The following is a 144,179-nucleotide window of genomic DNA, read 5'->3' as shown; positions in this document are numbered from 1 at the left end:
GTGCTGAGAGACCAACGGGCGCATTTTACAAGCAAATACTTTTTTTAGTTCATAATGATTTAGCATTATCTAATTCATTTATATTTAATATGTTTAAGTAGACTTTCTCTAGATAATTGGATGGGGCGGCGCCCCAGCGCCCCGCATTGACCAGCCGCCACTGGGCCTTACTATCACTAAAAATCAAAAGTTAAGATCCTCCCTAAACTTTACTCCAATTATTCAGAAAACTCAATATAAATTGAATCAGTGGTTACAGAGGGATTTGTCCTTGAAGGGTAGAGTTTTAATAACTAAAGCAGAGGGAATTTCTCAACTAATTTATGCTGCCATTTCATTACACCTAGATAGTAAGATTAATAAAGCTATTGATCAGATGCTTTTTAACTTTATATGGAGAAATTGTACACATTATATAAGAAAAAGTGTGGTTATGAATAATTATGAGTCTGGAGGGCTCCACTTTTCTGAAAAAAACTTTTTAAATGAATTGAGCTAGAAAAATTTCTTTAAAATCCCTTTTCAATTTGGAACTTTATTCCCCATTACATTTTCTCTCGCTTTGGAGGCCTGCACTTTATTTTAAGTTGTAATTATAATTGAGACAAACTCCCTGCCAAACTGTCTGTATTCCATAAACATGTCCTTCTAGCCTGGACACTTGTATATAAGCATAACTTCTCACCACACCGAGATATTATTTGGAATAACAGAGATATTTTATCTAAAAAGAGTCTCTTTTAAAAAAAAATTGGTTCCAGAATCAGATTTGGCTGGTGAGTCAATTGTTTAATGAGGAGGGATCATTGCTCTCTTATAGAGATTTTTTATTCAGATTTAACCTTTAAGTGACTTCTAAGGAATTCTCTGTCATTATTAAAGCCATTCCAACAGGGAATAGGAACAGACAGATGCCTTCAGCTAATCATGTATCTTTCCCCAACTCAGTTGACTCCCCAGAAGGAAGGAATCGGACCGCTTAGTTAGTAATATTGATTGGAAGAAAGTTTGGATGCTCCCCCACAAATGTTTAATTGTAAACAAGGTTAGGGAGGTGTCTTTTAAAATTATCCACAAATACTATCCTGCCAACCATTATATGCAGAAATTAAAAAAAGACATTAACACACACTGTTCTTTCTGCAATTTACACCCGAAACCGTTCTACATCTGTTTTGGCACTGTCCCTTTACAAAGAAAATTATGGGCAGACCTCAGCAGATTTATTATTGATCATCTCTTCAAAGATTTCCTTCTACTCTGGGAAAATGTTGTGTTTGGCTTCCATGATTATCCTAAGCAGGAAGAAACATTTTATTTCTTAATAAATTTGATTTTATTTCTGGCAAAGTTTTATATCCATAAGAGTAAATTTAATCAAAAAGAACCTTGTTTTGTTGTTTTTCAGAAAGAAATTGAGCATTATTTTAAGTTACTTGATAATTTGACTAATCAAAAGGCTATTAAAACGCTAAATATCTGTACCCATTACAACATTTTTATTTAATGTAACCCCTGGCTCATCTGTTATCTGATGTCTTTCTTGTATTCTGTTCATTGTATACTGTATGCTCTTTTTGCTATAAAAAAAGAGAAACACCCCCCCCCCCCAAAAAACAAACAAACAATGGAAGACATTGCAGAGAGAGGAAGAGGAAGAGGGAGGGTGAGAATGAGAGGGGGAGGAAAAGCGATGGACGAGGCGTTGTGGCCAGACCTAGCTGTGTGGCAAGATGCTGCATAATTATTTTTCTTGCCTCTTTTTTTTCTATGTATTTTCTCTACAATTTTCTTTTTCAGTTTACTGTTTTGTTGAGCATATTTTTGTTCACTCCAATGTAAATATATCTGCTGTGCATATGTTGCACTCACTTGTTTGCTGAAAAATTTAAAAAAAATAAATGCATAGCTATATGCACAGCATGTGTGTGTATCTGCAAATATTTCTGTGCAACAATCTGAAGAATTTTCTACAATTTGAACTATTTTAGTATTATGGCAAAGCATACTAAAGATGAGAGTGCTTTTCATTATGCCCAACAGTGTGTAGTTGGTCAGAGAAAAATCTGGTAATATGAAAGAAGTGTGTGCCAGTTGGTGCAAAAGTTTGATTTTGATAATGCTATATGTAGTTTTGGTTGCAGTGCTTCATTTTGTAGGATATATGAGGTGTTTTGCAGTTTGGGTGTGTGGTTCTGTGAATTGTGTTAAATATTTTGATAAAACCAGATTAGTTGCAAAATGGTGTTTTAGCAATTGGAAAAAACTGTAACATGAAAACTCACAATTACACAATTTCCTACTATATTAACAACACTCAAAGGAATACAGAAAAACACGACAGCAAAAACGCTACCCTTCAAAATAAAAGTTTGCGCTTTACTGCCTTGTTCATAATATGGCGCAACAACATCACACCACTACATCAGCAATTGTAAAAAACTGTAAATATAAACTCATTATCTGCATGCATTCCTTAATATTTATAACTCCACTGGGGAGAAGTAGGAGGACTGAGCCCTTTGTTTCTCCTGTTGCCATGGTGAATCATGTTATCTGTGTAACATAACCAAGATACCATAACCAAGTCTTCATCAATGGAACACAGACTGTTCCATTGATGAAGACTTGGTTATGGTATCTCCTCATGCAGCAAGCTTCTCTCGATTTTGATTTGTTTTGTATTTTGCTGTTGTGTTTTATGATTTGCTGTTGTGTTTTGTACTTAAGAGCCACCGTGTATTTCCTCACAAAAACAAAACAACTCTCTTATAACACTATGAGATTGTATCATGATAACCGCATTGTTATATTTTCATGAGAAGAAAAAGAGAGTCGTGTGTGTGTGTGTGTGTGTGTGTGTGTGTGTGTGTGTGTGTGTGTGTGTGTGTGTGTGTGTGTGTGTGTGTGTGTGTGTGTGTGTTCAAAACAATATATATAATAAACACCTCGACGCGTTGTTATTATCTCATGGTGGCAGTAATGATCTGTAAGTCAGCAGTCAGACACATTTTGAATAAAAATGTACCTGCTTTTATCCTGAAGGCCTGTTCTCTCACTTCCTCTATGCCCCTCCCTTAGCTACTGTTAACGTATGACGTATCAAACGTCGTTCTTATTCCCAGGTTAGAGTTGCATCTGAGTGACCATCTCTTCAATTGTGGGAGCGGAATTATTGCCTGTGGTGGCTCTTAGTTGCTCTGGATCTAATTTTAGAGCAGATATCTATTTAAACACTGTATTCAAGGATTTATTGTATTTATTTATTGAACAAGATGGGCTGCGCTGGATTCACCTGCTCCAAACATTCTCTGTGCGCGCTCAACATCCTCTATGTGGTAAGTAGATGCACAGCAGAATGTACCATATGGATTATTACACTGCCGTATTTACAAATAGTCGCAGTGTGTTTTTTTCTGTCCGGTCATAGTGGAAATACAGTGAAGGAAACCTCCTGCTGTAACACAATGATGAGCTCAGACACTGCTTTAATCAATTATTCACTGTGGTACCTTGTCTGGAATCAGATGCTCAATGTGGCCATCAGCACCAGATAAAACAAATGAGAAGTAACACTTTCAAAGGGCCGCATGGTTCCTTAGATGGGTCCAGCTGTTACGGCTTATAAATATCGTTTCCTTCCACCAACCTTTTTCTGACATTGCAGAGGACGTCCGACTGTTAAGCTTTGCCTGCATTCTCTTATCATCATGGTTTCTAATCTTCTACTAAAGGCATGTTTATGACCCCTACAGGTTCCAACACTTCATAGTTCCTGTACAGCCGCTCCTACATATCTGTCATACACATGTCATGTAGAGAAAAGGACATTTCTCAGTGAAATATAGGCTAGAGTAGTATAAAAAATAAGTATCCTACTCAGAGAACATCTTGAGTAGGCTAAATGTGCTTATTTCACCACTGCACTGTGAATATTAGAAATGAGGATCAAATGAGATTACTTTTCAAAACATCCTTCTATTTTAATTCGAGTGAATAAAAACACAAGGAATTTTGGGCGGCTGTGGCTCAGGAGGTTTGATTCGGGGCCCTTCCAGTCCGCATGTCGATGTTTTCCTTGGGCAAGGTACTAAAAACCCAAATTGCTCCCGATGGCTGTGCCAAAGATGAGTGAATGTTATCTCCCCCTGCAGGTTGGCATCCTGCGAGGCAACACCTGCCATCAGTTTATGATGACGATTGTGTGAATGGGTGAATATGCGTGGTTGGAAGACTTAAAAGACGCTATACAGTCCATTTAATAAATACATACAGTAACATGAATGTGTCTTTCCCTAAAAACAAAAGTACACACTTATTGCAGAGGAAAAGGTTTACACCATCGTGGTATACACTGTATGAATTTGAAGCTTAACCTTACAGGTCACTGACTGAGGCTTTACATTTGTTCTAAAATAGATCACGTTATGTGTGTTTAGTTAAAGAGTGGGAGCTGTGATGTGGTTAGCTTAGCTTAGCATAAAGACTGGAAACGGGATACAGCTTGTTAATTATTGAGCTTTAGAGGTGTGTTTTTGAACTCTTGGCTCTAGCTTCATACACAACACACAGATGAGAATAATAAATATCAATCTTCTCATCCAGTGCTCACCAAGGAAGCAAGCAATTTCCCAAAATGAGTACCATTTTACTTAAACAGTTAAGTAGGCTACTGTACTTCCATGAAGTTGTGAGAGATGGAATTAAAAAAGTGGTGGTAAAATGTTCAAAATTAAAGCAGCAAAAGACAAGACCTCCTGACTAATCCCTTATATTGGCCAAGCAGAATCCGAATATGCTGAATCCTACCATTCCCATAATACAGCTCAGTTGCACCTTTTCATTAGACCCTCTCTGCCTGGTTAATGTCCAAACTGAAAGCTCCAGTTTGTAATGCAGGTATTCTGTTAAAGATTTCAAGTCTACAGGCCAAATCTGAGTAAACTGATAACATCATTATCACATCATTATCACATCGTCATGTTAGTATATCTACATTTTAGACATTGTGAACATTTTCAAAGGCTGTGTTGTACATATATTACAAATCATATTTTTGTGATAGCTTTCAGATTGTATGTCTGTTCTGCAGATGGTGAGTCTGCTGATGATTGGCATTGCAGCATGGGGGAAGTGGTTCGGATTGGTGTCCAGTTTCCAGGTTGTGGGAGGCATCATCGGTGTGGGAGTCTTCCTGTTCTTCGTGGCCCTGGCTGGCCTCATCGGGGCCATGAAGCACCACCAGGTCCTGCTGTTCTTCGTATCCTTCAATCGGCTCATGCATCATGGCTGCTTGTTAAAGCTTATATAAGATGGCATTCACTCTTATGTGATTTCTGATACTAACACACAGGAAATGTCAGGTGCAATTCATCATTTAATCTCTTCTGCTCTCTTTGGGTTCAGACTTTACAAGCATGTTGCACTTTTGGTCACAAACTAAGAACATGTTTACACCTAGCATTAGCATGTGTCTCAGGTATGTCAATCACAAGTGGATAGCAGCACTAAATACAGGTGTAAACAACCTCTAAGACGCATTGTTATCTGATTACTCAAACCGCTTGCCAAGGTGGTCTGGAATGCATTTGACCACATATCATTTGTGGTCAAATGCATGTCGTAAACACTAATGCGTCCTGATTCATCCCCGACAATGAAGTAGCAGGAAAATATGTCATCAATGCAGGACGTGGCAGTTGTTTTGTTAAACAGTTGAAAGAATGGAGACTGGCACAGATGTATGTGGTTGGAGTAATCTGAACATATGGAGTAGCTCATACATGTATATTAGTCCTTGAAACCTTTTTATTAGCTTTTATCTCGTTAGCCCACCTTAACAAAAAATCTGGCACTTGTCTGACCGATGTAATAACTGTGAGTGTGGACACAAGAGGTCAGCTCGAGACCACGCGAGACACATAATAGAGACAGCAATATGTCTCGGCTGTCCACTTGTGATAGGATCACCTGAGATGCATATTAATGACGGGTATAAACAGGGCCTTAATATCACACAGCAGGTATTTTCCCTCAGGTGTTAATGATATCACTGATTAATCTGTTCTTTGGATAACTTGAGTCTTGATTTGATTCTTTATGATATGACACAATCTTTCAAAGAGTAACAAGCCCTTAAATGGATAGTTCACCATTTTTGGAAATTTTTGAAATTTCTGTCCTTCTGAGACTGAGATCAGAAGATGGATATTTATCTCATGTGTGACACAGCTGAAGTTAGGATGTGGTTATTCTAGCTGAGCAAAAAGACTGAAAGTAGGGGAAAACTGCTATCCTGTTCAGAGTTCAACAAAACACATGCCAACACTTCTAAAGCTTACAAATTAACATTGGAAATGTGAAAACATCAGTTTGTGGTTTTAGGGAGCATTATATTATATAGCTATTTTGTGTATCTGTACCAACTCTGGTTCCATGCTGAACACACAGACATGAGAATGTGTTAATAACACTTCTTGTGATAAATGTGTTGCAAAACTCAAACTTGTAGCTCATGGATGTATAAAGAGAGCAGAGTCGGGGATGAGGTGTAGGGGAGCAGCCAATCAGACAATAGTCTTGTGTTTGATTGGCTGACGGGGACCACCTGTGTCAACCCATTGCTTCATAATCATAATCTGTGCAGTGACTGCATTTGCAAGAATTAATAAAGGTGTCCCAGTCAATCAGACATAAGTTGATTGGCTGCCCCCATCCTGTACTCTGCTTTCTCACATCCACAATTACAGGGGCCAGTTTTGCAACACATGTACAGACCCTTTCCAAAAAATTAGAATATCATGGAAAAGTTGTTTAAGTTCCACAATTCCATTCAAAAAGTTAAACTTTCATAGATTATAGATTCAGGGCTCACAATTTAAACGATTTCAAGTCTTTATTTGTTTATTTTTACATAATTTGGGCTTCCAGCTCATAAAACCCACGAAAAAAGGAATTCACTTGCAAATTCATTTCATCTTAGTGTTTTGGAAAGTACATTTTCCATTAATGTGTGCATGTGCAATAGGATCCAGAGCAGCATTGTATTCACACTGTAATAAGCGGACCACTGACAGTACCCATTGCTCTATGTCTAGCCTAACACACTTCAGTTAATTCTGCACATGCATAGTGTTTTAATGACCTTTTGCTTTGCTGTCAACATAATTATTTGTTCTATGTGTGATATGCATATTTGTAGTTGTTCCTTGACAGTGAAGCTTAGTACATGATCATACTGTTCATGCTGTTTATTGTACAGTTCTCTGTCTCCAGTGCGTGTTTGGCCATTAACAGAGAGCAACAGGTAAGATGAAAATCTGCCGTTTCCCCTTTTAAACCAGTTTATAGCAAATTACAGATGTATTCATTTAAGCAAAACATTGATGGACATACAGAGGAGTTTCAAAAGGAAATAGGTCTGGAGTAAAATGAGAAAGAACCTGGTTCTGTACAAGTTGTGAGAGGCTGAGATGTTTGGATACCATCATTTATGGGTAAATGCTGCTTAAGTCACAGACAAATTCATGGAAATAATGCAAGTTTGATTCCTTTGAATAGCCTGACAACGTGTTTAATAGTGGCATTTGTCTATTGTCTGTTGTTTAAGCTGACCAGTTATCCATGCACATATAACAACATAATATCATACAAATAGACTCACTGCCAGTCATTTAGGTTTCTTGGTCTGTATTTACTCAAGTTTTTACCTTGACTTTATATCCATCCATTGCCACCAAACGGCCTCTAAAATTCACTTCCTTTAGTCTAAATACATAGTAATTCCAGAAACTGTTTATGGTGGTGAAGACCCACTAAAGGCAAACAAATTGTGCGACAACAGCTCCATCAAGTAGCTTGCTAGATAGCAAACATTGTGTAAATTAGAAATACACTGTTTCTCCAACAGTTTAAAATGTGACTAGATCACTTCATTTTGTATGTGTCTGATGGCAAAGATCCCACAAACTAAATTAATGACTTTTCCTTTTTGAGAAAATTACTATAGAGTTTACGAGAAAAAATTTGAAGAAGTACAACTTTCAGATCCCTCCCCCTCCCTCTCTGCTGCACTTCTGCCCTGCCTCCAAAGTCCCTCCCCCAGAGGAGGCTGACGTGCGCGCGACGGCACGCGACCGTGTATGCTGTTGTTGGTAACGGAGGTATCGGTAGTTTTGTCCTCGCTGATGGTTGTTGCTGCGCCATTACTTTCTCTACGCTCCTGAAGCCGCTCTCCCGAGCTGAGGAGGAAGGGGGAGGGGGCTGTGTGTGTGAGCATTGATTGACAGCTGTCCGACACTCCATCAGACACCATCCTGACTCTGATTGGTTCTTTTTGTCCAGTTGCGGTAGATTCTGGCAATTTGCCAATTTGCAGTAGAAGCAGTAGGAGGGGCTAAATGAGCCTGTTTTTTTTTTTCTTTTTTTTTTTTTTTTTACAGATTACTAGTTTCATGTAATGCTGTCTTTACATAGTGACAATCTTAGCAAATATGACAAAAAGTTACTTTTATAAGACTTACCAACTGCAGCTTTAAAGCTACAAGCAGCTCTGGGCGGGACCTCGCACCCTTGCGCACGTCAGGCCATGGCGAAGCGGAAAGGTTTCTGTTAGGGGCATTTAGATGCCTTCGTTTTTGCCCCTCAAAAACAATTGTAAGTCATGGCGTAGATTGTGTCGCCATGGCAACAGTATTTGATTATGGGTCATGAGCTGCGGAATGTAGCATCAACAAGGTCTTATGGTGTAGAAAATGTCAATTTCAGGAGTAATGACTTAAGATTCTGGGAGTAATTTGTCAAAGAATGACACATGTCACTTCCTGTCACCATTAGGTGGCGCTACAACTGTCACTAAATATGACCCTGTACATGTCTTCAGACTGGGATGCTTATCAAGCATATGAAATTTGGAAAAGATTAGAGCATGTGCAGTCAAGTTATAAGGCTTTGAAATTTAATGGCGAGACATCGAAATGCACTGCGTGGTCATGGCACTTTTTGACACACAGTCACCACCTTCGGAATATACCATCCCCAAGGTCTCGAGGCTTTTCAAATTTTGAGGGGGCTCTGATCAACGTGCTACCCACAGTGCGTCAAAGCGTAAAACATACAACTTCCTGTTGCCAGTAAGTGGCGCTATGACTCAGATCCAGTATTGACACATGGATCTGTTCAGGGTGGGACTCTTATCAAGCACAGGAAGTTTGGGCCTCATAGAATCATGTACGTTGGATTTATGGCTATTTCATTTTTCATGGTGAAGGATCAAAATTCACCGCCCTGCCACGCCCGCTTGGAATTTTAATAACTTTTCATCTCCAAGGTCTGTAGATGATACTGACAACACTGATACACAGAAACAATAGTGCCTCGTGCCAGTCAGTGCTCGGACCCTAATAATAATAATCCTTATGGAAACAATAGAGCTTTGCACTGTTCAGTGCTCGGGCCTTAATAATAAGAAACGATACAAATACAATAGGGTCCTTGCCTCCAGGTGGAATTAAAGGTCTAGACTATAGAGAAATCCAAAGAATGAGGAAAAATGACCCGTGCTGTGAACGCTGTCTCAGCTGTTACATGCACCGTCTTGCCTGGAGGCACGGACCCTATTGTATTTGTATCGTTTCTTATTATTAAGGCCCGAGCACTGAACAGTGCAAAGCTCTATTGTTTCCATAAGGATTATTATTATTAGGGCCCTATTGTTTTTGTGTATCAGTGTTGTCAGTATCATCTACAGACCTAGGAGATGAAAAGTTATTAGAATTCCAACTAAAAAACTAAAAAAGAAATGATTTGACATGAATTAGATGGCAAAAAACAACTCACCAGGAGAGTCATCAGCCAGGGAGCCGAATCATATCGTTCACCAATATTTCAAATAAATTAATAAAAGTAATGAATAAATAGTCAGTTTGTAGTTTCAGCCGCTAATATTTATATTGTAAGCTTGCATTATATCATAGTTTCAATTGTCAATTTAAATTACCCTGAATGGCCCTGAATTATTAAATAGCCTACTACTTTATACTAAAGTAGCATAATACTTCTACAGACAGAGTAATGTCATCATGATTATGGATTCAAGAAGTGCAATTTAGATATTACAACTCAAAATGTCTTGGGACATAATCCATTATTCAGGGTGTGAACTACAGGGGAGCCAGGGACTGTGATGTCCTAGCCAGGGACCTTTATTGCATGTCATACCCATCTCTCTCTCCCATAGTTCCCACTCACTTCACTGTCAATTGTCCAATAAAAAGCCAAATAAAAGCTTTATCAAGAACCACTTTGTTTTATTTCCTTGATCCTGCCATTATCATATCACAACTAATGATTGCAGTCTTCCTTTCTCAGGCAACATACAGTCCCATCAACCTTCACCAATAAGGCAAAGCAGATTGTATGTAGACAGAAAGGTAAAAGGGAAAGGGAAAAAAGGGAAATAGGGGCAAAAATATAATCCTGAAAAGTGATACTGTATAAATTATGGCCTTGCACTATTAATAATTTATTTAAAAAGCAGAAGAAGTGAGAATGCTGTCAAGTAAACACTGATGTGTAAAGCATGTGGCATTCCTCATGTCCATGTACTGCAGGATCACCTGCTGGAGGTTGGCTGGAATAACTCCCAGAGCACCCAGAGAGACGTGGAGAAGAGCCTCAACTGCTGCGGCTTCAAACAGGTCAACCCCAACACTACCTGTGATGCTGTGAGTTTGTTTACTTGTCCATTACATGACAGCATGTCAAAACAGGTCGATGCTTTCTAAATGAGTAGGATATTACCAGCAGTAACCTGTAACCCTGTTATCAGAAGACTTTACCTGCTTTTCCCGGATAATCTGTGTCTGTTCTCCCACAGGCCTGTTTCCCCAACCACTCCTGTTTTCCATGTGCAGGTATGATCCAGGAACATGCCGGAGGGGTTCTCAGCTTTGTAGGAGGAATAGGACTCTTTTTCAGCTTCACAGAGGTGAGCTCTTAAAACTAAACTGCAGTTATAATCAGACTTAGTGGTTTCACCAGCAGCAAAAAAATCTCTCTAAAGACTTTGTCATTTATTTGTATTTGAGGTCTTATAACCATAACTGTGAGGGTAAACCTGCCCTTTCAGGAGTTCAGTATTAGTCGTAGAAGTAGAAGTATTATTTGTAGTAGTATTAGTAGTAATATATAATATAGTAGTATCAATAGCAGTATCAGAGAAAGTAGTATAGCAGAAGTAGCAGTACCGTCAGTTGTAGTAGTACTAGTAGCATTAGTAGTAGTAGTGATAGCAGTAGTTGTAGTAGAATTAGTAGTGGTTGTAGCAGTAGCATTAGTGGTGGTGGGAATAGTAGTAGAATTAGTAGTGGTGGCGGCAACAGTAGTATTCAGTTGCAGTAGTAGCAGGAGTTGCAACAGTTTTAGTAGTAACAGTCTACTAAATAGTGAATAGTCAAAATAAACTACAGTGTGTGTGTTCATGGTAATGAAGGAACATGTCACCCAGTGCAGCGGTGTGTCTCACTGATATGTTTTTAATAGTTTTTGGACAGGAGGTCTATGACATAAAGAAACAAGATAGACTTTACTATACACACAATACTTGTTAGTTCATTGTCACTCTGTCTTTGTGTCAGATTCTGGGAGTGTGGCTCACATATCGCTACAGGAACCAGAAGGATCCCAGAGCCAACCCCAGTGCTTTCCTGTAAGCCAACACCAGCTTCCGCCCCTCTCACCTCATCACCTTTATGGACCTTCTCTGGGCTTTAAAGGGGACCTCTTATGCTTGTTTCCAACTCTTTATTTTGATTCTGGGACTCCAGATTCACAGTTTAAATAAATCTTTATTTATCTTATACTGGCCCTTGACGTTGTCCCGCAGTTCAGCATCTGTTTCTCACAAGCATTCTTAGTTTCTGTCTCTTTAAGGATCCCCTCCTGATGAGCCCTCTGTTCTGATTGGCCAGCTTCAGGAAACCTGCCAAGGAGCAGCTATATTAGAGTCATGTTAAGTTACTTGTGATGAAGCCCAACATTTCCTGCTCTACTGCTTCATATTAAAGCTTTTAATTGACTAAATAACGGGAGACTTTACAGGAATGAAACACCTTCCTTACTAAATTTGCAGAGCTTCATTAGCGGTGCTAAAAACCAGCTGGCACAACAACACACAGAGATATTTGGAGCTTTATGTTGAGCAGGTCAGTTAGAAATAATGTAGGGAGAAATAGTACAAGCAGAAACAGCCACAGTGATGATGATGTTTCATGAAGAGCTGTGGACAACCGGCACACATCCAACAGGCAAACTACTAATCTTACTTTGTCCTGCTGTTATAATGGAAAAACACTCACAGTGTGCCAGCTCGACTCAAGTCATGGCTTGGCATGATTATCCCAACAACAATGGAAAAAGGCCATAATGTAATATGTATAAGCAGAGTGCAGCAATGAACTCGGCAGTGTGTGTTGAGCATATAAAGAAATCTGTCACGAACTGAAATTACAAAAAACTGTTGGAATCCGAGTTGCAAAGTAGTCTGAAGCTGGTGCTTTTTGCTCACAGGGATTACTTATTCATATGTTTACCTCATTATTTGACACTTTGGTCATGTTTAATATGACCATCTGACATTGTAACCTATATGACTGAAAGTGTGGAAAAGAATCCCCTTTAAGTGTAAATACAAGACTGACTTGTGTGTTTCCACTGATTGTTGCAGCCATGCAGAGAGTGAAGTGTGCTCTGAAAACAGTTGTTTGTAAAGAAATGCATGTTTCCACTGCGACAGCTCTCCCACTGGAGCTGGAAGCATCTTATCAGGATAAACTACTGAAGAAAAGTTTCTTACACTGAAGCTACACTGTGCACTTGTGGGTGTAAAAAGAGGGATTAATATCTGCAGCTGTCTGCTGTATATTACTAATATATTTATGCAGCCTGCCTAATGTTGACACTGAACTTTCTTCTTTGTTCTATAAAGTAAGTCCAATAAGCGCAATAATGTCAACCACTACTCTACATTATGATCTGACAGACTAAATTATTCTGACCATGTTATGATTGTGTGTTTTGTGTATTTGGCCTTTTGCATGAGCCCTTGTACTATAAACCACAATAAAACACTTGAAGAAGAGAAACCCTTTGTTTTATAGTTTTTGTTTGTTTCATTTCATTTATTAGGTATGTACAGAAATATACATTATTTTTGTCTTAAAGGTTTTATTTTCTTAAATGAGCAAAAAAAAAAGGTTGGCAGTGCAGTTAAATTATTTCACCCTGTTTCCATTACACATCAGCCGGTTTCAAGATGTTTCTAGAAATGAGCATCAACGTTCTGACAGAAGTCACAGAAAAACTTCACTCAATTCTAGAAAATGTAAACAAAGTGGTTATTTAAATAAACAAATTGAAAGTCATCTTATGTCTGCTTTACAGTATCATATACTCTATATGGCCAAAAATATGTAGACAATTCAAATGTGTCTGCATCTGTTTATGGGAGCTGTTTAGGTCAAACCTATCAATCATCAATCAATCAATCAATCTTTATTTATATAGCGCCAAATCACAACAAAGTTATCTCAAGGCACTTTACACATAGAGCAGGTTCTAAACCGTACTCTTCAAGTTTTAATTTATAAAGAGACCCAACATTCCCACATGAGCAGCACTTAGCGACAATGGCAAGAAAAAACTCCCTTTTAACAGGAAGAAACCTCAGACAGAACCAGGCTCAAAGTGGGAGAACATCTGCCTCGACCGGTTGGGGTAGAGAGGAGAGAGAGGAAGAATAGGAGAGAGAGAGAAGCACATAGAAAATAAACATTGAAGCTAGAAGGTCCGGGACTGGAATCTGTCATCCGGACGTCTACAGGCCCAGATTACCTGTGAGACCAGAAAGCACAGACAACTCTGGGGAAGAAGTTTAGGTTATTGAATGCATTAATAGTACATGAATGTTAATGGATATAGATGGATGGATAGAGAGAGAGAGAGAGGAGGAGAGAGGAGCTCAGTGCATCATGGAGGTAGGAGTCCCCCGGCAGTCTAAACCTATAGCAGCATAAACTAGGAGCTTGCTAACTATAAGCTCTATCAAAAAGGAAAGTTTTAAGCCTTCTCTTACCTACAGAATATGTCTTGTAGTCATGTCAGATGGAAGAACCAAAACAACCACATAGACAGCTTCTACTGAATGTGTGGTCATTTTGAGTCGCACCCAAGTAGAATTGATATGTTCAGATCTGCCTTAATGTATCAAACACTACACTGGCTTGAAAACACACTGATTAATGCATCAATCAGATTACTAGTTCTGACATTGTCAGTGAATACTAAAAATTCCAATCCCATTTATGTAACCACAGCACCATATCAGCAATGATAGTGTCCCCTCTATCATTGCTGATATGGTGCTGTGGTTAGCACTGTCCCCCCCATAGCAAGAGGATGTTGTGTTCAAACCCACAGGCTAGCTGGCACTCTTCTGTGTGGAGTGTGCATGCTCTCTCTTCCCACAAACCAAAAACATGCATCTTAGGGTAATTGGTGACTTTAACTTGCCCACAGATGTGAGTTTTGTTGAGGTTGTTTGTCTACTATATGTTAGCCCTGTGATGGGCTGGTGACCTGTCCAAGGTGTACCCTGCCTCTTGCCCAATGTCATCTGGGATTGGCTTCAGTCCCCCCACAACCCTATATATTATCATTATTCTATTAAAATTCAATGAGTTCCAATTTGTGAACATTTCCTCAAGTGAAGGTCCGGAACATCATAATGTTTGTGTTATCTTGAAGTAGCATTGTAGTTCCATCGTAATCTGTGTCTAGTAGGTAGATTGTAGACTGTCAAATAAATACAGTAGAATTCTAGAATATGGAAACAACATTTATTAGTATTTATACTGAACCTGTGGGATTCAAATAAATAATAAAATAAGAATAAAAAAGAATAAGATAAAAAAAATCTTTCTTATATCAAATAAAGATGGCATTTTAAAATAAAGCTTTTGATTGTGTTTCTTAAATAAAGTGCTTAGTTTTAGAAAAATAAAAAGAATCCCTTTATACTTTAAACTTAAACCATAAACTTCATTTCACAACTAATAACTTTATAACAAAACATCTCAACACATATGAACTCCTTCCTCCGTGTTTAAAAAAAAAAGTTACATATTTTATTGAAGTATAGGAAATATTACAAAGAAACAATAGATCAATACAAACACACAGCCGTTAAGAACATAGCAGCTAGTGGAGGTTTCACTTAAAAAATACAAAGCAAAGTACATCACTCATGAGTTTTAGCAGCTTTCTTATTATTTGAATCACTAATAGTTTTTATATATTGTTTGGTTTCCTTTTCAAATGCAATAAATGAAGGCTTTGTGTTACTATATTTAGCCTTATGAATGTGGTATTTTCTTAAAATAATTAATAAATTAATAATATATAATTTTTTATGTTTTTCCTTATCATTGCTATGGATACCAAACAATACATCTTTCCAATATAAACAGAAGTCAGAGTCTATTTTAACAACAATAAAACGGGTTAAGTCCTTCCAGAACTTACTAGAGTGGAGACATTGCCAAAAAATATGGACAACAGTTTCAGGAAACATATCACACAACGAGCAGTAAACACACAGGTCCTTTTTAAATTTGAGCAGATACTGTTTAGCAGGATAGTATCTGTGTATCAGCTTAAAAGTCACATCTCTCACTTTAATTGTGAGGAGATATTTATAAGGTAGACTCCAGATGTTACGCCATTGCAAGTCAGGGACAAACCCTGCCCAGTAATGAACAGCAGCAGGAACAGTAGTTATGTCTTTCTGAAAGAGAGATATATATTACAGAAGCACATTTCTCCCACTGCTGTGGTTTTTGGGTCCAGAGGTAAACAAGTGGGCAGTGTAGTCCCTTTTAATAGCGTTAAAAGGGCAGAGGGAATGGCATCCATTACTATACTGAATTCTCTAGGAGTCACAGGAATATGGAAGGTCTGAAGGAATTCTCAATAATTAAGTAAATGGGTCACTAGGGTTATGTCATTTTCAAACCATGTTTTAAAGAATAATGATTTGTTTTTAAATGTAATGTGACCATTATTCCAGATATAACATCTGTGTGGTGAAAAGTTATGTTTATATATTAGTGACCATGCTAAAAGCATCTGCTTATGGAATTTAGATATATTTTGTGGAAGCCTTTTTATTTTGTAATCACACTGAAGAACATATTGAAGCCCTCCAAGCATTAAGAAAATATAGTTCGGTATGAAGTTCCATATTCACGTAGGATTATTTAGAAACTGTTTAATCCAATTCATTTTGAATGTATTATTAAGAGTAGTAAAATCAAGAAAATGTAATCCACCAGAATCGTATGTATTCATAATTACAGATTTTTTGACATAATGCGTCTTATTTTTCCACAGAAAATTAAAAGTATTTTATCAACGGATGTGCAGAGCTTCTTACTAACATATAACGGGTATATAATGGCTGCATATGCAATATGAGATAAGCCCTCAGCTTTTGTTAACAGAGTTCCACCTTTTAGGGATAAATCCCTCTTATCAATAATAATATTAATCCTTCCTCCGTGTGCATCTCACTGACAGTCGAGTCTCTCCGCATGTCCGGATTCACCGATTTGATTGGCTGATTAGCGTCGCATGAGAAGTTTGGCTATGCACAATGGTCTGTGAGTTTCTGAGGGCCGCTCCACATTTACCGTAATAGCTGGAGAAGCAGCGCCCGTTAAAACAGAAATGCTCGGACACAATTTAACGATTACTTAAAATTTCATCAGTTACAGGTCTGTATAGTACGGAGTCTGGGTTTGGATCCGGACCGCGGTTCGCCTATTAATGACCTCTGCTCTACACTGTACGTGCTTTTAGAAACTCATTACACAGTCTTTAGTTGAGCCTCAGTAACCCGGCAACAGGAAAAAGCTTTCAGCACTGGCAGTGTGGACCTGCCCATACAGGATATGACACACACACACACACACACACACACACACACACACACACACACACACACACACACACACACACACACACACACACACACACACACACACACACACACACACACACACACACACTGCTGACCACAAAACCTGCTTCCTCCTCACCAACTCATTTGAATGAAACTCATTTTCAATACTTAACACAGATGACGATATGTTGGTCCATATAAACCGGATTATTATCAGCTTTTAATTATAACCACCACAGCTTTGAATTGTCCTGAGTTGATGAAACTCATGATAAATCCAGCCAAGCATTTATTAAACTGATCATATAACAAGAAACTGATTGTGAGCCTTTTGGCTATTTCCAGAGTGCATCACATTTCTGCAAACTGTGCTTGTATCAGGGAACCCTTTGTGCCGTCAGTAAGGTCTGTCAGGTGGCTGCTTTTCCCTTGCACACTTGTGTCTGCATTAAGAAGTGGAAATAGTATTCTGTTCCTTTACCTAAGTACAAGTTCAAATCCGGCAATATAAAAATACTCCATGATTAGTCAGGCATGAAAAATCCTATTAGAGTTAAAATACATAAGTATTATCAGCTTGATGCAGTTAAAGTAATGCAGGAAAAGTAGTGGTTAGTGGTCCCTGTAGTGTGTAAGCAACATATTACTGTTGTAGCTGCTGGAGGTGTAAGGTTAACTAGTTTAGTCCAGTGGTTCCAGGGTAGGGGAAAAAGCACTATTTGGTGTAACTATTAATAACTCAGACATCTGAAATGTGACCCCAAATACACACTGCTTTTTGTAGGACATCAAACACCAAAAAGGTTGGGCAAACAGAATGAAGGACGAAAGGCCACCGAGGGGCAGGACAGATGGGCAAAGTCACTGAGGGGCTCTGGAGGTTGGCAACAAAGCCTGAGCCGCTCAGGAAACCAGCGACAAATCCAGAGGCCAGGAAGGGCCCAGAGGAAAAGAAAGTCAGAGAAGAGATCACCATAGTGTGTCATTCATTTCTCTAGACAACTTTGAGATCTATGTGAGACCAAAAGGAGACTGTGCTCATTTCTCCTGTTTCTCATTTGTTTCTCCTAAACAATCAGGTGCACAAAATCTCAACTTGGTTTCAAAGGAGATCTCATCAAGCTCTCACTTAAGTCTCAGATTGTCTCAAATTTTGGGTCTCTTTTTGATCTCAGGCAGAGACATCAGAGAGGTCTCTTTATGAACTCAATCTACTCTCATCCCAGTCTCCTCAATTCATGCATCTCAGGTTGATCTCAGACAGAGCAAAAAAAAAGAGACCTCTGCAAGTGCTCACTGAATTCTCATCCAGACTTAAAATAATGTTACTAGGAAACTGTCTAACATGCATACACGTGAATCCACACTCTATGAGGGCATTATTCAGGTCTGCAGTGTTCTCTACTGCATGTGCACTTGTTAGCATTAGCTACATTAGCCATAGTAGTCTGGTTAAACACCAGCTAACGCGGTTTTAAAGCTGAAAATGCTCTAAAATTAAGTTACATTTTGCTGTGGGGAAAAACTGAACTGAAATGGTCATTTTCAAAGGAGTCCCTCAGTATAACTGTATGGAAATAGATGCTATGTGTTGTATACTAACTCTTATTACAACTTTGAAACGAGACCACAGGAGAAATGCTCTTAATGTCTGTTTACTTCCTTAACGTTGCTCAGGACAAATCATGACAACGCATGGGGGGCGTGACGGTATCTCAGTAAGGACAAACTTAGGATATCAATACACAACACTATGGGTATCCGCAGGTCAGGACATGCCCACTTTATGTTAAAGTCATGCAATCTGGGGCAGAAATCATGTGGTCTTTTGCATGAAGTACAATTGTTATTTTCACTGTTCCTTAAATAAGGCATTTGACTATTTTTGCATACTGTGCCCTAAACAGTTTGTGTGTTGCATAAATTGGGTATGAACAGAAAGCTGTGACTATTGTGGATCCAAATAACATCATATTATTGATCTACAATGATCTTAGCTCTCAGTAGTAGTCATTTAAAGTAAGAAGTCATTTTAGTAAGACTATAACAACCCTGAAATAGATGTAGGATAATGTAGGATTTGCTGCAAGAACTTAAGAAATATAATGTAAAGTTCAAGTTTACTAAGAACCACATTTTTTACATAGTTTTTGTTCTTTCATGTATTTCACAGAAGGAAATGTCCAGCAGGAACATTTAAAAAAGAGATGGCCAAAAGACTGCGCTACCCAGTGAATGGTAAATGAATTGTACTTATACAGCACTTTTCTAGTCATTATGACCACTCAAAGCGCTATGAGCCAGTCCCTGCCTACGCAAGGATGACCAAAATGGTAATGCACAGTCTTTATTTTTAAATCCAGTTTTTCCACTAGTTTGACTGATTTGGGGTGGTGGTGGATGGGTAGTACTAGAAGTGTCAACTTATCTTTTCCCTGTGTTTCATTTTGTGGTTTAGAAAATTACTTCTTTACCTTTGAATGACAATTCCTCTCTAGCAACAGGGTTGCAGTCTTTGACCTAGGATTTTAAATTTAATTCTAGATTTTACAGGAAGCCAATGCAGTGAAGCCAAAATGGGAGTAATGTGATCTCTTTCTAGTTTTTGTCAGAACGCGTGCAGCTGCATTCTGGACCAGTTGGAGAGTCTTTAGAGACTTGTTAGGACAGCCTGATAATAATGAATTACAATAATCCAGTCTAGAAGTAACAAATGCATGGACTAGTTTTTCAGCATTATTTTGAGACAGAATATGTCAGATTTTTTGCAATATTACACAGATGAAAAAAGACAGTCCTTGACATTTGTTTTATATGGGAATTAAAGGACAAATCCTGGTCAAATATAACTCCTAGGTTCCTTACAGTAGTACTGGAGGCCAAAGTAATGCCATCCAGAGTAGTTATATCATTAGATAATGTGTTTCTAAGGTGTTTAGGGCCAAGCACAATAACTTTTGTTTTTTCTGAGTTTAATAACAGGAAGTTACAGGTCATCCAGGCCTTTATGTCCTTAATGCATGTTTGTAGTTTAGTTAATTGGTTGCTTTCATTAGGCTTTATTGATAGATATAATTGAGTGTCATCTGCATAACAATGAAAATGTATTAAGTGTTTCCGAATAATGTTTCCTAAAGGAAGCATATATAAGGAGAATACTATTGGTCCAAGCACTGAACCCTGAGGAACACTGTGTCTAACTTTTGTTTGCACGGAGGATTTATCATTAACATTTAATTCAATTTTAAGCATATTAACTTATTGGTAACTCTGCTTTAACTGCTGGTAACTTGAGGTGATGTGAGTGAAATGGCCATTTTATCATATCTAATTATATTTTTTTATTCCTCTCTCTGTGGGTCTGAGATACCTTACTGGGACAAACCAGTGAACATTATAGTGTGTTGTGTAGTTTTTAGATTGGTTTTCATTTCTTATTTTTTTGCTACGGTATGAATTGGTGCTAGGACCACCAACCATCAAACTGCGCCCCCCAAACATTTTTGTCACCAGCTGCCACTGGAGGCTGGATGACTTAAAGGCAAACAGTCCCAGGTGTAGGCCAAAATGCAGGTTAGGTTGGAGTAAAGAAACAGGGTAGTTTGGCTGCTGGTGGCTAACAGGCTGAGCGCCAGCAGACCAGAGTGCAGGCTTGGAGACTACATGAGAGTCAACTGAGCAAGAGGCAATGAGCTTTGCCACAGTCTGATCAAACTCAGAAAGCTTTTCTTTATTTTGCTTGGTCAATATATGGTGTTCCACTGCCCCAAAGTGAATCAAAAGATGAGCTAATTCCAATTTTAAAAGAAAGTGAGATGTTGTTAACCTCTTATGACATGATTAAGACATTAAGAGTTCATGTTTGTAACTGTCTTTACATTGTTTCATATCATGTGAGAGATAACGAGAAGGGTTTGACAAGCAGCATACCATAATTGAACAGAGGATATTGTAACTTAACCACAAAGCCAGCAGGACGTCTTTTAGACCCAAGTCCAACTAGCGTCCGACTAGCGTCCCTCCCACTTACACACCAGCAGGATGCTTTTATTGTGAAGCCCTACCACATACTACATCCTGTCACCGAGTTAGCGTAGCTTCAATATCGGTACAGGTGACTTAACATTAACCACTTGGTATTTTAGCTCAATCATAAAACACTCAACAGTACCAAGAACAGGTTATAAATGTATGAACATGGTTTGAACTTGACATGATATATTTTCAATCAGATGTGCGGAGTCAGGTGAGCCGAGGGCGTCAACTAGCATGCATGAAACCGGCTACAATTAGCATAGTGATCACAGCATTTCCACATTGACTAACAAACATATCTAACTGCATCAACATAAGGAAATACAATACCACGAGTGATGCAACAGATAACTACAGATAAAGACTCACCCTTTCATTCACGCACAGATAACTTGTAATAAACGTATTGCACTGCACAACTGTAGACTATCACTTAATAGCGCTTTTCCACTACACAGTTCCAGCACGACTCGCCTCGGTTCTTTTTGCGTTTCCACTAGGGAAAGTACCTGGTACCTGGTCCTTTTTTAGTACCTGCTCTGGTGAGGTTCCAAGCGAGCCAAGCCGGTACTAAAATGTGACGTCGACACACTGCTGGCCGCTGATTGGTCAGAAGAGTTGTCGCTGAAAGTCATGAGCAGTCATACCGGCAGCAGCGTTACAACCATAGTTACAGCCATACGGTGTTACCATAGTTACAGCTATATGGCTCAATTTTCTTGCTTTGTGTGTGACAAAAAGCCTCATACAGCAGCAAGTACACCACTGCCTCAATGTCCTCCATTGTTTATGTGTTTTGTGTCGCGTATAAAATGAAGTCACGGCAGTTTCGCAGAGCTGTGCTATGACGACCTCGCCCACGTTGAGTAGGTACTTTTTTGTAATGGAAAAGGTCGTTACTTGTGCCAAACCAAGTCGAGTTGAGCCAAGTCGTGCTAGAACTGTGTAGTGGAAAAGCGCCATTACTGAAGCGCACAACTTTTGACTGCGTGACGTCAGTCACAATATAACACCATCACGTGGGTTGGCTCACCCTCTAGCAGCGGATGAGACATAAAAGCCATGTATGGGCAACAGTATTAATATTCTATATCTTGACTTTGGGGCCTTTTCTACAGACACAGATAACTGGTAAAGTCATTGAGAGAAAACTCACACTTGAAAACAAATTAACCTAAACCCAAACAGAGCTCCAAGCTTTATGCAAGGAAATGGCAGAACTCCACATGGTAGTCAAACCCATCACTTCATACCCTGTTTATATGTATTTTTTCTATTAATTCAATTAAATTACAGACATGTTATAAAACCAGTCTTTTCCATACATATTACTTACCAGTTATATTTCAGCTTTCAGAACAATACAGAATTCCCAGAAATTGTGGAAGTTGATATGAATGGTTAGAAATTAGTTATTGTGATGATTAATTATCTACTCTGGTGTTCAGTAGTTAGCTTGCATTTAGCTATCCATGACAAACCAGTTGTGGAATGCAGTCTGGTGGCTCTGTATTGAGCCAATGTTCACATTTATTAGTACCACAACTGCTTAAAAAGTGTGTCAGTCATGTTCAACCTTATAAGCCTTGCAGGCCTCACTGAGGGAAAAGGACCCTTTAACTCAGGAATGTCCAAACTATTCAAACCAAGCAAGAGCAGACCAGGCTTGACTCATTTAATCAACCGATCTCAGTCTTTAGACAGTTGATTGGGCGAATCGTGTGCTCTTGATTGGTTAGAACAATAACCTGCAGGCACATGACCCTTTATGGAATAGTTTGTACATGCCTGCTCTAACCTTTGTATTTGAAAAAAGACTTACTTTAACCAAACAATAAACCTTCACATTTATTTTATTCAGTTCTTTAGTATATAACTAGCTATGAGTAGCTAATGGTAATGGTAACTAATCATAAGCACCAGTCCACATGTCGATATGTCCTTGGACAAGACTTAACCTCAAATTGCTCCTGATGGCTGCACCAATGGTTTATGAATGTGTGTGTAAATGTGACTTGTAGTGTAAAAGCATATTGAGTGGTTGAAAGATTAGAAAAGTACAGTCCAATTACCGTTGAATGCTAACCCTATCAGCAGACAGTTGTAGGAGTGTTTTTATTGATATGCCAAATATATTATGAATGTATCTTTTGACACACTCTCCTTTGCAACATGTAGGCACATTTAGACAAAGACAAAGTATCCATCTAGTCACAATGAACAGTTTTTTATTTATTCAAAAGACACTCTGGATGTACAGCAATAATAACAAAGTAAAGAATGGGGGAGAATTCAAGGAAGGAATATATCAAGTGAAGGTGAAGAGAGGAAACTTTCCAGTGCTTAGTTTTCTATGTGTAAACTGTGGTGACAGCATGTTATTGGCATCTATGGCAACCATCAGGATCACAAGTGGAGCGTGACTCTTGTCCTCCTTCTCACAGCTCAGACTTCAGGAGCTTCTTAGCCTTCTGCATGTTGCTCATCACTGATAGAGAGGCAGGAAACATTTACATTTAGTCAGTCTGTCATGAAGACTAATTAGCTGAGGACAGATTTGTGGGAGAACTTACAGAGTTTGAAGTCATTTGGCTCGTAGGCATACATGCGGTTGGAGTAGCGGCCGGTAATGTCAGCCCTGACTGTCATTGTAGGGTCTGTGGAGAGATTATCGGTAGAGGATGAGTAAAATACTCTATTTTAATTCAGGTGCCATCTTGGAGCAGGCAGGAACTTAATACTGTTACTAACTTGTCTGACTGGACTTGATATTTTAGCACCAAGTCAATTTCCTCATTTGACACGAGTCAAAAAGGACCTGACTGAGTTTTTATTTTCTATATGATTATTATACTAATACAACTACTACTAATAAAAATAATAATCACATTATTTGTATAGCACCTTTCATATAATAAATGCAGCTCAAAGTGCTTTACAACAAAAGAAATCTATCTGAAAAACAAAAAAATCTTTGCAATGAATCAACTATATTGTTCAGTATTGTAGGTATTCCTCAATTCAATCCTTATTTTCTTATTTTTTCAATAAAATAATTTTAGTATATCATCCTTCTAATGCAATATTTCAGGTATTTATTAAATATCTTGTTTTTGATTACTACAAATCATTATTTTTTATTTTTTATTTCTCACCTTGTAAACAAATGTAGATTTTGTATTTCCACATACATTTTTCACACATGGGTCGAAAATGATTTACATATATTCACTATGGAGTTCGATAGGAACTTTAGATATTTGGGAATGTTTGCTCTCAAGAACATATTTACTGCATACAACTATGCACCTGCCAAACAGACACTTTATAATTGTTTTACCTAACAAAATACTTGATATCTTGTGGAAGATAACTGTACTTAATGTTTGAAAATTAGATTAGTCCTCATCCTCCCAACATATTAAATGTACAAGGACTACCAGACAACACTACCAGAAAAAAAAGTCAAAGCAAAACGTTTACTTATTTCTTCTCAAAAAATTACACACATAACATATGTTATTATGAGTTCATATTATTAGTTATTTGAGCAAGTCTCCTCAAATTCTTCACCTTGCATAACACCTCCTCCACCCTTCTCCCTAAAAAGCTTCTAAAATGGTTACATTTGTGCTTTTTCCCATTCTCGCACCATGTCACTCAGCAAAATGTTTGAGTTTCCTCACTGGCCATTGCTCTTTCAAAATGAATTGCTGTCATCAGTTTTCAAGTCATTAGGGTGTGGGTGTGTTTACAGCGCTTCCACTCACAACCCTAGGCTGAATCCAAATGTCCACCCTCTGGACTTGTTAGCTTTCTTGGCACCGGAATGGTTTCATGTCATAAACCATTCCAGTGACCCTAAATTCCAGTGTGCAGAATTTAGGGGCATCTAGCTGAATGACCTTGGCATAAATTAAATGTAATATTCATAAGAATGTTTTAATCCATGTAATCACCTGAAATGAGAATGTTTGTGTTTTTGTTACCTTAGAATTTATATGTAATTGGGGGCGGGTCTTCGTCCATGGAGCACACCATGTTTCTACAATAGCCCAGAACCACGCCCTGGCTCTAAAGAGAGCCTTTCATGTTTTGCAAGGCTCACAGCAATCGTAGGTTCGACATGCATGGAGTGGGAAGGGTGAGGGAAGGGGTATTCAGTTGGTTGCAATCTGCAACCTCACCACTAGATGCCACTAAATCCTACATTCATACCATAATATAATTTGCAGTTATGATAAGACTTTATTGATCCCCTGAGGGTAGTAGCACTGCTAAGTTAAGTGGTTGTGTCATAACAAAGGTCTAAATGTTATCCACTCACACTGCTAAAATGCTCTGTGTGAAAACTGAAACTTTCAGCATTCAAGTTAATGTAAAGACAGGTTAGGTAATTGGAGATAGATGAAGTTATAGCTCTTACCGACAAAAATGATTCTGGGAACATACTGCCCATCAGGAGAAAGATGTTTGTCTGTGGTTTCATACTGTTGATGAGAGGGAAAAATATAGAGATAAACATTTGATCAGGTACTGTGTTAACAAGGTTATGTCACTAGAGTACAGCTGGGAACTGCTTTATTCATAAAACATAAATAATATGAAGTTTTTGGTTTTAAAGGCCCAGCAACCCCAAAAAAATCTAAATCAGCTACTTAATATGAGCACTGGGATCCTGCATGAACACTTTTTTAGTTTTTTGTGCCAAAATTAGCCCAGTTTTGGGTTTTTCATCTGAGAGATTTGTTACGTTTTTGTTTTACTTCTCTCACTTGTTTGAAGTGGGTGGGACAAAAAGAGGAAGTCACATGTTTCTGTGCACCACTCACAGCAAAATTTGAATCACAATTTAATGGTTGTTGAGGGGTTGTTTGCTTATGTTACCATCACTGTCAATAACATGTAGTCAAAGCACCCAGAACATTAGCTGCATTTTGACTGTAAAATTCTTTAAAATGATTCCAAAAAACAGTTTTCAAATTCAACTTTGTTGTTGATTGTTGCTAATTTAGTCATAAATGTTTAATGTTATAGAGAAACACTTTTTTAAAAGCAAGACTGCATGTTCTTTACCCCGAATAACTGAATCCCTGAACTATCATGCATTTGTATGACATTAGGATTTTTGAGGGTTTCCAGAGTTAAAAAAAATTCTCAAATTAGAATATACAATAAATGATTGGATCTGAAAAGGCCTGTGACTTACCACTAGATTGAGGACAATGAAGTCCTCATCTAGAATTTTCTGGATCTCGTTGTCTTCAGAGAAAATCTTCTTAACAGCTGTGGGAGAAACAGATTCTTAATTCTACAGCTCTGTCCTTCTGCACATGCACATGAGCCTACCTCACACCACTACCACTCACCAGGATGTATGTGGTGACGTCACACATGAGCAAACAAATGACTGCTTGCTCTTCAAACAGGTTTGGCTCTTAATTCAACAGAACCTTTTTCTTCTCATGAGTAATTTAATAACTCAGACAATAGCAGCTAGGGTTTTTTTCATCCAAGAGTTAGACTTACCCTTGCTGTGTGGACAGTCCTCAAGGTGGAAGATAACCACCAGAGGCTTGTTCCTAAAACAACAAATCCACTTCAGTTAACATTGAAGTTCAAATTTCAATGCCAGCATCAGAGTTAGAGTAATATTTTGACATCACAATTATTCAGGAACTATTTCTTACCTTGACCTGGACCAGTAGAGACCCTCCTCGTAAGTCTGAGCCCAGATCAACTGATCACCCCAACCTGGAGGCAAATGGACAGCAGTAAATATAAATGAAAGGCTGTACACTTTGTCTACTGTAAGTTAATTGCAGATCATTCTCACTGACCTCTGGACAGAGTCTGAGGGATCCTCTTGCCTGTCTTCGGGATGTATTTCCCAAACGTGGAGGACACCGCCACCAGGACCAAAAATACCGACAAAACTGCTTTGATCATCTTTACAGGTTTACTGGAAGGTAGAGGATTTTTTTTTAAATCTTCCAAATGAAGGAAAATATTTTCAAAATTACATCTCATTTATCAGGAATGGAAGAAACTCAGAAATGTTCTATCCATGTCAGAGAGGAAAGTGTTGACCCCAAAATGATCAGTGTCAAGTGTATGGCTGTATGCAGCAAGTCATAAACACATTATTCATTTTTGTTTCTATTTCTTTTTGTTTTTGTTTGTTTTGTCTTTAACAGAACAAAGATTATCAGACTGTTCCTCACATATCCATTGTAGTACAGCTACAGATGTTTTGCATGGTCATTAACTAAATAAAATTACCATTTTATATCTGTAACCACCCCCCAAAATATTTTAATATTTATATTCAAGATGCGTATTTTTAAGATGAACACTTCTATTATCTTTAATTTTATTTGTCAAAATTTTAGTTCAGAAAGTTTAATTCTTCTATACTGAGCTTTAGGATAATTAACTGAGTAGGATATTTGGTATTTTCCCAGGCCTGACATTGAATTAATTCACTGTAGCTATGCACCATGGACTGAAGTGAAAGTGACCAATTTCTCTAAAGTGAAGATAGAATATATAAAGACCTATGAGAGCAGGCATGTTCTCTTACCTTCTCCTGAGTGGTCAGGTGAGGATGTAGGTGGACTGCAGCTCCAAGATCTCCTGTAGGCTATCTGTACAGGAGGTACCTCTACCTGTCCTGTATTTAAGCACCTGTTCGCCTGCTGTCCCGCCCTCTTCCAATACTGACCCCACACGCCTTTCTGTACTGGAATGCCACGGTGACTCAGTCTCTGTAAATGTCTTTGTTTGCAAACCAAACTCCTCTGGAAAATCAGGTAATTTGTAGTTTCTATGCTTGATGAATCTAAACATTTTATGTTTTGATAGAATATATTATAATCACAAGCAGCACCTCTTCTAATTGATTTAGCTTTTGACTTCTGTTTAGCTTCTTATTGTATTAATATTCTTCCAAAAAAATGTGCCACTGTGGGAGGGAAGGGAACAACAGGAAGCAAATGTAGAAAAAGATTTTCATTATTATGAAATGCTGCTTTAATATGTTTTCTATATGCCGAATGTAGATCGTTGTGTGTTTATTAATGTACATATAAGCAGCACACTCATAAATGATTTTGATTGGGATTTGGCCCACCAGTTTCTTTCATTCATTTGGAAACCATGACTGGGTTTGAATTATATTATATGAATCAATTTGATGCTGTTTGGGCACCTTTCATATACATGTGTCACATTATCAAGATGGGATGCTTGGCTGGGATCCAAGGACAAGTCAGCATTAACCTGAGGAAGGCCGAGGCTGAGGGATGATGATTGGTCTTTATGTGATTGGCTCAAGACACGTACTGTAATTTTCCTACAAAGTCAACACGTTGATTCAGCACTGAATATGAACAAATGAACAAACTACAGGTTACACCTGTGAAGTCATGTCATACCTGTTAAAATCATTTTTTACACTGTAAGATATTTTTCACAAACTTTTGCAGTCTTTAATTAAGAAAGCAACTGAAGTTTATTCCCATCATCTTGGAATGAACGTACATGAGTGAATGTGTACTCTGCCTCAGCTTTATCTTGATGCATCTCAACAGTCTCCTGTGTCCTACAGAAAAGACTTCAGTGTGACCTATCAATGGCAGCTTTGTTCAGTCTAAGCCAGGACCAGGCCTCATGACAACCAATCTGCCTCTCAGTGACTGAATCAGGCCTTTGACAGCAGCAGTCCCTTTATTCTGGAACAACAACTTGTCTAACCGTCCACCCACATACAGACTCACCCACACACACACACACACAGTCACCCTGAACTCTACATACACACGGACCCAGAACTCCAAACATGCTCATCCTTAGCTCCACACATGTTCACCCTGCACTGCTGCTTGGGAAAAGTGAAGCCAGCACACTACATTTCCTCTTCTTACAGTCATTGAGTGCTTCTCTTTGAATTCATACTCTTCGTTGTAATAGACTTTATTAAGCTTCTTTTTTTAAATACAATTTTTAACAAAGTTAGAAAGTGTTTCACAACAAAAATAAATGTATTTAATTGCAACTAATGGCTTTATTGATGGTGAATAAATCATTTAATTGGGGTTTATCCTCCTCCAACAGGATATTTTCCTGTGTGTATTTTGGTCTGAACCACTCTATGGATGTCTAACCACAGAACAAAAGAGCTGCTGAGCATCTGGGTGAAAACTTACATTTCAACAATTAACATTTATTTATAACTGAAAATTATTGTAAAATATCTTTATTGGTGGGTTATACAACATGTATCATAATTATGTAGATACATTTATAATTACAGCCAACTACTAACTTCAAGTACTAACTTATAAAGTGAGAAACCTGCATTAGTTAATTGCTTTATTAACATGGGTATTTTGTTTATTTGAGGTCATTTAAAACATTACTAAACATTGGAATTACATGAGATGTGACTTCCCAAAAACATACAACACATATAACATGATACAAGATGTGTAAAAAAAAGAAAAGAAAAGCAAATATGTAGCCTACTAAACTTGAAAGCTGCAGAATGAAATAGAAACTCATGGCCCCTTATTAACGACTGGTAACTCACTAATTATCACTTTATAAAGCATTATTCAATTATGTATTACTCATTAATAAAGCCATTAGGTATGCATTGGCAAAGGCTGCATTGATAGAAAGTGGTAGCACACATTGTGTTGGGTAGAACAAATCATTTTTGTACAAATAAACTTGTTGAGATTGTGCTGAGGACTACATAACCTCACCATCCAACAGCAAATTCACTTATTTCAAAGTGAGAGAGTATTTTTCATGTGTTCTTGTCAATTGTTCTATTTGGATTAAGATTTCAGGTAAGCAGAATTTGTTCCCCCATTCTTCCACTTACAGTTACACTGTTAAAAAATGTCTGAAAACAAAATAGAAACCTCATCGTGTGAAAACATTCAGTGAGTTTTTTTGCCAAATATTGCCACCATCTGTGTTAGAGTGGACTGTCTGACAGACCCTGCTCATAAACAGGGACTTAGATTAAAGGAAATGAAAGTGAAGTAAGTGATTGGTTCTCAAAATGTGGTCTGGAGTCTCCCAGGGGTCTTTGAGTGGATTCCATAGGGTATGTATTTACAATTTCTGTAATAAAACATCTAAAACATGAAATGTCTAACAGGAGCTCGGGCTTAGTCTGAGAATGTTACTCATGTTTTGTGTCTGATATATTTATATTTACTGTATAGTTGTGGATAAGACACACTATAATTTATAATCCATGTTCTAGTAACCATTTACATCTGCTTACTAACTGAAGTAAATGATTACTGGGATATCTATTAGAAGCATTGTAACTTCCCTCTCCTTTAACCTTGAAACAGGCTTTAAATGTAATTTTTAATTTCTGTACCAACACTACTGTGTCCATTCAGTAGTTATCTTAATTGTTATATTATGTTCACATTTTCCATTACTATTTTTGTATATAAAAATGGTATTAAAATGATCAAAGTTGCACTAAGGACTAACTTCATATTTTATGTTGTTGCTCAAAACCTTCGGTACCATGTATATTCTGCGTTTAGATAATCAAATGCTTAGAAATTTCGATGGATGGATGGATGGATAAATGGATTGATGATTGATCTGTTTCTTTCATCTGTGTGTTGTAACCAGTGGCTGGTAACCAGGATGTGGGAGCACTTTAGTGCTGAGGTGTCCTTAACCCCATGCTCCCTCAGTACTGGCTTTCATTCCATGTCATTCTCTCCGTCACTGTGTGTTGTCACACCACCATGGTCAATATTTGAACTAAAGGGCAGGGTTAAAGGCTGCTCCTATTAACAGTCCACATTTACCAGCTGCACACAGCCCAGCCCTGATAACACGGATCTGACGCTCACTCCCTCCTGCTAGCCTGCTTGAATAGGATGCAACTACCTGGTTATAAGTGAAGCACAATGCATCAGCTCATGAACACCTGAACTCAGCTCAGATAAAGCTGGGAAAACTTATACACATGGTTTTTACAGACTTAAAAGTCTGCTGTCACTGCTTTACCTTGGGTGACTCGTCATTTAAAGAAACTTTCTTTGTTACTTTCTTGGCCATTTTGTCTCTGCCTGTCTCACCAACACAATACATTCCATAACAGAGAAAAGAAAAATTAGAATTCTCTGGATCAAGGTCAATCAATAGGAACATCCACAGAGGGCTTTTCTGTCATGAGAGTGGTGAAGGATAAAAAGTAGAGTGGTAGAAAAAAAGTATAAAAAACAAATTAATTCTATGTTACTTTCATGAGTACTCATTATAAATGTACTAAAAGTTGGACGTAGTATTCATGTATTAACATAGTATTTGAATACATAAGTGCACATAACTGCTATTTTGAGACACCATGAAGTCGTATTTAAGAGTATTTATACACATTATTGTATGAATAGTGGATTTTTAGCGTATACTTTGTGTTTACTTTAATATCTTTTGAAATTACAAGTGTGCTGTAAGAATTGACTTGCTTAAAGAGGCTATATAAAGCATTAATGATGACTTAATAATGATATCTCAAAATAGCAAACTTGAGTGCACTTGTGTGTGGGCAAGTATGTATTAAGTTGTATTATTAACATTTCATGTATAAAATCAGTTTGTTAAAAATAGCACAGTTTAAGTAATCTGAACAATGCACATGTTTTCAATGACCCCCCTCATTTATAAATTGCTTTTACATGTAATATATGTAAATCTGTTTTGTTGTGTTGGCCTGTCTTGTCATCATGTCTCTCTTCCATGTTATTCTGTACTTATCAGTCTGTCTTGTCATCAATGCATCTGTGTAATTTGTATATATACTAGATTTGTTTTTCTTTTGGCCTGTCTTGTCATCATGTCTTTCTTCCATGTTATTTTTGTTCTTATCAGTCTTGTCATCAATGTGTCTGTGTAACTTGTCTATTTGTTGCCCCGGGGCTGCTTTGTAAAAGAGATTTTAATAATTCAATGTGACTTCGTCTGGTTAAATAAAGGATAAATAAAAAAATTAAAAGTATGGAAATCAGTATATTAATTATAGTTTTGTGGTATGTGCAAAGCTTTCAATAAATGTCTCTTTCATTTAATTACTGGAAATCTTTAATGCTTTTCCTTCCTTTTTGTATTTTCTTATGTGTATTTATTAACTTTATAAACAATTATATCTACATCTTTTTTTAATCAGTATAATCACCATGTTTTGTTGTTTTCGTTTAATAAAACTAAATAATATATTATTCATTAAAAAAAGCAAAAGAAAGAAATCCGCACTTTACTCAACTACATATACCGGTTTCCCTGAGGAAGTCTGCTAGCATTTTTATGTAATTTTACTCTTCTTTCAAGATGGATTTACAAGTTCAAAAGCATCATGAACACATGCAAAACCATCACTTAAATCAGTCTTTCAGTTTTTGTCAGCTTGTGCCATTTTTTAAAATTATTCTCCCCTCATCCCTTGTATAAAAAACATTTCACATGCCCTAGAGTATGCATGGAATTGCAGGTGTCTGTGTTGTGTCCAATTCCCTGTAATTATATTTTGCTGAATTTTTCCATTTCACCCAAGCTGCTTGTCCCACTTTCAAAAAAACACACATGAAACATTTATATTCTGACATTTATTCAATACATTGTGTACAAAATAACTGAAAATATGAGCATGTATGAATGTGTCTTCTGTATTTAAAGGAACATTTCATACTGACAAAAACAACTTAACCTGTCTTAAAAAGAAACACCGTTCAACACTGTATCAAAATAAAATAAAAAAAACATGGAGGGAGCAACAAAAAACATTACATTCTTACAGTCCCACAAGAGACACAAAGGTCATTGTTTTCACAGAAAACACTGCATATATATATATATATATATATATATATATATATATACCCCACAGAGTGCTTCAGCATTCACCTGACTATTTAACACTGATAAGGAACCCTTCTGAGTTCCCATGGGAGTACAGAGGACAAGACCAGCACCTCTGAGATCAGCTAAAAGCTGCTCTTCTGACAGGACGGCACATTGACGCTCATGATTGTCACTCACACACACACACACACACACACACACACACACACACACACACACACACACACACACACACACACACACACACACACACACACACACACACACAGCAAAGAAACAAAGCAAGGCTTTCCTCAGGTCATTTCGTTTTCTCAGGACTGGGGGGAAATTTAAATACTATCTAGTTCTTGTTCAGGCTCAGTTTTAGTAAGTCACAGCTGTGGCCTAAGTGCTTTCTAAATTTCTATCTCTGATTAAAAAAATTATGTCAGACGGGAAAACATGGTAGTCGTGTAAAAACCTGACTGATGGACAAAATTGAAGGGAACATGAAAACAATATTACAGATGTGAGTGCAACAGCCACAATGAGAAGGGAATTCTGTGGAAAGCTTTCTGCCAAGTAGGTTGCTTCCATTTGGTTGACTGTGATAAGAGTTTGGAAAGTGACGGCACAGACAGGTTAGCAGGCTAGCTGCAGCAGCTCTGACATTGTGGGAAAGTGTGGTGGCTTGTTTCAGTCTCACTGTTAAAAATGATCACATTAAAAAAACTCAGTCCCATCAGTGATCATCTCACAGCACTTCTCTCCCTCTTGTTCTGTGTCTTAGGTGAGGCAGAGCTCACTCCCGTGGGTTAGTCTCAGGCAGAATGACTGCAGGCAGTTACAGTGGAGGACAGAACTTCCTGCTCTTCCTATATGTCTTTACTAGCAGTCCTAACACTCTGCAGTGGTTTCATCACAGGAAATGGCTCTTCCAGAAGCCAGCGGTTCATGGGGGGGCAGTGGTGTCACTTAGTGTCCATGTTGTGGGTGCTGGTTGTGTTGGTTGTTAGCGGGGTGGTTGGGGGGCAATGGTGGCCCGTTTACGCCAGGGTGATAAAACGCACAGTTACTCTCGTATCTGCAGCTTCCCTTCATCATGAAGTGGCGACACACGGGCCTCTTGGACATGTCTGCCAACAGGAAACAAAGCAGCATTACAATCACACCACACACACATACACCCAATCCCTAATGACAACATCTGTACATCATATACTTTTTGTACCATGCATTCTTAAACTTAATTAGTTATTAATGCTTTACATCTCTGTCTTAACTACTCACTATGAGTATAATGATCATTTCCATAGCATCATAGTCACAACTCTGCTGACAACACTTTCTCTTGTAAGAAGACTATTGTTGTAATTCCACTGATCTTTTCCAGTTGGTTCTGGTTAGCATCTGTTAGACTACTGTCAGTGAAACTCAACACTCACTCTTGTTGAACTGTTTTATCTATCCATCTCTTTCTATCTGTCAACATATGGCAGGATGTGTGAGTTACACTGATGGGAACTTAAAAACATCACAGAAGAGTTGAAGAGATTGGAAGTCATTCTCTTAATAACATCTCAACTCAAGGTCCACTTTCTTGCTTGTTCTGGAGCTTTTGATTAAATCATACATTTCTCATTATCATCTGTCCAAAGTTCCAGAAGCAGTGAGCAAAGGAACCTTGAGTTGTAAGATAAGATATTCCTTTATTAGTCCCACAGTGGGAACATTAACAATACTTCAGCATCAACAGAAAGAATAAAAAACAATAAATAATAAGCAAGCAAAGTAAGAGATTATTGGGTAAGTGATGTCAGCAAGAGGTGAGTATCATCACTGCTGTGGAAATGATCATCATACTGAATGTATCTTAAGTTGTTATTGTTGACAAAAGCCATTATAGAGAATCAACCATTAAATACCGTTCATGTTGTGTCCTCCCCTGGGACCTCCTCGACCTCGGCCCCTGAAGCCTGGGTCTCCACCTCCACCTCCTCGGCCTCGGCCCCCACGGTGGAAGTGCCCTCCTCTGTGGGGACCTCCTCTCATGGAGTCGTCTCCCCAGTAGTTGCCGTTGTCTCCACGGCCCTGGCCTGGTGGTGGCCCCATCATGCGTGGGCCACCGCCTGCATTGAAGGGTGGTCCATGGTTGTGAGGGGGAAGGGGGTGGTTGAAGCGTGGACCGCTGGGTGGGTAGCCACCATTCATGGGCATCTGCATGTGCATGTTCATGTTGTTCATCCCTGGACCATGGCCCAGCAAACCCTGGTTGACTAAACACAAATAAACTAATTAGTGACAGGACTGCAGCTGGTGCTCATTATACTTGTTGAACAAATTGAGTTTACCTGGTGGTGGTCCACCCTGGTTCTGGTTCTGGGTTTGCTGCAGTGAGCCGAGCAGCTGTTTGATCTTGTCTGAGAAGTCAGGCTGTTTGATCAGGTCTTCGGTAGACTGGTTACCAGATGCACCCTAAAGACAGACAGCTATCATCAGCCAAACAGTACAACCACAAATACAGTTTTTCATCCAACAGAGACTTACTTTAATGTCTTATGCCATTGTCACTAAGTGCTGCTCATGTGTGAATGTTGGGTCTCTTTAAAATTAAAACCTGAAGAGTTCGGTTTAGAACCTGCTCTATGTGTAAAGTGCCTTGAGATGACTTTGTTGTGATTTGGCGCTATACAAATAAAGATTGATTGATTGATTGATCTTATCTTAAAAATCACAAACATGAATTAAGTGTACTTTGATAAGCAAGTCGAAGGATGTTTATCAGGGTCTAGAATGTTAAAAAAAAACTAAATTGTTCTTGCTGAAAAAGAAACCGAACTGAACTCTGAGTATATGATGATCAGTTTACCATAATGGAGGAGAGCAACTCCTGTACGTTGACAGTGGGGGCCACGGGGTTGCTGACGATGTTTGTGGCTTGGGGACTGCGGGAGGTGTTGTTCAGGTTGCCCATGAGGTTGGCCAGGACAGGTGGCAGCTTGGAACCCTCGTTCTGGCCCATGGCAGAGCCCTGTTGGGATGTGGTGTCCATGGGCTCAACATAGTCATCATCCGTCATGGATGAGTCCTGCATGGGAGACCAGAAACAGAGTTAATGAAGCAATTTGTTACACATACATGCACAGGGAGAGAGATGTGAGTCACAGTGTGTGTTGAGTGCATGTGTGTGTGACAGGCATGTACTCACCTCATCCAGAGGGATGAGACGGGGAGGCATGGGTTCATAAGGTTCTGGGTCTGGTTCATGAGGACTATCAGGCACACTAGTGAGAAGAAAAGATGAGAAACCATGAGCACACATCATATCCCATATCCTCCCTACTGCAACAAGCGTACATACTGTAGCACAATGAATAGATTTTAAAATAAAGTTATCCTGTTTTCAATATAAATTCTAAATCCTGCCAGATAAGGCCAGGATGGGCAATGGATTATCTTTTATGTAAGGGTTTTTTTTTTTTTTAAGATTTTGTTGGCAACTTTATCTGTCATCAGAGAGAACGTCAAGCTCAACAGAACAGATCACACCTGACAGGAAGTCAGACACAGAATCAGCATAAAACTTCAGGTCAACTTTAAAAATGAAACAACCTGTGTAGACTCCTGATCGTATTTCAGCAACAAACACAAAAAAACAGACAAATAAATACACAATTTTTCTACGTAGCCTCCTGACCCACAATAGAAGCTAAAAAAACAACTAAATTTGAACAAGTTAACAGAGTTGGACTGTTTAGTTGTGCCGCTACTGCAGTAATTACGGTAGCCTAAAGGCACTTGTTCGGATTTGATTGGGCTGCTGTAATTACTGTATAACAATGTAATTTAATTTAAAAGGTGGATTCCTTGCCCTGATTACACTCTGCTGCTGTAACGCTCCCTGTAGGGTAGGAGGACACCAGGCAGAGGATGGAGCAAAACTGTGGCGCAGCCATTCCGCGGCGTTCCCGAGTAACATTATCTCTCAGTCGCCCTGGCATGAGCACAGGAAGTGAAACTAATGCACATCTGATGAATGCACTTTTTGGATTGTAATTTAGAAGTCAACAAAAATGTGTTTAAGGACATTGGTACTGTCTCGTCATAATCTTTTCTTAGTTATGGAAAAAAACTATATATTTTCTCAACTGACAAATTAACACTACTGCAGCATGGGTGAAGAGCCCAAGACACATTTCTCACTGTGTGGGACAATCAAGTTAATGTTGAATCTTAAAGAAGGTCAACGATTCTGATTTCACTTGTCCCACCTCTCTTTACTGAGGAAGATCTCCTGCAGGATGCCCATCTCACGGTCCCTCTGGGTGAGTTTTTCTGTGCTGTTAGACCCGCAGGCGACCAGGCTACCAGTTAGCGTCAGGGGCCTTGGGGGTGTCCAGGGGACCCTTTCTTCCATGGTGTCATGGGAGAGCCGACGTGCCATCTCAAATGTCTGCCTGTCCATCATCAGCTCCCGTTTGGCAGCCTCACCAAAGTCTTTGATCTTATTGACGTTGACTGTGAGTGAAGATAAATGTCGTTTATAACTGATACTTTTTCTAGGCACATTCATGTTAGAAGAATAAACATCCTACTTGGACATGTGGAGTATCACTCACCTCTCTCTGTCTCATCCAAATCAAAGTAGAAGTAATGTTTGAGCTGATCCTCCTCAGCCCAGTGAACTGCCTTCTTCTTCTTGCCCTTTTTGGTCAAGCTTTCTTCTTCTCCACGTGGTTCTGCCAGAGCATTAGGCTTCTCACCTACAAACAGCGATGAGACAATGAGGAAAACGTTCAGCTTTAAGTTCCCGTCATTCAAATCTACTATCATCAGTCTTTTATGTGATTTAGTGAGGACCTCACCATTGTCAGGGGCCTCTGGGTCCTCAGAGGGAACGGGAGTCCCAGGCTGCTCTGGCTCATGGTTTTCATCAGGACCAGTGGAGGCAGCGGTTTCAGGAGATGATGGTTTAGCAGAAGATGTATACGCAGAGGGTTTGCTGTCAAATGGACTCGCCTGAGGACAAAAATGAAGGAAGAGTGAGACAGCTGATAATATTTTATTCTAAAAGAGTAAAGCTGTTGGCTTTGGAAATGAAACTGTTCCTACATTTTTCAAAGCCATGTATGAGGAGTATGATTCAGCTGTTCTTTCACTTATTTGCAACTGATACTTACACCAGACAGGGGAAATGATTACAAAGACCACAAAGTCCATTGTGCTCAGTTTAAGTTTCTAAAACCAGAATAAGATTAATTCCAAGGATTTTAACAAGCTATAACAAATCTTAACTCAGGGTCGTCTAACTTGATTTCAACCTGGTTTCTACTGCATTTTGCAGTCATTGGTGGTATATGTAGTTTACTCTCAATTTGCTTAAAATACTAAGATTCCAGAAAAGGCAAGCAGGTGAACCTTATCTAAGATTGTTTTTTTGACAAGCTACAGACAATGCAGAATGAATCTTCACACTAAAATATTCTGAGGATGTTTTGGTGTGACAATGAGCATATATAAACGGGTACTATGTTGGACACAGCATCATGACTGCTACCTTGTTTGAGGTGGGGGAGACAGCCTTGGTGCTAGCAGGACTACCAGGCTTCTTCTTCTTGATCTTGATTCCAGGCACTGGAGCAGAGTTCAGAGCATCTAAAAAGCCTGTGCACTCCATCGCTGCAGTGACAACACAAACAATCAGCAAAAAACTGATACATCACCATCATCTTATTTACAGATGCAATTTGATCTGATCTTCACGTTTGTTCACACTTACGTTGTGCTGGAATGATCTTGACTTTGATCTCTTTGGTAGAGTTAGAGGGGGTATTTAGAGGTTTGTACTTCTTCTCTTGAGGAGGAGCATCAAATGGACCAGAGCTGTAGAGGTAAAATAAGCATAAAAAGGGATGCAAGTACTATCATCAAATAGCTGAGGGTGGCAGTGAGACAGTTGCACTCCTACACCACATGATGGCACTGTGTTCACAGAGACTGTAAGAACTGGCTTATGGGAGGGTGTAGTACCTTGGCCTCTTGAGGACTGGAGGCTTGATGTTGTACTTGTCGCCCAGCTGCGGGGCGGTGGGGGTCTTCTTAGCAGGGGCAGGGTTGGGTGGGTCCATCTCTAACCCTACACAACACAAAACATATTGGTTTATAATAAAGAACTTTCACAAATTAACTTTCAGAGCCAACTCCATGTCATCAGGTTAAGTTTACCGATGGAGCGAATCTTTGCGTGGCTGGGTGCGTGAGCTTTCGGTTTCTCCTTCTTCTTCTCTTCCTCTACACTCTTCTCTTTCACATCTCGCAGTGGAACCTTGCTCTCTTCTTTCTTTTTTTTCTTATCTAGGAGATAAATACAGTATTGTATTAACTACTTCGAGAAGAAGTCACTGTGAAACAAGAACAGGCATGTTTGAAGTAAAATGATCTGTCTGTACCTGCAGGAGAGTTGCCAATGCTAGACACACTCTGGGAGCGTATTGTTGCCATCCAGCCATCTACAAGCACTGATGCCAACTTCCTCAGATCTGAAAATAAAAGACAAGAATAATTACACACTGATTTTATCTACAGTATAGTTCATAACCCGCATGGCCATAATAATGCCACAATATAAGACAGATATGCTATAAACCAACCTTCAGTTTCTGCACTCTTGCTCAGTTGCTTTACCAGCTTGGCTGTATTGTTCTGAAAAAGAGAAACAGCCGGTAAATACTACAATTACTGTTAAGTGCAGTGTAGTAGCAATGTGTGCTTGCGAATAAACTGAGTCAGTACCTGTTTAAGGTGGTCCACTTTGAGAGGCAGCTTCTGCAGTGTGAGGAGGATGAGCTGTAGCAGAGGGCTGTTGTTGGTGGTTTTGGAGTAAGTGAGCCAGGAGTTTAGTAGCCTGTAGCCACCAACTCTGATAAACCTGGATGAAGGAAGAGGGACAGCTGATTTAGAATAAAGCAAGTCTGCAAAGAATGATTGAGATGATCACTGTTTATATTAACAGATAACCAAAACATTAAAATGTGGTAAATGGACTGTACTTATAGAGCGCTTTTCTAGCCGCTACGACCACTCAAAGCGCTTTTACACTATGTCTCATTCACCTCATTCACACACATTCATACACTGACGGCAGGAGCTACCACGCAGGGTGCCAACCTGCTCATCAGATACCCCTCTTCCACCAAAGCAGTTCCAGTGCTGGTGCTGGTTCAGTCGGTTCAACAGCGAACCAGCTGAGAACCAATTTGCTTTTCCACGGCTCGAGGTGGTTAGGGAGCCACGTCATTACGCCACTGTATACGTCAGTTACGTCGCTGCTTTCCCATAAAGACTTGCGCCAACTTCGAAGCAACAATAATACAAAGAAGAAGAAGAAGCAACAACGATGGCAGACATTGTTGTACAGCTGTTGCTCCTGGCTCTACGAGGCTTCATTGGCATCCAAACACATCAGATACAACGTATTTGTGCTGTTCGACAGGATTAGATGGTTTTGTTAGCCTTTGTGGTAAGCTAACGTTAGCTGGCAGAGCACAGTTAACTCACAACGCAAATGAGTTTCACCATCAGTCAAATGTTCAAGGGATAATTCACTCCTTATCTATTCACATGCGGTCTTGTTTGTTGTGGTTGGTCTCAATAACCCCACCCCTGCCCCCTAACGTAAGTGGTTCTTTCTTCTAGTCCAGCTCAGAACTGGTGCCACTCTGGAACCAGTTTTTCTGGCCGGGAGCCAGTTCTTTCTCGGTCGAAACAGGAAAACCGGTTCCAAATTAAGCACTGGCCCAGAACCCGCACTGGAACTGCTTCGGTGGAAAAGGGGTAAGAGGGAAGCTAACCATACATATACCGTTGGCACAGCAACGGGAGCCATTTGGGGTTAAGTGTCTTGCCCAAGGACACATCGACATGTGGACTGGAGGAGCCGGGAATCGACCACTGCTCTACCTCCTGAGCCACAGACGATAACGGATAAGGTTGGTGGTATTAGTCAATAAGACTAAGACAAGAATTCCCTGCCCTGTTGAATATCTACAACTTTACTCAAGTAATGAGAAGCTGAGTAATGTTTTATTTATTAATTTATCAGGATGAAATGGACTAATAAAACACCACAAGTTGTATTATGATATTAATGGAAAGTAAAGGACTCACATACAGTAAGTGGGGCCTACCTGTTAAGAATGTCGTGGGATTTCGTCTGCAGTAGGATGTTCAGGTACATACATCTACTGACCATCTTGGTAGAAGCTTTCATCAGGCTGCGTTGAAAAAGAGAAAAGGTGTAAAGATATCACCTAGTTTAGATAAAGGCAACAGTTCAGGTTCAGGAATGTGTCATGACTAGTTCCAGCTCCTCACCTGAACACCTTTGGAACTCCCTCCAGGCTGCGGAGCTCTCCATCCTTACCCAGCAGAGCCTCCACTCCCTTCAAAATCTCTCTGGGATCCACAGGTCCCCCTGCCATATCTGAAATGAACACCTCAAACAATTAATACACATGCCATTAGGACACAGGTATATTACATTTTCTGGTAACACAAGCTAGCTTCTGCTATTAGTAAAATATAGTAATGTACTGTTTAGTGAGGACTATTTGCCTTCCAAATAAAAAAGGGGGCTCCACCATCCAGAATTCCACCCTACGTACTTTTTGGTTTGAGGACTCACCAACCACATCCTAACCTTGATGGCAAACAAACTAAGTCAACTCACCACGAAAAACTACACTGAATCATCTCGCTTCAGAGATTCACAAGTTGACAACACCAACCTGTTTTGTACAAGATTATTCCATTGATAGACAGTTGATGCATACACCTAAATTAGGACAACAACATGATCCAGCCAGCAAAGTCTAATCAACACTTCAGAGGATTTGAGTAGTAGCATATTCATCAAGATGCCAAACAATAACATACCAAAGCAACTTTTGATGTAGAGATTCGTGAGCAGGCCATTCAGTAAATGGTTTGAATATCATGCTGAGAAATAATTATCTAAATGAAAGATCTGACTGACATGAACATACACAAATTGTTATGGGTACAGTAGTAACATTTTCTTCCATCCACACTATTCTCTGTTGCTGCTCTGGTAGTCAAACATCCACAGTGCATGACTGTCAGTGTGTTGCCTCATTCTTGGGATCTTTGGAGTGTTTCATGTGGCCAACTTGACACCAGTTGAGCAGGGACAAAGGCAGGACACAGAAACATATTCCTCAGTGCCGGAGTGCGTCCTCTCTGGGACTTTCAGGGCAGGACATTCAGCCTAACAGGCTGTTTACTTCTGTGTTTGAGGCAATGCTTTCTATTCCAGCTCAAGCTATGATCAATGGAGATGCAGCAGTGCAGAAAACACATCTGGTGCTTATAAAATTAACTCATAAAAATATTGTAAGTACATTTTTTAATTTAATACAATTTTTTCTTACTTAACTATTTGTTTAAGAATACCAGAAATAAAAAACCTCTGTTTAACTGGGGGATTACCTTTTATGATTAATATGGATGTCATATCTATAACTACTTACTTTTCCATGTATGTCATATCAATGTTTCAATCACAAAAGGGAAAGATCAAAGTTTTGTTAAAATAAAAATTGCAAAAGATGGATATTTGCAAGAAAAGTTACTTATGATTTATCAACTTTTTAATAGCACATCTCTATCACAATCACACACATTTCTGCAACAATTCAATTCAAACAAAGAAAACGTGTGTGTGTGTGTGGGGGGGGGGGGGACACAACACTTTGTAAAAGCCTGTTTCACTAATCAACATAGAATCTGGTAAATTATGAATGTACAAATAAAATGTGATTGAAGGAAATTATATGAAGGATGAAATGCTTAAAAACGGTATAATTTTTGTTAAATAATCGTCCATGTCCTAAGCATTCTAAAATGTGGTTATGAGACTGAAGGTTCTTTAACTGGACTACTGTGGTTTTACTGACATCACTGTCATCTTTTCCAGCCAGAGAAACAAGTCAGGCCACTTACTGCCATCTGCAGGTTAGTTTATGTTTACACACGCTGTATGTATGCGGAGTTACACAATGAAGACATTAATTACAAATGAATACATTTGTTAGTGCAACATCTTGTGACAATGGTCTCAGCTGTCACACAACAAACGGACTATAACACAAACTTATACTAATAGGGGGTGGATCTTTGCCATCATTTCAGAAAGTCTTGAATATGTCCAATGTGATCCAAACAAAGAAAGTCAAGACCAAGTCCACTGGCCTTTATGACTTTGTTCACTTTTCTAGAATTAGCTCGATTATCATGTAAAAAGGTCTTATGAATAACCTCCACATGGTTCATGATAATGACTGATTGGACTGAGCCTGACAAACATGCACTTGTTTTCTCCGTGTTTATGCATTGTATGATTACTGTTTCACTAATGATTTGTCAATACATGTACAAAACTTGCAACTCTGGTCGATATCAGTTCATTGAAAATGTCATGATGTGATGAATCAGTTAGGTCTTACCCGTGTAACTGTTGTAGTAGAAGTTTTATATAGTCTCAGACCTCCACAACACTGCAAATAACCCAATGCCTGTAAATGTCACAATTGTTACACATGTACACAAAATCAGTTTTAAACATGGCCCTGGTTCCTGGCTCGGTGGGGGGGAAGAACATCATTTGTGAGTAGTCATACTGTGGTGTTATTATATAGGCTAAATCCCTGGTACATTATACCAAAATGATCCCTGCTGCACTCAATTACCAATCCTTCTACAAAAAGTTATTTACTATAGTTTTTATAACAGTTGCAACTACAGTCATGGCTATGACTAAGTCAACACTGCATATTCATCAATGAGAACCACAGTGAATCAAATAATGTAAAACGCCCTCAGTTATATAAGGGGAGTTCATGCAGCCTATAAAAAGGCTTGTGCTTAACCTGACATCTGTCACAGCGGAGAACAGGCCTGCTTCCCTGCAGCTAAACTGCCTTACAAAGGGGAGGGAGCTAGAGGCTGACTGCTAATCAGAGCCCTCCCTCTGTTAACCACTTCGACGACGCCAATCCGGTCCCTACACAAACAACAATGGCTCATATCAAACACCGGACTGTTTTGGTAGAAAAACAAAACGCCGAGCACCAGACATCTAGTGACCCATTCGCAACTGGCGATCAGACAATGCGATAGAGCTCAGTCTGCACTTTGTTGTGCATTTCAGGTTTGTAATAACTCCAAAATGTCGCTCCGAGGAGAGAACGGCTAGTCCCCGGAGCTGTCCGAGGACGAAAAGCAAATCACCAGTCCACCATTTTTGTCAATCCCGACTCTTTGTACTTCGAAAGACCACTTGGCTTGAGTCATCCTGCAATCTTTATCCACAGATTGCCGAGTACATGCAAGGTAATCGGGAAGTCCCTGCGCTATCATTATCAACATTTCAACACACACACATAGTGCTTCATAAAATATGTCCACAATCCTCAAACTAACGCAATCTTTATGTATAGATTGCGGTGGGTAACCTTAGTTCCGTGGAGGAGCCCCTACAAAACAAATTGGAAGGCAAAACGTCCGATTTCATGAGCTATTTGCTTCTATGCCTACGGCAATCTTTATGAATAGATTGCTTATGGTTATTTTACGAATTTACTGGCTATGTTTAGTTTTATTTGTACAATTCGTCCATTCAGTCTCACACACAAAGAAACGGAGCCCTGTGTCTCCGTCCACTTTCCTGTGTGAGCTCATACTAAATATTGTCTATATTCAAATTGTTTGCCAAGAACAAACCTAACTTACGGTGCCTGCTAACCAGCTACCGCTAGCTAGCGTATTATCTACGACCACTTTCATTTGGTGAATCACTGTTCAATTTAACTTCAAAATCAACTTACTATTGATAATACAGATCCTCAGCGTCTCGGGTATTTTATAGTGTGCTTTTCAGGCACTTATATCTCTTATTTAATTAATTTTTTATCGTCAAACTTCATGGTTTTAATATCAACTGAAAAACTTCTTATGGGTGGGGCTGTGGTAGCTAAAGGCTAGCCTTTCCTTCAGGAAGAAACTGGAGGCAAAAATAGTAATCAAATGTCCATTACTTGAAGAAAAAAATATGAATTTGAGTAGAGATGTTCAAAGTCCCCGACGGTTCTGTCTTCGGCAAAGCAAATTCATACCTGAAAAACACATAAGAAAACACACATTTAATTTCAGTTCTGCACAAATTCCGTCGTCCTCCGTCTACACCAAAATCCTTTGTTGGTATTTAAATCATTTAGTAGTGACTTCGCTTTAAATACAAAATGTTGAAAATTAGCCCCGTTTTCTTTCTGACTTCACTTACCTTTGACCAAATCCAGGAATGAGCTCGAAAAGGAGGGACTTCGTTTTTATACTACGTGACGATTTTTACGTCACAGACAACGTTTTTTCTTGTTATTCGCTTAAACAAAATGGTGGATGAACGACCTTCACTGTCGATGAAGGGCGTAATGGCGTATGTGAACCATTGGGCATCGAATTGTTCATTAAAGTCACCTTAAAACGACCATGTTTTGCATTATAAGAGCGATGCTAAAGAACACTGTCACATTTTGTTGAGTTTGCGAGATTATAAGTATTTTTTAATATATAAATCTAATAAATAAGATGTCTTCAAAATGGCGACTGGGTAGCCTATCAGCATGACGGTCACCTCCACCCGGTAGAAAGAGCGTAACACACAACCAATCGTTCACAGCCAAAATAAACGAAAATAAAAATGACAGGGTGTGGTTTCATAGTGTGTATAAAAGATGTATCGATGATTGAATGTCGATTTTAAAATTGAATAGTTGACGAATCTCGCGTGATCTCTCACCTTTCACCTTCAACCCCTGTCGCCATAAGAAAATGGCTGCCTCATTGCAATGCATCGCGAGGGCTTTGTGTCGTCTATCGCCCTCAATTTTACATCCAGTACGACAATACCAGGTATTATTTTGAATTGTCTTCTTGTCATGAATGCCTGTGGTCGTTTGATGCGTGTTTTTACATGTAGTCAGAAGAAACGCTGGGCGCTGCTACATTGTTGTAAAGCTACCAGTTAATTCAACAGCAATAACAGTGATTGTATTATATAATATAAATTATGGAACAATTAAGTTAAATGGCTGTTTGCTTCGGCTTACGTCCCGTAGCTTATGAACGTTCATGTTAATGACAACCTTTTAAAATAGTGTCGCATACTGTATCTAGCAGCGCGTACAGCGCTAATGTAATGTCTTGAGCGATGTAACGCTATATTTCATAATTACAGGTCATGTAGCCTCAGTGTGTGAAAGGCACATTTAAACTGCCCATATAGTTATGGAGGATGGTTAGCATTTGCGTTGGGCTTCACGTATCCAACACATTTAACCCCAGCGGCCCTTTTAACTGTAGCAGTGCAGTGTGAGGGGTAATACTGTAAGTACTAGTACTACAACAGCGGTGGAAAATGCTCTATTACAAGTCAACGTCCTACATGAAAAATCCTACTACAGTAAAAGTACATACGTATAATGAGTTTGATGTAGTTAAAGTATTACAGTAAAAATACATAGGTATAATGAGTGATGTAGTTAAAGTATTACAGTAAAAGTAGTTGTTTGATACTGAAGGAGCAGTGGAAAGTACAATATTTCCCTTTGGAATGTAGTAGATTGTAAAAAGATCATTTTAAAATTTTAATATTTCAAAACTGTAGAGTACTAAAAGTGTACTTAAGTGTGGTACATGAGTAAATGTATGAAGTTACTTTACATGATTGAATGATTGTAAAGTGGACAACATAGACCTCTTTAACAACAGCCATTTTAACATGCGGAACAGGAAAAACAGTAGGAAATAATAGCAGTAATGGTGGCTGATTGTGTAGGGCACCACTGTGGCTTCCTTGAACACTTGAATGGAACATTCCCCCTACACTCAAAGATCTGTTTTTCTTCTTGTTCCTACAGTACAATGTTTGAGCTTCACTGTGCAGAATGATGTATGTGCAGAGAAGGCTGCTCTCACATTCATCTGCTGAAAGTGGAAAGTTTATCTGTGCAAACTGAAAATCCAGTTGGGGGTGTTTGGTTTGTTGTGATGACAGCAGTGAAATGATTTTGCTTTTGTATGTTCAGTTCTGTCTTCATAGGTTACCTGCAAGAACATGTGTTGGTCTCTCTGCATTCACACTTCAGCGTAAAACTCTCTGCCAGGTAGTATCACTCCAAGATGAGGATGCTGCTCAGATTGCTGACACTCTCACTCGCTACAAAGACAAACCCTGGGATTACTTGGAGAGTGAAGGTATTTACAGAGAAAACCAGTCTGATATTTAGCAGCTACACTTGGTTTAGCTAATAAATCTTTTTCTCCTGACAGAGTACACTGAGAGGTATGGAACCAATCCAGTGTGGACGGGCTACAGGAGGAACCACAAAGGAGGCATCCCCCCACAGAAGACACGCAAGACCTGCATTGTAATATATCTATTTTTATAATTCAGATGTGCTAGTTCCGCATTGCAGCTGTTATTTAGAATTACATCATCGTTTGTTTCTTTAGAGAGGAGACAAGATATGTGGAAACCCATGTCCAGTTTGTCGGGATCCAAACATTATTGTCCATCATCAGGTGGGTTAACCTTTTTAGTGGCATTGTTTTATTCTAATATGAGAAACTGTGAAACGTGGCAAGCAATATATCAGCTCATTTAACAGATATGTCCCTCTACAATTTGTATGGATTAATGCAGAAAACTGCTTTATACTCACTGTGTAGGTTAATGAACAAACTTGGTTCTTTAAAATCTATATGCAAGTTTACAATGTTACAATTATGGCCTAATACTGGTAGTAATTGTATAATTCACCCAATTATTTATCATTTATCATATTTAACATTAGCACAGTTATACTTTTAAGTCCCCCTCCGCTCAAAAAAGGTGTTTTATTTTTTACTTGAATACATTCATCTTCAGAAGGACAGTTGTCATCACAACTGGTCTGGAAGTCAATCATGGTGTTATGAGGAAAGAGGAGAAAGTAGTTCATTCTTTTGGTGGAAAGAGCACAGAGTCAAATTATTCCCAGCAGAGCATTTGTATGTATTGATGTCTGGAGGTGATCTTTAACATAGTCATATGATGTGATATTTAAAGTTAAGCTGCTTGCTCTATTTCCTCTCCTAATCTTAAAAGGTCTTCTCTTGTAGAACGTGAAATTGTTGCAGCAGTTCATAAGCCCCCACACAGGAATGGTGTATGATCCCACTCGAACAGGTAAGTGATGTCACACAGCTATTGATCAAGTCATCAAAGTGAGCACATGTATTGATGCATACAATGTGTTCTGGTGGTTTTTCCAGGTGTGTGTATGAAACAGCAGAAGAAGCTTAATGAGGCAATCAACACTGCACGAGACCACGGTACGTTGCACAACATGTTTTTATAAAGTGCATTGAGGTCTACAGTTCTGGTCTCTGTTGAACCTTGTTTATTTTAAATCTACATTACCTCAAAGCTCTAAAAGGTACTGTAAATTCATGTCTACAATCCCCTACAGTTTTTTTTTAAAGCATGACCATAATGGGTTTAGCCCTTTGGCCTAACCATGTCAGGGCTAAAGCTACATACAACGACAATTTGCTGAAAGTTATTAACGATCCACATCTTGAAAGAACCAATAAAACATTACTGATTACTGACAGGATTATTAGATTGAGTGTTTTTTGCTACTATGCTGGAATCAGAATTTGGAAGGCTAATTTATTTCAGTTGGCAACTTATCTATTAATCATTGCAGCTGTAGACAATACAGCATACTTTTTAAAGTCCATCTTCAAATTCTTGTTAGCAAGGCAGATTTTTACAGTTACATCTTCGCACAAAGTCTAATGATTTCTGTTCTGAAGATTGATTGATGTATTAGAAAACAATCACTAATACTTTCAGTTGTTATTTCAGGCTTGCTTCCTTTTCAAATTCCATACGTGGAATTATCAGTAGAAGACTACTCCAATTCCCATGATGCTGTGGGGTCCACACCACCTCCCCCATCCTTAACCTCCGGTGACACCTGGTATAAATGGTACAGTGAGATAACACCTGATCAGAATGAAGTGGCTAAAGTCAAGAAGATGTACAAGGCGTACTTGAAGTAGAGACTACAGACAAGTCCTTTTGATCAAGCTGTGATGTCATTAATGGAATAACTGTACACATTAAATATGTATGTCATGCACATAAAAATTGCACAATAAAACAAAATGAAAAATTGATTTATTTTATTGTTTGGCTTTAAGATATTAACCACAGACCACTATTCAAGACACGATCTGTATTTATAGAAATGATTTTTATAATTAACACTCCAGTACATTATCTGTTAAACTCCAACCCATTATAGATGTTAGAGTCCAGAAGAAAAACAACAACATTGCAGTTGTTGAGACATGCCGACCAGTCCAGATGGAGTGCAGGTAGCATATGATGGAGGGACAGTGTGGTGTGTCCTGACAGTGGCTCTGTGGGATCATGGGTTGACCTTGTTGATCATGGTCTCTCCTAGGGCCTCCAATACTTCCCGTTTGTAGTCATCAAAGTCTCCATCAATCTGGTTAATAGTACAATCCTCCACCACCGACATCTGGCACTGAGTCTCTGTGATGAGCCGAGCATCGTGACTCACAATGATCACAGCTAGAAGACAGGACAAGGAAGGACAGCCCGTTACCCAAACAGTACTGATGTTGTAAAGCTATGTTGGACAGGTTTGTTATTCATTTGAACGTAGTCTTGCACAGTCCACACACTGTATCTGCAATGTCAATCTTTGGAGTTTTTATTCACTTCCAACATACAGCCTGATCAATACATCCATGGCCTGATTGCACCTGATCTTAGCTTATTACATAGAAATCTGTATATATGTTTGTGGAAGCTCATTTCCATCAGTAAAAGAAAAGATTTTTGAAAATGACAAAAAACAAACAAACTTGTGAAACTCATGGTGTACCAAATCTAAATCGCTTCAGCTTTGGCTTACTATTACAAAACAGTATAATATTGTCTTGTAGTATTTTCATATAGTATGTCATCATTTTGACTTAATGTAAGTGAGTGAGTATGGTTATGTTTTGTTCTTGTGGAAGTGGGCTTCTAGAATATGTTATCTGATCTTTAACAGTGACCACTGGACTCGTCATGTTTTAACCTTTGTTTTTGTCTTCTTTTGTTTGTTTGTTTTTTAACCTTTTAGAACTTATAAACATTTGTTTCATAGTTTTAAATAGGGAAATTGTAAAGCGTCTTTGAGCACCGCATAAAGCGCTATATAAGTTTGATTTATTATTATTATTATTATTTATATATAAGGGAATTTAGAATTAATGTTTCCATTACATAAAATTTCCCACTCACTGTATGTTGATCACTAGTCTTTAAGAACCTAATTAAAGGGATCCTTATATGTTTATATTAAAAAACAACAACAACAAATATCTGCCTATATATAGTGCCAGTCAAAACTTTGTCCAATATGTACTGATATATACATTCTTCTGTCTTTTGGCAAGTAAACATGCTGCATTGTTCTACTTATAATAATGATTAAATTCCCAGTGAAGGTTACTGTTTCAGTGCGCTAATGACATTTTATACAATTAAGTTTAATGTTAAACTGTAAAATACCATGCCTCCATTACATCTGATAACCACATTTGAGAGATCATTGCAAAAAACATGCATTTATGTATATATTCTGTATCTATAAGATTATCAGATAAATTAATATCTGAATTGTTTTACTCCCTAATATCGCTGTCGGACTGGAGAGCTGCGCACACACACTTCAGTTTATGTATTTGTTCATAATATCCAAACTTCCAACATAAATAGTGATAATTACTATTTTTTTCCTTTCAAAAATAATTTCTGAAAGATTGAAATAAAAATGGAACAAGAACACTGTTCCTGTTAATCCATGAGCTGGGAAATGGATACCTCACATGAAACAATGAGCACTCTTGCTGAAGAGCTCCACATACCTCCTTTATATTCATTGATGGCCTCTGATAAAGCATCAATGGACTCAATGTCCAGATTATTAGTGGGTTCATCCTAGAAGATGAAAAGAAGTTATTCACAGAATTCATTCAGGTAGTACATCATCATTTCTGATCAAATGTTTACTGTTTCTCACCAGGATCAGAACATCAGGCTGACGACAGGCAAGTTCAGCAAACACTACTCTGGCCTTCTGACCACCTGTTGGGAGTGCAAATCCAGATGCCACATTATACCATGCCTCTTTCACGCCAGTTTAATGTAAATGTCTGATCATTCATGTTCATACCTGACAGTTTGGAGATCTGAATGGTGTGTGCGTGGCTCTCCAGTCCAAAACGTCCCAGGCACTTCCTGCCGTCCTGGTAGGGAAGGTTGAAGTTCCTCATCAGATACTCTGTGGCCGTCTCCTCCATGTTCAACTGATCAGCATACTGCTGGTTGAAAAAGCCCACTTTCTGCATGTAGAGAGAGAGACATTTATTTTCAGTCCTTAATAACATTTTAATGAAATGAAATAGTATACAATGGTGAATAAAGTAGAAAGGTAGCAGCCAGTTCACTGATTAGCCCTGAGAACAGTGCAGGGATTAAAGCAAAAAAGAAATCTTCTGACTGATTTTTTTTTTCTGGCCGGGTCATAAACTGTTCACCATCTATCTTTTCATAGAAATCCTTTAGCGGCCTCTTCCTAGGATTTAAGGTAAAACAAGGTGGAAACAGCTGAGAAAACGGCAAATTGTTCTCCTGCTGAACTAGATTATATTTCACCCACTAACCATTGCTGCTCTTTTCTAAATGAAATGGAAAAGCTTACAGGCAATAATAAGGCATACTGCAGTCTGTTTAACCACAATGGGGGTCGGAGGTATAAATGTTCAGTAATGGTGTGTGTTTTATTTCATCTCCATATGGGCTTCAGAAAATAGTTATTAACATTATAAAAACTCAAACGGTCCGTCAGACCTTTGTGGTGACACAGAGAGGATTTTTATTTTTTATTTAACTTTATTGCTCTCATGCCTTGATGACAACATCCAGTCTCAGAATATGAAAAAACGTGTAGTTTTTTTCCTATTTGCCAGTGATTTTATATCTTTTATTATTCTAAAGAAAAGAAAATCAAACCATTTTTCAAATTTCTGCTCATCCCTATTTGACCAGGAAAAAGAAAAACAGCTTGTATTTCAATAATGACTCTTCTTGGTGTTTTACTCTGGTAGATTTGATTGCACTTACAGTAACATAACTAGGGTAGTTGTCACCTCCAGTTTTCACCTGGTTCACTGTCTGTGTGAGCAGCACACACTGAGGGCTCAGCTCCTCCACCCATACAGCTCTTTAATACAGAGATCATCAGCATAGCCATAAAAGACTTTGCTTCCTTATACTGAACCAACCAAAACCAAAATAAAGCTACTGCTGTTTTTTAAACAGCACGACAGTGTTTCAGATTCAGAGGTTTGAGGCTGAGCTGCAGGGTTGAGTGGAGGTGTGTGGGGAAGTTTATTTGTGCTGTTGAACGTAACCGCTGTGAAACTATCAGAAAATAACGTTTTATTGATCTGATTCACCGGCTTTCTTACTGTCAGCGCTCCCTCACTTCATTCACTCTCTACCTCGCTCGACCACAGCTAACACAACCCTCCATGCAGCAGTGACACAGCAGTGAAGAGTTGTCACAACTTAACTCAGTAATTTAAATGCAGTAATGGTCTGCTTGCTCCCAAACCCATTTTAACAATTTATTAATATTTGGAAATTGAATCGCAGGCTGTCCATGTCTGTTCTGTGTGTTTGTTGTGATAATAATGTATAGTATCACATTATATATTATTATTATACCTTTGTAATTCTCATCGGATCTGCACTGATCTCATATATGACCTTTTGGCAGTCCAATAGATGGAAATCCGTTGTAGCGATGGAGAACTTTAATCCCTGGAACAGTCACGACTATGGCAGCAACTAATGACTATTTTTCTTTTTGATTAATATATAGATTATTTTGTCAATTATGTGTTTCATAAATTGTCAGGTAATGGTGAAAAATCTCTTTGTTCACAACTCAAAGACATTGTGTCACAGAGGACCCAAAAATAAAAGAAAATATTCACTTCTGAGAACCTGAGAATTTGGAAAGGCACTCCTTAAAAATGACTCAAACAATTAATAGTCAAAATAGTTGATTCATTTAATAGTTCACAACAAATTATCTAATTGTGTCAGCCCTCATCATCATGCCAGCTAGCATATGGCTCAACCTATTTAATGTGGACAATTGAATGTGACTTCATGGTGTGACCACATTGTAACAGTGCACAGAGTGTATTTAAGACTTAAATCAACAGTAAGTTACTCACCAAACGATGATTCTTTCTCATCTCTCCTTTAGTCTGAAAAAAAAAAAAGAATCAATGAGTGAATCATACATTTTTGCATAATTTAATCACTGCAAAATGATCAACATACTTACAGGATTTAATTTCCCAGTGAGCAGTAGCAGCAGGGTACTCTTCCCAACACCATTGGGTCCTACTATGCAAACTGGAGGTAGGGAGGGAAAAAAATCATGTCAGAATTGAAACACACACAATTGCGGAATGGTATAAGAATGAAGTGACCTGCTTGTATCTTTCATGTTTATCTCTATTTAAATCGCTACATCTGAAGTTCTATAGAAGATATTCTAGTGTTGGCAGGGATGATTGAGCCTGATCTGCCCTCTAGTGGATCAACTGCTTAATCTTCCAGGTACACATATGTTTTTGTAGCTGCTTCTTCACACACGTCAATATTATTAAAGTTCCCCTCAAATTAAATTCATATCTCTTGTATACTTACTCCTAGACTCCATGTCAATTCCAAAGTCCACATTCTTGAAGAGAGGTTTCTGACTCTCGTAGCAAAAATCAACACCTACATTAGGGTTAGACAAAGCAAGGCTGAATAAAGGTCTGTATACATAGGATAGTCAAACATATTCATGCAAGGATACTGCAACTTGATATTCATATAGACTGTCTCATATGTGTTTTTTATACTTTTAGCCGAGGAAGGACCAACGTTTTTTTTTAAAATCATTGAAACCATCTGTTCTATCAGAAGGATTAGTGAAATGACTCACACTATCGCATAATTGGGATGGGATAGATGTAGAGCTCTTTTTCTTGTTTAAAATTAATTGATGGGGTTGCATGTGGATTTATATCGTTATGGGATTGTTCAAATTTTTCTGAATTTGGCGCGCAGGTGGTCGAGTGGTTAGAGCGCATGCCATATACGTGTGTGAATGGGTGAATGTGACATGTAGTGTAAAAGTGCTTTGAGTGGTCGAAAGAATAGAAAAGCTCTATATGGGCCTGATTTACTAAAGGTTTGCGTGTGCAAACTTGACATCACCCGCAGAAAAATGTGCAAGCTTATCTTCTAACGCAGCATCCATTTAGTACGTTTGTCATAATGAATATGTGATATGAGACGTTTTAACCCCAGTGTGCAAAATACAGGGAGGAGAAAATGTAAATATGTTATTTAACACACGCATTGTGATTTACCAAATTCGCAGGTAATCTATAAATAAAACCTTTGAAGGACAGGTATTAACCTGCTGCACACTGTGCAGATGACTTCTGTTACTGTAGAGAGGAGGAGACGGAGGCACAATGACAGAATACACACAGGACGAGTTTTTCCACCTGTGTTAATAATTTTGGAGTGGAATATTTTTGGTTTTACTAACATTGACTTTGTCACTAATACTCTCCCATATGTTGGTTTTTCTGGTAATATTAGTTATTGTTATAACTCAATATATTAGTTAACCTCTTCCACTAGAACCTGATCACATTTCATTTTGTTCTTGCAGTTTTCTGCTCGTCCAAACTCTCCATTCAGACACGCAAAACCCTCATTTAAATACTGCTGTCTGTTGCATCTGTTTTCATTTACACAGTTATTCTAGTAGATCACCTGCAAAACTCACGCAAACTAAACGTGCAATCTATTGCACTGTGCACGCAATGTAGTACCCTTTATTTGGGATCTTAATAAATCAGGTCCTATAAGTACAGTCTATTTACCAGTTACTCAACAGTAGAAGACAGAAAATCAATGATAACAACATCAGTATCATGCAAAAGTCAGTGAGCCATGTCTGATAGAGCAACACTGAAAATGTTTGATTTAAAGTTGACAGATATCGGGTTAGATTGTCTTAGTTTTTGAATAACTATGCATGTTTAGGTGGAGAGTTGAAAAACTTTTTTTTTGGCCTTGCTCTAAAAAATTACTGGAGAATTTATTAAACTCCTCTTAGGACGTACTCACACTAGGCGATCGTACCGTGCCCAAGCACGTTTGCCCCCTAAAATCCGGATTATTTGAGTAGTGTGAGTGCAAGTGTACCGTGCTTCAGTACGTTACACTTCCCTGGCACGGTACGGTTGGAAGAGGTGTGCTTAGGCACGGTACATTTGGTCACGCAGGCGCACTAGGGATTAATATTTTTCCCGAAAATAAGACATTTTAAATCCCGGGAAAAGAAGCCAATTTTCTAGGGAATCCTGGGAAATCGATGATTTTTAAAAGGCAACACTAGCTGAGCCCTGTTCATTTAGTGCAACACTAAATGCAACGTGGAGACATTATGCATATATGGGTTCCCAATCAAACCATTTTGTGTATTATTTTATCATTATTAAGGCAAAAGAACTCAATTTATGTCCATCAACATTATAATGAAAAGACTGAAGGCTTAATATTAGTTTGCATCCAGCGTGCTGCGTGGACTTCATTACATCTGCTGCACCGCTGCTACCACAATTATGAAATGCTAAGTTTATTATCTGTGACTGTGACCTTCATAAAAGTCATATTTTACAAATATGCATTATATAAACTAACGAAGTTCATTAAAGTCATTTGGTGACTTCTAAGTCATTAAACTAAGTCTTACTTTTACTGGAGTAAAGAGTTGAATCAGGACGTCTGCTTTTACACAAGTATGTAGTACTGAATACTACACAGGCATGACTCAGAAGAACAAGCTTGCACTTTTTAATCATATTGCGTTGTGTTAATTGATCGGTTGTGTTGTGTTTTACCGGCACACAGCACGCCAACACACACCTGTTCATGTTTTATGAGAGTAAACTGTCTATATGTTTCTGCGCAATGTGTCGGAGGCAACCGTGCTTGAGTACGGTACGGTTGGGATAATGTGAGTGCAGGACAGCGGGGGACAGGGGAGGGGGGACATCCGTGCTTCAGCACGGTACGGAACAACTGGCCCTAGTGTGAGAGATCCCTTAGTAACTGCAAAGACCTTGGGCCTTTTTAAGTTGAGAAAATGTATGTCCAACTCCAAGCAGTTGCTGTACATCATATCTTTGATCATATGGATTAATGACCAAATCTTCTAATGAGCTAGAATTTGTCTCATTTAACATCACACATGATAGGTTCACAACAATACCTGTGATAAAATATTCTCTAGAGATTTGTGACATTTTGTAACTGTAGACTGATAGCTAGGGGATACTTAACCAGAGCCAGGAGGGTGCATGACTAGTTGATTATATTTCAGATTGCCAATGTTAAACGGACTGCACTTATATAGTGCCTTTCTGGTCTTTCGACCACTCAAAGTACTTTTTACAATTTGGGGTTCAGTATGAAGTAAGGACACTTCAACATGTGGACTGGAGGAGCCGGGAACTGAACATCTGATCCTCCAATTAGTGTTTATTGGACAACTAGCTCCTGCTCAGCTACTTGCTTGGTACATGCTTTGGCGGCTTACAGATCATTCAACTCTGCCTGTGAAAATTGGAGACTAGTTTTAAATGTTCTATATTAAATTATGGAGCAATCGGGCGTGCAGGTGGTCGAGTGGTTAGCGCGCATGCCATATACGCAGTCCGCAGTCGCAGTATGACTGGCCTGCACAGAGTCCTGACCTCAACCCGATAGAACACCTTTGGGATGAATTAGAGTGGAGACTGAGAGCCAGGCCTTCTTGTCCAACATCAGTGTGTGACCTCACAAATGCGCTTCTGGAAGAATGGTCAAAAATTCCCATAAACACTCCTAAACCTTGTGGAAAGCCTTCCCCAGAAGAGTTGAAGCTGTTATAGCTGCAAAGGGACCGACGTCATATTAAACCCTTAAGTTCATATGCGAGTCAAGGCAGGTGACCCAATACTTTTGGCAATATAGTGTATCTCAAAGATGTTAAGAGATACTACCTTGAGCAAAGCACGTGCCTCTGGCTTGAGATCTAATTGGCAGGATTTTCACCGACTGCGCAATCAGTGTCTTGCTATGATTCGTAAGGCCAAAACATCTTATTATCTTTCTTCCCTATCCGATTGTAGTGGAAATCAAGCAAACTTTTGGAAGACTGTTAAGACCTTATCTAATTGTCACACTTCAATATTACCAAACCGAGTAACTACTGAGTCTTCCAAAATTTCTGACAAACAAGAAGAGTTTGCAAGAAATGCAAACTGACTATAGAAGTTACATTGACACTCAGCGTAGGAATGGTTGACACTGGCCAAATTGCTAAAGCTTCCTGCATATTTGGTTTGACTGGTGCCGCCTCAATACCGCTTGCTCTTGACATGCGTGTTTCAAAGTTTCAAAATAACTTAAAAATACAAGGATGACTATTTTTCTTGTTTCCACAATACCAGACCTATTACTATTATAAGGTTTTGTCTTTTCTTTCTACAGGCATCACATGGAAATGTCAGCCATTAAAGAGGGCGAGAAAAAGGAGGGGTTTGACATACAAAAATGATCTTCTTACTGTGTAGTCCTAGTATAGGTGGAGAGAGAGGTGGAGGGTTGGGAAAGGTGAACTTGACTGTGTACTCTTTAGGCCTCTTTAGCAGCTCTGTGGCATCCTGGCTCTCCTCCTCCTGAGCTCCCTTCTTCTTGCCTTTCTGTTGCTTTCTGGTCAGGGCCTCCTTAGTCTGCTTCTCCTGAGGGACACATTATAAAAACCCGCAAAAATGTGTTGTTTCATACTTCCGTTTTTTGGTGGGGGCTTATTCAGGGAGCTGAACAGTTATACTCACAGCCTGTTTGGTGGACTTGCCACCAGCCTTCAAATCCTTAAGTTTCTTCTCCTGTTTGTCGTATTGTTTCTGGAGTTCTTTTTGTTTCTGCACATACATCTTCTTGAAGGTCACTTGGGAAAGCCAAAGAAAGCACAAGATAATGCAAAGAAAGATCTCTCCTGTTAGAACTTAGCTTTGAGTCTCTCACCCTGACTGTTCCTGTTCTGTTATTTCTTCTGTAATTGTGTGAGAGCTATTATGTTATCTTATCTAATATCTTGCTCTTTTTTTGGCGTCTAACTACTTCTGTTTAATTTGTTATACAAACTTTGAACGTCAAAATGGCAACGTCAGGAAATCTCCTTAAGGAGATGTATGCTTGAGATGTACTACTACTTTTCTTTACTGTAGCATGTTTGAATGATTTTATGTTATTTCTCAAAAACTAAAAGTTATGGTTAATAACTCATGTACTGTGAAGCCTATCAATACAATATTTGCAGTGTGTTCCTTGGATGATGCCGAGTGGATTGATATAGGCCATGCCCAATTCCTATTCATAAAACCTTTTTTTGCTTCTGTTGGCACATATTTCTTCTAATCTTCACCAAACTTGGTATATACAATGTGTAAATGATGCCGAACAAAACCTATTAGTTCATTTTTGGACACCACTTAAGATTTGTCTGTAATTGGTTATCAAAGTTCTTGGGGTGTGGCCTGATGCACCCAAGTGGCCATAACTCTTCAACACTGAATTGGATTTCAATCAAATGTGGGTATGTTGCACATAAAGTCACATTACACAAGTGTGTAACATTTCATTTGTTTTACCCACAGAGGTTGCTAAAGTAAAATTATAACATGATATTTCTGCAATTCTGTTGAAATCAAACTTGAGAATCTGCACAACATACTGAACTATGGCACCAATAACCCCACCTTGTGGCCATTATTGAAACACCACCATACTGCTTAATAACTGCCATATCTCTTAAATGTAATATCTGATGGTAACCAAATTCAGCAATGTTGTGCAGATGGGGATGCTGAACAAGTCTGTAGCCTTTGATACAATTTCACTTGTAGGTGGTGCTACAAGATTTCAAAACATTACAGCTGGAGTAGCAGCCAACAGCTCTCACACACACAATTTCTTGAGAAATTACAGAACACAGTTATTATTCATTTCATCATATTCCTATTATATTAACTGTAAGAGCACTACAAAAATAAGTAATAAAATGGCTAGAAAAAAACCTTCTAATGTATAACAATACACTCCACTCCATACTTACAGTAGTTCCCTCTGTAATAGTAGAGTTTCTGGTTGTCTAAGTGGATTATATCTGTACACACTTCATCAAGGAAACTCTGGTCGTGGGAAACTATGAGAAGAGTTTTCTTCCAGCCTTGAAGGTAGCTGTAGGAATAAAACAGATCATCAGTCTATTTAAAGGATAAGTCAGGAAATCTCTTGTAACTATCAGACAGCTACATCAAATAATTAGCCTTTTTCACCCTGCAGTTATATGACTGAGATGTGTGTAGCATATTGAAACAGATCCATAAACAAGACTAAAATAGTTTGCCGTTTTCACGTCAAAGTTCAATCAGATATAACGCTGCTCTGTTAGTGGGGCTGCAAACTGTTAAGGACTGCATAGTGATTTTTATTGAATTATTTTCATTCATCTTTAGATTATTTCCTAATCGTTTTGTCCATATATGTAAATTGTGGGGAAAAAACAAACACTCCCTAAGCCCAAGATGCTACCTTATTTTGTCCCCACCAACAATCCACAACCCAAAGATTTTAGGTTTACTATCATAGAAGACTAGAGAAACTGGAAAATATCCTCATTTGAAAAGCTGGAACCAGATAATTTGGAGTAATATTTGTATGATTGACTAATCATTTAATCATAAGTTTAAAGCTAGTGGTGTTTTGCAAATATGTTTTTTAGCACATGCAGTGTGATTTACCAAACTCGCAGGTAATTTTGCTGACGGTAGCTGATATATAAATAATACTTTTCCTGGGCAGGTTTTAACCGACTGTGCACAGATGACTGCTGTTACTGTAGAGAGGAGACGGAGGAACAATGACAGAATACGCAAAGGACGGATTTTTACCACCCGTGTTAATATTTCTGGAGTAGAATATTTTTGGTTTTACTAACATTGACTTTGTCACAAATACTCTCCCTTATGTGAGTTTTTCTGGTACTTTTTGTTTTTGTTATAGCTCAATACATTTAAATACTGCTGTCTCCACCCTGTTGCATCTGTTTTCATTTAAGCAGTTATTCTTAGTAGATCACCCACAAAACGCACACAAAATAAACGTGCAATCTATTGCACTGTGCGCAATGTAGTACCCTTTATTTGGGATCTTAGTAAATCCGGCCCTTGGAGTAAAAAATAGAAGTAATCGGTGGTTCACCTCAGATACACTATATTGCCAAAAGTATTCACTCACCCATCCAAATAATTGAAATCAAGTGTTCCAATCACTTCCATGGCCACATGTGTATAAAATCAAGCACCAAGGCATGCAGACTGTTTCTACAAACATTTGTGAAAGAATGGGTCGCTCTCAGGAGCTCAGTGAATTCCATCGTGGTACTGTGATAGGATGCCACCTGTGCAACAAGTCCAGTCGTGAAATTTCCTTGCTCCTAAATATTCCACAGTCAACTGTTAGTGGTATTATAACAAAGTGGAAGTGATTAGGAACGACAGCAACTCAGCCACGAAGTGGTAGGCCACGTAAAATGACGGAGCGGGGTCAGTTGCCTTCAGATTAGCTCAAGAACAGTGCATAGAGAGCTTCATGGGATGGGTTTCCATGGCCGAGCAGCTGCATCCAAGCCATACATCACCAAGTGCAATGCAAAGCGTCAGATGCAAGTGTGTAAAGCACGCTGCCACTGGACTCTAGAGCAGTGGAGACACGTTCTCTGGAGTGATGAATCCCGCTTCACCATCTGGCGATCTGATGGATGAGTCTGGGTTTGGCGGTTGCCAGGAGACCGGTACTTGTCTGACTGCATTGTGCCAAGTGTAAAGTTTGGTGGAGGGGGGATTATGGTGTGGGGTTGTTTTTCAGGAGCTGGGCTTGGCCCTTTAGTTTCAGTGAAAGGAACTCTGACTGCTTCAGCATACCAAGACATTTTGGACAATTCCATGCTCCCAACTTTGTTAGAACAGTTTGGGGATGGCCCCTTCCTGTTCCAACATGACTGTGCACCAGTGCACAAAGCAAGGTCCATAAAGACATGGATGAGAGAGTTTGGTGTGGATGAACTTGACTGGCCTGCACAGAGTCCTGACCTCAACCCGATAGAATACCTTTGGGATGAATTAGAGTGGAGACTGAGAGCCAGGCCTTCTCGTCCAACATCAGTGTGTGACCTCACAAATGCGCTTCTGGAAGAATGGTCAAAAATTCCCATAAACACTCCTAAACCTTGTGGAAAGCCTTCCCCAGAAGAGTTGAAGCTGTTATAGCTGCAAAGGGTGGACCGACGTCATATTAAACCCTTAAGTTCATATGCGAGTCAAGGCAGGTGACCCAATACTTTTGGCAATATAGTGTATCTCAAAGATGTTAAGAGATACTACCTTGAGCAAAGCACGTGCCTCTGGCTTGAGATCTAATTGGCAGGATTTTCACCGACTGCGCAATCAGTGTCTTGCTATGATTCGTAAGGCCAAAACATCTTATTATCTTTCTTCCCTATCCGATTGTAGTGGAAATCCAGCAAACTTTTGGAAGACTGTTAAGACCTTATCTAATTGTCACACTTCAATATTACCAAACCGAGTAACTACTGAGTCTTCCAAAATGTCTGACAAACAAGAACAGTGTGATGCCTTTAATAAGCACTTTGTTGCTGCAAGTTATTTCTTTGAGAAATCTGGTTTATCAGCTATTGACTCGGTTTGTGATGCTCCTACTATCTCAGTTAGCTCTAGGCCCTGTAGTTTGTCGTTTAGGGCCTTCTCTGGTCAGAAAGTATTTGAAGCCCTTGGTCCTTAAAAGTCTACCGGGGCTGATCAGTTGGACCCACTACTTTTACTACTAGCTGCTCTTGTTATAACTGATGCTTTTTTTAAAATTTAACTTTAATGACTGGAAGTAATCCAACTGTGTGGAGCTTTCATTTCTCCATTGCACAAAGGTGGTCCTGTGAACCACTTAAATAATTATCACCCAATCTTTAAACTGCATTGTTTGGCTAAAATATTAATAGTCTTTTGCAAATGTTTTTATCTACTTTTAATATTTTAAATCTTCATCAGTCTGGCTATAAGTCTGCACACAACACTTTGACAGCAACAACTAAAGTTGTCAACGATATTGTCCATGCTTTAGATAAAGACTGGTCTGTGCTGCTCTTATTGTTGACCTATCTAAGGCATTTGACACAGTGGACCACTCGTTACTTTTAAAGCACGTTGAAACCATTGGTTTTGACAGGAAATCCCTTAATTGGTTCAAAAACTATTTATCAGACAGATTTCAAGCCGTGCTGGCTGATGGTTGTCAATCACATTTTTTAAGTGTATTAAAAGGGGTTCCTCAAGGATCCACCTTAGGCCCTATTTTATTTACTCTTTATATTAATGATTTTAGTATTGGCATAGCAAATAGTACAATTCATCAGTATGCTGATGACACAATCACCTCTTCAGTCGCCCCCTCTGCTGATCTAGCTCTTAAAAACCTACTGTGTGATTTTCATATTATAGAGCAAGCTCTGATTTACCTTAAATTATAAATTAATCCCAAAAAGACAATATACATGTTATTCACAAGATTGTCAACTTCGTTGCTTATAGACAGTTGTATATCTATATTGAATGGGACTCCTATTGAAAGTGTTTCCAATTACAAATATCTGGGCATCTGGATAGATGATAAGCTGTCTTTTAAAATTCATATCTCCGAACTAACTTACAAACTAAAGAGTAAATTATCATTCTTTTTTACCTGCTCTAGATTATGGGGATGTGATCTACATTCATGCTGCTCTCTCAACATTGAAGCCCCTTGATGCAGTGTATCATTCTGCACTCTGTTTTATTACAGGTGATAGGGTTAGAATCACTGTGTTCTTTATGACAAAGTTGGATGAACATCTTTATCTGTAAGGAAGGAACAGCACTGCATGATTTTTATCTACAAGGCCTTGCTGCATGTTTTACCTGTCTATCTTACCAGTTTAATCTCATTTAGAACTTGTAACTTGCACACTCGTTCACATGAGACCTTGATTTTAAACATTCCCAATGTAAGGACTGAATTGGGGAAGACTGCTTTTCAGGTCTATGCCCCTCAGAAGTGGAATCACTAACAGCGTGTTCTTGAACTAGATGTCTTATTTCTTTGGATAGTTTCAAATGCCTATTGTTCAATGTTCTGCAGTCTGAATGTAACTGTGAATTATGATCCTATTGTGTATGTTAATTCATGTGTTTTGTAATCAGGGCGTCATTGGAAAAGAGAGCTTGCTCTCAATTGACCTTCCCTGAATAAATAAAGGATTCAATCAATAATCAACTAATCACTACAGCTCTAGTTCACTTCCACCATCCAGACATTTTCTGACATCAGCTGACTTAAATATCTCCCTTCCATTCTAAACAGGACCATTGATATGATACAGAGAAACACTTTAGATCAAAAAGCTGGTTTATACTTGTTGAGCCAGATGACAGCATTCAGGTCCAAGTGGTTGGTGGGTTCGTCCAGCATCAAGAGAGTGGGTTCCATGAACAGAGCTCTGTGGGTACAGAAGGTGAGAGTTAGTGAAGAAGAGCTTAGTTATGACAAGTGTTGGCTAGTATGACCAAAAGTTTGCACAACGGTATCTTTTAAAATTCAGGCAGTTTCAAGGCACATCACTTTTTTTTTGCATGACTCAGGTTTTATATAGGAGGATTATAGAGTGTACGTAAATCACTTCAAAAGTAGGTTGCTGAGTCTGAATCAAAGTAAACACATGAACTAGCTGCCTGCAGCATATGCATATGCATAGAGATCTACACTACCGGTCAAATGTTTTAGAACACCCCAATTTTTCCAGTTTTTTATTGAAAAAATGTTTTCAAGCTTACCATCTTGGTCTTTTTTCCCAAGGTAGTTCTGACATAGCTTGGACTTATGTTTTGGGTCATTATCTTGCTGTAGGATGAACCCCTGACCAACTACATGCATACCAGAGGGTTCTGCATGGCATCGCTGCAGAATGCTGCGGTAGCCGACCCTGGATCCAAAAAAACAGCCCCAGACCATCATGCTTCCTCCTCCATGTTTAACAGTTAATGTCACACACTGAGGAACCATCCTTTCTACTCCATGTTTAACAGTTAATGTCACACACTGAGGAACCATCCTTTCTACTCCATGTTTAACAGTTAATGTCACACACTGAGGAACCATCCTTTCTACTCCATGTTTAACAGTTAATGTCACACACTGAGGAACCATCCTTTCTACTCCATGTTTAACAGTTAATGTCACACACTGAGGAACCATCCTTTCTACTCCATGTTTAACAGTTAATGTCACACACTGAGGAACCATCCTTTCTACTCCATGTTTAACAGTTAATGTCACACACTGAGGAACCATCCTTTCTACTCCATGTTTAACAGTTAATGTCACACACTGAGGAACCATCCTTTCTACTCCATGTTTAACAGTTAATGTCACACACTGAGGAACCATCCTTCCTCCTCCATGTTTAACAGTTAATGTCACACACTGAGGAACCATCCTTTCTACTCCATGTTTAACAGTTAATGTCACACACTGAGGAACCATCCTTTCTACTCGACAGCGTTCAAAACTCCTGCGTAATGAACAGAATATTTTAAATGTTGATTCGTCAGTCCATAACAGCTTCTTCCAGTCTTTAGTAGTCCATTGGTGGTGTTTCATGGCCCAGGAGAGCCTCTTCTTCTTATTCTGACTCTTAGCAATGGCTTTCTAGCTGCAACTCCACCTGTCAAACCTGCAACTGGAAGTCTTCTCTTCACAGTAGAAACTGAGACTTGCTTACTACGACCACTATGAAGCTGTGCTTGAAGCTGTTGTCCTGTGAGCCGTCTATCACGCAAGCTGTTGACTCTCAGAAGCTTTGGGTCTGCCAGACCTCTTCCTTTCAGAGTTTCCCCCAATTTCTGAGTGAAACTGTACTCACTGACACCTTGACTTTCTTCGCAATTTCCCTGTAGGAAAGATCTACATTTTTAAGTGTTTTTGTATAATTTTCAGTTTTGGGTAACCTTACCTTTTTTTTTTAACCTCTGGCAGTTCACTACTTACCTTTGTACAATTTCAAGCTATTCATTGGACTTGAACTGCTTGAATTTCAGTAAAGAACTGGAAAAATTGGGGTGTTCTAAAACTTTTGACCGGTAGTATATATCTGGGTAAACCTGCTGGCTAACAGAACCACCCCCATGTTCATCCATGCAGGCCGCTGCCCTGACCCTGGCGCTCTTTGCAGAACACAATTATATATTTTGCTGCCTTTCGAGGAGTTGCAGCAACATCGTATGAGACATTAAAACCAGTATACCGCCCAGCATTATTTGTGACTGGTTAATGTTGGACAGCAGCATGATATGTACCTGGCGAGGGAGACTCTCATTCTCCAACCTCCGGAGAACCTCTTAGTGGGTCTGTTCTGCATCTCGGGGGTAAATGACAGACCAGCCAAGATCCTTCGGGCCTTCGCCTCAGCTGCTGCAGCTCCAATGGCCCTCAGCTCTTCATAGACCTGTTGGACGAGGAGGAGAAACATGAGCAGGCAATGATCTGACAGTCTGTAAGCAAGCCAGATGTTCTAAATCGCTTTATGTGGGCACACCTCAAATGTCACTTTAAATCCCTCACTGCACAGAAAAACTGGGTGCATATTAACAGCAATTACAATATACAGAAATTAAGCCATGAAGTCAGTCTGTAAACTATCATGAATATTTACAACAGACACTGATCAACTCTGCTGCTGGAAACCAGATTTTAAGAGCATTGAGACCAAACCAAAGCAGTCAATTTGTCATATAAACTAAAGAGCTGAGGTTGGATCCAGAGTTGGTGATCGTTTTTCTGAGTTCATTACTACAAGTGACACATTCCACATGACACACAGTCATGTGACTTATTGTTACTCATTAAAAAATATTGATGAGTGTAGCTTTAACACTAGTGTAGATATATTAGACATTATAGCAGCATGTAAGTGCTATTAAGTGCAAGTGTTCTGGCTGCTCAATTCACACTGACATCCCTGTTTGGCCATCACTGCCTTCAGAACCAGCTGTCTGTCAGCAGCAGCTTCTGACAAACTTAGAAGACAGCAGGCAGCCAAATGGTCTTGACCAGGCTGACTGACAGCAGACATTTATTGAACAAAAATGGTTATCATGTAGGCTCCACGGAAAGAAATCAGGTTTGTTTTTATATACACTGCGTGCACAATTATTAGGAAAGTGAGTATTTTGACCTTATCATCATTGTCATGCATATTTATTAGGCAGCTTCCTTACCTCAGATAAAATGGGCCAAAAAAGAGATTTAAGAGACTCTGAAAAGTAAATAATTGTAAAATGCCTTCCAGAGGGATGCAGCACTCTTGAAATAGCTAAGCTATTGAGGCGTGATCACCAAACATTCAAACTTTTTGTTGCAAATAGTCAACAGGGTCACAAGAAACGTGTGGAGAAAAAAAAGGACGCAAATGAATTGCTAAAGACTTACGTGAAGCTCCCAAAAACCCAATAACCTCCAATGCCGCCATATTCCAGAAATGCAACCTACTTGGTGTGTCCAGAAGTACAAGGTGTTCAGTGGTCAGAGACATGGCCCAGGTAAAGAAGGCTGAAACACGGCCATCACTGAACAAGACTCATAAGTTGACACATCAAGACTGGGCAAAGAAATATCTGAAGACAGATTTTTCAAAGGTTGTAGGGACAGATGAAATGAGAGTGACTCTTAATGGACCAGATGGATGGGCCCATGGCTGGATCAGTAATGGACACAGAGCTCCACTTCGAGTCATGCCCCAGCAAGGTGGAGGTGGGGTACTGGTATGGGATGCTATTATTAAGGATGAGCTAGTTGGACCTTTTCGTGTTGAAGATGTACTTAAAATCAACTCCCAAACCTACTGCCAGTTTTTAGAAGATACTTTCTTCAAGCAGTGGTTCAGAAAAAGTCTACATCATTCAAGAAGGCCATGATTTTTATGCAGGACAATCCTCCATCACATGCATCCAAGTACTCCACTGCATGGCTAGCCAGCAAAGGCTTTAAAAATGACAGAATGACATGGCCCCCTTCCTCCCCTGACCTTAACCCTATTGAGAACTTGTGGGCCCTTCTTAAATGTGAGATTTACAGTGATGGAAGACAACACACCTCTTTGAACAGCATTAGGAAGGCTGTGGTTGCTGCTGCACGAAGGGTTGATCATCAACAGATCAAGAAACTAACAGACTCCATGGATGGAAGGCTCATGGCAGTTACTGAAAAGAAGCGTGGCTATATTGGTCACTGAATATTTTTTTGAAATGTCAGAAGTATTTCTTTGTAAATTTTGAGTTGTTTATTTGTTATTCTTTCTGTAATACATGAAAATAAACAAGTGAGATGGGAAAATTTTAGTTTTTCATTTAGATGCATAGTAATTGTGCACACTAATAGTATTACTATATACTATAGTAGAATAGTATATTCTCCCGAGAAAACCAAAAACCTCACTTTTTCTTTGTTTACTATTCAGGTTTGAGGTTTCTTAACATTTTGGATTGACTGACAGCACTGTATTTGTTCAACAATAAAATGAATCCTCAGGAATACAACTTGCCTAATAATTGTGCACGCAGTGTATTGTTTCAATGATATTATTTCCCCACCCACCGTAGTGAGCAGTTGTATCTGCCTGTAGTGAAGCTCTTAGCAACTCTTAGCAGAGTATGTATATCGATACCATTATAACATTCAGAACACATAAACAGCAGACAATATATGTGATTTACACAGCTGTCTGTTGGGATTATCTGTTAATAAGTGCAGCAAAGAAATAAAAAGGAGAGCAAAACAATTGCAGGTTGTTGGGTGACACGTCTCAATCACGTCAGAATCAGTTCAGGTTGATCAATTTGATCAAATATAAGTGTAACTGTCAAACACTCAAAATGCTCTCTATGTGGATAGGCCTTTAAACCTCATGGTACCAGGATGAAAAACTCAAAAAAAGGTTTATATGCACCAGTGCTGGAAGCAGCCCTGACTCTGAAGTAACTGTGCCAGTTTACCTGGCTGTACTTGGCAATATCACAACACAGTGGTACAATCACTCACCTTCTCTAGTCTCTCAGCCACATTGTCCTCTCCCTTCTCCAGACGAGTTTGGAGCTGCCTTTCCTCCTCCAGCAGCTTCAGACGGCGGGTGTCTGCCTTTAGCACCGCCTGCACTGCTGGTGTGTCATCAGCTACCACCTCTGGTGAAGAACACACACACGCAACAGAGTGAGTGGAACAGAATGGCATGGTCAGAGAAAGAAATGACATTCTGACTTACCCTGTTCACACAGCAGCACATCAATGTTGGGGGGAATACTGAGAGCTCTGTTTGCTATGTGTTTCAGTAATGTGGTCTTTCCTTTGCTGAAAGCCAAGACAGAGAAAAGAGAAGACTGACTCATTTTCTTATACAGTGAACAGGTGAACATCAAGATCAATACTGGCTCCTATTACAAGCCATGTAATGTTGATTTCCCATAGCCCTTCTTCAGGGTAAAAATCTTGATGTGAACTCTTTGGATCACTCTTTACTTCAAATTCATTCAGCAAAGGTTCAACTATTTCTATTTTTAGATAGAAAATGATTGAATGATTTTAGTTAGGTTGGACAAATATTCAAAAATTAAAACTTGAAAATGCCCCCAAAAGCTGCATGTTTGTCATGTTAAGCAAATTCTTAATTGGGGCATTATTTAACCAGATATACAATAGTCCAAACATTTGCCTCTATTGAATACTGCATAAAATGACAAGAAACCATGACGTTAATAAAGTACAAGAATCCATTTTTTTGGAATTTGTCAATTTCTTTCCTTTCTCCAAGTGCAATGTTGATGTTGTTGTCATATTAATGAATATTTTAACTCCAATGTTTTGGTCTTTACACAGACATGTCCTGATAAAGTAGGAATGATACAAATATTGACATAACTACTAATTGCTACTAGACGGGAGTATGAGAAAGTCTGTAGTTTTATTTGATCTGATATGTTTTAAAAACGTATGATCGTTTCATGATTTATAAAATGATAGGTATATCATACTTCATGAACCAAGTATATGTAAACAGTGACTCTCACAACAAAAAAATGTTTCAATGCCACAGTAGCATGTTCAGTAGGACAGAAAGCATCTTCACCAGGTCTACCTTATCAGAGTGTGATAATATAAAATAACTCCAATCCTGCTATGATTATCTGAGTAATGGAAAGCATTACAAGTAAAAGTCTGTGTTTGTCTTCAAAGTCATGAAAAAAAGAAAAAAAACATACCCATTTGGTCCCACCAAACCATATCTTCTTCCTGCCACAATCAGAAGGTCAGCGTTGACAAAAAGCTCCTTGCCATGGGCAGATATGCTGAACCTCTCCAGCTAAAGAACACAAACAGAGACTGTATCTGCAGTACATTTAATATAAAAAAATCCTTCTTTCCGAGTTTAAAAGCATCTTAAGAACTTTGTCATCATTGAGAAGACTGTAAGATAGGTAACCTTGATGTCAGAGGCATTCTCCAGCATGGCCTGTCTGGAGGACATCTCAGCCTGGGAAATGGAGAAATCTCCCTCCAAGGCATTCTGAGCACGAACACTGGCCACCTGACGCTCATACTCCATCTGTAATCAAACACACCAACACAGACTCATACAAATCCAAAGACACACACATAATAAGCCTGGATTACAACTGACAAAGCTCTTTGAGGGCCACAGAGAACTGTTTTCACAGGCTCCTATAAATAAGAGACTAAAATGCAATTACCAGTTTCTTCTTCTTCTTCTTCTCCTTTTTACTCATGTTAGCAAATGGGTCATCCTCCTGTTGCTTAGCCTGCTCTGCGATGACATCCTCAGCACTCTGATTACAGCCAGAGACAGAGACAAGTTCAACCATTGATCCAGACCAGAGACAGACGAGACAGCCTGGCAAGACAAACGTACCATCATCATGTCACCTCCATCACTATTCTCCTCCTCATCTTCATCCTCACTGATAGAGCGCTCAGCTGGTTTTCCCTTCTGCATGGACAGAGTGAAGTCACACAGTTACCTGGAAGCTGTTGAAAAGAAAAGAAAAACTGAGAGAACAGAAACAACATCGGGGCTTATTACTTACCTTCCGTTGGTCTTTCTTCCCCTTCTTTGGATTTTCGACCTCATCATACTCTGATGACTGCAGAACAGAAAAAAAAATGTAATCTAACATTACATGTATACCCAGTTAACAACAGACTGTACAAATGCATGCAATTTAAAACTGATACAATAATTACAATACTGAGGTGAAGGATTGCCACAGAACTGACGAAATCTGCATTAAAAGGAGTTCTATTCAGTCACAAAGTAACAGCTGACTGAACTTAGTCATCATTGATATCATTGATCTCACTGACACCGACATATCATCACCTTTTAAGCTGATATGTTGAACTTGTTAGCAAACAGTTGCTTGTTATCCACATCCATCTGTTATGGAGCAACAGTATCATTCATATGAAGTTGTGTTTCTGTCCACCTGCTGAATGTAAGTCCAATATTCTTTGGAGTTTTTCCCCTGTCTGTGTGTGAAGTACCGAGCTGGAGGCGGATTATGGTTAGCCTATTATTCCATTATACCCTGTGGCCCCGCTTTGGGCATAGGTTGCCAAATAAAGCTCTCCAGGCATCCTTGTTCTGGGCCAATGTGGTTAGCCTAGCTTAGCATAAAGACTGGAATCAGGGGGAAACAGATGGCCTAGCTCTATCCAAACATCTGCAGCTCAATCATTAACACATACAGTAGTGTGCAAAAGTCTTAGTCCACCATCATACAAACAGAAAAATACAGGAAATATGTACACAACATTTTACATTAATTATTAAATACTATTATTAACTGAGGCTCCATTCCATTTAGGTTTAAGAGAGATATTGCTCAAGTGTAAGGAGAGGTCTGAATACTTACACACTTTAGCCTATAGAAGCTGTTTTCTTTTCTGTTTTTAATACTGCATACACATTTCCTGTATTTTTCTGGTTGTATTCTAATAAAGAGACTGAGAAATAATTATATATGGTCATTATAGCATTGATAAAACAACAAGTCTAATGGTGGCTTCTATAGGCTAAAGTGTGTAAGTATTCAGACCTCCCCTTACACTTGAGCAATAGCAGGAACATGGCTCTCTTAAACTTAAATGGAATGGAACCTGAATTAATAATAATATTTAATAATTAATGTCAAATTTAGTGTACATAGTTCCTGTATTTTCAGTTTGTTTGATGTTGGTCGCCTTAGACTTTTGCACACTACTATATGTGTTGTAAGAAAGTGATCTTATTTCCCATATACATGTAGTCATTTTAATACATGTCGAATAGTTTGTTTTATTTAAGTATCCATCTGTGCTTAATATGTGAAACCCACTAGGCACTCTTGTTTTTCAGTACTGTGTAATGTCATTCATGCACACAGGTTAGTTTTGGCTACATATCCTCTTCATGTCATATTTACTAGAACATTTCTTCCAATGTTTCACAGCTGCTCTTACTTTCAGGGCTAATTTAAATAATTATTCTTATTTATTAAAATGCAGGTTGTATTTTCATAGTTTCACCCATTATTCTTACCAGTAATAAACATGAGACATATTGACACTTATTTTTAGGGCTCTCTGCGTTAATGCACTAATCTTGATGCAATTAAAGGCCGAGCATTACGCATCAATTTTTTAAAATCATGTTAATCGTTGTGTTCACTCTCACTCTAAACCACTGTCATGGATTGCCATTGCAGTCGACCTCTGTAAAATGTGCACAGTGCACGACGTGTTTGTATGGCAGGAGTCTTACTGCTACTGTCATTTTCCATGCACTGTCTGCGCCAATTGTTGTGACTTTCCTTGCAAGTGTTTTTAGTTTTTTATGCACTTTATTAATATGTCCTGTATGTTTGCATGTACATCTGCATGTTTCTCAATGTGGAACAGTGTAATCCTTCCCAAAAAATTATATATTTCACAGAATAAGCACTTTGAAGTTGTCTCCTACCTCAAGACCACACTGTTGTAGTAGCATATCTTTTCTGTTTAAGGCATGCTATATTATTGAATTAGACTTTGTAATACTAAAATGTAAAAGTCAAGCTCATAAAGTAACTTTCTTTGCATTCATTTGATTCCCAATCATGATACACTGGTAAGAACTGCTTTACATTGTTTATATGGATTCAAAAACTGTTGTGAAATGCAAAGTAATAGAATTTTAAACATGCAATAAAAAATGCGATCAATCACAATTAACTCTTAAAATTCAGGGATTAATCGTGATTTAAAAAATTAATCGTTTGACAGCCCTACTTATTTTACAAGTGGCTAAATTAGCAATTTCTGTATTTCAAATGTGTTCTTGTCTCAGATAATATGAAACTGCACACACCTTGGACAGCTTGGCTTCTGCTTTCTTTGCATGTTTCTTTTCATCATCCTGTTCTGCCTCATCCTCCTCATCAGATACAGCCTAACAAGATCAAACACACCATTCACCGTCAGCAAAGGTAGTTACATTGAGAAACTCAGTAATTCAGTTATGGAGAGGACCTGTGAAGTATGAGGCAGAGGACAGAGGGAAGATGAGACAGATCAGACATAAAAAGATATTTGAAAAAGAAAATGCTCAGTGTGACACCCATATGTGTTCCAGAAATATTTGTCCATGGAAAAATGTATCAACTGTGGAGAGAGGTTCAAATCAGGGAAATAGAAAGATGATGAAAAGGAAATAAAGATTTTCTAGCACCCACCTTCACTTTCTTGGATTTAGATTTATCTTTTTTCTTGCCCTTCTCAACCTCCTGTATCAAAGACACACAGACATGTAGAGATATACCCAGTGCTTTAAGAGACTGACTCACACTTAGCAGAGAAGTTGCTGCTGCGAGCATCAATTTTAAAACACCTTATTCCTCCTTAACATACATTATCAGGCTGAGCACTCTTGTGCTTGTCCCAAATACCAATAAAATGCTTTTATGCCACATTCATTCATATTTGAATAACTGCAAGGGTTCACATTAGGGGTTTGACAAGATCTCGTACCACGAGATCTCGCGAGACGAAACACGATCGGTTTTCTATCGATCATTCACACGTCATGTCTTCTTTTTATAATGTCACGTGTGGATCATTAACCTTGTTACAGCTTCTACCTGCTGAGAGGATCTCAGTCAGCAGTATGAGATGAGGAGAGGAGCAGTGGTAAGTTAACCTCAGGTCTCTACACTGAGAGCCTGAAGTAGGAGGAGCAGCAGGGAATCTAGCGCAGCTATGGAAGCCTAATGATGCAAAAAGTAAAATGAGTCACACTACCAAATTATAACACTATATATGTTGTTCTACTTGTGTATTTATGTGATACAGGATTTGTGCATTTACTTTGATTTCTGTGTTTTTATTAGCAATATGTTATAATTAGTGATAATTGGATTCTTTATTTAATTTATATTTATATATTAGAATTCTTTCTACTCTTTATAATTTACTTTTATGTATTTGTGATTGTATCTAACTTTTGTATTTATGGTTGTTATTTCCATAAATACCAAAATGATCCATTTATAAAAAATCTATATGGGGAAACCTTTGACAGTGCTGCATACTGCATATGATAATTATATATTTACAAAGTAAATGTGATTCATTACAAGATGATTAGTTCAAACATTTCAATTCAATTTCCATTTTGTGAATTTTAAATAAAAGAACAGTCATGTATTTCCTCATTGAAGTTTTCTTAAAAATATAGTTCAAATCTCGTCATTTGTGTTGATTTGTAGTAAATGACATGAACAGAAGACACATGCAATCAAACTTCAGTTCAATAAACATTGTGGTCATTTGAAATCCTGTGATGTGTCAAGTCGTGTGCACTGTACCTTTTTTATTTCTTCCTCTTCCAAATCAGAGTCCTCATCCTCATCACTCTGCTCCTGGCTGAGAGCAGCAAAGATGTTTCCACCCTGAAGAACACCAGAGATGCTTTATACTGCCAATATGTGAAGAGTAAGGAGGCAATGCAGACTACTGACATACCTTATTCTTTTTGTTTCCTTTGCTGGGGGCGACGACTGTGGGGCGGAAAGACAGGCACACTTAACAATCACTGTACATATGTGAGTGTAGCAACCATTTCATCACGATCAAGCAGTCTTGACACATCATACCTGGCTCATCTTCCTCGTCACTGGCTTGCACAGAGAGCTTCTTCAGCTTCAGCATGACGTCCTCATCGTCATCCTCATCTGCATCTCCACCTTTTCCTTTCCGACGGTCTTTCTTCTTTTTCTGAGGCTTAAAAGAACAAGAACAGTCTTGAGTTTTGACACAGGGTTTTAGAAGCAGATGTTGACACTTGATCTGAAAAGAACACCAATCCAATACCTGCAATACAATGTGTATAAATGACAACAATAAGAAACAAGTATGCACCAGGGACTGCTGTGGCACTAAACATTGAGTCAGCAGCAGTGACTGATGAATCTAACTGTTGTGGATGCACTGAAGTTCATACTAGCATTTACAAATATTGTATTGTTAACATGTGGCCATTATTTATATTATGGCCTGATTTGTTCTATAAGGGGAGTATGGCCGCTCAATATCTCAAGAAACTACTAAAAAAACTTAACAATATTTTAATTTTCATTTAAAATATTTATTGGTTTGGTTGACGTTCAAGTTACAAAAGATGGTGAATAAATAAATAAATGAATAATTATCATTTTCTTTCATCTATGCACATCTGAATATGTGACAGGTGCCTCGGAGGAAGGTGCAACTTAAAAACCATGTGAAGAACTCCTGCACACTGTCTCTTACTGCCACTGTTTCAGTCTAGCTGACCTTCATCGTATCACACTTACAACACTGGCAAGATCATATAGCTTTTTAACTCAAAGTCTTAACACTGTATATAGTAAACCACTGTAACTAGCTCCGTGCATTTGTCCTCATTTATCATTTAAAATAATGACTTTTAGTTCAGAATGACAGGATGTTGTGGTGCCAACAGACTGTAGAATTTCACTTTATTGCAAGCCACACTGGGATTTAATAAACTACATCACAGTGTATACCCGGCTTTAGGTGAGCTTCACTTCTTTTATGCCTGCATGCTGTAGGTAAGGCTGTTATTAATAAGATGAGATAAGAGGTACTTTATTAATCCCCTTGGAGAAGAAATTGAATGTCACCTTCTCACAAAAACAGCCAACATATAGCAAGGAAACATGCAGACTCAGGCTGTACAAGATAAGAGCAAAGCACCACATCAACATCAATTAAACAATCCACAACACTCAGCAGTCAACAGCAATGTTCATTAAAAAACCTCAGTGCACCAGGTATAAAGGACCTTCTAAATCTTTCTATAGAGCACCTTGGCATCACTAGTCTGGCACTAAAGGAGCTCTTCAGTTCACTACAAACACCAAACAATGGCTGGTCCTTATTGTGCAGGATGCTACTGAGTTTCCTGCCTACTCTTTCCTCCAGGATCCTGCCGTTTTTATTAACTTGTTGATCCTATTTCTGTCCTCTGACTTCAACCCCCACTCCCAGCATACAACAGCATAAAAACGCACACTAACTAAAATACTTTGATAAAACACATTTAAGAGTGACCTGCTGACATCAAATGACCAAAGCTTCCTGAGGAAGAACAGTCTGGACTGGGCCTTTGTAAGATTGGTACGGGTGTTCTCTTTCCAGTCCAGCCTGTTATCCACAAGGATGCCAAGGTTCCTGTAGTAGAGGAACAACCTCAACAGCCACATCATTGATGAGTACAGGAGGCACTGGTATCATTTTCTTTCTAAAATCAATGATAAGTTCTTTTGTCTTATTTAGGTTTAAAATTAAATGATTTATATCCACCTGTCTACAGTGATGCAAACAACAAGTGCAGAGTCATCAGGAAATGTCTGTAAGTGGCAGTTAGAGACCAAACTTGACCTCCAGTCTGAGGTATACAGGGTGAATAAAAAGGGTGACAACACTGTACCCTGTGGGGCTCCAGTATTGGTTAAAATAGTTTTGGATACCACATCACCAATTTTCACAAACTGAGGTCTAGATGTGAGGTATTCCATTACCCATGCAAATGTGTTGTTATTTATTTTCCAATCCAGCAGTTTCTTAACTAAAATATGTGGCTGAATTGTATTAAAAGCATTAGAGAAATCAAAAAATAAGAATCTCGCAGATGCACCAGCTGACTCCAGGTGGCTATAGACTCTGTGTAGCATATAAAGTAGAGCATCATCCACACCAACACCCCTCCTATATGCAAACTGGAGTGGACCCTGGTATGCAGAAACCTGCCTACTAAAATGCCCAAGGACCACTCTTTGAAAACATTTATGCAAACAAGTTATGTAATTAAGTAATGTTAATATTATTAACGTTATATATCCAGCAGTGGAGAGCAGCCTCTCTGACAGACATCACTGTCCAACATGCTGAGTGTCTGCAGGGTTGTTGAGGTGAGACAGACTGATCACCAAGTTCTTTTCTTCAGCTCAGAGTTGCTTTAAGTAGTTTAATGTTGCAGTGTGTGTTGGTCAGCTGCTGGAGTTAACTACAGCGCTCTGCTAATGTTAACCTCTGAGTGAGGGTGTAGAAGGTTCAAAGTAAACTTCATGTTAGTCTCACAAAGGGAATTATTTAGTCATTCAATCACAACATGTTTGTAGCAGTTGCCGTTTTTGAAAAAAACTGCAAGCTGAATATAACTTGTGGCCATATAGACAGTCTGGAGGCTGCTCTGCCCTCACAGAAGAGTTCAGCCTTTTCAGTTCCACCAACACCACACATCTGAGCATCGATAAAAGGAATAGATGAATTGATAAGGAGGCATACAATTCTGATGGTTTGGACAATTAAAAACCCATTCTAAACTGGAACTGGTTCTCAATTACCATCCCTAAGCACAAAACTCACCTTTCCATTTACTGCAAGCCTAAAGAGTTCTGTTTGTCAAAACAAAGCACCATCAGTCATCTCATTACTGTAATACATACTTCCAGGGTGAAGATTACCTGTTTTCCTTGTGTGTCTTTCACAGCCACCTCAACTGCCTTCTCAGGTTTGCTATCTGTGGCGAGCTCCTCAAAGAACTGGAGAAAAACATTCACACATCATAATCTAGTCAGAGCTTTCAAATCACCTTTGGAGCATTTTAACGTGTAGGCAACCCACCACTTGAAGTACTCACACTCTTTTTCCCCTTTTTATCTTTCTTCCCCTTCTTCACTGTCTTTTCTGCTGGAAGAAAACAGAGTGTTGATTTGGGAAAGTGACCGGTGCAGAACATGTTGGACATCATTAAAATAGTGCCTATTGTCACAGGTGTGCTCTCCACCATGCTGTACACGCTGTATTCATTGAGGTTAAGTACCAGCTTTCACCTTTAATTTAAGGGTGTTGACATCCGTAGGTAAACAGTGTAGGAATTGTAGCACTTTTTGAAAACAGTCTCTCAACAGGCAAAGGAAAAGAATGAGACAACATAAACTTCAATAAAGCTTAATATTTGGTGTCAAACTAGTTGCAGAGGTACTTGAAAGAGGCCAGGATCCTTGTGGTGGCACATCAGTGGCAGCCTGTGGCTCTCATCATTCTAGTTTGTTTCACGACAGATCAGCAGCTTAAAGTCTGTTTTAGAATGGTTGCTAAGAGAACATGTTCTACTTTTTTGTTTTTCATTCATTGAATGTATTTACTTTCACCGAGGTGGTTATGATTTCACCTATTTTGAAATTAAAAAAGGAACACCACACTCTTTACTTATGTTTTATTATTTCAATTAAATCAGGTTTAAACATAATTGAGCAAACATAAGTTTAGTGACATGTAGGTTTTTATTTACAAACTGTTTTGTGACATTAAGCAGCAGCAGAGTAGCAAACTGACAATAACAAGTTTAACTGGTGTAAATAATAAAACATTAAATAAAATATCTTAATATTTTCTCCACTTATGTTAGCGTCAGTCATCACTAGCTGCCACAGAAGTGCCACATCACAGCTGTGGTAGATAGTGGTGTAGTGGGGGGGGGGGGGGGGGGTTTGCCTTTATTATAGGGACAGTGAAGATATGACAGGATGAAATAGAGATGGGTGGTAACTTGCAACAAAATTCCACTGCAGAATTTTATTTATTTATGAAAAAAACCACATGTTACTAAACTCATCTTTGATCATTTATGTTTAAACCTGTGTTCGCAATTATATTTACACAACACAATTTCACTCTTTGCAATAATAAAACTGAGGACTGGTAAAGACCTCAACCCCCCCACCTGGACAATTTGACACACTGCACTTTTAATGTCCAATGCTGTGCAATATTAGTATTTCATTTATACGACTAATTTGAATTCAACTGTGCAATAATATACATTTATTTTAATTCACTTTTATCTGTGCCATAACAATATCATCCCTGGTATATTACCACTCAATACCAATACTACTTAAATGTGTATTGTATATTTCCACTATTATTGTTATTCGTACTTATGTATAATTCTTTATTCTTTCTTATTGATGCTCTTCTATTTTACTGTCCATTTGCTGCTCTAATACTGCAAAAAAAAACATCTTATCTTAGACTGTATTTTAGTTCATTTGTATTTCCAAACAGGTAAAATCAACCTCTTTGGCATACATTAATAAATGACAAACAAAAAAGTTAGTAAGAACATGGTTGTTTAATAACCATCCTAAAACAGACTTACAGCTGATGACCTCTTGTGAAAACAAACCAGGAGCAGTCTGAGTCAGTCTAAGGTGCCACTACCTGCCGGTGCCACTAGGAGGACCCTGGCCTTACTGGGTGAGGAGGACCTAAGACAGTCTGCACTCTCCAGCACCATCATCAAAACACCAAATGTTTGAATATCATTTGAAAGAATTGTGTTCATCACTCCAGCAGATAATATATGACACAAAGCAATAAAGATGCGTTTGAGGCTTGTGGTGAAACAACACCATGCTAACACACTTCATCTTTGCCATTCATTTGTCAACCATCTGTGTAAAGAGCTACTGGGTTCCACGCTGTTGTTTCCACACACCGAATAGAGTCAGCACTTTAACCTCATTGTCATGGTTATATATGTCATTTGCAATTTAGCGTTACGTACAGTATTTCACATAGTTAAATGTATTGCTATTAACATCTGCAGTCCAAATGGTATGTTCTTACTGTAAACTGAGAATAAACTGTCGAATTATTTCAACAACGCTTATAATAGCATTCTATCACTCTGAAGAACTGAAATGTGTTTAGTTTAAGTCATTGGGAAAATGACGCCGTTTAATATCCCATTAAAGCTCGTCTATCACCTACAACTACGTTGGACTTCAATCGTTTTATCTAATTATAGATTTTATTTACCAAAAAAAAGGTATTTTTTAATATAAAATTCTATTCTATGCCTTCACGGCACTCGAACCTGATGTGTACCACATTATTATTATAGTGTCAACATTGACATATTCCCATGTAATGGCCTAATGAGCTCCATGTATGTGTCATACTGTCAAAACACACTTAATTAGTAGACACAGCAATATTATGTTCTTGTTTTTCGGTGGCAGTTGCAGATAACATCACAATATTATTTTGGCAAATCCCCAAGTGAACTGTTAAACATAACTTAACGTTATATCTAAAACTATTTCTTTAGATTGAGTTGGTTCGCTTCTTCATATCAATTTGGCAAATGTGACAATATAATCATTAGCATGTAAGGCCCCATATATCCAATGAGCAATTATTCAGCTCCAAAAGTAGCTATTTTACTAAAAGGCAATAGGAGACTCATCTTAAATCCGAATTAATCAGATATGCTAACGATTCATGAAAAAGTTATCCTCTTATGACAAGATATGCTGCGTTGCAAATGATCAAATAAGTGTTAAAATTGATTATTTTCAATGGAATTTGATCAGACCAACACCTCTACTGCTATTGCTAGACATGTATGCTAGCTGTAATGCTATGTAGCCCACTAGCCAGCTTCTCGCTCAACATTAACGTTATCTCACCTGCTGCCGGGGAGACTTCATCGCCCACCCACTCTGCTTCTTCTTTCACTTTTTTCGGCATTTTGTTACTTGAACTGCGACTTTACAGAAATAGAGTAGCTAGAAGTTGATCTACAGCACACATGTCATGCCGCACCACGACGTGATGAAGCAGATGCCGGGTTGACGCGGATGGCTCGCCAAAGTTTCTTTCTTGTTCATTTGGTATTTTACATGGTTGGCAAAACGGTTTACCGTGCTTCACCGCCACCCCGAGGCTGGAGGAAAGCATAACTTTCTTCTACATTTATTTTCCAATTGACCAAGATCGACTGAAATTAATATTCTTTTTAATAGAAATCACCTTTGTGTACTTGTTTCTGTACAATTATAAGTAGCCTACCAAAAACAAATGTAATTCTCTTAGACATGAATCTTTGTATTTCAAATTTCCCATGACAAAAACGTTTTGCATTGTTGTTGTTGTTTGTTTTTTGTTGTTGTTTTAAAAACATATATATATTTCATTTCCTATAGAAACTACATTGTGGATTGTGCTCTATTGGACATGTTTTCAAGCTGCCAATACAGTAAGGGTTAGACTCAGTGTTTGTTGAACCTCCTTCTTGGAATACCCCCCATGTGTTTCTCCGTCCATACCCTAACCTGAACACGTGTGTGTGTGTGTGTGTGTGTGTGTGTGTCTGTGTGTGTGTGTGTGTGTGTGTGTGTGTGTGTGTGTGTGTGTATAGACAGAGCTTTATTTATTCATAGCTCTTTGCAGACATCCACTTCATATACATTTTCTCTTTTTTATTTATTTTTATGGCAGATTATTTTAGGTTTAAAAAAAAATTCTCATAATGTCAGTGGTATCCGTGACAGTACTAAAAAGAGACCATTTTTAAAATCTTTTGTAGAAGAAAAATGCTGAAATAATATTTTTTACAAGAGACTCACTCTGGTGATGGTGATGTGTTTCGGAAAGCACAATGTTATTTTTATCATGCTTCTCAACAATCAGCAGGTGTCGCCATCCTCCTTAACAAGTTAAGAGAGAAAAAATGAACGTGTTATCACCTTTAAAACATGGCCAAAATCATGACAAAACAAGATTTGTTAAAAAATGGATTTCTGCTTTTATCTTTAGCAAAATTGCTCTCTACAATGGACGTCTGACAGAACTTCCTAAAAAATACAACCATACACCTGTAACTTGTTCAAAATTCAGCTGCAAGAGTTCGGAAAGACAGCCCACATCCCAGTTCGTGAGTCTCTACAATGGTTGCAAGCCACAGAATTGATTCTAAGTCTTATTACTTATTAATAAATAAGTTCACGGAATTAAATATATGTTTGAACATTGAATCCCTACAAGACCTCGAGGGAGTGGTGCCCACGGCAAAATCTACACAGATAGAAGCTGCTCATTATGAAGCATAGAGCAGCAGCCAACGGCCTGATGATCCTGCCCCGGCCCAAAAATTCAATGTCATATTATCATTTTTAGTGTTTTACTTTATCCTATTTTTTATTCTTATTTATTTGTATTTTTGTACAGCTTTTGTAGGCTATATTATGTTGCCATTTTTTCAGTTGTGTTGTTTTAAATGTGTAATGTGTGCTTTAACTTCTCTGTACAGCATCTTGAATAAAACGTGCTTCATAAATAAAACTGCTTTGACCTGCCACTGATAATGTCCTAGTAAATGATGGCATGGAAGCTTCTATGACTGGTTTTAAATGGGTTGCACATTTGTATTCACTATAGTTCAGTCAGATAAACCGATACAGTCCAGGAGCCTTTTCCTACGGCTTTTTAGTTTGGTTTATGTCACTAAAAAAATAATGAATGCATGGAACCATTTCCAGTTTTCCCTGCCTTAACTATCACGTTGTCATGTGATACTTGGGTAGTTGCCATATTTCCCACAGCAGTGAAGGCAGCATTACGACCGGCTGCGTGAGGTGCGTTTGGCCGGGCAAGGACACACAGGGCTAGGGTGACATTTGTGTAAGTTAGCTAAGTAACGCTTACTAGCATGTTACAAGTGTCAACCTGTCTGTGACTATTGTACAATCCCTGGCTTGGAGAACCTCTGCATTGACACTGACTTCAGTGGGTTTTCATCCGTAAAAGGTAACATTACAGGTCGTTTACAAAGCCGGTAGTTAGCTGACTACTAGCTTTTAGCTAGTTAGCCCAACGCTTGCAGCTATCATTGGCTGTCACAGGAGGCAGCAATCGCTCGCTAACCAGCCTGTAGCTTAAAGTCAACGTTAGGGAAGACAGCTGGAGCCCAGGTAATATGTGGAGTATATTCTGTCTGACGTATGACTAAAAGCAGTTTTTAATTGATATAAAATGCAACTTTACTCGTTAACATAAATTGCGATGGCCATCATATACGATCAAGCTAACGTTGATGCGCTAAATAATGGTGTCAGTCTTTCCTTGTTTATGCAATTTGTTGAAGACTACAGTGAGTTAATTTGTGTTGTCGCTGTTTTCTCATCAAATGCCGTAATCATGCGCTGTGCATACCTCCAACCCAGCGCCGGTTTAACTATCATCAGTGAATATATATGTCGTGAATTACATTTACAGTACATGGTGTTAGGGTTGTGACTAGGTAAACAGTTCTTTGAATTATCAGTCACCCTGTGGTTTATTTGGGAGTAATTGCCTATGCTGTCAAATGTCTAAAACTACGTCATACCTAAATGTATTCACTTACAAAAGACGGTATATTGCTGCACGGCGCCTCTTTCTCTTGGATATGGGAAGTTTTAAGAATACAGCTGTGTGGATTGTAGGATGTTCATATCTGGTTAATTCAGTCTTAGCTGTCACCATAGAGTCTCTGATTATAAGCTTGTGGTCTGCTGCAGATCATGTGCTCCTGGCAGAGTCTCTGAAAACCCCATTGGAAGACCAATGTCAGGGAATAATCAAAGATTTCAACTAGGGGTGCAATGGATCTTAAAACTCATGGTTCGGATCGTATCACAGTGTTGGGTCATTGGGTTGGATAATTTTAGGATTAGCACACACAAAAAGAAGATACATGTAACTTTATTTTCCATTTATTCTGTAAATCACCTAAAGCATGGGACTTTTGCTGATGGTCAAGATGTCCAATATTTAAATAAAATCTTAAATATATCACATTTTCCGCACCAAACAGCAGACAGACTAAACTAGAGACAATCTGCTGAAAATGGTGTAGCAGCTAAAGAGAGAGAAAATGTCCTCAGGATTTGGTGAATACCAAACCAGAGCTGAAAAGAGAGTGAATATTGGACTCACATTCACCAGGTTGGACATAAACATGACTCCAAATGAATGATTGATTCAGTGTTTCCTTGAGGATTCTTTTCAGCAGCAGGGTCTAAAGGGTTTTTTTTTGGTACCTGGGTGGTGCAGTATGCCAGAAGTCAGGGTAAACAACATTACAATATATTACTAAAAAATAAGAACTAAAGTGCACTTTCTTACTTTCAAATTAGTGTTATTTGTTTTCATGACGTTTCATAAATTCTGAAGCAGTGGCAGGCCGTCGCTACTGAATGATTGTAGCATAAATACTGTTGATTGCTCTGTGTCTGCTTGATGTGTGAATAGGAAACTGTCATAACAAGTCATAATGATTATTTAAGGAGATATGTCAATGCTGTGTTTATACCCTATTCTACTGCCCCCAAGTGGCACAACATCTACTGCAGCTTCAATATCTATTAAGCTGTTACCAAGTCATTAATACACTTTCCCTAATAGAAATGTCTGTAAACATGGTACAAACCCTTCATGATCCCCTCCAGATATGTCAGAAGACATAAAATACTTAGCTTACTGTGATAATCAATCAATTAATCTTTATTTATATAGCGCCAAATGACAACAAAATTAATCTCAAAGCACTTTACTCACAGAATAGGTCTAGACCGTACTCTTTAATTTAAAGAGATGTAACAGTCCCACATGAGCAAGCTCTTGGTGACAGCGGCGAGGAAAAACTCTTTGGCCGGTTGGGATTGAGAGAGGGAGAGAGAGAGGGAAAGGGAGAGAAGGAGAAGAGAAAGAGGCACAGTGACAAACAATCAACATAAAATAATAGTAGCTGCAGTCATGGGCTCAGAACATCCACAGGGTCCAGGACACCGTCCAGATTACCTGTGAGACGAGAGAGCACAGAGAACTCAGAGGAAGAATTTTAAGTTATTGAATGCATTAATAGTACATGAATGTTAATGGATATAGATGGATGGATAGAGAGAGAGGAGGAGAGAGGAGCTCAGTGCATCATGGGAGTCCCCCAGCAGTCTAAACCTATAGCAGCATAAACTAGGAGCTGGCTAACTATAAGCTTTATCAAAAAGGAAAGTTTTAAGCCTACTCTTAAAAGTAGAGAGGGCGTCTGCCCTCCGGACTGAATCTGGAAGATGGTTCCACAGGAGAGGAGCCTGATAACTGAAGGCTCTGCCTCCCATTCTACTTTTAGAGATACTAGGTACCACAAGTAGACCAGCACAGTGTTCTGGTAGGTACATAAGGTACTATGAGCTCTTTAAGATATGATGGAGCCTGATCATTAAGAGCTTTGAAAGTGAGTAGAAGGATTTTGAATTCTATTCTAGATTTTACAGGAAGCCAATGCATCGAAGCTGAAATGAGAGTAATATGATCTCTCTTTCTAGTTTTTGTCAGTATGCGTGCAGATGCATTCTGGACCAGCTGGAGTCTTTAGAGACTTGTTAGGACAGCCTGATAATAATAATGTATGTCTGATAAGTTTTTCCCACAGAAAAGTAAAATGTCCAGTGTTCCCCTAGAGTAATACACTTAAAGGTGCACTATTTTCAGCAGCAGTGCTGTTATGTGCGCACAGAGCCCACAACACCACTGGCAATGGAATAACTTCAAACTAAAGCCCCTTTCACACATGCAGTCTATCCATGTTCAGGAATAGTTCCTGCATGAGGTCATGTGTGAATGGGAGCGGGGATCCATATTCAGGGTAATCTGTACAGCCAGTTTCCCAACTCAAGACCTAGTAACTTTCAAACTGGACTCATCTAGAGACAACTTCCTCTGTGTACACATACACAGAGGAAGTTGAAGTAGGAGATATGTTGCCTTGCTCCAACCTCCTGCTGGACACAACATATCTCCTACTTCAATGAAAAGTCAATTTACAGTGTATGTACACTGGAGACCTCCATATCACACTTGTGCATGCTGGACAAGAATTGGCTCCAAACTAGTAATGATAAAACCATCATGATCATAAACCTGCCCTTTAAAATTGGAGCCTTCTAGTGTGTAACTCTGCATGTACATCATTCTATGAAGAGGTTGGGTATGTTAGTTCATTTGGATATGGCTCCAAAGACCAATAACAAAGATCACATCTTTGTACTAATCATCTTTTAGAAATGTATAATGTACACATTGGTACAAGTTTAGAGGTTGTGATATACAGCACAAAAAGCTAGTGAAGCTGTAAACAGCCAATTAGCACTCATTTCCAGTTTGATATCATATTCATTTTAAAATTGACCCAATTACTTTTAAAGCACAGATAAACTGACACCTAATGTGCCCCCTTAGATCAGTAGATGGGACTCAGTGATTCATTAATGATCAAATTGTTTATTTTTCTCTCTATTAACTACTGTATGTCACCAAACCCATTTGATCTTTGACAAGTGAACAGTTTTAATAGATATAGTTTTATACCATATCAGTTTTACACTCAGCTCTCTGGTCTAGTGAGCACTCTATCATTAGCTCTGCTCTCTTTTCTCTGTGGCCAGGTTTATCAGGGTAGAGAGCTTGCTGCTGTAGTTTGGAAGTGTCCAGAGTCAACTGACGGAGCTGCTAAGTGTGTCTCGGTGGTGTCCTCTGTGCTGCTCTGCTGTGGGTGATGGTCAGCTGGTGACTGGGGTAGCTCCTGGCCCCTGTGGTGAATGGCTGTGAGCAGAGGTGGTGTCGCCTTCTGGGTGGGTTGTGTCCGCAGCCATGGCCGAAGGCAACCCATCACAAACCAGAGCTGGAGTTTCAGTCAGGTAATGTGCATAGATTATCTCTTGGATTTCTCATTCCAGTCATGTGTGTGTGTGTGTGTGTGTGTGTGTGGTGTGTGTGGTGTGTGTGGTGTGTGTGTGGTGTGTGGTGTGTGGTGTGTGTGTGGTGTGTAGTGTGTATACGGTTATACACAGATTACCAGAAGCCATGTATGTTCATAGAGCTGCATAAAGCATCTTACAGTCTCCTGTCTGTATGAGTATAATGAAATGAGGGGGAGGCGGATTCTCTGCTGTTATTAATGTTAATATTATTAACGTTATATATCCAGCAGTGGAGAGCAGCCTCTCTGACAGACATCACTGTCCAACATGCTGAGTGTCTGCAGGGTTGTTGAGGTGAGACAGACTGATCACCAAGTTCTTTTCTTCAGCTCAGAGTTGCTTTAAGTAGTTTAATGTTGCAGTGTGTGTTGGTCAGCTGCTGGAGTTAACTACAGCGCTCTGCTAATGTTAACCTCTGAGTGAGGGTGTAGAAGGTTCAAAGTAAACTTCATGTTAGTCTCACAAAGGGAAATAATTAATTATTCAATCACAACATGTTTGTAGCAGTTGCCGTTTTTGAAAAAAACTGCGTACACTGAGACATACAATTCTGATGGATTGGACAATTTGGAACTGGTCCTAGATACCCATCCCTAACAAATACAAACACTCAGCAGCACCTCTAAATGTGGATTATTTTCTCACAGTGTAACACATGTGGTTAAGATAACCATGCATTTATAAAAACAATTCATGATTAAAGAGGGGAGTTAAATGTTGAAACTACGTCTAGAAAGTAATGGCACCAATGCTATCTGCCTTATGTTTACATTTTTATTATTAAATGCAATCAATTAAAATACACATTCAGATCTGACACCTGTCATGTTATTGGTAGCTGTATTTTTTCTCTTTCGTGTTAAGCTAGCAGTTTTTCCCTTACTTCCAGATTTTGTGCTAAGCCAGGCTAATACATCCTGGAACCAGACTCTGTGTTGGGTGGGCCTTGGGGGGCTAAGCCCATTCTGGAATTTAGCCTTTGAACAACAGACTCTACAGTTGTTAAGTCCATGAGTGTCTACAGCAGTAGCACAGGTGCAGCACAGAGTAGCTCTCCTGCTCTCTGCCATAAACACACAGAGCTTTTAGCCAGATATGTGAAACGGGCATGCTAGCAAGGAGGCTCACACCCATGGGTGTTAGCATCTGTCGCCAGCTTGTCTGTCCAGGTATGGGGGAGTGAGGTTTACTACCTGCAAAGCACTGTACTGCTGCCTACCATTTCATGGTCATGAATGATTGTATGCAGATGAAGTGTGGCAGATGTTTGTGGGATGGGGCAATACTTGAATCACAATGGTGGCCAGTTATCTTCCTCTGTTACTTGGACTGTTTGACCTGTCTCGGTCCTGACACAATCTAAGATTCATCTTCTCCTCCGAATAACAAGATTTGTCATGTCAGGCCGTTGTACCACAACATGTCAGTGTACTTCTAAGTGTACTGTATGTTAAAGATAATCTTACTGAGCCCTTGTTGCTCCTTCAGGCGGTTGACTTGCAGTGGATCTATCAGACACGCCCCCTGAGCAGTGCATCATGGGCCCTGGCACCTCCCAACAGCCTGAGATATCAGAACGTTAAGCAGCCTGTCCTGTCCCACCCGTTCCATCATGCCAGCCAGCCACAGAGAGGTGCTTTCTATGACGAGGACTGGGAAGAGACTTCGCTCAGCATGTGCATGCTGGTACGACAGGGGGAGTCAGGCGGCCTGCACACCCTGCTGGAGATCCCTTTGTTCTTTGGTCAGAATAAACCAACAGAGCTCCTCGCTCTGGGAGCTCACAGGTCCTCCGAGTTCTCCTTCCCCCTGACCATGGTGGATGGCAGTCGAGTGGATGACATTAGTGTCGACAGCTTCAAGAGAAACAGTATTGATGCTGTGAAACGAGAACATGGCTGTTTCAGAAGCCTGTTTGAAGCAGAGAGGTGTCCTGCACCCTTCATGTATGGCTCTCAATTTTATTGTTTCCATTGCCCGGGAACAGAGCCGCCATCTACTGGCAGCCTGAAATCTAGGCAGGATGTTGGACTTGAGAACAAGCCTGTGGAGCTGCCTCTGCTGCATCCTACATCTCTGTGTAGCCATGCACAGAGAGCAGAGGGGGGTCACACTGAAAGAGAAAGTGAAGAAGAAGAGAAACTGGCCATGATGTATGAAAGGCTGAGGATAGAGGTAAGACTGCACTATGTCTGGATTCTAAATTGACTTTTCTTGAAATTATTTTTGTCTTGTAACATAAAGATATTTATCTGATGGAAAAAGTATAACTGGTAACTACAAAATAAACCACGTTTCATACTGTTTATATGTAGTTTCAGACACATTGTGGTTTTTTTCTGGGTTGTGTGTGAAATCATTAAGAATAATATCAGACCAGTCTGTACACCACCAAGATGAACTGGTTTAGACTTTATTCTTGGTTGACACTGCTGAAGGGTAATATTGATTTATGTGCTCTATTTGTGTGAAACTGTTTTTTTATTACCAATATGTTATAGTTAGCGATATATAATATATAATATATAATATATAATCTTTTTAATTTATATACTAGAACCACCACTGAATGTTGAAACAAATCCTATTAACAGTTTATCTTTTATTTATTGTTCCAAAAACTCAGGTTGATTGAACAACAGAAAATATCTTTTTGTGTAGCATACATGTGTATGTTATTTTGTTAAAGCTATCAGACATTAACATTTAGTTATTAATTATTATTTATAATTTCATATTACTTTAACAGCTCAGGGACGTCCAAGCAGCAACGTGTTGTTTGAGCACTTTTTTGCATTGTCAATTTGAAATAATGTTTTGTTTTTGAATGAAGGGTTGGACATTAAAAATATATTTTTTTATCCGATTCATCGGTTAATCGAAAAAATTATGAAATGTTATGCAGAGGCGATTTCTATGTGAATTGAAATAAGTCCTTTACTTATTGTACTGAGTTTGTATTTATTGCATTAGACCGTGGTTGTACAGATGAACTGTTTGTTTTGCAGCTTCCAAATTTCTTGGCGAATAAACATGATTACAGCATGTACTCAGATGATCTGGAATTCATCAATGGACTTATCAATACCAAGACCAGGTGAAACTGTACATTCTCACTTTTATTTACATAATTACAACATTGTTATGATTGTTATCATTTTGCTTGTACCACTTCCTGTGTGACCTGTCCATCCCTGTGTATTGTGGCTGTAGAGGCCGTGTGGTGTACCAGCTCACGCTCTCCCTGTGGCGCTTCCTGTTTCTGTGTTACTACACCAAGGCCTGGCTAGAGGTGCTGAAGCTGACTAAGCACATGGAGGATGGGACCATTAAGGCTCGCTGGAGGATCAGGGGCCTTCCCTTCCACTCTCTGCTGCTGCGCTTCTACCGCAAAGACAAATCTCATCTGTACAGGTAACACACAGTACATACAGACTGGACCTAGTGTAAGTGATGCTTCATACTAAGTGTTTTTGTCATTCATGGTTGTAAACTAATAGAATCTAAATGCCATCTGTTCCAGGTCATATGATGCATTCTCTACCTTTTACATTGGGCAGGATGGACTCATTCACTGTCATAAAGTAGAAAAGGTGAGCAGCTACCTGTGTTTTCTACTTTCATGTACTGAAATGTATAGAATAACTTTATGGGAGTGTTTGAGTGCTTGGAGCAGGGAATCGTAATCAAAGGACAGTGAAGATTAACACCACTAGTCTTGGCTCTGTGCTTGGGGTCATTGTCCTGTTTGAAGTGAACCTTTGACCAGTTACAGGTCCTGAGTGCTCTGGACCAGGTTTTCATGAACGAGATCTCTGTAATTGACTCTGTTCAGCTTTCCTTCAACCCTGAACAGTCCATCAGTTCCTGCTGCTGAAAAGCATCCCCATAGCATGATGCTGCCACAAGCATGCTTCACTGTTGGAATGGTATTGCGCAGGTGATAAGCAGTGGTTGGTTTCCTCCAGACATGACACTTAGAATTGAGTCCAGACATTTCAATCTTGGTTTCATCAGACCATCAGATCTGAACCACGTTCAGTCAGTCTGAAGACTCTGAAACTGAGTCCTTTAGGTGCTTTTTGCAAACTTCAAGCAGGCTTTCCCGTGTCTTTCATTGAGGAGAGGCTTCTTTCCGTTAAGCCCAGATCAGTGTAATGTTGCTGTGATGGTTGTCTGTGAAGTGTCTTCCATCTCCACATAGGGTCTGTGGAGTTTGGCCAGAGTCACGGTTTTTGATCACCTTTCTTACCTTGGCCTTTCACCCTTAAATAGGTAGTTCAGAGAGACTGATTCTGTACATGCATGTTTTAATACAGCTGAATTCATCCTATAGTTGCTCTCATTTACATTTTTTTGATTCTGTTGATAGATGTCAGAAGCAGCTTATAAATACTACCATAACCAGCAGTTATTACCAATATTTTGCACTGGAGATCAAATCATGATGTACTGAGTACAATCTTATCTGAAAAAAGTAACGAAAATCTAGGTTAATGACAGCAGCAGTGCTGTGAGATGTGTTGTGTTTGAAATGAATGACCACAGAGAAAATTAGAGGCACAAAGGGTTGTCATACTCAAGTTATAACTATCTAAACAAGCTGCATGTGTGTTCATGCTTGTAGGACAGCTGTGTTGTGTGTCTGTCTGAGCTTCCAGTTTGTCCTCCATCTCTGTTGCAGGTGATGCCAGCTCAGCCCCCCGTCCTGCCCAGGGTAACGTCAATCCTCGCTGGCGCTCTGGTGGCTCTGGGAGTGCAGGAGCATCGACCTGCTCTCAACCTGCTGCCCCTCCTCCTGTCTTCACTGCGACAGGAGAGAAACTGAAAAAAGGACGAAGTTTAGAGGAATAACGGCCAGTGGAGTCAACGGTGTGTCAAAGTCCATGCCATTCTGACAGGTCTCATTCATTCTCAACATAGGAACGCTTAAATATGGAAAGATCACCTCTGTATCCTGAGATCGATTATCATTGCCTCTGAATTAAATACAGTCAAGACTTCATACTGCTTTTTTTTTTTTGATTTTAGTGTTACCATTTGAAATCATTTTAGATGTTAATCTGACCGCATGTCTGGGTTGTGTCTCGTATGTCTTCTCTGTGCCAGTCAGCTGTAATTTAACAGATTTTGATTCCATTTTTTTGTTCAAATATTTATTTGACGATTTGAAATTTAAGGATTTGAAACTCTGCTTTTCCATTTTTTAAAGTGGAAGTCAACATTTAACAGATCCAACACTAAAGAGATTAAAGAAGCTGCCTGAAACACAACATACTTCATGATGTGGCTCTCACAGACTCCAAATGAGGAACATGTGCAACTTTGCAAAGGATAAAAATCCCACATTTTACTAAGCATGTCCTCCCAACAGGACTATACTTCATCCACAGATGATTTCATAGAAAATGCCTTCAAATAGCCTGCCCATTATCACAGTAGCTTCATGAGGATATTTTGGGTATATAATATAGTGGCTGGGTTATATCAGTTACTTATCTAAGCCACAGAGTTTGTTACCTCTGCAGACAACTTGCATGATACAGACCTGCATCATTTATCTATGCTACTGGACTAAAATCAAAAGACTGAATTGTCACCTGATCGCTGACGTGCTGTGTTTGGAAAATTTGGGTGTTTTTGTCTGTTTGAACTGGAGTGAGAAAAAAAAAGTTTTACTCAGGAAGACTTCAGCCATTAGCAGTGGATTCTGGAGTGGATGTTGGAGTTGGAGTTCAGATGCTTTCCGGGCATCAATATGCCTCAGTTCTTCACACAACTACTTCTGTCAGTTTTTGTGTGAAAAATTTAGTGCAACACCATGAATGCCTTAAAGGAGGGACAGTCTGAACATGTTATCCCATTTGAACAGTTCCACATGTCTCAACCCTCACAATGACAACTGGCTGGACAGAAACATGTGGTCTGACACGTATGAATTAGCTCCCAGCATGCCCTGGCCTTTAGACAATCCAAGAAGCATTACAATTAAATCATACGGTTGCCCTTACAGGACACTTTCACATATTTGAGAAAATTGCTTTATCTGCAGTGTTGGCCACCAGCTGTCCCTCAAAAGTCCTTTCTCGTTGTCTTTGCAGTGTCTCATTGTCTCTCTTGTCCAAAGAAGAGTTCTCTTCAGTACCAAACAGACTGAACTGCTATGGCCCTGACTGTGTGTGGTAGACTTTCTGGCTGTGAAAAATGTGATCAGAAATTCTAAAGTGAACACCATAACTTTCTGGTGATTCTTTAGAGAGAATATGTCAGTCAGCCTGAATATCAAATAATCTGAGCCCAGCATGCAATGGTAGTAGTTCTTAAAGGTAGCTATGGTGACTGTGTGGAGATCAGCTGTATGATCTGACACAGCTTTGTGTGTGTGTGTGTGTGTGTGCACTGTGAAAGTAACTGAATCTCCCACTATGAAAACAAGCTACTGCAAGCCATTAGAAGTGTATGTTGTGACTGTTGAAAAAATATTTTTTTCAAATGATCACATGATAAAGCACCTTGACGTTGTGGCCAACCACAGACCTAAGCTGCAGACTGCAAGTAACAGTCAACAAAATGCTGGCCGTCCATTCATTTCCAATAGAGCTGAGCAACCAGACCAACAGGCCTGTTTGTGGAGGAAACCTTCACATCTAGTGTCATTAAATGATGGGAAATATGTTCACAGAGGCTACCTTTTTACCATTTGGGAGAATTTGATATTGTGGGAGATCAAACTAAATACATGCAGCGTTTGTTTTATTCTTTATTAACAACAATTATTTACAGCCACATCAGTAGTGTAAAATTAGAGGTATACACCTGAAAAGGACATACAAAATAAAGATATCAATTACCCCCATGCACAACCACCTGTTATCATGTGACTTTAGTTCCATCCACATTTTAGTGAACTGCAGACAGCTGTTCCACTGGCACTGTGTGAAACTAGGTGCTAGGTAGCACTATGAAAGATACATGAATATGAGCATGTAATGTATGTTTCAATAGGTAAGACACTTGTGTTTTCAGTCATTGTGGTCAGTTCCAAAAGAAAACATCATAAAATAACCCAGGTAAAGTGAACTTGTGAAAAAACAGGATGTTGCAATCCCAAATGCTTTTGGTCATGTTAGTGTAAATAATACACATGCTTTGACTTCTATAGCTGTCACAACAACTTAGATTACAAGCTAACAAAAAATGTTAGGCCATGCACTCACTATATAACTTTTCAGGATCAGCATGTTAGCAGACCAGAGAGATGTGCTGAGTGACATGCATTAGAAAGCAGAGATGTGTGGAACATGAATGAACGGAGTCTTGCTGACTGAGTTACTCAGTGTGACTACTACATGGTTATAGACTATACAGTGAATGAATGGCTCCAAATGTCCCTTAAAAAAGACCTGACCTGAACTAAATGTAGAACTGTAGAGAAATGCCTCCGTTTGTCGTTTAACGCTAAATGCAAAAGAATCTCTGTGTAGGAGCAGTTTCAATTGAACACTTACTTTGTGTAGACATGAAACTGTACCTATATGAGTAGCTGTACATACTCAGTCTGGATGCTGAAACATTTGCTGTAACTTCACTGTAAGATTTCACACAGCAGTGTGCCTGCTTGATCATGCTTGATAATGTTAATGCTTCTTCAAACCAGCCAATAAACAGTAGCAGTAGCTGTGGTACATCACATAATGAATATCCTCTGGTGTGTATTTATCAGTCATAACTGTGTAGACACATGACTTGTCAGGTTCTGTGTTATTTAACTTCCACATGTACTGCTGCAGTAACTCCTGTGTAAATCCTGGTTATGTGAATAAAATAAAATATTAATGATGATTCATTCTTATCATTGTTTTGTCACATTGTGTCAACCTGTACGTCCACTGTGGTCCAGAGGAACATGTATCAGCAACTTGAGGCCATGTTGACATTACATTTGCTGCTTTCATTGTACATATAGACCGCTCATGTTTTTTTGTTTAGATGTTTTTGGGGGCTTTTTTGCCTTTTATTTTAGTAAGAAACTGGCAGAGAGGCCGACAGGAATTGGGGAGAGAGAGAGGGGAATGATCTGCAGCATAGGTCCCTGGCCGGACTCAAACCAGGGACACTGCAATTATGTGTCATGTACTCTAACCACTCAACAGCCAGGGTGCTCCGACCCCTCATGTTTTTGAAGACTTCCTGATCTTTCCTGTCATACCACTGTCAAAGCTCATGTTCTACTTGAGCACAAGAAATATCAAAACTAACACAGATTTGAGTGGAAATGTATTGATTACGTTCATGGTTGTCAGAGGATTGACCCACTCCATAATATCTCCTGTTGCACCACCCTCAGACCAAACAGGCCTGATACCTTTTGATAATCATGACAGCGTTTATTCTGTAATCTCAAATATAGGCTGTTACATCATTTTACATAGAAATTCAGCAGCTGTACAGGAGGACTACTACCTGTTGACCATAAATCAGCTGGTGATCAAACTAATGCAAAAGTCACATCTCATTCCTGAAACAAAATGTAGAATAAAAGGGACTTCTATTTAGTAAATGTGATTCAGTTTCTTGAGTTTTTGGCAGAGCTCTTGGTGAAAGCTTTTAGCTTCCTCTTCTGCACAAATGATTTAATTTGAATGTAAAGCTGAGTACATGTGTTATGTGTTATCTTTAAATATCTATATAAAATTGTATCTCGTAATGTGCAAACAAATAAACCACTCAAAATGCAAGGGGACAGGAGGACATAATATATCATTTATCTGTCAAATATTCACATAGTCAGCACTTCACCTCTGTACAGAGGAGATTCTTCATGTCACAAAGCTTCATGTTATTCCAATTCATAGCGCTGACAAGAATGAAATGATTATATAAAGTTCATATTGTGTATCTGTAATATGTGGCCACTGATAAAAGTTGTCATCAACCAAAATCAAAATGTTAACAATCAAACAAAAATAATGAGTTTCTATAAAATGTTATATTGTTGATCCAACACCTGAGCCAATCAGCTCTTTGAGCAGGTGGCAGCATGTCTGCCCTGAGGTCTTGTGAGCAGAAGTAGCACTTGGCTCCCAAAACTGCAGCTGCTTGATCTTATGAGATCATCGTTGTCCATGTGTGTATGTTGTCAGAGCAAGTCAGGATCACATTATTTTTTCCCCCACCCACATTCTGTGAAGAAGAACTGCCTGTACTCTGCCTCTGATTGCCCCCAACCCTGATATTTTAATCCTAATCCTTTATTCTTAATCTTGTTCACCACGCCTAAATCTAACCAAAGAAGGCAGTGGGCCCACTGAGCGTGCTCAGTAAGAGCTTCCTCTGGCCCAGACAACTAACGTCCAGTTGAGCCCTCCAGCTAACTTGAATGGGAACAATGCAGTTGTGCTGCTGAACCTGTGACCCCCTGGAGTGCTGCAGAATTTAGGTCCTGACTCCTCCCATCATGAATGAGCACCAACTTTCTGAGCCAGACTGCTCCCTTTACAGACTAAACTTTAACACCAGGCATGATGTCTCAATCATGCCACGGGGGAGGGCGTCTGTGTTTACATTAACCAGCGGTGGTGGTGGTGAGGGAATCCATATGCACTGCCAACATCGAACTGCTGTCTCTCTCCGTTCGCCCCTTCTATCTCCCCAAGAATAGATATTTGTGAACTTTGTGTTTTCGCTTTTACGGTTTTGGCACCAAAAACACAGCAAGACGGCATTTTGGCAGGTGTTCGCCTCAAGCTTACCTGTTTTGCCTCCAGCTAACGTCGTGACTCATTTTGTCCCCAGAGATAATAACGCAATACTGAATCACAGTTTTACATTCTTTTCTTAGTGGTTTCAATTCAGCCAGTCCTGATTGTTGCTTGTGATTTGTCTGTCTTGTTTTAGATGTGATACATGTCTTATGTTTTTGATAGTTGTCTATTTTTTTTAACCTGTCTGCAGCCAAGTTTCCCTTAGGGGAAAATAAAAGCAACTGAACTGAACTGAACAATTCACTTTTTGCCACCGGACTATAGGTCCACTGTCTCTCTCTGAAAATGTGCTGCTGACACCGCTGTGTGTCAAAACCCTGCACTGAGGAAACAGAGGTTATTCAAAATCTTCCAAAACTGTCAACCATTCAAAAATTCTATTTTCAAACCGACGGGGCTATTTGATGAACATTTTAACATCAGAGAGCAATCTGCTAACATCTTCTGTCTGACACAAATCTGGACTTTCTGTGTCTGACTGAAATGACATGACATGGTTTAAACAGAGTATATTCATGGTGCCCAGATACCAATGTTTTAGACAAGATAGACCTGATGGAAGAGACAGCATCAAATGTTGACATGTGGTCTAGAGTGTGGGTAATAAGTTAAGATATGTTGTCCCAACAAATGTCTTTTAACATAATAGTGGTATATAGGCCCCCTTCTTCAGATGATATTTTCTATTAAGTCACTGAGTTTTTGAATGAATACAATCTCAACAAAGAATTATTGGGGAGTCAGCTTGATGTGTCTTCTGTCTGTTGCACTCATTTCTAGTTCTCAACAATGCCCACTTCTTTGAACTTCTGCAGGGGAGCTTGGGCAGCACATCTGGAAACACCTTTTTGAAAATGTCCATGCTGATGTTTTCATTAAACTTAAGTGCCTAAACCTTTTTGCACACTGTATACACACATATATATACATATACACACACACACACATATATATATATATATATATGTGTGTGTGTGTGTGTATATGTATATATATGTGTGTATACAGTATATATATATATATATATATATATATATATATATCCCTTTATTGCTTTTATAAATGGAATTATGGTGGATATAAATTGGCTTTAAAAAAAGAATTAAGAAAAATACATGTCAAAGTGAAAACAGATTTCTACAAAGTAATGTCAATTATTTAAAAAAAAAAAAATTGTCAATTAAGTGATTGTATAAATATTCACCCCCTTTAAAGTGACTGACCTAATTCACAAATAGTGAAAGAGAGATCACCTGAGTACAGTGAATGTGTCTCAAGTGATTGTAGTATAAAGACACCTGTGTCTGGAAGGTCCAGTCACTGGTTAATCAGTACTCTGACTACTATGATTACACCATGAAGACAAAACAAACCTCTAAGAAACTCCAAGAAAAGGTTATTGAAAAGTAGAAGTGAGGGGATGGATACAAAAACATTTCCAAGTCACAGAACATCCCCTGGAGTTCAGTTAAATCCATCATTAAGAAATGGAAGGAGTATGGCACATGTGTATATCTGAGAGCAGGCCGTCCTCACAAACTGAGTGACCATGTAAGAAGGAGACTGGTGAGGGAGGCCACCAACACACCTATGACTACTCTGAAAGAGTTCAAAGCTTCAGCAGCTGAGATGGGAAACAGGGAGAGAGAGAGAAGAGAATGACCTGCAGCATACAGTAGGTCTCTGGCCGGATACAAACCAGGGACGCTGCGATTATGTGGCATGCACTACAACCACTCAACCACTAGGGTGCTCCAAACTCAGATTCAATCTTGACTAGACTTCACCCAAAGGCATGTGGGAGACTCCAAGGTCAACTGGAAGAAGGTTCTCTGGTCTGATGAGACCAAAATGGAGCTTTTTGGCATCAGACTGCACATGACCACAAACACACCATCCCCACTGTGAAGCATGGTGGTGGCAGCATCATTCCAGCAGCAGGCCCTAGAAGGCTTGTAAAGGTAGAGAGTAAAATGAATACAGCAAATTATAGAGACATCCTGGAGGACAATCTGATTCAGTCTGAAAGAGAACTATTACTTGGAAGAAGATTTATTTTCCAGACGATGACCTGAAGCATACAGTGAAAGCTACACAGAAATGGTTTAAAGGCAACAAGGTGAATGTTCTGGAGTGGCAGAGTCAAAGCCCAGACCTCAATCTAATAGAGAATGTGTTGCTGGACTTGAAAAGGGCTGTTCACACCTGATCCCTGAGCTACCTGACAGAGTTTGAGCAGTTTTGCAAAGAAGAATGGAGTAAAATTGCAGTGTCCAGATGTGCAAGCCTGATTGAGACCTATCCACACAGACTCAGTGCTGTGATTGAGGCGAAAGGTGCATCTACTAAATACTGACTTGAAGGGGGTGAATATTTATACAATCACTTATTTTACATTATATATTTTGAATTAATTGACATTACTTTGTAGAAATCGGTTTTCACTTTGGCATTAAAGAGTTTTTTTGGGGGTAAATTATTTATTTTTTTAAGCCAAATTATACTGACCATGATTCAATTTATAAAAGCAATAAAAGTGGAAAACATCCAAGGGGGTGAATACTTTTTATGGGCACTGTATATACACATATATATATATACACATATATATATACACATATATATATACATGTATATATATACATATATATACATGTATATATATATACATATATATATATACACACACATATATATACACATATATATATACATACATATATATATATATACATATACATATATACATATATACATATATATATATACATATATATATACATATACATACAGAATCTTCTCAACATGAAAGTTATATAGTAATAGAGCCAGCAAGCCAAAACCCTTTTTGGGGGTGCTCAAGCATCTTTGGGGGGGGGGATCTCAGCACCCCTAAAAAAAACAATAAATAATTATTGGATTTTTTTCCCTAAAAATTATTTTATACAACTTTAATTATCTTGCGTGCCTGTCTGTTAGAAATGGGACAAACACTTGTGCTACAGGTTTAAATGGTTTTATTTGAACAGGTTTAATGTATTTTGGAGTTCTGTCATTAATATTGTGTTTCCGTCAGGGTTCAATAACTATCTTAAGGTCCTTTCTGTAGAAATCTGTGATTGTTTATTCTGAACCATTATTATTATTCATCATAGTAGACCACTCTACTATGTATTAATATTTATTTTTATAATTTATGTTATCCACTGAAATGAGTAATTTAGCAGGAGGTCTGAACACTTACAGGGCATTGTTTGTCAAATTCTCATTAGGGGCTGAGGCCCCCTAAAGGTCTGACCCTAGAATCAGCCCTGATCTACAGATGGAAGTGTATATAGAAGGGTATTACTGTATTAATAACAGAACACAAAACATAAAGAAAACTAATATTGATGTAAATTGTTCATTTTGTGAAGCTCAGTCCCGATCTGTCCTCACACCAGAATATTTTGGCTATATTATTATATTACTGCTAATATATGAAATAACTTTCATGTTGAGAAGATTCTTTGAAAATAAAGGAACTCAGAAACAATTTAGAAGTTATTTATTTCAGTAATGCTCATAGACCGACCATTCAGTTTGACAAACCTCTAACAAACATCACACACTTCTACCATCAGCACGGCCTCATCCAGGCAGTGACAGTTTTATACTAAATATATAAACTATACTGTAATTAAAGACAACATCAGTGAGCCAGATAATGCCCTAAAATACAAACATGAACTAATCATCTTTGATTTATGGTGATAACACTAGTCACTGGATTGACACTCACTGTTCATTTACTGTGTACAATTTGCACTCATTTACAGTTTAGCTGGACACAGAACATTATGATATAACTGCTCAATGAGTATCTGGACCACTAATGGGAAAATATCAGCTTTTGAGGATAATCACAATATTTGAAGAAAAATGTTGTCTTTTTGCAATAATAAATTCATGTTAATGAGAAAAAGTCATGAGAATATAAATTAGGTAGATTACATTTCATGTGCATTTTTGAACTTTTTCTGGCTGTCCATGTTGCTGTCACTGTCACACAAACATATTTGTTCTCATATTAGGACTTTATTCTTGATGTAGTACAAATTAGCTTGTAAACTTACAGTTTTATCTACAGTATTATTTACAGTATTTTTTAACTTTCTTGTAACATTTTGAGTTTCGTAATTTTACACATATTTATTCATAACATTGACTATTTTCATAAGGTTCTGACATTTTTTGCTACATGATGTGTTGCAACATTTTGTTTGCAACAATATGACAATTTTTAATTCTCATGAATTATTTCTTCGTAACATTATATGGGCTTTTTTTTTTTTTTTTTTTAAACATCACTACTCTCATCGTTACTTTTTTCTCATAATATTAAAACTTAATTTTCAAGTCTTGTCATATACGATGTTCAGACTCCTTCAGACAAGAGGATTTCATCAATGAAGATATCTAAGCTGGACAATTTTCTCTGGTATTTTGAGTTTTTTCTCAAAAGATTGTGTCATTATCATAATTTGGACTACAGGAAAACACTGACAGTCTAATTCTGCATATAAGCAGCTTTCCATTTAACTTGGAAGTTAGAAGTTGGAACAAGGAATGATGTCACACAGAGTCTCAAGTGTTCTAGTTCAAGTAGTCAGAAAACCAGTTCTAGCCAGGTTAGCTATTGTTAGCCATTAATAGCAATACCATTTGATAAAAATGCATTACGCTATATTTTGTGCATACAGTGTAGCAACATGTCCACAGATAGAAGTTGAACAGTGCTGTGTGACTGATTTAGTGAGACACAAATAAGACAGAAGTGCTAATAAACAGAATATTACTACAACTTTCACCCTTGTGATGCGCAGGGCAGCAATCCGGGATTTTGAGGCCGGGGCTGGTGAGGACTTTCCGAGTCAGAAATTCGACTTCAGGGGTGTCGGGGTGAAATTTCCGACTTCCGAATACAAATGGAACTGACATCATTCTCACAATACTAATCATTAATCCAGTTCTTTATTTTTCCTCTTCTGTAATGACCTACTGGTGTCAGATCATCTCTCTCATATTCAGTGCCTCACTGACTGACTCCATCTTAGTTTCTCAGGAAATAGAGGGAATGTAAAAGCATGAGAAAACTCAAGTAGCTCACAATCTTTAAACCATGTGCCATGAAGGGTTTTTCCATTGTTACCACATTACACCAGGTGATGTCAGAGGAAGAATGATTCAGTGTACTCCTTTCAGGTCATGTTTGGAATGGGATGTTACCACACTACATGTGACATGGTTCCATGCTGTTGCATGTAGTGTGTGCAAATCCCCTTCTGGACCTTACTCCTCTGTGAGGACTAGGAGTCTTCTATTGAGAAAGCTTCGTGTGTGTTGGGGAATCGCTCGGAGTTGTAGTCCAGATCTTCTTTCACACGCTCTTTGATGTCACTTTTAACCTGGCAGAAGGAGAGAGAGAAAACTAACACAATGACCTCTATATTAAAACTAGTTACTAGCTAGTAAAATCTATTTATTTCAGGGCCGAGGTGTCGGTCACAAGCTTAGTACCCCTTATGACTACTAAATTCTATTTAACATTTAAAACTTCGCATTTCATTGTAATGAAGCTATAAAAAATTCAAATGATTGAATTGTCCCCTGTTTTCAGTGTTTTCATGTCTTTTGTGTTTCCACCCTCCACTCTGCTGCCTTTATTTCAAAGTAACTGTGCACTGTTATCAGCATAACTCACAGATGAATCATTCCTCACCCTGTAAGTAATGTATAAAGAAGGTCAATTGCTCTACCTGTTTAGCATATGCTTCCTGCAGGTCTGGTCTCTCCAGCTCCCCCTGCAGGCTGTGTAGAGCAGTGACTGGCAGGACTCCTGCAGAGCGTGCAGCTCGACTCACAGCCTCTGACAGGGAAAGGTGTGGTCCTTCACACTGCGTCGTCTGAAAACACAAACATACTGTCACAGCCAAAAGTTGTGGTTACATCAGGAGAGATTTGTGTTTTTGGAAATATTGTACTCATTGTTTGAAGTGGACGGGACTCAGTTGGTAAAATGTCACACCAACACTAACTGGGATTTAGCAACATTTGAATCAAAAGCTGATGACACTAGTGGGTTGTTTCTGTTGCCAATCAAATCTGATCAAAATACACCCTAACAGTCCTGGTGAAGCTGATCAGCTGAGATGTGACTTATAAATATTATAAAAAATAATAACTTTAAATGTGATCTTTGCTTATTTATTAGCCATAGAGAATATACTAGTTGACGTTTTCAGGGCTTTATAGGGAGACATTTCAGATTGTCCACATATCTGCCTTCTTACAGAACATGTTTCAGATAGATATTAGCTTCATCTCTGTGCATCCAGTACAGACAGAAGTCCAGCTTCTGTTCTGCCTAGTTTTGCAAAGAAGGGAAACTGCTAGCATTGCTCCTCCTTCTAACAACTCTGTTCCATTAAAAATAAAAACCTGAAGTAAACAATCAATCCAATAGTCCATTTTTTAAAGTTGCAATTATTAGTCGATAGACAAATGAAAAAAAAAAGTCCCTTTTCAAGCAAAAATGCCATAAAGTTGATGGTTATAGCTTCTTAAATGTGAGAATTTGATGCCTATTTGGTCTTACATTGTAGCAAATAGAATGGAGTTTGGACTGATGGTCAGGTGATACCACCTTGGACTGTAGGAAATGATGATAACATTTGTCACTAGTTTCTGGTGTCTTGTAGACCATACAATGAATCGAGAAAATATTTAGCAGATTAACAGAAAACACAGAGCTCAACTCTGATAACTCCACTCTGAGGACAGGAGCTCAGAGAAAGGTTGGTAGCCTTCCTCTCTCTTGTGTTAACTAAACACTTAAACTACACTGCTCACCTTCCTCCTTTTAGCAGGCATCCCATGCAGGTAGGCATCAGACAGTTGCGGCTGGGCTTTGATCTTCCTCTGAGACAGCATATCATGCCTGATGATGGGAACCCATTCCTGACATAAAACATTTATAAGTCATAATCCAACAAACTGAAATCTGAATGTATTTGGAGTTTAAATATAATACCAAAATCTTTGTTTCTGTCACAGAACAGTGCTGCTCTGATGGATTCATATTTCCTAACTGATACATTTGTTATTGTTTTATCCACTGATATCTGACAAGGAAATTCTGCTTTTTAGTCCCTGGGAACATTTTTGTGAGTGAAACTTGTTCCCAACTGGAGTGGAAAAGATCACCTGTCATGGACATTTAAGGGGTGGAAATTATGCAGATCATTAAATCTCAGGAATGTTCGCCTCCATGTAAACAGATGACATAAGTCAGAGATTGACAAATTAGTGCTGTAAAGACTTTGGTGAAACTGAGATGGAACACTACTAAAAAAAACAAAACCCTATAGATTCATTACAGGCGGAACAGCTGCTGCCCATGGCTCCACCTCAGGGGCCACTCCTTCACGTCCTGTTGGGGCCCTTGCAGGACGCTGAGTGTCCCCTGATGAGGGTGTGGTCTCTGTAGGAGATGCTTCCCTCTCTCCACTGTCACCTGATGATGCCATGGCCTCCTCTGCTGTGGTGGCTGCAGCAGGAGACAAAGTCTCATCCATCTGAAAGACGAGAAGAGTTACTATTACTATTACACTCATTTACATTTGTACTGCAGAGGAGAAAAAGTTGGTTTGTAAATGAACTGACAGGACTAACATGTAATTAGGCCTCATCCTTATGAGCAAAAGGAGCTGTCATTATTAGTTTTAAAGGATGTGGCTGGCTATTTTCTTTTTTTTATTGTCAACAAATCTCATGTGTCATCTGTTTTACTTAAAATGTTGTGTGTGCCTCCAAGGCCTGCTATATGTTATTCCTCTGTGCTGTAGACCTCTGTTATTGTCAAAAAAATATTAAAAACATGTCAGTGAGCCACACCGCTGCACTGGGAGACATTTTCCTTGGTCCAGAGGATTACAGTTATTTGCTGACAGCAAGCAAAATATAGAAAAGTGCCAGTCTTATCCTCTAACCCTTCCTTCTACTGTAAGTAGTTATTCTATTATTACAAAATCTGAAACCTAAAATCATCCATCGCTGATACGCACCAGAAATTACAGACCTCTACTACTGAAAATGAGGAATTTGAGTTTCTCATGTTAAGACTATTGAGGTACTCAACCAGAGTTTTCTGTTCCATCTCTGAGCTTTATCTCTCATCATCTGTGTGATGGACATGTAAGCACAGATACACAACACCAGAGTGTTCATGAAAAGCAAGTGCTAAATCTGTCAATTTATCAATATCACTCAATTGAACCAATCAATTTGTATAATTCATTGGTTTATTGAAATGATCCATAAATTGATTACATATGAACATGTGCAAATAGCCTTCCTTTAACACATTGTTGCTCTGAGATGTACTGAGGTTTGACCACTGTATGTTAGCATGACATGAAGACACTCACCTCCACACTCTGACTCTCTGATGACTGTTCAATGTTAGCCTCCGTCCGCTGGTTCAACTCAGCCTGAAACAGCATCACTGCAACATTAATGTGTACTCTTCACTAAGAAACGGTTAAAATATCATGTATTTATGGTGTTTACTGAATGAAGTGTTCCACACACTAAGTTTGTTTGTCTTTTATCTTTGTGATCACATTCAATCACTTTGATCAGTTTACACTATGACTAACACATCAAATCTACTTTGATTTACAAACTGGCTTTTTATAGACAATTGATTTACCTAAATCACTTGGTCAAGATCATCAAAATTACTTATAGTCGTACCTCCTTCTGTTTCATATAGCAATGACTTGTTCAGTCTGTTATATTAGTGCATAATACATTCTGTTGTAAAATAACAAGCTAACCTTCTTGTTGCCACTTAATTAAAATCAATGACAAACTAGTTTAGCACAGAGATGTGATTCACTGATTGAACAGCAGATGTTGCCAGGCCTGCTTACTTAGGCCAGGCCTGCTTACTGACATTAGTGTTTCTTACCTGTGCATAGATGACATAGTGCTGGATTTGATCCTCAGTGACTGGGTTGTGTTCCAGTATGACCCGCAGCCTCATAAACATCATACTGGTCAACCAGTTAACCAGACTGGGATTGACTTCTGCAGACATCCTCCTCTGCACTCACACACAGGCACACACATGCACACGCACACAAAGAAACATGACTTAACATACAGCTGTACAGGTGTTTATATTGTGTCTGGATATTTCATATGATCAAATGTTCATAATGGTTCAAAAACTTTTGTCCAGGACACTACAGTCACTACATGAGTACAACATGACCCCGGTTATAAAAGATAGCAAGTAAATGGACTGTACTTATATAATGGACTGTACTTATATAATGGACTGTACTTATATAATGGACTGTACTTATATAAAGGACTGTACTTATATAGCGCTTTTCTAGTCGAGGGAAAGTATACTAACAATGCGGTGGTTGATGACAGCAGTCAGAGCTCTCTGCTCTCCTCTGAGACAGTACAGGTTGAGAGCCAGACACTCAAAAAGGCCCTGAGTGCACAGTAACAGCAGACGGGGACCAAATGTATGATCTGAAACAAGAAAAACACAAGACACAAAACTACTGACTCAGATCTCATCTTCATATCAAAGTTAAACACACAAAGTACTATGGCTACAAATGTGTACATGCCCATAGAATTCTCTTCACCAGGGGTTACCGACCTTTTTGCAGCATGGACTGTTTTGTATTAACTATTTTGTTTCAGACACACTGAGCATAGAAACTAAACACTGACATCTTATTTGGTCTGTGTTTAATGACTACATTTAGAACTACAGACCTCTCTATTTCTCAGTGTCCTCACACAGTCTGCATGTGCGACTGACTGCTGAAAGGTAATGATGATGGGTGACGGAATACCTTTCCCATTTATGACCTACAAATGACAGGAAAAAATAATTACTGCAAAATTAGCTGATAATAGTCTATAAAGTTGTATTATCATCATTTAGTGTCCTTGCAGCCTGGTAGTAAATGTTCTGAGGCCCAGTACTGGTCACTGGCCCAGTCTGGGAGACTGTTACCATGAAGAATAAAGCCCATCAGACATGAAACACTGGCTTCATGTATCTGTTAAAGTGTTGCCTTTTGTCAGTCAGACATGGGTGTTGTTTTATGTTGTTTGGACTCTTTTAAGCTCACATGCTGTTACAAGTGTTTTGGTAGACATTTGTTTTTCATACATGCAGTTGGCGGGAATGCAAATTAAAAAATATAGTGATACACATATAGTGAGCAGTGCCACTCAGGTTATTATTGTGATTGTATGAAGGTTAAAGTAGACTGATATGATATCAAATAGGAACCTTATCAACAACTTTAATAATACTTATTTATGACGTTAAAAAGGTGGAACAAAATGTGCATTTCTCTCTCAGTCCATACCTGAACTTCAATAAAGACAGAGCATGACACAAAAGCAGCATTTTATATTTCTGTTTGTGTACACATAAAACAAACCAGATTAAACATGTTCATTAGTGAGCTTTAGAAATGTTGGTAGCTGTTTCTTTCAGTCTTTATACCACAGTCTGAACCCAGCTGTGTACTAATACACAGACATGTAGCCAGCTGGTGCAACAGTCACATCATGAGAGAAACTGTTGCAGAAACTCTAACAACACATGATATTGTGAACAACTTATTGAAACATAATTCAGCTCTGCGTATATGAATACAGTTACTTTTAAGATCACCATGTTTGTTGACTAGTTTATTTTGGGACTGGATATAAACTGTAACTGAGCTTACCGTTGCAGCGCAGGACATGTGAGGCCATCTGTGTGAACTGCTGTCTCAGGAATGAAAGATTGGTCTGAACGATGTCCACTCCCTCCTGCACTGTCACTGTGGCCTAGACACAACACACAACTTAGTTATGTCTATCACTGCATATCTAACACACTGTAGTACTGTGGGTGAGGGCTGTGTGTGTGTGAGAGGGGCTGTTCTTACAAAGCTCTCTGCTATGTACTCCTCCAGACCGTTGATGAGGTCCTCAGCTGCTGTCTGCACGCACAACAATGTGTTAAAGTCTTTACTGTGAAAAATGTAACCAACACATCTATACAGTGAACAACAGCATCTAGCATTAATCACTCTGCTCAGGTGTCAACACTCATGTGATACTGGACAAGAACATGTGCACAGTACTAAAGTGAAACTTGTTTTCTTGTGTCCTTACCAATGTAATATAGCTTTACAGTTTCTGTAACTTTTATTTGAAAGATAACAGAAAAATAGCAACCCAAATACAATGTTCAGAGAATGTATTCATTGCTGAGTTCTGAAGTAACTACTGATAGTGACTCAGGTCTGATTCTGTTGTGGTGGCACATGGTAGCTGCCTGTCATCTCCTTTTCATCACATTCTTGTATGTATCATTAGAATTGTGTTATCTTATTCAATGCTGTATTATGTCTTTCTTTTCCTTTTTGGAATCGATGGTCTAAGGACAGAGGATGTTGCTGTCTATTGCTGTACAGACTATAAAGCCCCCCGAGGCTAATTTGTGATTTGTGATAAAATTGACTTCACTTAACATAAATGCGCTTCAAATGCAACTCAACTGCTGACATTTGGGTGGAAGATTCAGGTGTTATGCTCGTAGTGAGTAATGTAGCCTGGCGCAGCTAGCCTTCAGCAGAGATGATGAAGGGGTTACGGAGGTCTGCTAACCTCACTTGTTTCTAACTCCACACACCCAGATTTTCGTCATTTTCAAACTTGTAATCTTCAGGCTCAGATTTCACACAGCTCCCTCTGGAGACACAAAAAGCTTTATTTGTGCTCACCAATACCTGGAAACACATGCTGATGTGAGCAACCGGTTAATCCTAACTAGGATTTGATATGTAGCTATCTTAATTCAACAACACTACTGCCTGTTTTTGCCTGTGTTTTTTACCCCACTTTAGACCTGACAGGCTCCACACCCACTACAACACATTATCCTTCACGTTCCAGGTATTGAGCCCATAAGGCCAATAGATTATTATGAAAGGCAATACCAAAGCGTAGATGGGTCAATGATGTGACACTAATGTGTTTGTGTCCATGTGGTTTAGTCAAATTTAAAGTGTTAAAATGTGAAAATAAACGTATGAATAACTTGCACACATTCTTTTTTTGTGGACCCAGCATCAAATTTATGCTTTTAATCCATTTTATTTTGGCAAAAATGTCTAAGTGGTGTAACCATAAAAACTTTGTACCAAATAATTCAACTTGCTTAAAAACGCTAAATTCTCAAGAAAACACCATATCAACTAGTTTGGCATGATCTTACATTATAACTTTTTATATTAAATAAAGGTAATGGAATACAATTCTGAATATTACATTTAATCTGGGGAATCATGTCATGTAAACTACACAAAGTGTCAAGTGGTGTAACCACCATTTAAGAGGCTTTTTTGTTAATATTATGAAGAAGGCCATGAAAATGGTGTTACGGAGTAACAAGGTTAGAAAGCTATTCATTTGACATTTTTAGGGTTTGGTCAGGTTTGCTCAGTTTACATGTCAAATGGTATGACCCTAGAAAAACATTCAGAGCTCATGATGGAGGACTAGTTCTCTCTCTCTCTCTCTCTCTCTCTCTCTCTCTCTCTCTCTCTCTCTCTCTCTCTCTCTCTCTCTCTCTCTCTCTCTCTCTCTCTCTCTCTCTCTCTCTCTCTCTCTCTCTCTCTCTCTCTCTCTCTCTCTCTCTCTCTCTCTCTCTCTCTCTCTCTCTCTCTCTCTCTCTCTCTCTCTCTCTCTCTGCCCACACACATTGGTTAAAGATACGTTAACCAAAATTCTTATTGTTAGATAAAAATGTTATAAACTGTATTCATAATAATAGACAAGTTCAGCCTTATGAGGTGTTGTTGTCAGATCATTTTTTTCTTATCAGAATTTATGATACAAAAGAGTTCAAAAGAATCATTACCATGATTGTTGTTGTAAAACGTGTTTTTTACAGCACATAATTTACAGGTAAAGAAATGAGTTCATTTATTAAATGAAATTAGAATGATTGTTTCTTGACTTGATTTAAAAAACAATATCCTAATCATTTCTTGTTGTCAGATGTTCCTTTTTCTAAACTGAAATAACATAAAAAGTTCACTGCACCTTGTTGACTGTCATATTTGATTTTTCTGTGTCCATTTCTTCAATGAACAATGGTGTTTGACTGTAGAAGGAACATGCTCAGACATTTTTATTAAAAATACTGCTTACACCAATTGACACAACCCGGTGTCAATTGATATAAGCAGTATTTTTTCATAAAAATGTGATTATGTACAGGAAAATAAATGTGAACTAAAATGTGGAATAAATATAATCCACCTCTGCAACACAGCACTGTGTTTTTTAACACATTTTACACAATTTGTCAAAAATGATTTAGAACAAAGGGGTGTTTTTAGAATATGTCCTGCTCAATATTAGCTAAATGCATTAACATTTAAATATAGAATTACTCCAAAAAAATTATCTCTTTTCATTTGATGTTTTAAATGAAGTATGATTATTTTATAAGTACACTTAAATACATTGTAGGTGGATAAAATACTGAATATTTATTAATCTTTTATGATTACACCATTTTACATTTTCATTACTTTTGGTTAAAAAATGGTGCAAATGTCATTTCAAATGACATAAAACCAACAGAAATACTAAATGTCCATTTTAACAAACCTGATGCTGCTTTTAAAACTATTTTTTAACATATTTCTGAATTGTTACTGACCCAGATGCAGAATATATAGGCACATGTATTCTGCTCTCTGTTAACCAATACATAAAACAGCTCACAGTGTGAACACATTCTCCACAGTACTTACAGCTATGTTAGCATCAGTGGGCTGTCTTCCCTGGAGGTAGTGTTCAGTGAAGAAGTTAGTGAGCTGGGGCTGGATGCGGTTTAGAGGTTGGGCATTCCCATGAAGCAACAGCACCATGTCGACCATAGAGAAGCTCTGACACACCAGGGACAAAAGGTCCCCAAAGAACCCTGCCAGGATGAGAGCCAGTTTACCACTACATCAATAACAATGAGGGTAAACTAGAAAAGAACATCTAAAAGGAATTAGAAGAAATAGTTTGGACAGTGATGTGTTTTTTGTTGTTTTTGCTTGGTGCAACATTACTATAAAGGTCAGCGTAAGCAGCATCATTGATTGTTTTCAGACTTACCCACTGCATCTCCAGAGCCAGGAGTGAACAGGTTGCTGGTCTGAGAAAGCCTCTGGATGAACTGGGCAATGCTCTCTTCGTTGCCCTGCTGTGCCCCGAGGGAGCTCATCATGGTGGACAGCACTCCCTGCACAATGCCGGTGAACAGCTCTGGGCTCAGAGAATCTCCAGCTGGCCCACTGCTGGCCTGTGGTCGGGCAGGGCCGGTGGGCTGGGGGGGAGCTGGGGCACCAGGGCTGCTTGGAGGTGGCTGCAGAGGAACAACAAACACATTTAATCAACAAATTCAAACATGCTCATAAATCTGTTCAGCTAACAAACATGTACAGATCAAGAGTTTCCCTGCATCTGAGAGATTTTGAGTACTAAACACTGCATCCAATCATTTGACATTTGGATTTATACAGCCTTACTGTTCATTTTATCATGTTTCTTGCACTTGTTTTTCCTATGTCTGTCCCTGTTTATTCAGTTAAATTGCCCTGTTGTGTTATTGTTGTCCTGCTTCTTGTTTGATAGTTGCTTATGTGTTATGCTTACATCAATTTTTGCTCACATTTGTTCTTGCTTATGTCTGCTCCTGTCAATCTGTTCTGTAACTGTTTGTTTGTCGCTTTGTTCAGACGTTGTTTGCCTTTCTTTTACTGTGTGCTGCTTATGTCACTCTGTGTTTTATACTTATTGTAACACATTTTTCTTATAATGTTTTAAATCTGTTTCTTGATTTTAGGCTGCCAACTCACCGGCCAGTGACAACAGATTAAAACTAGCCTTTGCGCTAATTTTTGCATATTTACAGATATGTTTATTAATATGCTTTGAAGGAATTATAGTGCCATAAATCCAAAGGAGAGCAGACCACAATTTGCACTTGTAAAATGTGTAATTCACAACTTGTGGAAGCGCATCTCCGAGTTTGCACTTGTAACTTCTGATCTGCAAACTTGCACCCAATGATTTGCATTTGAACCTTCCCATTTGCGAGCTCAGTTGCTTCTAACGTGATTTTTGGCACAATTCTGTCATCATATATGCTAAGAAGTTACAAGTGCAAACTCTGAGATGCGCTTTCACGAGTTGTGAATAACACATTTTACAAGTGTAAATTGTGGTCTGCTCTTCTTTGGATTTATGGCACTATAATTCCTTCATAATATGCACTGTCGATGATAAATAAACTAATTAACTAATAAACTAAATAACATAAATGTGATTCCTTCTATGCAGGGCTTTATGTTAACAGTAACCAGACACTTTTCACTGAGAAAAGGGATAATGTGATTACTTCCTCATTTTTTTCACTTTAGCTTATTTAGATTAGCTACTGTAAATCTAAATACTAAAAACTGCAAAGATGATCAACTTATCTTTATAATCAGCTGATCAATTTCTTTTTGATCCTCAATTAAAATCTATTCTTCAGGTAATTCTTCATTTTCACATTCATTTCAGTGGCTATGCATATTCTACATTTTTATTCAAATAGGCCTCAGAATGTTGTGATCCCCAAGAAAAAACTCTGCATGCAACCTAGGGCTGGGTGATATGACCAAAATGTCATGTCCTAATTTAGGTCATTTCATATCCTGATAATGATACCTTTCCCTATATAGTACACTTTAATACAATGAATAAATACATGGTCCATGTCCATTCTTAGCATGGATTAAATTAAATTGTTTTTCTTGGCTTTTTACTCTGGTAGTTTTTATTTCACTTAACAGTAACATATCAAGTGTCAGCTTGAGTTCTTCACCTGGTTCATTGTCTCTGTGTGCAGCACCCACACAGAGGGCTCAGTCCCACCCACACTGAACCATAGAGACCAGAGAAGAGTAGTGTGACTGTAAATGACAGCTAAACACAGTAGAGACTGTGACACTGATCTGAAGTGAAAGGAGATCAATCATTTGGAAAATAACATAAATAAAGACAGTCTCTACTGCATTCTGCTGTCACTTATAGTCCCTGTCTTGCTGCTTCACTCCTATTCTCTAATCTTTCTCAGCATGGTGGGGCTGAGTCCTCCGTATGTGTGCAGCGCAGCAGTGAGACAGACAGTGTTGAAGAGTTGATAGCAACTAAACTCATTACTTGACTGCAACAAAAGAGTTGTGAGTAATAAGCCAAGAGTAATTTATCAATGTAATCCATACGAAAGATGGACAGATTCCATATGATGAAAAATACTTCCATTTACATGAACATGAAACAAGATGTTTTTCTATCGTCACACGATAGACATCATCATATAGCACAGGCCTAATGCCACCATGTTCTGCTTCTCTGTTGAACTCACTTGTGTGAAGTCAGACATGCCCTGGAAGAAGCTGGGCACCCCTGGCAGAGTCACAGTGATGGAGGGTGATGATCCAGAGCCAGGACCTGCCGGCCCAGCTGCTCCTCCCAGCAGAGAGCCCAGGAGCTGAACCAGATTTCCCTCAGGACTGCCCTCTCCTGGCTGGCCCATAGAGGTAGTACTGGTGGTGTGGGTGGATGTCTGTCCAGAGGTGTTGGCGGGGGGAGGAGGAGACGTGGTGGAGGAATCAGATGAAGAAGAGGTAGAGAAGGAGGACTGAGAACTACTCGAAGAGGACATGGACATGTGATCACCTGGAAAAAAAATACTACTTTTAAAAGTTGACACTTTTATACTATGTTTATTATACTATGTTTAAAGATAAACTAGAGTTTCTGTAGGTTTTATCCCAAGTAATACTCAGCTCAGAAAATGTAATGTGAGCTAAAGAAAAAATTATGACAAAATGTAAATGAGCTGTTGATCATGTGCAAATGTCCTTCTAATTAAGTCAATTAAGTTAAACGAGTGTCTGCACTGCTAGTGACATTTTTAAATCCAGTTTTTACAATTGATAAGTCAAGAATGTTTTATTTGTTTGCGCTAACCCATAAAAACTGGTAGTTCCAACAATCATGCTAGATATTGTTTGTTATAAGGGTCAATGACGTATAAGGATTTAGAACAACTCAATTGTAAAATAATAAAAACAAGCATATCTAATGCAGTAGTTCAAACATTCAGAATGTTGTGTAACTGAAGCTCCATATTATACATTTGAAATTAAGTGATTTTAGTGGGTTTTTCTAGATTAATTGGCACTGGCCTTAAAAACCGTCATGTGGTGCGACCATGATTCATCTTGAAATAAATTAATTTACTTAACACGCTTCACATCTTTTTTTTTTTACAAGTTTTCAGTAATATAAAGTGTTTGGAAACAAAGTATTTGCATTTTTTTAAAAAAAATTTTGTAAATGATGGTCTTTTATTTATATAAGATATTTCAAGATGAATCAAGGTCGCACCACATGACTTTTTTTAAGGCCAGTGCCAATTAATCTTGAAAAACCACTAAAATCACTTTCACATTGTAATATGAATGTTCAGGTACACAACATTCTGAATGTTTGAACTACTGCATTAGATATGCTGGTTTTTATTATTCTAAAATTGAGTTGTTGAAAATCCTTATACGTCATTGACCCATATCGAGAAAAAAATAATATAACTAGTCACATGAAATGTACTGGCTGCCATCATCGAACTGAAACATGCACTTTCTCTAAATGCAGTTTAATGCACTGTGCTATTTGTTCTTTCTGGGGTTTTTTCCTCTTGAGATTTATGTGTTTATCATTAAGGGAATTTGATACATATATCTTTATCCTTTCTGTTGTACACATGTTAATGACAATAAACTAAATCTTCAATCTTGATTATATAAATTATGCATATGTTGACTGTTTTCTGAATTACAGAGTAGTTGAGTAGATTGTGTTTTACTACCGTCCTGTTAGCCAATGATTTCAGCAAATGATGAAACCCTTACTTCACATGAGTTGGACAATACAGTGGTTCAAAAGAGGGGTGCAGCAGAATCCTTTGGTGCCCTAATGACAGGCTAAGGTCACCACAATAAATGTTCAGTGTTTATTTATTATGCATTTCAATAATACTAGTGCAGTGACTGTTCAAAATGTAGCTGTTGTGGCTGCTACTGTTTGTCCTCTGGCCGCTACTTCAGCATATAGAAAAATCAATACAGCTGATGTGGAGCAGCTGTGGCTCAGGAGATCGTCCACTAATCGGAAGATCAGAGATTCAATTCCCAGCTCCTCCAGTCTGCATGTCAATGTGTCTTTGGGCAAGATACTGAATCCTGAATTTGTCCTGATGGCTGTGTCAACAGTGTGTGAATGTGTGTGAATGTTAGTCTCCTCCTGATGAGCAGGTTGGCACCCTGTGTGGTAGCTCCTGTCACACGGATTAAAGCAAAAAAGAAATCTTCTGACTGAATTTTTTTTTCTGGCCAGGTCATAAGCTGTTCACCATCTATCTTTTCATAGAAATCCTTTAGCGGCCTCTTCCTAGGATTTAAGGTATAACAAGCTAACACAACAGCGTCCTGTAGACGCTTAATGACGGAGCAACTCTGTCCTCCATTCAGTGTCCTGACATTTTATACAGAACAGCGAGGAGGTATAAAGTAGTAGTATTCCTGCATTGAACAGAGTCTTTGAGAGTAGAGGAGAGAAACACGATGACAACAAACTGCAGCAGAGGCTAACGTTAGCTGCTCCTCTCCTCTGTCTCAGCGGGGCGGATTTATGCCTCGGTGCAGCAGAGACAGAGACAGAGGTGAAGAGTTGTCACAACTCAACTCAGTCATTTAGAGGCAGTAATGGTCTGCTGGCTTCCAACACTGTTTCAACAATTAATTGATATTTGGAAACTGACTGGCGTATATGGCCTGGCAGTCCAATTGACGGAAATCCATCGTAGTGACGGAAAACTTTAATCCCTGCCTGTCATCAGTGTAAGAATGTGTGTGAATGGCTGAATGTGACATTTAGTGTAAAAGCGCTTTTCAAAGAGAAAAGAAAAGAAAGAGTGATTAAAGGACTAGAAAAGTGGTTCAGCCAAAGCTGGTTCAGTCAATGCTGCTGCTAAGTGTGACTTGTGCTTTGGTTGTAGTAAATACCTGAACGTCTCCTGTGTAGTCACTCACTGCTGATTGGCTAAATGTCCTGCTAACATTAAGCTTTCTGTCTAGATGCAGGATCAGAGTTTCCATTCTTGATTAGAATCTCTTCTAATCTAAGATTTAAAACACTTATGATACTACTTAAAAGGCAATAGTCTGTATCACTACAAATCAATGATCTTGTTATTTTGTCCAGGCTTTAGAATGTCTTTGTAAAATAAGCAAGAGTTCTGTTATTTAACTTTTTTGTTATGGTTGCAAGGACACCAATAATTTTGGCCACATAGGTACATACATACATACATACATACAGTCAGGTTGCTTTATATATAGTGATGCACTATAAGTGCTTTACATCTGTCTGCATGTTAGTCCTAATTTTGTAGCAGTGCTGAGTAACCTTACTGTCTCTTAAGGTGACAACAATGAACAATTGGTTTGACAGCTGTTGTAACAGGAATGCAGGGCTGACCTGTCATTCCTGGCATCAAGAGCTGTCCCACCAGCCCACTGATCATCTGGGTGAGAGAGGATGGAGCCAGAGGTGTGCCCTGCTCACAGAGGGGTAAAAGGAGGGACAATTAAACAAGCACCTACATGTTTATGGCAGAACAGTTCATTAATGTGTTAAGTCTGCTTTACCTGTCCTGGCTGCTGGCCTGCTGTTGGTACTGTAGCCCTCAGATTGATAGTGGCTCCTCTGGTTCCCACAGGCTGAGGGATTCGGGGTGAGAAGGAGGGTCTGGTAATGACCACTCTGGCCTGAGCAGGAGGAGTTCCTTCAGCACTGGGTGTGGAACCAGGGTTGGAAACCGTCTGTGCTGGTTGGCCTGCTGAGGCTGCAGCAGCCATGGAGGCAGCTTGGTGGGAGATCTGGTGGACGATGGCCTGCATGAACTCAGGGGGCAGTCCTGGGAAGTGGACAGGTGACACTCCTGCATACAGTGAGAGATTCTTCCTGACATATCTTAGACTGACTACTATAACGTATTCTGCACCCAAGTGGCCAAAAAAGACTTAATGCAGGCTTTAAGGAAGAAGCAGCCACTACCATGGCAACAAACTATCCAATCACAGAGCAGTACTCACCAGGCTGCCCTTGACCTGGAGCATTTGGCTGTCCTGGAACCTGAGAGCCAGTAGCTGAATCACCTGTTCAACACAAAATATACATGTATACATTATATATATCACACATCTGCTTCTTTTATTAATGCAGTGCCCCACTTTCCCCATGGGTTCAGATCATGTCCAGCTGCAGCTCATTAAATCATATGTACCTTGTATCAAATCCTGTCATCTCATCTTGTCAGAAGAAGTGATACGTTAGTGGGTTTGATTAGTGCAGCCTGTGTCTGACAGCAGTGAGAGACAGTGACAGAGGACAGAGGACAAGGACCAGGGCCAGACATGTGTCTTGGCATTTACATATTTAACATGGCACATTTGGCTTTTAGCATCTAATGAATTCAGAGATCAGAATACCCTAATAGTACTTTACTCTTATATTGACTGTAATTGTGTAGATATATCTCCAGAGCTAATCAGTCCAAATGTATCTCAAAATGTAACCAAAACAAAAAAAAACTTTTCCAGTCAGTGCCATTAAACCATTTCACAAGAAGAGGATACAGTGAGATGATGTCATTCAAAGAGGGGCAGTCAAAGCTCAAACGATGGAAAACCTGATGGAAATATATTTGTGTTTGTTTCACGTTTGTGGACATCACAGTCTCGTCCCTCAACACAGTTCTGAAGTTTTCAGCTCTGTGGAAGCTTCAGATACTTGCCTGCACATTACTGCCCACTGTTATTTTTATGTTGATTGTGCAAATACATAAAATAAGTGCAGAATCAATTTCAAATAAACTGATTGATGAGGATAAAGTGGGAAATAAAAATGTAAAGATGTAAATATTATGTTTTCTCTTATTTTTTATTTAATTATCATTAACTCACTTCTGTATGTATTCATCCCTACATGTTAAATACCAATATATTATTTTCCCTATGTATTATTTATTTCTATATTTATTTCCAAATCAATCTGTTGCTGTAATTGCAGATGATCTGAGCTCAGTAAGAAGTTCACTTTGTTTTATCTGTCTCATTGACTGACATACATTACTTTTCATTAGACCAGAGTTCCCATTGAAGTACATTAGATATTGTCATTACTAATATACAATGCCTGGCCAAAATAAAAGTTCCCACTAATATGTCGTTGGACCGCCTTTAGCTTTGATTACGACACGCATTCGCTGTGGCATTGTTTCAATAAGCTTCTGCAATGTCACAAGATTTATTTCCGTCCAGCGTTGCATTCATTTTTCACCAAGATCTTGTATTGATGATGGGAGAGTCGGACCACTGTGCAAAGCCTTCTCCAGCACATCCCAAATATTCTCAATGGGGTTAAGGTCTGGACTCTGTGGTGGCCAATCAACCAATCCACCAAACTTAAACGTTTGGTGAAATCAAATCGTAGAAAAACAACAGTAGAACTCAGGGCTTTGTTTAATAGTGAAAGTAAGACCATTTCCACACGCACAATGCGAAGGGAACTCAAGGGATTGGGACTGAACAGCTGTGTAGCCTTAAGAAAACCCCTGATCAGTGAGGCTAATCGGAAAAAAAGGCTTCGATTTGCTAGGGAGCATAAAGATTGGACTCTGGAGCAATGGAAGAAGGTCATGTGGTCTGATGAGTCCAGACTGACCCTGTTCCAGAGTGATGGACGCATCAGGGTAAGAAGAGAGGCAGATGAAGTGATGCACCTATCATGCCTGGTGCCTCCTGTACAAGCCTGTGGGGGCAGTGCTATGATCTGGGGTTGCTGCAGTTGGTCAGGTCTAGGTTCAGCAACATTATGAGCCCAAAGAATGAGGTCAGCTGACTACCTGAATATACTGAATGACCAGGTTATTCCAACAATGGATTTTTTCTTCCCTGATGGCACAGGCATATTCCAAGATGACAATGCCAGGATTCATCGGGCTCAAATAGTGAAAGAGTTGATCAGGGAGCATGAGACATCATTTTCACACATGGATTGGCCACCACAGAGTCCAGACCTTAACCCCATTACGGAATCTTTGGGATGTGCTGGAGAAGGCTTTGCGCACATCCCATCTCTCTCCCATCATCAATACAAGATCTTGGTGAAAAATGAATGCAACACTGGACGGAAATAAATCTTGTGACATTGCAGAAGCTTATTGAAACAATGCCACAGCGAATGCGTGTCGTAATCAAAGCTAAAGGTGGTCCAACAAAATCATTTGGTGCCAACTTTTTTTTTTGGCCATGCAGTGTATATAATCACATTCTATGATGACCTTGAAGCCCATACCATCAATGTTCATCTGCATCATGACTACAGGCTCCATGGTCTGGTGGGTGATCCGGATCACTCGGGGTCCTCCCTGTCCTTGATGATGAGTAGTTCCATTGGACTGAAGAGGAGGAGCCTGGCCTGAAGCCTGGTTATCTGGTTGGCCAGTGGCCTGAGAGGGCTGGCGTTGTCCTTCAGGTGTAGGCCTCCCATTGGATGTCATGGTCAACGTTGTCCCAAGGTTTATCTGAGGAAAAAACATCCTATTTAGGTCAGCTATATCCTATAATAACACAACACTGTGATGTCAAAATGGAAAATTAAAGTGAAGCAGAAATGTGTCTAATGCCTTCTGAGAAGCTCCCTCTGCTTTACAACTGAATGCTGACATGGGCCTGATAACTGACATGTTGACATATCAGGAATCAGTCCTCATTTTCAACACCACACCTTTCACCTCGAGGTTTGGTCGCCCTCAACAAGAAAGACAAATCAAATACAGTCTGAAAAAGCATCAGCTATGTATCTGTCCAAAGGCAGATGAATGACACTAAATGAAGTTTGTGTCTTCCACTTACAAACTTTGCACAATATCAGCAATTTATAACTATGTATCACAGTATAACAAAGTATTATTTAAAGGTCAGCATATAATTAACATTACAGTTGAAATGAAGTTCCACATCAGGCTTCCAGGGGACTCTATTTATACAGAATAGCATATTTAGTTTTGTTTGTAATTATTATTATCATCATCATTATAGAACTTTTTTCATTTTATCCAAATAATCAGAAATATATTAAATATTAAACACTAGCAGATGTATAAAATAGTAGCCATTTCATTTCCAAATAATATGTACCGTAAAAAGCAGTTTATAAGTCGGAACTGAACTGGACCTGTATGTTAACTCAGACCTGGTTCAGATTAGGCTATGAATTTCAATTAAACCTTTTAAAAGAACAAAGTAACTTTACATAATTGATACAGTGTGTAGCTGTGTGCTTACTCGAGTCCCAAAAACTCTTCATCAGAGCTGCCACTGTGCGCAAATAATAAGTCTCACCAAGAAAACTGTCCATGGACTCTGTGTCAGTCCCAGATTCAAACAAAGCATCATACTCTGTTCCATCCAGTGGAAAAACAACAAATCTAGTACATCTTTTATTCGTCAGATCTGTGCTCAATAAAAGCTGCTCATCTGTGCGCTTGTTCATATCGCGCTTGCAGTGCATGCATCTGCTGCTGTCAGTCGGATCAGTTTGGTCTGTAAATACGGAAACATCACAGCAACTATCGTCTGATCAACACATTGAATCAGCCCCCGCCAGTGAACCCACCTGTTTTGTTTTTATTCTTCCGTCCAACATACAGCAGTAACAGGTCTATTTTCATTAGCTGCCGAAACAGCTGGAGCGTGCAGTGCATGCTTGACATCGCTGTTTATAGGACGTTATAGTTCACAAGTGTGGACGCTCACATCATTATCTTCATAGTTATAGTTATCATTCTTAGTGTGGCCAGCCTTTTACAGACCTATAATGATATCCAGATCCAACTTCTCCCTGTATTTTACCAATGAATAGGACACACCCATGTATAAGATGCACCCCACTTTTAAATGAAAAGAAATCCCGTTTAAGGTGTGTAGGAGCCATGAATGAATGAATAGGTGTTTTTTTTATTAGTAATAAGGTGAAGGGATATTGTTTTTTTTTGTTGTTGTTTGTTTTGGTTATGATATCATTTATTATGTGGTCATATTGAGTAGGGGGATATAGGGTCACATGCATATGGGCGGGGATATTAGTTAATAGTCACCTGCTCATTTCTCATTGTCAGAGAGAGAGAGGGTGAGCTGGGTCGCCGTATTTTTGTTGACCGCTATTTACTTTGATCACTGTGATTACTTTGATTATGAGTTTGTGCACTTTATCATGAGTTGATCATCTTTTTTTTTCGTTAATAAAATGTTTGAAATCAGTGACTTCTTTTGTTAAGCGCGTCAGACAATCAGGCCCAACCTCAGTCTCTCAGCGACTCCTTTGTTCTTTGTAGTCGCTACAAGGTGTGTCTTATACACCGGTTTTTACAGTGAACAAGTTTATGAGACTATCCTTTTTCTTGGTTATTTGTCCCAGTTTCCAGGTGGTGTCCCATATTATTAATTCATTTTTATAATTTACCTTTTAATAATGTATAATTATCTTTGATCATTTCCCCAATGGTCACAGAAATGTTCACTTATTGCATGAAGCTCACTGCTGCAGACTTACTGGAATGGGTATGTGTGGAAGACCAGCCTGGAGCAGGACTGGGTGGGTGTAGTGGCCCGTGGGGTGGACCACATACAGGTGACGTGGAGGAGAGGTTGCCAGGTTGCAGCGTAGGTCACCGAGGACAACCAAAGTGTTGCCAAGGAGACGCAGAGCATCTCCGACCAGGTTGAGAATGCGCTGGTCCTCCTCTCGCTCCTGTGTCTGAGATTGAAGACACATTCTGTTATGTAACGGCTTTAGAGAATTATGACATTTCATGACTTTGTTAGCACCATTCAACATGCAACAGAACAGAGGAACAGAGCCTCATCATCACTGGCTCTAAATGTAAAGTTTGCCCAGATGGAGATATTAAAGGAAAGGTCATGGAGTCATTCAAATCAAAGATGTTTATCTCAAAAGGCTAATAGATTACAGTGTTTCATGGGTACAAGTGAACTTTGGTATGATAGTAAGTTCCTCAAAATAATTAGGCCTCATCCTCTGAGGAGCATGAATTTCCAAAATAAATTCCATAGCAATTTCAATCTCCACCCCATTCCCAATTCTAGCTTTAAAAAAAGTATTGTATCAAATGGGATACGGCTTACATTAAATGTTAGTAGGGAGAATGATATAAACAGTATGTTCAATAATTCACTTTGAATTAATGTTGAAAGTAGCAATGCAGACATTTTTGTATTCTTTTCTTAAATCTCTATAACTTTTTTGTGTGTGAGTGTTCGAAGTTGGATTCAACAAACTCTCGTCACCACACAAACATGACATGAATTGTTTAGCCTCATTAATATCAGCTGTTCATGAGGAGATGAACAATAATCAACTAACTAACGCCCCTGGAATGTTCCAAAGCTGGGAAAACCATGACTTAACAGGTCTAGAACTGCAACAATGAGTTCATCAATTAGTTGCCCACTATTAAATGAATCTGCAACAATACATGTATACAGTGGGGTCCAAAAGTCTGGGACTACACTGAAAATCTCTATTTTCATGCAAAGTTTAAGGACTCAGAAACATTTAAACACACAAGAACTTATCACATGTACAATTGTAAAATGATGCATTATTTCTAACTCAGCAATCACATTGAAGCACATTTGTGGCATTGACCGACTAACCTACTTTGTACAACACTTTTTTAGGGTTTTGCATTTCAGCATACAGATAAAGGCCGATGAACGTTATGCCTGCTGAACTGTATAAATATTTGCAGGCATAAGTAAACAAGGTACAGTTTTGGATGAACTATTGTTTTGAGAAGTCATAATGTGATGTCTTTTTTTAGCAACAACACTCCTTACATTGTTGTTGTAGTCTGCTGAGGTGGCTGCCACCAGGATAGAGTGGGTCCTCTCTATGAAGGGCTGTAACCTCTCCTCCACCCTCCTGACCTCAGAGAGCACCTCCACAAACTCTGCTGGACTTGGGTGGCTGAGGACACACACAGAGGACAGAAGGAGAGAGTTACAGGGGCTCTGCTGGAGAATGCTTTGTTGTACGGGAGTTGAGTTCTACCTAGAATTTGAAAGCTGATGTGGATCATTCTCATGAAACCATTAAAATACCAAGGCAGTAATGATTTTAAATATAAAACATTTAATGTAGTAATATCAAAATATCATAATAAAGATAATAATGTTCTCTGCCTTGCACAAACAGTAATTTTAACATTGTAATGAATTATTTATCTATTTTATTACGTTTTCTGCTGAGATTCTCATTACTGCAACAGGTCCGGCCCTGTCTTAATGTATATTATGTTGTAAAATAAAAATAGAAAAAAATTAATAATGGATGTTCAACTGGATGTTTCAAAATAAGAGAAAATGTATTAACTGAATACTCTATGAATGGTAACATTTTAATCTGCAACATTTTTGAAGGACTGTTTATACGCGCACAGTACATTTTAAATAAAGTTTGATTTTGAATGATGCAACACATCTGCCATTACCTTGGCTACAGGGTAAGACCATCTTTTTATATTTCTCCAATTTAAAATTAAACATTCTCTTGTCGTCAGATTTCTTACATGACAGTATTGATTATCATTACCGAAAAAGGTCATTTAGAAAAATGTTAGTTTACATTTTTTTTGTTTGGAAAATATATTTTATTAATGTCTAATTATGTACATTGAGTAAAACTTTTCTTAGTCATCATGGCTTCCCTGTCGTTAGCAACACCATTCTAACTTACCGCTACAATTTAACGTCAGTTGCAGTAGAGATAACTTTTGTTTCGGTAATGAGAGTTTAATTATACAGACTTTAATTTTAAATATGTTGTATGAACTATTAATTTAGACATTATTTACTAACTGTTGATATTTTGTTTAAATTAATTTAATTGTATCTTGTGTGCAATGACAATAAAGCTTCTTTATCTTTATGCCCTGTTTCATTGCAAGTGACAAAAGGAAAGCTTTAGCAAAGGCTAGACTGAGAAGACTGTCGAGATAAAGTTTACACCAACCCAGAACTGCTGCAAAAGTACAGAAGGAAGGAGAGAGAGGTTAAGAGTTGGAGAAATGACAGCGAGTGATAATAGGAGGTCAATAAACCACAGAAAGTGTGAAAATGAGTGCACACATTCATCACACAAAGATCAGTAAGCTTTTACTATAGGATGTCCACAGTCTGTTAGCCTTTCAGTTTCTACTGTATGGTAGGACACACAATAAAATCAGACAACTACATGGTCAGTTATATTCCTGAGGAATTTGGACGCATTGACTTGAGTGGTGAAAAGATTGGATTTTTTTGTTGTAATTAGGTCCCTGCCACCACTGTCCCCACTGTCCCCACTGTCCCCACTGTCCCCACTGCCACCACTGTCCCCACTGTCCCCACTGTCACCACTGTCCCCACTGTCCCCACTGTCCCCACTGTCCCCACTGTCACCACTGTCCCCACTGTCCCCACTGTCACCACTGTCCCCACTGTCACCACTGTCACCACTGTCCCCACTGTCCCAACTGTCCCCACTGTCACCACTGTCACCGTCTCTGTCACCACTGTCCCCACTGTCACCGTCTCTGTCACCACTGTCCCCACTGTCACAGTCACCACTGCCACAGTGTCTGTCACCACTGTCACCATTGTCCCAGTCTCTGTCACAGTCTCTGTCACCACTGTCACCATTGTCCCAGTCTCTGTCACCACTGCCACAGTCTCTGTCACCACTGTCACCACTGTCACCACTGCCACAGTCTCTGTCACCACTGTCACCACTGTCACCACTGCCACAGTCTCTGTCACCACTGTCACCACTGCCACAGTCTCTGTCACCACTGTCACCACTGTCACCACTGCCACAGTCTCTGTCACCACTGTCACCACTGCCACAGTCTCTGTCACCACTGTCACCACTGCCACAGTCTCTGTCACCACTGTCACCACTGTCACCACTGCCACAGTCTCTGTCACCACTGTCACCACTGCCACAGTCTCTGTCACCACTGTCACCACTGCCACAGTCTCTGTCACCACTGTCACAGTCTCTGTCACCACTGTCACCACTGCCACAGTCTCTGTCACCACTGCCACAGTCTCTGTCACCACTGTCACCACTGTCACCACTGTCACAGTCTCTGTCACCACTGTCAGGTCTCAATCACCACCGTTGGATGGAACTCCTTTTTTTTTTTAAAATGGTATGCTTTCAAACTGTTTCTCCAAAACAGCTGATTTATTAAAGTAATTGTTTCTTTAAATGAAAGATTGTGTTAATTAGTCAAAACTGTTATTTATTATATTAAATGCAAATGATAAGACTTGCATAATATAAGAGTTTGACATTGACTCATTGACATAATGCATTCCCTAGTCACTTACCCTAACCTAAACCATCACTTAAACCCAACCCCTAATTAAATTAAATCTAAACCAAATTCTATCCATAACCTTAAATCCTAGTCTTAACCCTCTAATTGCCCTTTCGAAATTGTGTGGACTGGCTAAAATTCACAACACAGAAATGTCCTCACAGTGCTGGTTCTTAACTGAAATTGGTTCCTGAAAAGATATTAATGCGCGCGCACACACACAATTAGTTATTTAGTGTCTACTATAGTATGTGTCCATAAAAGTATGATTTTTCCCATATTTCAAGTCATGCTCAGATTCATGCCTTTCATGCTTAATTTCCATTTCCAAACATCAAAAACTAAATAAAAATGGTAAAAAAAAAAAACAACCTCAAGATTAGACAAAGAAGCAACATGAAAAGAAGAAAAAACAGTGGTGGAAAAAATTCAAAAAGGTATTACAAAAGAAAGAAAGAGCTAAATGCTGTATTGGAAGTAACAACATCAAGTGAGGAAGATAATACACTCCAAGAAGTTTAAGAAGCAAATGAAGTTCTTCAAGAAGACACATCCTCCCTAGGAGAACAGTCATTCTAACCTCAGCAGATAAATGTCCCTGCCATCACATCAGAACCAATGAAAACATCTAGCCCAAAGGAACCACCCAAAAAGATGAAAAGAAGGGAAAAAAAGGATTCTGAATGCACTGTAACCTGATGGTCTAAATGTTATAAACATATTTTAGTAAAAACACACACTGTGACATATTCTAGATATCCTAGATCTGCCTGGATGTATTTGTTATTTCTCATGTTTGCTGTTATAAACTTAATTATCTGAAGAATGCTCAAGAGAAATCTAAGTGGTCTATATGGCTCTACTAAAGGGACTAAATGCAATAGCTTGGAAGTTGCTCTAATCAGTAATAATGTTAACTTTGCTTTTAAAGTCAGTTTTCTCATGTCCCTTGAAATGTATAGAAAAGAAACTACTTGAGGTGACTGACTTACTTGGGTCCAGTGTTGGGTGGTCTGTCAGTCTGTGTGGAGGTTGAGGATGATGGGGCAGGAGAAGGGTTGGTGTCCATGGGCTGTGATGCTGTATCCTGTCTTGCAGAAGAGGAAGATGGCGGCATGGAAGAGGAAGACTGAGGTATGTCTGACTCTGATTGGGAGCTGCTGTCACTGGACACACTCTACAACACAAGTAGACATGACTGTTAACACATACACCTGCACACCTGTTGGTTGGAGACAATGAGCTTCTGGGGAAACATGTGCAGCTGTGGGATTAGAGTTACGTCTTTATTGGGAAAAAGCTTGGTTTACCACTGATATTCCTCCCATATTCATACAGTAGACAATGAACATTAAAAATGTTTTTTGGAAAATCATGTTTAAAAGGCGCCCCTTAAAACTTCTAATCTTTCCTCAATCATCAAGTTTACATAAATGGCAAATACCAAAAAACTACCACAGTAACAAAATCCATAAAAATGTATTTGATGCTAATGACATTTATGAGCAGTCTAACTTCTTCTAAAATAATGAATGACTTGCCTAGCTGACATATGTAGGGACAATGCTAAAGTGGGTGAGAAGCAAGCAGAAAGTGTACCTCCAGCCTGTGGATCACAGAGCAAGCATCTCTGAGCAGGTTGACAGCCAGCTGCAGCTTCATCCTGGGCTCACTCTGCACTGACTGGTCCAAATTAATGTGCACATCCACTGAGCCATTGCTCTATAAAAACAAACATCTGTCAGTTTTACAGTAAGAGTGAAACAGAAGCTAGGAAATGATGAGTGCTGTTGATGAGGCTTTACCCCAGAGCCGGTGCTGACCCTGGCACTCCTTCCAGCTTCACCAACTCCAGCCATCATTTGCTGGACAGACATCTATAAAAACAAATCCCAGCTGTCACAAAACATGACACAAAAAAACACAGTGAAGTGTTGGTCTGCAGGAGCCATGGTCACCCCCACCTGTATCTGCTGAGGTTCCATGATGTTGACAGGCAGATTGAAGGTCCCAAGCATCACATAGCTGTTGCCATTGCGGTCATGTGGTGGACCCTGGGAGGAGGTGGAGGCATGGCTGGTGCTGCTTCCACCCTCTGCCCCTCCAGTGGACACTCCTGCACCCCCAGAGTATGCCGTGGTGGTTTGAGGTGGGGCACGCTCCACCAAGTGGATCACCTTCCCATCTACATCTGAAATAAAAGGCCGGACTTCATTTTATAACTATAAATACCACTCCATAGTTGTATGGCTTCACCAACCAGTCAAGTTGCGTTTACATCCATGTGTGGACAGACCACACTCATATAATACAGGTAATCTAGACTTTGAAAGAATTTTATAAAAATGCATTAAGTGTATTTTGTGGCAAAGTGGAAGTTATCTCTGTATTGACATTTATGATTCCAATGAATAATTCAGGCTTGGCTCTTCACCCATTCATTGCAAGATGGTTTTCTCAGCTACAGTGGTGAGCAACCCTCCCTAGTCAAGTGTATTTGGAAAACTATTCCTTTTGTTGTTATCTAGCTTGTTATTCAGTTTCCCCTTGTCTCAGCTTTGTTGTTCTTGTTCTGTTGTGTGTCTATTCATGTGTTAGTTAATTGAGAGAAAAAAAACCCACAATAAAACCAATAAAGCTGATTCTGAAATGCTGCAGATATGGATGTTACTGCAAACAAGTTTCAAATTCTAAAACATGGATTCATACATTCATACATCTTCAACCCAGCAGCACAGATCTATATACACACAGTTTCAAGGTGTCACCAATTCAGTATCTGACCAAATGTTAAATCTCCTTTTCTGTTCCTCAGTTATGGCAAAGTTGACTTTTGACCTTTTGGATATGAAATGTCATCACTTCATCATTTCATCCTATTAGACATCTGTGTTAAACTTTTGTCATCATTAGCGAATGAATTATTGAGTTACAGGCAAAACATGTTTTATGAAGTCAGTCTTGACTTTTGACCACGAAATTTTAATCAGTCCGAGTGGATGTTTGTGCGGATGTAAGGAAATTCCCTCCAGGTGCTCCTCAGATATCATGTTCACAAGAATGGGTCGGACAGATAGATGGACAGACGCCCAAAAAAAATGACTGCCTCTATGCACAGCTGTCACTGGCACAGAGTCATAAAAAAACATAATGAATTCAATTTTTTCAATTCAATTCAGTTCAAAATTATTTGTATAACACCATTTTATACAAAGGCAATTCAAATTACTTCAAAAAATAAACAGCAAAAATGTGCAGATAAACAGAAACATATATACAAACATACTGTACAGATACAGTGTGTTCGTTTAAGAAAATGCTTGAGTGATAAGGAAGGTCTTTAGTCTTAAGTTTAGTTGAGCTGGAAAAACATTGGTGATGCCATTGATATGATCTTAAAGCTGAGTTCAGCATCCATGGTTACTTCTATCTTTATTTAATCTGGTCACTTGTTTTTGGTGATGTGGACTCCAGGTACTCCTGGACTAGCTGTCTCTGGGCCTTAGCACCAACAACCAAAATCTGTTTTCTCCCTGTTCAGCTGAAGGATGTACACTACAATCCAGTGGTTGATTTTTACCAAGCATCTGACTAGGGAGTTTATGAGTTGGAAGGCATCTGTGGATAGTGTGATGAAAAAGCTGCATGACATCAGCATAATTACAGTAGCTGATATTATGTTGATAATGCGACCAAGGGGAAGCATATGGGTCAATGACGTATAAGGATTTTCAACAACTCAATTTTAAATAATAAAAACCAGCATATCTAATGCAGTAGTTCAAACATTCAGAATGTTGTGTACCTGACAATTCATATTACAATTTGAAAGTGATTTTAGTGGGTTTTTCAAGATTAATTGGCACTGGCCTGAAAAAAAAGTCATTTGGTGCGACCATGATTCATCTTGAAATGACTTATATAAATAAAAGACCATCATTTACAAAGATTTAAAAAAAATGCAAATACTTTGTTTCCAAACACTTTATATTACTGAAAACTTGTAAAAAAAGATGTGAAGCGTGTTAAGTAAATTAATTTATTTCAAGATGAATCGTGGTCGCACCACATGACTCTTTTTAAAGGCCAGTGCCAATTAATCTAGAAAAACCCACTAAAATCACTTAATTTCAAATGTATAATATGGAGCTTCAGGTACACAACATTCTGAATGTTTGAACTACTGCATTAGATATGCTTGTTTTTATTATTTTACAATTGAGTTGTTGCAAATCCTTATACGTCATTGACCCATATATGGGCTTAATAGAAGTGGACCAAGGATGGAGCCCTGTGGGACCTTGAACACTAATTTCTGTATGTTGGAGTCTAAAGTGTCACAATTAAATCTTGATTATAGATGTAGGATTCAAGCCACTGGAGAACCATGCCAGACAAATCCACCCTGTTTCTTAGCCTTTCCAGAAGAATCACATGAGCAACTCTGCTGGATGCAGATTTGATTGAATTGATATGTCAAATAAATCAAAATATAATTAAATATAGCTTTGTTCCAGCAATCATTGCAGTACAATACAATAAAGCAACTGACCTTGATGACTGCTGTGAAAAAAATAATTTCCTCTTTAGTTTCGCATCACGTCACAGTGAAGGTATGAATGGGCCATGTTTTGGGCCATCGGTATAATTTTAGATCAGATAAGCAGTAGTGAGTGAAATGTACTGCACAGTTTGCACATATATAGAATCTGACTTACTGTACTCAGCCAGCGTTTTGTCATCCTGCAGCACTCTGCCCTGGTAGATGAGCCTCTGTTTGTCCACTGGGATCTCCACTGATGATGCAATATGCTCCTTAAACTGCTTCACTGTCAGCTGGAGGATAGAACACAGAAGACCACCTGTCAAGCTAATGGTGGCATAATAAAACCGGAGGGAGGGGCAGTATTTAAATCAGGAGGATTACCTCGCCTCTGACTTTGTAGGTCCTGCTCTGTGAGTCCAAAGTCTTAACCGTGACTTCAGTCATTTCACTTGACTCCGCCATATTCCTGAATGAATGAAACACTAAGTCAGAGCTGTAAATGAAGCGTTGGATAGCTAATGTTTACCGTTGTTCATTAGGGAGTATCTTTGACATGGAGAGTGGGGGAAAGAGGAACTAAACTGCAGCTACTCCATCAAGCTAGTGACATTTATCCGCCATCAAATAAATGCAGTTAAAAAATGAGGCAGCGCCTAGTTGCAGTTAGCTCCACAGTCGTGCTGTTGTTGTTATTAGGTTGTCAGCCTGCTAGCTAACGTAAGCTAATCACAGTTACCGGGAAGCTAATAGTGCTAACAAGCTTACCTCCCCCGGGGAGAGTGTTGTCCACGTTCAGGGAAAAAGGGATAGAGATCTTGTTTTTTTTTATTCACAGTTAGCTAAACTGTGCCACAGCCTGCGCATATTAACTGTAGAAGGGACTCTAGTTTGGAATGTCAGCGCATCTAAGTTGCTGCGCTAGTTGACTAACTTCATTTTCCCAGAGAAAACACGGCACTGAATGCAACGTCAAAGGACCCCGATGACGTAAAAGAGAAGTGCCTGTGTCATGCCTGAGCGCTTTTGCGTTCTGATAAATGTCACTTTGTTCATTAACAAGTGTTCAAAGTATTGAACATGCTAATTTTTTTTATACCTTTTACGACAATATCTGATTAACTACATATATAAAACCCGTTATCAAATAAACGAATTCATCATCATCATCATCATCATCATTAGTCTATTATTATTATTATTATTAGGAGGAGTATGAATAGCAATAGTAATAGTAGTAGCCAAGTAACAGATTTATGTAGGTGTATTATCCTATTGGTTGTTGTGGATATTTTCTATTCTACAGACTTTAGTGTTTACTGTTTACTATCATGCACATGTGAGCGCTCTTGTCTGCAGTTCACTCATAGTAGCCTGTTTTAGACGGGCGTCGTGTTTTCAAAGGACACACCTCGAATTACGCGAGTGAAGGACTGTGTGTGTGTGTGTGTGTGTGTGTGTGTGTGTGTGTGTGTGTGTGTGTGTGTGTGTGTGTGTGTGTGTGTGTGTGTGTGTGTGTGTGGCCTATCTTCTCAAGAAGTCTCTGACGGACAAGTTCAGACAGAAGTGAAGGTGTGGTGGCAGTCATGAGGAGGAGACACATACGTGCCATTCAACTGTCACGGAGGAAACTTTGTGGAACTTCTCCCGGTGTCGATCTCCATTTCGAGTCACTTTTCATTTAACGTCCGTGGGCATATAATAGTGTTTTAGCCGAAAACAAATCTGGAGACAGCAGCAGCGGGGGTATCACAGGTTGGATTTCGCTTTCTTTGGCAACAAGAAATCGGCATCGCCAAATCCTTAATCTTGAATTCATGTTCATGTTGCCCTTGAGATCTGGAGGAACCCGACAAATGATCATGGAGAACGCTGAATCACTCCTGGACTAAGAGGTAAACATATTGGCGTTAATTCTGCAAAGTAAAGCGATAAATAAGTTTGACCCAGTGTTGTTTTTCTCGTCGTAATGGTGAGCAAAGGTCCATGAGGACTGGATGTCATACAGTGAATTGAAAGATAGCACCAAGCTATTTTTAAGATTACTTCCCTACAAGCTGACAGTTATAACAATGACCACGTTTATATTCTCACACCTTACAATTTTGACTTATTTGTGACGTATTATTTCAGAATTTCTGTCCTACTACAATTGTAATCTGAAAAGTCAGAATTCTGATCTAGTATCTCATTTTCACTTAATTTAAGTCTTTCATTTCTGTCATGTCTAAAATCTCATCTTCTTTTTCTTTACTTGGTGGATTTGGGCTTCCACAGTTACTGGATACAAAAAGTTTGGAAAGTTTATGATTGTAATTTACATCAGACACTTTAAATGATCAAAAATGATGCTCCTGTAAAATATCATTTACATTCTTATGAAAATATTTCTTTTGTAGTATGGTGTTATAAGGAACACGTGCATTGGTTGCAGTCTATGTGTATATATGGAGATAACTACTACTAATGGGGATCCAATGGGAGAAAGAGTTCCAGTCCTAATTGTGCTGAATTGAGTTGAAACACTAAAACTGGGTGTTGCATCCATTAATTGATGTTTGTAGAGCTTGTAAGCACAGTAATGTTCAGGAGAAAGACAAATATATTTGACAAAATATATCCAAAACAGTCTAACATTTATGATACATGAAAGTAATCAAAGGAATCCTTTAGTAAAGGAACATGGTCTCTCAGTGGGCTGCTGTTCTCTGTTCTGTGAATGGAAACAGAAATGTGGAGCAATTTACTGTTTTTGTGACTCATATTTATGATTATCCAATTTTGTCACCCCCCCCCCCCCCCTTCCAATACCCCATCCCAATATTCTCTGCCTTATTCAACAGGCAGTGCTTCACTTAAGCTCTGTTCTATATTTCATTTCTTGCTTCTACTCATCTTTTTCACTTCTTTGCAGCACACTCTTTTCCTACTTTCCTCCATCACTTGTCATATAACTACCATGCGTAGATTCAGCTCCGAGGGATCCCTTCTGGATCTGGACTTTCTCCCGTGGAGGCGTGTGGCACTGAGGAACCAAAATAATGAGAAGAACCGGGACTCTGGCACCTACACGCCTCATATGGATGAAGATGAAATGGACGGGGGGTCAGCTGGCCTGCCCACCATCATCCAGGAGCCCAAAGCCCTTCCCGGTGAAGTGGGGAAGAGGGAGCTGACCAAGGAGCACAGCATTAGTGTGGAGAACCTGGGAAAACTGGACAAAAGCCACCTTGGTGTGTCCAATATCAGTGAAGGCTGCAGGGCCTACAGTGACGGCCAGCTGGCCCCAGACCCCCAGGGCAGCACTGAGAGTGTGGAGAAAGATGACCTGACTTCACCGTCTCCTTCATCCTCCTCAAACCCCTTTTCCCTCAGATCCCAGAATAGGCACCAGCGTAAAGCCAAGCTGTCAGCTGCTAAACTGCACCTCAAGAGTCTGTTTGGGCAGGTGGGATACAAATTAAGATTTCCATCTATATAGTAGAGCAGTGTATACTCAAGTTCTTGAAATGGTAGGTTTTAGATTTGTGAAAAGTATTTAATTCCACTTCCCAGACAGCCATTCAATCAATCAATATAGTCACTTTACACATAGAGCAGGTCTAAACCGTACTCTTTAAGCTCCATTGGTTTCTTAACGTTTCAATATTCTATAAAATTGAATAAATATATAAATAGATTTCTGAAATGTAAATCACAAATCTACGCGTTTTTAAATGTGTGATTTAAGCATCAAAGTTTATTCTTAACTTTGGAAACAGTAGTTTGATAAGACAAACCCAACTGAAATCCACTTACTAGTTTTAACTATATCAAATGGTCTTTATCACCAAATAAAGTTAGTTTATTGTAATGTAGATTTGTTAACATACAAGCTCAGTATTGATTAGGATCTCATCCATGGCACTTCAAGACTGGTAAGTTGGCATAGGTCAACATTTTTCAGATGTCTTAACTTCATCTGTGTGAGGTGTTTTAATGTTGATGAAAAGTGAATTCTGTATGCAATTCTTTTCTCTGTTGAAAGGTGTGAAGTACAAGGAAATGTCACTAATCTTCATAGAATCCTTTGGTCTTGAGGACAAAATGACTACATTATAGAATAAGTCCTGAATCAATTGATAGCAATTTACTAACAGAAAAGAATGTGTTTATTGTTAAGTTACTGTAAGAGTTGAAAAGAAAGACACAAATACAATAGATGCCAGTCATTTGTTCACAATATGATAAATAGATATGCACATAGATAACTGAACGTTCCTGATCTGCTTATCTTATCTTAAATATTTACAAACTTTCATCTGTCATTGCTGTAGTGAAGGTTTCAGTTTTACAGTGAAACCTGTAAAGAATCTCAATTACAATTGTTGTACTGAGATTTCATCTCACTTTGTGGTGTTCTGTTTCAGAGCCCACATTCTTCCAACTCCAACCTGTCCAACACAGAACACAAAGACAGGTGAGCATCACATACACTTCCTGTTGTTCAACATTCAAGATTCAAGATAGATAGATGGATAGATAGATAGATAGATGGATAGATGGATAGATGGATAGATGGATAGATAGATAGATGGATAGATGGATAGATGGATAGATGGATAGATGGATAGATAGATAGATGGATGGATGGATGGATGGATAGATAGATAGATAGATAGATGGATAGATAGATAGATAGATAGATAGATAGATAGATAGATAGATAGATAGATAGATAGATAGATAGATAGATAGATAGATAGATAGATAGATAGATAGATAGATAGATGGATGGATGGATGGATGGATGGATAGATGGATAGATAGATGGATAGATAGATAGATGGATGGATGGATGGATGGATGGATGGATAGATGGATGGATAGATAGATAGATAGATAGATAGATAGATAGATAGATAGATAGATAGATAAATACTTTATTAAACCCGAAGGAAATGAAGGCATTCAGTAGCCAATATTATGTCAGTCACCACACCGTAAAGTGTAGTTTTGGTCCTTTGATGATGATGATGATGATGATGATGATGGGGGGAAGGAAGTATTATTGTCATTGCACTTTTTTCCCCCTGTGAAGCAACACATTATCCTGAAGTGTAGTTTGAGATGTGATGATATCTTCTTGTTCAGTCTCCTCTTTCTGATGTATCTCATGCCGTCCTGGTCCACAGCGCTACAGAAAGGAGGTCTCGTCTTCTCTTCATGCGTCAGTGGAGTCAGGTGGGCCACAGTAAGAAGGGGAAGATCGGTCGAGAAGAGCTTGATAAATGGGCTGAGTCCCTCAACAGCCTGCTGGCCAGCCAAAGTGAGTTTTACTTCATTAAACTTTTTTTTTAAGCCAGAAATTGTCCTATTAAGTAACTTGATTATCCAATTTGTACAACTCTGAACCAGATGTGTCTGGTTACTCAGCGGTCTGGAACCAGGATAACCTTGAAGGTTAGCAGGCTAGTTTGTGAACCCAGATAACTTTATCTTAGCTGTGTTTGTCCTGTTAGGAGAGTGGTATGATACCATTTTGGTTGATAGCTTTCTCTTTCAATCCATGACATTTTCTGTGACACACTATGACAAATAGGACAGTATTATTGCTTCCATATATTATAGGGCTTCCTCAGTTGACAGGTAGGAATGAATGAAGATATGAAGGCTTTTATTGCTTGATCAAGCTAGGAACATATCCCAACAAAATGAATTTGCACGTCTAAGAAAACAAAAAAGCTTGTTGACGTAACTGCCAACCTGCTACATGTTCTTTGTGGAGCACTTTAAACTCCAGCAGAGCAGAGCTACAGAAAAGTGAATGGTCCAAATGAGTTAATATGATCATTTCTTCAGTTTTAGTCTCTCAGGGTCTCCGTTGGATCAGATGTCAGCACTGTCAGAACAGTTTGCTTTAGCTGGTTTCTGAGTTTCAGATCATCACAAAGGTTTCATGATTTTAAAGCGACCCTGTGGAGTTGTTGACCGCTGATGTGCATACAAGTACACACACACATTATATATATATATATATATATATATATATATATATATATATATATATATATATATATATACATATATATGTGTATATATATATATATTATATAGGCAAAGGGTTGTTCTAGTGACAGCCGAGGGTTGTGACAGTTGGTGGTGATAATGACATAAAGGGTAGTAATGTACCAATTAAGAAGGATAAGACCATAAGCTTATGTAAACAACTCAGGTTTTAAAATACACAATTAGGTTTGACATATTCTGTGGAGTATATTCACCATGTCTCTATCAGGCCTTAAAGATGCACATAATGCATTATAAAACATGAAAACTACACAGGATACCTCAAACTATCTCTTCTTCTACCTCTTGCACTTTTCACTGAGGATCAGTGTGAGACACCTTCCCAGATACACTGTGGTTATGTGTGCCTGCACCATGACATTTAACTGACAGACCACTTCTGCCTTGGAGAAATGTAGCAGCAAATCTGTCTCAAGTTCCCCCTTTTATTTAACTCAAATGTTGCTGCAGTGATGTCAACATCTGAACTGACGTCACTGGTTACTTTGCACTATGCCATAAAGCTACAAGAGCAGCACCTCCCCTGAACCAGCTGCTTCTATGAATAGAACACATAATAAACACCAGGACTAATATAATAGAGTCTGTATAAAAGCTTCTGCAGCTGGAGAACATTGGAGTTATCTGACAGTACCAAGGTTTATGGTTGCAACATTCTGTAATTATGCAGTTGCATGTCTACGCAGGTACATTCCTCAGTCACTTGTTTCATAGTGCTGTTTCTGCTGTTGTGCGTTTACGTATCTATGACATACTCATGTTGTCCCCCACATCAACAAAGCCAGGGCAGGTCCTGATCAAACCCTCTGATAACACAGACTGCACAACAGGATTTTTGGAATACCTATCTCATTGCAGACTTAAGACCTGCTCGTCACTCCACAATAGTTGAATGCTATTCTTGATGAGCACTACTCAGTTTGAAAAAACCCAGCTATCTGTCATGGTTTGGACTTTGAGCAGCTAGTAAAATGAATTGGCCAGGCAAATATATTGGCCAATATTACCTTACCACAGACACATGGGTTTTGGTATAAACAGTGGCAAGTGATAAGCAATGTCAGTGCAGATATACCAAAGATATGTTTCATGTATTTTAGAAACAGTATCTCCATTACATATTTTTAAACTGTAAAATGTCCCCTGAGTGCATATACTGGTTAAAATTCTTTTTTTTTTTTAAGGTATTCTTTCAAAAAATGTTATGCATTTATGTCAAACTTTTAGTTTGTATTGTTTACCTCTGGATACAGTATGTAGAGTATTGAGATAAGCCAGGTCCAAATGATATTGTGTATTTGTGCAGGTCTCAGGTCTGTGAGTGAATATGTGTAATGACTAACTCTGGCTATGTCTGATTACATGTGGCGTCACCGTCATCACAAGAGAGAAGTGCAGTTTAGAGATGAAATGCAGAATATGAACTGGTAAAGTACGAGAAAGCTGCACTTGTTTTTTGACTGCAGCTGCTTGTTCATTGTTGGCGCAACATGCTGCCAGTGATGGTATTCTCTATATCTTATCTCATTAAAAAAAAAAGAAAGATTTATCCAGGTCAGGTTTGACAATAAAGTGGAGAAATAAACTGAATACTAAATGAATGAGTGCACTTTTAGTGTTACTTTAAGTTGCAGTGCATTTCAGTGTATTGTGATGTACATGTACTTTAAAGTATAGAGGTGTTCCTGTCCCCAAGTATGAAAGCCTTAAATAACTTAATAACTTCAATAACTATTGCTTCTCTATTCCTCTCCACTTCCAGACAACTCAGATTTAAGGTGGTTGTATCTCTGTACTTGAAGTTGAAAAGGTCTGTGGCCTATTATTGGATTGTATTAGCTGTCAGAGTGTCATGTCTATGGGTTGTAATGGAAAAAAATTGGAAATGGCTTTTTCTAGCTGGATGGATAAACCTATTTCCGGATGATATACTGTCCTAGCTGAAGTCTCAAAAGCCAAGAAAGAGAAAGAAAAGATATTAGCAGAGCCAGATCTCACAAGCCTCATAAAGACTGTTTTAATGTCAGCAGATTTGTATGTGTAGGTGTGAAATGTGATGTCTGTTCACAACCATCTGTTTTAGTTTTAGTACTACAGAGACAGTGCATGGCTAATATTTGATCATTTCACATTCTCTTGCAATATAAATCCAGTGTGAACGGGGCCTTTGAATACAAACTGTCATGATATTCTAGTAAGTTTCTTGTCTCTACAAGTTGCTTTTCACACCTGGATGGTTGAGAAACACGGTCAGTTATTAAAGCCCACTGATGTGTGTTTTAGAAACGTATCAGTTGACATGATTAGTAGTGAGTGGGCTCACTGGTGCACTGGGTCAACATGTTTCTGTGGCATTGTAAGTATTGAAACTATCTAAAAAATGCATTAAATGCCTTGAACAGATTTCTCCATGATAAGTTTTCATATAGACAAAGTTATTGTATAGATGCTTATGTTAAAACTAAATAGTAATAGGGTTGGCTTATTGTGTTGAATCATTAAAAAATGATATTTTCTATGTTCGTATTGGTACTGAACTTCTGGTGACTGTGTGGCAACGTTTTAAACAATACCCAGTTCCACTAAGTGTTATATATATATATATATATATATATATATATATATTTATATATATATATTTATACTATATAAATCTTTATCATATATGATTGGCTTTGACGGTGTGCCTTCTTTAATAAAGAGTTTCAGTGGAAGTACCACGTACATTTAGCTGAACAGCAGCTGTGGCCACAAGGGACAATCACACAAGAGCAAATACAAAAGAGTGATAAAGTGTGTTTTTCAGAGCTTCAGTCATCAGCTCTGTCAGTTATAAAAAAAAACAGTGCAGTCGCTAATGTCTCAGAACACAGCAACATTACTAATATAGTTCTAGTTGGATAGTAACAACAACCATAACAGAGCTACAAACATCAAACCCAAAAGTTGTAATGAGGTGCAGTGTTCCATTAGCCATCATCAACTACTGGTCATATCACACCAAATGAAGCTGTAGTAGTAAAACCTCTCAGTGGACGTGTTTTATTTCTCATGTATTTAACTTTTCATTTGTGAGATAAAAAATGGTATTTCTTGTCTAGAATGTTACACAATATTGCTTTAAAGAAGTCCAGCATCAATGAATATGAAAGGAACAGGAACCTTTCTGACAGGAAGAGCCTATCAATCCAAGTCCTAACATTCAGATGACTTATTTAGTTTTGATATTGTATCTTATTTGAAATGTATCTGTAGGGAGTTAATTAGTGTGTACATGATGCTTCAGTAATTCCATATTTCGGTGGTATTTTGGCTCTTTAGTGTGACTGTACAGCACACAGTCTGCCTGAGTGCTAACAGCATTGTGTGTGACTTGGCCTCCTTATCAGTGCAGTGCTAATTTAGAGTCCTGTCCGCTGCAGCTGACTTGTGTGAAGTAGGACACGTTGTACGTGTGGTGTCAGCAGTTTGAAGCTGTTTTCCAGCCTCTGTGTACAAAGCAGTCTTTTGTGTATGATACCTTACACTAAAAACAACCAGAGCTCAAGTAGAGATGATGGGCATGGGCCAAGGCTTTACACCAAACCTGCTAAACTTAACTTCTAGCAGTACTGTGTTTGTCATGTCCTTATTAGGCCTGAGGAATTGATGTGTCAGTGCTCTGCGGGTGGGTGTCCCCCTTTTGCAACATACGTAATGTGACGTTGCATGTTGAGATAAAACCCACTTATCTTCCCCCTCCTTCTCCTCCTCTCAGCTGGTGTTTCAGTGTTTGGAGCATTCCTGCGCTCTGAGTTCAGCGAGGAGAATCTGCAGTTCTATCTGGCCTGTGAGCAGTACAGACACTCATCCAACAACTTCAGCCTGCAGAGGAGGGCCAAGGACATCTGCACCACCTACATCCAACCAGGTGCCCCCCGGGAGGTACGAGCCTGCCTTTTAAATTCAGTCTAGCTGCATGCACCTACTGTGAATAGAAACAACTTTTCCACGTGAAACACAAAGTTTAAATGAAGTCCCATCATGTCTGAACTTTCTTTTTTACCTCAATACATTTTCTTGTTTCTAAAAGTATGTCTCCTTTAAACAATGTGCTGTGTTTGTTTTGGGTGCTGTCTTGTGTTATTGTAAAGTTGTGTGGGTGGACCAGGTTAACAACATTATATCAATAGCTGCATTCATGACAAACATTTTTCTTCCCACTAATAGAACAAGTCCAACCAGAGTAAAAGTCTCTAGTGTAAACAGCATTTTTTTTTTATTCTGCACATTTCCAGGTTTATATTTATCTGGGGCATGATTTACATTTAAAAAAAACTTCTTATTTATATTATACTGAGTCCTTATGCAGCTCCTCAGTTCAACCTGTATCACAAACAGGCCAGTTTAGCTCCTGTAAAATAATACCAATCTGACTATAAATGGCTGTAACACACACACAGCAATATCTATCTAAAGTACATTAGAACATTAGCTGACATTAGCCACTATAAGCTACTGGTCAAACCAGACCATTTAAGACTGAAGCAGCAAAACTGCTGAGACTACAATCAATCAATCAATCAATCAATCTTTATTTATATAGCGCCAAATTATAACAAAGTTATCTCAAGGCACTTTACACATAGAGCAGGTCTAAACCGAATTCTTCAGGTTTTAATTTTAAAGAGACCCAACATTCACACATGAGCAAGCACTTAGCGACAGTGGCAAGAAAAAACTCCCTTTTAACAGGAAGAAACCTCAGACAGAACCAGGCTCAAAGTGAGAGAACATCTGCCTCGACCGGTTGGGGTAGAGGTATCATGCTATGCTCTTGCACTACTTGACACCATGTTATTTTCAAACTTATTTTATATTCTTCCATCATTAAATTCCTTAATTAAATCAAAATTTCAAAATCCAATTCCGAATTCAGCTCAATAAATTATTTTATTGTGAAAAAAGCAGAACTCATGTTTATTCTACAAAGCCTGCAGCTGGTTCAGAACGCAGCAGCTCGTCTCTTAACCGGAACAAAGAAACGAGAGCACATAACTCCGGTCCTCTCTTCTCTTCACTGGCTTCCGGTTAGGTTCAGGATTGATTTTAAGATTCTTTTATTTGTCTCTGAATGGGCTGGCCCCAGAATACCTGTCTGACCTTATTAAACTGCATCAGCCCTCCAGAGCCCTTAGGTCTAACCAGGTGGTCTTGGACGTTCCTCGATCCTTCTTAAGAACTAGAGGAGATGAAGCCTTCGCAGTTGCGTCTCCCACTCTGTGGAACACATTACCTTTCACTGTGCGGACTGCAAACAGCCTCTCCACTTTTAATACACTACTTAAAACCCACTTGTTCACTTTGGCCTTTGGTGGAGTATAGCTGCTTTTATTGTGTCTTTTATCTGTTTTATTTCTCTATATTATTTTGTTTTTTATTGTTTGTTTGTTTTTATTGTTTCTGCTTATTTTACTGTAAAGCACTCTGGTAGGCCATTGGCTGTTTTAAATGTGCTATATAAATAAAGATGACTGACATTAAAATGATTCTCTTGATCTCTTTAGAAGTTGTAATATATAAATGATTTGTAGTGATCCTTTAAGCAGACTATTATGTTTTAATCAGTATCACAGGTGTTTTCAATGATAGAATCACTCATGCAGCCAGTTTGAAAGAAAATAATAAGTCACTGTGCTGTTTTGGTCCTCTGTGTGCATCACACAGAACATGGAAGGAAATTAGAGAGTGGTCTGAAGATATTAGAAAAAAGGTAAAAGTCAAGCATGGTCAACATAAAAGTTTCAAGACCATCTCCAAAGAGTGTTCCTCAATGCCATGTTTATAACTGCACCAATTTTTCTGAGACCCTTGCTGTAAAATCATGCATCCATGAATCTTCTTAATTCATTTAATTTATTGTGATGATTGTTCTAATTAGTTGTTTTAAATGTGTAGTTCTATTCCTCCCATCAGTGAGAACACTGTACTCACCAACTTAGATAGGTCTGGCAATTGTAAGAAACAGAAATGTTCTTTTAAATGACTGTAGAGTAATCAGTGTGTTGTTTTGTTCTAGGTGAACCTGGACAGTAAGACCAGAGATCTGACCATCCAGCTGCTGCAGGCTCCCTCTCACACCTCTCTGTCCCATGCACAGAAACGCATCTACTCCCTCCTGGACACAGACTGTTATCCCCGCTTCCTCCAGTCCAACATCTACCTCTCCTTACTCCAAGAGGCTGACTAGCAGGTGCATGCTGACCCCTCACATGGACTCAGGAGAAGGAATAGTAGCTCAATGGTTTCTAGGATTTCCTAAACGTACATCATAAAGCTAAAAGTGTCTTGATAAGACAGAGCTGCTGTGTAAAAAGTGTGTGTACAAAATATATCAAGTGTTGATGCACACATTGGACAAGAATTTAGAGGAGAGTCAGGTAAATGAATAGTTCAATATAATTGTTCTATTTCTTTCTGAGAGTGAGATGTGTGCATGATATCATTCTCATATATGTACGTTCAGTACAGAGCTGGAGTTGGGATGTGGTTATCCTAGCTTAGCACAAAGACTGGAAGCAGATGGAAACAGCTAGCCTGGCTCTGTCTACTTCAAAACACTCATAATAACCTCCCTAAGCTAAATCCTATGTTTTATCTCCCACTGATATGCAGGTTGTAGGCAGCAGTAAACAACGCAACCTAACTTTCACTGCTTTTGACCAGCTATTCCTAGCAGTCAAACACATCATCTTGTCAACATTTGTTTTTTAACTATTTTAATAGACTGAAGAAGGTTAGACACTATTTTATCTGCAAATCACCAAAATGTTATACTGAGCTCTTCTCAGCTGATCCAACAAGAACCATTTTTGAAAAAATTAGAAAGCTGAATGCTTCATGAAATCATTTTGACTTAAAGGCGAGCAGTGTTCCTTCATAGGGCCCATTTCTTCCTGTGTAATACCAGCACATTTTCTGGCTAAAATTCCGCTTTAACAATGACATGTGTTGCAGCTTTTTGGTAATGATATATTTCACATGATTACAATGCAAGAAATCATGGATTTCAATTTTGATGCATATAGTAACTATTTTGTAATGCCAGCACATTCATTGCTGCATTGGTTGTGACAGCTTGTATTACAACCAATATCCAACTAGTATCTGAGACTGAATAAGTTCCACATTTACAAAAGCAAATTTCATCTGTTGTTGAGAGTGATTAGGAAATACAATGATCCCAAAATTCTTGCTTTTATGTCAGTATGTCTTCTGTCAGGCTCTGCAGTAATGTCATTTATCAGCTCTCATAAGTACATGGTGGATGGATAAACTGTTAGTCAAGAAATAGTTCCAGCATATAACTCTCCCTTAAATGAAACAAAGGCAATTGAATATGTTGATTTATGAGCTTTAGAGATGCTGGTTGGTTTATTTAGGAAGTTTCTGGAAAGCATACTTTTAATGCTAAGCTAGGCTAACCAACTAACTCCAGCTCCATACTTGACACACAGACATGAGATCAAGATCCATCCGGACATCTCATGGATCAGCACGTGCATAACCCTACACATTGAAGTAGTTTCTCATTGGGGTTTGAATTGCAACAGCGATGTGGATTTGGGAAAACATAGATTGGGCAGGTTTCTTCGTTTCAACCCGTGAAACTATGTTGTTTAATGATTAGACATCCTCTGGCTAAGCACTTAATGTCCCTATGGTCCAATGAGCCCGGGCTGAGTTTTTCTCTGCTAACACAAAGGAAAAACAAGTTCAGCAATAATGAGATCTTTGCTGAAAAGGTCAAAGTACGATGCAAGGTACTTCTATGGCAAAGGTGGGAAACTTGAGCAAATTGACTCTGACAGGTAAAATGGGTACATGGCTACAGGGAAGTCTAGTGTCTGCCTCTATAAACTGTGCTCCACTATTAAAGACAAGCCGTGTATGCCTCACAAAACAGTCATTTAACTAGGTTATTTGAATGTTGGTCCTGTACACATTTGAAAAGATAAAGTGTTTTAAAGATAAATAAATAAAATCTTGCTTTATATCTGAAGTGTTTGAGTCTTCAGTGGTCATGCAAAGCAAGAGATCACACTTCTCAGCAGTGGATTCAGAGTCTCAGTTAACATGTGTATTTTCATTTCAATCCATGATTCTAAATCAAGGCAGATTTATTCTTGTTTATTTGGACCCTGGATAAATGCAAAAATAAAAAAAGAGTGGTGTGGCATCCTATGAAATATTTAAATTCAAATAATAGACTAAAACTCTATTCTTAATGAGCATGCTCTCTGAAATTTAACAGCATTTTACAGTCAACAGAAGTGATATAATTCTTACATTTTTTAAATTAGTCTTTTAGCTGTTGCTCTTTCCTGTCATTACTTCCTCCTTTGGAGTCCAAAGCAGGCAAGACACAGTCCCTCCAGCATGTCCTGCCCTGGCGTGTCCTGCCACTTGGACCTGCCTGGAACACCTCCACAGGGGGTCACCAAA

At 38.8% G+C, this 144,179-nt stretch overlaps 8 protein-coding genes across 10 annotated transcripts; 4 read left to right on the top strand and 4 right to left on the bottom strand.

The window, feature by feature from the left end:
• Positions 1–3,275: 3,275 nt before the first annotated feature.
• Positions 3,276–11,711, top strand: tspan13b (tetraspanin 13b). The gene is made up of 6 exons (XM_062436252.1): positions 3,276–3,338; positions 5,093–5,260; positions 7,226–7,306; positions 10,611–10,724; positions 10,877–10,987; positions 11,637–11,711. Exons 1-6 carry the CDS (start codon positions 3,276–3,278, stop codon positions 11,709–11,711), a joined length of 612 nt encoding a protein of 203 aa, XP_062292236.1.
• An 11,671-nt stretch (positions 11,712–23,382) lies between these two features.
• On the bottom strand, positions 23,383–27,683 carry agr2 (anterior gradient 2). The gene is made up of 8 exons (XM_062436183.1): positions 27,636–27,683; positions 26,893–27,014; positions 26,743–26,806; positions 26,582–26,634; positions 26,262–26,338; positions 25,479–25,542; positions 23,626–23,709; positions 23,383–23,540 (listed from the first exon to the last, which is right to left on the bottom strand). Exons 2-8 carry the CDS (start codon positions 26,999–27,001, stop codon positions 23,491–23,493), a joined length of 501 nt encoding a protein of 166 aa, XP_062292167.1. The 5' UTR covers positions 27,002–27,014; positions 27,636–27,683; the 3' UTR covers positions 23,383–23,490.
• Positions 27,684–32,699: 5,016 nt separating this feature from the next.
• On the bottom strand, positions 32,700–45,314 carry ppp1r10 (protein phosphatase 1, regulatory subunit 10). Its single transcript, XM_062435349.1, has 18 exons — positions 44,839–45,314; positions 41,309–41,417; positions 41,122–41,208; positions 39,728–39,863; positions 39,586–39,637; positions 39,385–39,474; positions 39,161–39,289; positions 38,966–39,071; positions 38,715–38,818; positions 38,493–38,614; positions 37,801–37,954; positions 37,555–37,698; positions 37,207–37,453; positions 36,144–36,219; positions 35,805–36,023; positions 35,287–35,410; positions 34,861–35,211; positions 32,700–34,071 (listed from the first exon to the last, which is right to left on the bottom strand). Exons 2-18 carry the CDS (start codon positions 41,413–41,415, stop codon positions 33,911–33,913), a joined length of 2,409 nt encoding a protein of 802 aa, XP_062291333.1. The 5' UTR covers positions 41,416–41,417; positions 44,839–45,314; the 3' UTR covers positions 32,700–33,910.
• A 367-nt stretch (positions 45,315–45,681) lies between these two features.
• Positions 45,682–49,237, top strand: mrps18b (mitochondrial ribosomal protein S18B). The gene is made up of 7 exons (XM_062435351.1): positions 45,682–45,922; positions 47,098–47,266; positions 47,342–47,439; positions 47,525–47,593; positions 48,173–48,239; positions 48,326–48,385; positions 48,924–49,237. Exons 1-7 carry the CDS (start codon positions 45,842–45,844, stop codon positions 49,118–49,120), a joined length of 741 nt encoding a protein of 246 aa, XP_062291335.1. The 5' UTR covers positions 45,682–45,841; the 3' UTR covers positions 49,121–49,237.
• abcf1 (ATP-binding cassette, sub-family F (GCN20), member 1) lies at positions 49,229–80,665 on the bottom strand. 3 transcript variants are annotated; one of them, XM_062435346.1, is made up of 27 exons: positions 80,507–80,665; positions 77,668–77,717; positions 77,492–77,569; positions 74,618–74,744; positions 74,487–74,521; positions 74,330–74,413; positions 73,199–73,249; positions 72,835–72,915; positions 70,535–70,591; positions 70,360–70,437; positions 70,181–70,276; positions 69,913–70,035; positions 69,692–69,792; positions 68,698–68,783; positions 68,478–68,617; positions 65,738–65,886; positions 63,799–63,882; positions 59,389–59,513; positions 58,109–58,221; positions 57,838–58,012; positions 53,868–53,942; positions 53,500–53,570; positions 53,387–53,419; positions 51,313–51,481; positions 51,160–51,224; positions 51,005–51,077; positions 49,229–49,658 (listed from the first exon to the last, which is right to left on the bottom strand). In XM_062435346.1, exons 1-27 carry the CDS (start codon positions 80,565–80,567, stop codon positions 49,492–49,494), a joined length of 2,547 nt encoding a protein of 848 aa, XP_062291330.1. In that variant the 5' UTR covers positions 80,568–80,665; the 3' UTR covers positions 49,229–49,491. The 3 variants fall into 3 exon arrangements, with proteins under 3 accessions (XP_062291330.1, XP_062291331.1, XP_062291332.1); XM_062435347.1 differs by having other exon boundaries at positions 77,668–77,714; XM_062435348.1 differs by lacking the exon at positions 73,199–73,249.
• Positions 80,666–82,443: 1,778 nt separating this feature from the next.
• On the top strand, positions 82,444–94,452 carry c16h6orf136 (chromosome 16 C6orf136 homolog). Its single transcript, XM_062435633.1, has 7 exons — positions 82,444–82,625; positions 86,303–86,554; positions 88,106–88,792; positions 89,626–89,714; positions 89,831–90,031; positions 90,141–90,210; positions 91,302–94,452. The coding sequence occupies exons 2-7, from the start codon at positions 86,456–86,458 to the stop codon at positions 91,443–91,445; spliced, it is 1,290 nt and encodes a 429-aa protein (XP_062291617.1). The 5' UTR covers positions 82,444–82,625; positions 86,303–86,455; the 3' UTR covers positions 91,446–94,452.
• Positions 94,453–99,912: 5,460 nt separating this feature from the next.
• bag6l (BCL2 associated athanogene 6, like) lies at positions 99,913–130,557 on the bottom strand. The gene is made up of 25 exons (XM_062435839.1): positions 130,395–130,557; positions 130,011–130,095; positions 129,802–129,919; positions 127,048–127,274; positions 126,889–126,960; positions 126,683–126,805; positions 126,076–126,260; positions 122,559–122,688; positions 121,252–121,455; positions 118,993–119,221; positions 116,730–116,792; positions 116,283–116,575; positions 116,113–116,191; positions 112,934–113,247; positions 110,635–110,884; positions 110,283–110,452; positions 107,400–107,453; positions 107,196–107,298; positions 105,848–105,972; positions 105,395–105,529; positions 104,850–104,912; positions 103,800–103,997; positions 103,273–103,380; positions 102,180–102,326; positions 99,913–101,828 (listed from the first exon to the last, which is right to left on the bottom strand). The coding sequence occupies exons 2-25, from the start codon at positions 130,089–130,091 to the stop codon at positions 101,730–101,732; spliced, it is 3,570 nt and encodes a 1,189-aa protein (XP_062291823.1). The 5' UTR covers positions 130,092–130,095; positions 130,395–130,557; the 3' UTR covers positions 99,913–101,729.
• Positions 130,558–131,066: 509 nt separating this feature from the next.
• On the top strand, positions 131,067–143,736 carry si:ch211-152p11.4 (regulator of G-protein signaling 8). Its single transcript, XM_062435634.1, has 6 exons — positions 131,067–131,521; positions 132,470–133,074; positions 134,036–134,085; positions 134,801–134,934; positions 139,453–139,619; positions 141,754–143,736. Exons 2-6 carry the CDS (start codon positions 132,586–132,588, stop codon positions 141,922–141,924), a joined length of 1,011 nt encoding a protein of 336 aa, XP_062291618.1. The 5' UTR covers positions 131,067–131,521; positions 132,470–132,585; the 3' UTR covers positions 141,925–143,736.
• Positions 143,737–144,179: the final 443 nt, after the last annotated feature.

This window comes from Scomber scombrus, chromosome 16, assembly GCF_963691925.1.
Source record: "Scomber scombrus chromosome 16, fScoSco1.1, whole genome shotgun sequence".
Taxonomy (NCBI): Eukaryota; Metazoa; Chordata; class Actinopteri; order Scombriformes; family Scombridae; genus Scomber; species Scomber scombrus.
Note: the sequence above shows the minus strand (reverse complement) of the source record. Positions and strands in the feature narration are given on the sequence as shown.

Bases quoted from the DNA above. Each gene is read 5' to 3' on its own strand.
- tspan13b (XM_062436252.1), top strand. From the start codon at position 3,276: ATGGGCTGCGCTGGATTCACCTGCTCCAAACATTCTCTGTGCGCGCTC. The intron at 3,339-5,092 runs GTAAGTAGATGC...TCTGTTCTGCAG, and splicing joins CGCTCAACATCCTCTATGTG to ATGGTGAGTCTGCTGATGAT. The intron at 5,261-7,225 runs GTATCCTTCAAT...AGTGAAGCTTAG, and splicing joins ACCAGGTCCTGCTGTTCTTC to TACATGATCATACTGTTCAT.
- agr2 (XM_062436183.1), bottom strand. From the start codon at position 27,001: ATGATCAAAGCAGTTTTGTCGGTATTTTTGGTCCTGGTGGCGGTGTCC. The intron at 26,807-26,892 runs GTCAGTGAGAAT...ATTTGCCTCCAG, and splicing joins CCCTCAGACTCTGTCCAGAG to GTTGGGGTGATCAGTTGATC. The intron at 23,541-23,625 runs GTAAGTTCTCCC...CCTCTCTATCAG, and splicing joins GCCAAATGACTTCAAACTCT to TGATGAGCAACATGCAGAAG.
- ppp1r10 (XM_062435349.1), bottom strand. From the start codon at position 41,415: ATGGCAGGGGGACCTGTGGATCCCAGAGAGATTTTGAAGGGAGTGGAG. The intron at 39,475-39,585 runs GTTGGTTTATAG...TTTTATTTTCAG, and splicing joins CAAGAGTGCAGAAACTGAAG to ATCTGAGGAAGTTGGCATCA. The intron at 38,819-38,965 runs GTACTACACCCT...TTACCTCTACAG, and splicing joins CCAGTCCTCAAGAGGCCAAG to CTCTGGTCCATTTGATGCTC.
- mrps18b (XM_062435351.1), top strand. From the start codon at position 45,842: ATGGCTGCCTCATTGCAATGCATCGCGAGGGCTTTGTGTCGTCTATCG. The intron at 47,440-47,524 runs GTAATATATCTA...TTGTTTCTTTAG, and splicing joins AGACACGCAAGACCTGCATT to AGAGGAGACAAGATATGTGG. The intron at 47,594-48,172 runs GTGGGTTAACCT...CTTCTCTTGTAG, and splicing joins ACATTATTGTCCATCATCAG to AACGTGAAATTGTTGCAGCA.
- abcf1 (XM_062435346.1), bottom strand. From the start codon at position 80,567: ATGCCGAAAAAAGTGAAAGAAGAAGCAGAGTGGGTGGGCGATGAAGTC. The intron at 70,592-72,834 runs GTGTGTGCAGTT...TCTGTTCTGCAG, and splicing joins CAGAAGCCAAGCTGTCCAAG to TCATCAGAGTATGATGAGGT. The intron at 58,222-59,388 runs GTAAGTATGGAG...GGCTTTCCCAAG, and splicing joins CTATTACAGAGGGAACTACT to TGACCTTCAAGAAGATGTAT.
- c16h6orf136 (XM_062435633.1), top strand. From the start codon at position 86,456: ATGGCTGTGAGCAGAGGTGGTGTCGCCTTCTGGGTGGGTTGTGTCCGC. The intron at 86,555-88,105 runs GTAATGTGCATA...TTGCTCCTTCAG, and splicing joins AGAGCTGGAGTTTCAGTCAG to GCGGTTGACTTGCAGTGGAT. The intron at 90,032-90,140 runs GTAACACACAGT...CATCTGTTCCAG, and splicing joins GACAAATCTCATCTGTACAG to GTCATATGATGCATTCTCTA.
- bag6l (XM_062435839.1), bottom strand. From the start codon at position 130,091: ATGGCGGAGTCAAGTGAAATGACTGAAGTCACGGTTAAGACTTTGGAC. The intron at 105,973-107,195 runs GTAAGCTCAGTT...TTCTTGTTTCAG, and splicing joins ACATGTCCTGCGCTGCAACG to ATCATACATTTGGTCCCCGT. The intron at 104,913-105,394 runs GTAAGAAACACT...ATGCTGTTTCAG, and splicing joins ACTATGTCATCTATGCACAG to GCTGAGTTGAACCAGCGGAC.
- si:ch211-152p11.4 (XM_062435634.1), top strand. From the start codon at position 132,586: ATGCGTAGATTCAGCTCCGAGGGATCCCTTCTGGATCTGGACTTTCTC. The intron at 133,075-134,035 runs GTGGGATACAAA...GTTCTGTTTCAG, and splicing joins TCAAGAGTCTGTTTGGGCAG to AGCCCACATTCTTCCAACTC. The intron at 139,620-141,753 runs GTACGAGCCTGC...GTTTTGTTCTAG, and splicing joins AACCAGGTGCCCCCCGGGAG to GTGAACCTGGACAGTAAGAC.